General features: G+C 25.8%; 21 protein-coding genes across 21 annotated transcripts; 12 read left to right on the top strand and 9 right to left on the bottom strand.

Annotated features, from left to right (window-relative positions):
• Nucleotides 1-8337: 8337 nt before the first annotated feature.
• On the bottom strand, nt 8338-9872 carry OCT59_002683 (uncharacterized protein). The gene is made up of 2 exons (XM_025320164.2): nt 9218-9872; nt 8338-9128 (listed from the first exon to the last, which is right to left on the bottom strand). Exons 1-2 carry the CDS (start codon nt 9491-9493, stop codon nt 8682-8684), a joined length of 723 nt encoding a protein of 240 aa, XP_025172037.1. The 5' UTR covers nt 9494-9872; the 3' UTR covers nt 8338-8681.
• An 11517-nt stretch (nt 9873-21389) lies between these two features.
• Nucleotides 21390-23878, top strand: OCT59_002682 (uncharacterized protein; the record flags this gene model as incomplete). Its single annotated transcript, XM_025327296.2, has 4 exons — nt 21390-21555; nt 21625-22336; nt 22419-23228; nt 23378-23878. 4 exons carry the CDS (start codon nt 21390-21392, stop codon nt 23829-23831), a joined length of 2142 nt encoding a protein of 713 aa, XP_025172035.2. The 3' UTR covers nt 23832-23878.
• Nucleotides 23879-27244: 3366 nt separating this feature from the next.
• OCT59_002681 (uncharacterized protein) lies at nt 27245-33036 on the bottom strand (the record flags this gene model as incomplete). The annotated part of the gene is made up of 18 exons (XM_066145083.1): nt 27245-27922; nt 28002-28265; nt 28340-29025; nt 29112-29223; nt 29290-29527; nt 29592-29622; nt 29709-29725; nt 29807-29965; nt 30038-30199; nt 30271-30427; nt 30529-30724; nt 30814-30867; nt 30941-31261; nt 31351-31565; nt 31628-31703; nt 31789-31951; nt 32028-32058; nt 32127-33036. 18 exons carry the CDS (start codon nt 33034-33036, stop codon nt 27245-27247), a joined length of 4470 nt encoding a protein of 1489 aa, XP_065995835.1.
• Nucleotides 33037-40517: 7481 nt separating this feature from the next.
• OCT59_002680 (uncharacterized protein) lies at nt 40518-41906 on the top strand (the record flags this gene model as incomplete). Its single annotated transcript, XM_025320162.2, has 2 exons — nt 40518-40829; nt 40941-41906. The coding sequence occupies 2 exons, from the start codon at nt 40518-40520 to the stop codon at nt 41277-41279; spliced, it is 651 nt and encodes a 216-aa protein (XP_025172032.1). The 3' UTR covers nt 41280-41906.
• Nucleotides 41907-43509: 1603 nt separating this feature from the next.
• Nucleotides 43510-44748, top strand: OCT59_002679 (uncharacterized protein). Its single transcript, XM_025320161.2, has 2 exons — nt 43510-43759; nt 43848-44748. Exons 1-2 carry the CDS (start codon nt 43706-43708, stop codon nt 44571-44573), a joined length of 780 nt encoding a protein of 259 aa, XP_025172031.1. The 5' UTR covers nt 43510-43705; the 3' UTR covers nt 44574-44748.
• A 2887-nt stretch (nt 44749-47635) lies between these two features.
• Nucleotides 47636-48009, top strand: OCT59_002678 (uncharacterized protein; the record flags this gene model as incomplete). The annotated part of the gene is made up of 2 exons (XM_066145082.1): nt 47636-47699; nt 47831-48009. 2 exons carry the CDS (start codon nt 47636-47638, stop codon nt 48007-48009), a joined length of 243 nt encoding a protein of 80 aa, XP_065995834.1.
• Nucleotides 48010-53083: 5074 nt separating this feature from the next.
• On the top strand, nt 53084-56665 carry OCT59_002677 (uncharacterized protein; the record flags this gene model as incomplete). Its single annotated transcript, XM_066145080.1, has 9 exons — nt 53084-53392; nt 53458-53931; nt 54001-54063; nt 54367-54450; nt 54521-54644; nt 54840-54982; nt 55053-55496; nt 55564-56426; nt 56496-56665. 9 exons carry the CDS (start codon nt 53084-53086, stop codon nt 56500-56502), a joined length of 2511 nt encoding a protein of 836 aa, XP_065995833.1. The 3' UTR covers nt 56503-56665.
• Nucleotides 56666-59483: 2818 nt separating this feature from the next.
• Nucleotides 59484-62291, top strand: OCT59_002676 (uncharacterized protein; the record flags this gene model as incomplete). The annotated part of the gene is made up of 7 exons (XM_025323594.2): nt 59484-59714; nt 59785-60243; nt 60304-60458; nt 60705-60777; nt 60851-61279; nt 61355-62217; nt 62285-62291. 7 exons carry the CDS (start codon nt 59484-59486, stop codon nt 62289-62291), a joined length of 2217 nt encoding a protein of 738 aa, XP_025172029.2.
• Nucleotides 62292-64516: 2225 nt separating this feature from the next.
• Nucleotides 64517-64768, bottom strand: OCT59_002675 (uncharacterized protein; the record flags this gene model as incomplete). Its single annotated transcript, XM_066145079.1, has 1 exon — nt 64517-64768. The coding sequence occupies one exon, from the start codon at nt 64766-64768 to the stop codon at nt 64517-64519; it is 252 nt and encodes an 83-aa protein (XP_065995832.1).
• Nucleotides 64769-70649: 5881 nt separating this feature from the next.
• On the top strand, nt 70650-74166 carry OCT59_002674 (uncharacterized protein; the record flags this gene model as incomplete). Its single annotated transcript, XM_066145078.1, has 2 exons — nt 70650-70743; nt 73895-74166. The coding sequence occupies 2 exons, from the start codon at nt 70650-70652 to the stop codon at nt 74164-74166; spliced, it is 366 nt and encodes a 121-aa protein (XP_065995831.1).
• Nucleotides 74167-76462: 2296 nt separating this feature from the next.
• OCT59_002673 (uncharacterized protein) lies at nt 76463-76831 on the top strand (the record flags this gene model as incomplete). The annotated part of the gene is made up of 1 exon (XM_066145077.1): nt 76463-76831. One exon carries the CDS (start codon nt 76463-76465, stop codon nt 76829-76831), a length of 369 nt encoding a protein of 122 aa, XP_065995830.1.
• Nucleotides 76832-79912: 3081 nt separating this feature from the next.
• Nucleotides 79913-81592, top strand: OCT59_002672 (uncharacterized protein; the record flags this gene model as incomplete). Its single annotated transcript, XM_025332437.2, has 5 exons — nt 79913-80638; nt 80706-80747; nt 80816-80867; nt 80950-81138; nt 81216-81592. The coding sequence occupies 5 exons, from the start codon at nt 79913-79915 to the stop codon at nt 81590-81592; spliced, it is 1386 nt and encodes a 461-aa protein (XP_025172026.1).
• A 7753-nt stretch (nt 81593-89345) lies between these two features.
• OCT59_002671 (uncharacterized protein) lies at nt 89346-89771 on the top strand (the record flags this gene model as incomplete). The annotated part of the gene is made up of 1 exon (XM_025327295.1): nt 89346-89771. The coding sequence occupies one exon, from the start codon at nt 89346-89348 to the stop codon at nt 89769-89771; it is 426 nt and encodes a 141-aa protein (XP_025172025.1).
• Nucleotides 89772-93544: 3773 nt separating this feature from the next.
• OCT59_002670 (uncharacterized protein) lies at nt 93545-95234 on the bottom strand (the record flags this gene model as incomplete). Its single annotated transcript, XM_025308710.2, has 4 exons — nt 93545-93551; nt 93630-94537; nt 94606-95043; nt 95115-95234. 4 exons carry the CDS (start codon nt 95232-95234, stop codon nt 93545-93547), a joined length of 1473 nt encoding a protein of 490 aa, XP_025172024.2.
• Nucleotides 95235-96718: 1484 nt separating this feature from the next.
• OCT59_002669 (uncharacterized protein) lies at nt 96719-97859 on the bottom strand (the record flags this gene model as incomplete). The annotated part of the gene is made up of 3 exons (XM_066145076.1): nt 97494-97859; nt 97274-97401; nt 96719-97136 (listed from the first exon to the last, which is right to left on the bottom strand). Exons 1-3 carry the CDS (start codon nt 97836-97838, stop codon nt 96719-96721), a joined length of 891 nt encoding a protein of 296 aa, XP_065995829.1. The 5' UTR covers nt 97839-97859.
• Nucleotides 97860-98599: 740 nt separating this feature from the next.
• OCT59_002668 (uncharacterized protein) lies at nt 98600-98900 on the bottom strand (the record flags this gene model as incomplete). The annotated part of the gene is made up of 2 exons (XM_066145075.1): nt 98600-98797; nt 98898-98900. 2 exons carry the CDS (start codon nt 98898-98900, stop codon nt 98600-98602), a joined length of 201 nt encoding a protein of 66 aa, XP_065995828.1.
• A 522-nt stretch (nt 98901-99422) lies between these two features.
• On the bottom strand, nt 99423-100213 carry OCT59_002667 (uncharacterized protein; the record flags this gene model as incomplete). The annotated part of the gene is made up of 4 exons (XM_066145073.1): nt 99423-99687; nt 99762-99835; nt 99911-100086; nt 100162-100213. The coding sequence occupies 4 exons, from the start codon at nt 100211-100213 to the stop codon at nt 99423-99425; spliced, it is 567 nt and encodes a 188-aa protein (XP_065995827.1).
• Nucleotides 100214-100623: 410 nt separating this feature from the next.
• Nucleotides 100624-103515, bottom strand: OCT59_002666 (uncharacterized protein; the record flags this gene model as incomplete). Its single annotated transcript, XM_066145072.1, has 6 exons — nt 100624-100629; nt 100713-100772; nt 101173-102473; nt 102548-102671; nt 102751-103103; nt 103176-103515. The coding sequence occupies 6 exons, from the start codon at nt 103513-103515 to the stop codon at nt 100624-100626; spliced, it is 2184 nt and encodes a 727-aa protein (XP_065995826.1).
• Nucleotides 103516-107632: 4117 nt separating this feature from the next.
• Nucleotides 107633-108085, bottom strand: OCT59_002665 (uncharacterized protein; the record flags this gene model as incomplete). The annotated part of the gene is made up of 2 exons (XM_066145071.1): nt 107633-107869; nt 107939-108085. The coding sequence occupies 2 exons, from the start codon at nt 108083-108085 to the stop codon at nt 107633-107635; spliced, it is 384 nt and encodes a 127-aa protein (XP_065995825.1).
• Nucleotides 108086-112089: 4004 nt separating this feature from the next.
• On the top strand, nt 112090-115040 carry OCT59_002664 (uncharacterized protein; the record flags this gene model as incomplete). The annotated part of the gene is made up of 4 exons (XM_025329350.1): nt 112090-112151; nt 112235-112650; nt 112755-112823; nt 112897-115040. 4 exons carry the CDS (start codon nt 112090-112092, stop codon nt 115038-115040), a joined length of 2691 nt encoding a protein of 896 aa, XP_025172021.1.
• A 4042-nt stretch (nt 115041-119082) lies between these two features.
• OCT59_002663 (uncharacterized protein) lies at nt 119083-120030 on the top strand (the record flags this gene model as incomplete). The annotated part of the gene is made up of 7 exons (XM_066145070.1): nt 119083-119344; nt 119415-119426; nt 119497-119547; nt 119612-119650; nt 119719-119781; nt 119865-119930; nt 119999-120030. 7 exons carry the CDS (start codon nt 119083-119085, stop codon nt 120028-120030), a joined length of 525 nt encoding a protein of 174 aa, XP_065995824.1.
• Between the last annotated feature and the right edge of the window lie 937 nt (nt 120031-120967).

The raw sequence follows: 120967 nt of genomic DNA, 5'->3' as shown, positions 1-120967 counted from the left end.
TTTTTTTTTACATTGTGAATGTAAATGATAAAATGAAACACATATATAATATATTTAACATATATATATGTAAAGTATAATGATATCATCACGAAATTCATGTCATTATGTTTAACTAGTCTTCCCAATCTGAGACTTCGGATTAATATTACCGAGAATCCCTTTAAAAGTAAATAAATTACCTCATTAGAGCATAAATACATCAAACCCAATCAGAAGTTAATGTTTGACATTTAATATCTATAATCATTGATCTCAAAAATAGAAGACAATGATTTTTTGGCTGTGTAACCACGTGAATTTACGAATTTTTCTCCTAAAGTCCGATGAGGATTTGTAATTTTATTATTATTATCATATTATTTATTATTAATATTATTAAGTCTATAACCCCAATATTATAAGTTTATAACCACAGAAATCTCATCAAATTCATCTCCATTATAAATGGTTCTATTATTAGAAGCAATTCGGAGATATTATTATGCTTAATTTTAAATTATTAGCATTGATCATAGTTTTAAATTAGGGTAAAAAGGAGATAAAGGAGTAGAAGGAGGTAAAGGAGGTTAATTACAAGCATACATTTACTTTATTAAATTGAAACTTAATAAATTAAGGAGTGAATAAAGGAGAAAGTCACCATAGCCTATGGGAATTAGGGGATAATGTGATATCATCGTCATTTGAAATTTTTTTTTTTTATATTTACTATATTTACGTGAGACTTGTGAAACTATTACAGTCTTTATGTTTTCATTACTGAAAGCTTAAACAAACATCTTTGGGCACACAGATCGAGAACCCATTTTTCGTTTTTCCAGAAACCATGAAAAAAAACAAGCATGCCTAGTACGCATAGTTGCACGTCATGTTTGTGGGACAGACCGGTCTAGACCTTACCTTAATCAGGTCATCATTTACCTCTCTAGTATCGCTTATCACGTAAACCACATGATATCATGTGATATATGCTTTTTTCAACTGCTAATTTTAAAATAAAATATATTTAATGTATTTAGTGTTGATTTTGGTATTGTTAATAGGCATTCACATTCCTTTATTTTTTACAAGAGGATTATCGTTTTTTCTTTGAGAGTTGAGACAAATTAACAGATTTTGTCTAAATAATATGAGTTTAAAATAAAGAAAATTATTAATTATTATATTAGTTTTTAATTAATCAGTTGAAAATAAAATCTCTTACTTCATCTAATAATGAATTATCATAATTTCGCAACACTATTCACACTTTTCATAATTATCGTCAATGTTTCTATCTTTGTCAATATAGATTTTATCTTCCAAATTATAATGCTGGTAATGAATTATTTAGATTGGTATTTGAATTTTATTTGTATCCAAGTTCTCTCCAAATCGTATTTTTGAAAGTAATGGATAAGTCTCATTTTGTTCTTGTTCTTGACGTTTAGAAATTTTAGACAATCTTACAACAAATTTTTCACAGAGTAGAAAAGATACACTAAAGACCTAAAGATATGCGAAACTATCAAAAAATAGTACAAAAATAATACTGTAGACAGGCCGCCACTAAGACAACCCTGGTCAATCTTTACACGAATTTAATAGTAAATGACGATCATATGGATAAATCACGTGATTTACGTAACAGTTCTACTGGGCGTATCCATGGCGTATCCTCATTAGTCTGTGACCTTCCATATACCTAAAAACCTCTAGCACTGATAGACAGTTCATACGTATATACTCTATATACTCGATATACTCGCGAAAAATAATAATACCATACATCGTGTATTAATAACAGGATGATGATTATTTTGAATCTTAAGGTTCATGAATTTATTTTATTCAACATTAATTTTTTTTTTAGTATAAACGAATTAACTTTAAGAATGTTTCAAACGCTTGAAACGTTTGAAACACTTGAAACACTTGAAACACTTGTAAAAGAATAATAGAATAATTGAATGCTAATTCAAAAATCTATAAGAAACTTGAAATAAGGAGAAGTTCCAACGTAAAGCGCAACGTCAAACTCATACATTTATTTTTACGGGGAATATTAATTGGGGATCTGCGTAGCGTTTTGATGATTTGATGACCAAACATGATGAAAATGAAAAAGGAGAAGGTCTGTATATCCGTCAAAACTTTCTTAATTTTTAAAATAAATTGATAATTTTACAAATTTTACCAATTATTAGAAATTTTGAAATTCTATAAATTCTATATTAATTTGAACAATTATTATAATCATTGAAAATTTTTAATAATTCAGAAATTCTTTTAAAATTTGATAATTATCATTCTTTCAAAGATGAGTCAAACGATTTTATATGAAAATAATTATGTATTTTTATATATTGTCAAATTATTCAAATATCAAATATTGTTTGAACTTGATAAATTTAAAACTTTAATATCATTATATGGTTTAACCACAATTCGACACGCAAAGATAGCATAATTAAACATATTATTATAATCGATTGAAACAATCATAAACCTTTTACTGATTTTTAATGTTACTCTTGCGGTATAAAATTTCCGGTATTTTCTTTTCTTATAAAGGAAATTGATTTAGGATCATCACCGCCACAAATTTGACCCTTTTAACAGGTAAACATATTATTATGGTGAAAAATAACCATTATAAAAAATGAAAAAAAATATAAGGTCACATGGGATTATTTGTGGCGAATGTAAATTTAATTAAACTGGGGAAACAAAAACTCATGTATAAACAAATAAATATATATATAATATTTTAATTAGTTATAATATGCAATTTCGCGTTATCTCTTCCGAATTTTACATTTTGTACGGTACTCTAAAAAAATTATATACTGTATATATATATTATAATATATTATAATAATATATTATATAGTATTTTAAAATAGTAAACCGGAATCTCTTTTCTTTAGTTTTGTCATTTTTTTTTTGTTTTAAAAAATTTTTTTGACCGTACATACATATATTACAAATTAAAAATTAATAAAATTCATTATTATTAATTATTATCATATTAGTTAATTAATTATTAGTTAAATAATTATTAGTTAAAAAAAGTATTAGTTAAATAATTATTATTAGTTAATTAACGGTTTTTTTAAAATTTTTATTAATGAAATCATTTCTTTTCAACATATATATAACATATATAGTACATAATGCATATCAATTTCAACTTTTTAATTTATTATACAATATATACACTGTATATATATTATATATATATTTTTTTTCGGAAAAATAATAAATAATAAATTAAGGTTAGAACACCGATTAAACACGTTATTTTAATTAATTTATTTTATTTTTTTAATAAACAAATAAAAAAAGATTTTTTTTTTTATATAAAGAATATTTTTCCTTAAAAAGGTATCTAAAGTATCTTAAGATTAATCCTGGATATTTGAATTATTCGGAATAACTTTTTTGTTTTTAATTTAAAGTTTTAATAAAAAAAAAAATGAATCAATTTCATTTTAAGAAAAGATCTTATTATATTTTATTTGATGTTATTAATATTCGAAAAAGGGTTTTCTTTTGTAATTTTTACCTGGAAAGGGAAAATAATTGAAATGATCGAAATGATCAACAAGGATGCGAATGTGTGGGAAGCGTGCCACACGATTGATTGGTTTAGATGGTTTAGCCACAATGAACGCGGCCCCGCGCCCGCGTTTAAAAAACAAGATTTTTTTTTTAAAAAAAAAAATAATAATAATACATTATACTTATATATAAAAATAATTGAAAAAACCTTAAAAGTATTATAAGGTAATTAATAATTTAAAAAAATATAAAAATATATTATAATGAAATAAGTTAATAAAATTAATTATATTACGCTTTTATCACTTATATATATATTATGTAAATCAAAAATTTGCTTTGTTAAAATTTCCTAATTCAAAATATTTTTATAATGCGGAGATTTTAAAAAATAATGATGATATTGGCGGGAAAATTCCTTGGATCTAAACTTATTAATTAAACAAAATCTTGATTTCTTTACCTGGTAAATTAACTAAATGCATAAATGTTTATTACATGTATTTAATTATTACGTGGGGAAAAAAATTTTTTTAAAATCAAATTTAATGACGTCATCATTTATGATCTGTCCATGAACTTTAAAAAAAAAAAAATATTATTTTAAAATATAAAATATTTAATATAATATATTAAATATTATTAAATATTATTATATAAGGGAATAAAATTGTTTGAAAGCTGTCACGAGTGATGATTGATTAAACTTTTTTGTTACAACATTTTTTACAATATTACAAGAAATCAATATGGAAATATAATACGAGATTTGATTTTATTGAGTATTACACATTTGTGATAGTTTTTTTTTTTTTTTTTACTTCATTTACTTCATTTATTTCATTTATCGGAAAAAATGCTTAGAGATTCCGATTCATCAAAATGCATGACGCCCTCCGAAATTACCCAGTTTTGGATAAAATCTGGAACCATATTTACCGATTAAATAATTTATTCATTGATAATGAATATTGAATGAGAACAATACTTTTTTTCTTTTTTCTTTTTTTTTTTTTAAAAAAAAGAGATTTTTTTTTTTATTTATTTATTTTTTATTTATTTTTATCTTTTTTCATTTTTTTTTTTAAGGGGGTCAATAATAATGAACTTTATAAATTTCTCTTTTTTGTAAATTATTCAAAGTAATTAACTGCGCGTTTTTTAAATTTTTTTTTTTATTATTATTATTTTGTATAACCTGCCTAGAATTTTTTTTCTGTATAACCTGTTAGAATATTTTTTTTTTCTAATAAATAATGATCGACAAAAAAAAATTTTTTTTTTTCTTAAAAATTTTTTTCGGAGTTCGGATCGGAAAATTATTCCGAATCCTCAATATTACTAGTCAAGGATTTTCAACATACTATACCCAATTTTGATTGAACCACAAGATTTTTGAGTAACTATAAGGAATTGAAACTCCGTTATATGACACATGATCTGTGAAATAAACAAAAAAAAAAAGAAAAAGAAAATAGTCACGAGTTCAATTTTTTTTAGACATGAGAGTTTAAAATCATCAAATTGAATTTTTATTTTTGAACATCAACTATCAAAAATAACCAATCTTGAAAATGTTCATTATAAATAAGTTGAAATTGAAACAAACTGATTGATTGATTGATAAATAATAATAGTTTAATAGTTTTATTATAAAATATATATATATACACATATATTATTATTATAATAATATTATATAACACTTACATTGTCATTCTCTGAATAGAATTTCGTTCGCCGCCCTTAACCAACAAATAAATATTGATGCATTTAAGATAAAATGATCTAACCAATTTGGCGTGATCATTTCACATATTCGGAGTTATTGCGTGTATTTATGGTATGTCGGAGTTTTCTCCGCGCCAAGAAAAAAAAATTTCTTTTTATTTTTCTTTCTACTTCTCCAATAAAAATTTAAATAAAATTTAATAAAAAAAAAATTTTTTTTTTTTTACCTAGTCACAAGAAAGCAAGAATCACGTTGTGATTATAATGTAAAATTAAGCATAAATATTTAAACTAAACTTTTTTAAGATCAGTTGCAATATGTCTCTTTATTGCTGATCTGTTTCCATTTTATTTCTACCGTTTTTCATTTAACAGGTTTTTTTTTTAACATTACCAATATTTATTTCGCGGAGAAATCGGGAATCAGATGATCAGTCAAATAACAAGTTAGTATATCATTTTTCTTTTTAAAGAATTATGGTATGAAATGAATATTGATTTCACACGATATTTTTTCTTTTTAAAAAAGAAAAAGGCAAAAAGGTCAAAAAAGATATTTTGTTAAAAAAGATTTGAAAGATTACAAAAAAAGTTTCTATATATATACTACATATACTGTATATATTAAAAAACCTGAAATTTTGCAAGTTTTATAAGTTTTATGATATTTTTTTTTTTCTGAGAAATTTTCTGTTGTAACCACAATAAAATGACTTGAAATACTTGAAAGTATTTTTCTTTGAAACTTAAAAAATATGTTCATTTTTAATTTTTTTTGAGACTAAACTTATCACGGAAAAGTTATAATAGAGTTTCAGGAAATGAATACATAATGAATACATAATGAAGTAAAATGGATAAATTAAAGGAACGCGTGCGAAATGATAAATGAATTTTTTTTTTATAATATATATTATATTATATATAATATTTTCTTTGTATAAATAAAATTTTCACTATCAGTTCAGATATCATACAATACACACATTCGATAAATAAGTATCATTCAGTAAAATATATCTCATTCAATAAATATATATAGTATGTATGCAAAGTTATCATCAGAAAATCTAAATGGAAAATTGTGTGAATAATTTTACAATTTACACTTACAAAATTTATCAGCTTACGAATATCAAGCTTACGATTATCGCCGTGAATTTTTTTTTTTACTTTAGCGAATATTAATAATATTGATATGTGAATAATTGATATTGCCGTTGATATCTGTGATGTTTTTTATAAAAATGTAAAAGAAAAAAAAATAATAAATAATAAATAAATAATAAATAATAAATAAAAATTGTGACGAATTTTTTTGTGATAAAAAAAATTATTATGAACGTTACTTTTTTGTTATATTGATTGTCTTTTCCCACTAAGTTTTTTTTTTCTCTAAACTTAAAATATATTTTAAATAAAAAAAAAATTAAATAAATTTGGTATTATCAATAATAATAATATTATTATTATAACATTATAACAATAACGATAATAATAATAAATAATAATGATGATAAAGCTATTATAATAAAGCTATTATTAAAGCGATTACTACGATTCTTAAAGCCATTATTACGATTCTTAAAGCTATTATTACGATTATTTAAAGCGATTTTATCACGATTATTAGTGCGATTATTACCGATTATTAAAGCGATTGTTAATGCGATTACTACAATTATTAAAGCGATTATAATAATATGATTTTAATAATAAAGCGGAACTTGATTAAAAAAGATATTTATTTGGATTGGATTGGATTTAAAACGAAAGGATTTTTGATAATGTAATAGTTCCGGTTTTTAATAGGTGTGGTACCTGTTATACTGTCGTACTGTGTGGATGTGGATACTTGTGTAGGTATTGCTGGATACCTCCTGATACAGTGATACTGTATTCCCATCACGTGTTCCTATAGTTTATAGTGCATCCAATAAATAACTATCATTTATATTACTACTTTTATTACGTAATTTTATTTTTTACCAGCAGTCCAGTTCAAAAAATGCTACTGTATTACATAATTCATGAAATAAGATTTTATAGTAACAGTTTTTGCTGTTGTGATATGATATTATTTTGTTTCTATTCACGGATTCTCATTTATATAGCAGGTTCAACCGGAGTTGTTGAAATAATATTTGACCGATTTGATAAACTTAATTTATTCAATCCTATTGAAAAATTCCTAAATGAATAAAGAACGAAATGATTGATAAAAGTAGAAAACAAACACGTGTTAGCGCAAGAGTTCTTTTTTTGAAATCGCAAACATTCGTAACGAGATAAAGAAATTAAAACAAATGTGTATTCATTTAAAAAAAAAAAAATTAGATAGATAGATGAGAGATGCGAAATTCATTGTTTTGCTTTTAAAAGATCATGTTCACTGAATAGTTTTTTCACAGGTTACTGCATGGAAAAAAAATAAAATATTTTTTTTTTTTTAAAAAAAAAAAAGTTGTTATTATCTTACATTTATAACAAAATAAAATTTATTTAACAAAGAAAAAAAAACATGTAAAAAAAAGTTTATATAGAAAAAAAAATTTTTTTTTTTTCATACAAAAAATTTTACAAAAATGGGAAGAAAAATTACCTAAAAATAAACAAAAAAAAGCCCACATAATTTGATTTTTTACGTTTCTCGTTTCCGTAAAACATTGACCGGTCCGTAATATTTTCTATTAGATTTTATTTTTTTTCTTTTCAATAATAAAAAAAAAATCATTCTCGAGAAAGAAAAAAAAATAAATTAAAATAAAAAAATTCGAACTTGTCTATTATAGACATCCCGGACAAATACGTTTTAGACCATAAGAGAAAACGAGAAACGAAAAATCAACAATGTGTTGGCCTAGTTATATAAAAAAGAAAAAATTGTATTTATATATATATATATATAATTGCATAATTTGTATATTTTCATACAAGAATTGAAAAAATGTTGTATTTAACAACAAAGTTCACTAAAACGTGAACAAACCTTACGGTAGAAAAAAGGAAAAATAAAAAAAAAAGTTATAATAGGAGATTATCAACGAGGAAGAAATATGTCAAATATATCATCAAAATTAGATCCAAATGTCAAAATTGATAATCTTTTTTTTTTAATTTCTTAAAATTTTTTTTTTTTTTTTTTGAAATTTTCAGCCTTATTTTTTTTTTTTTGATTTTTTTTTTTTGATTATTTGGATCTGTCTTTATTTAATAATAAAACAACAAATGTACAAAGAAAAAACAAATATGAAACAGACAAAAATTATAAAATTAAGGTATTTAATAAGAAAAATTGTGTTTGTGAAAGAACAGTGTTCCTTGAGAAATACATACATCAAAAGAGGCATCAAACAATCAATAAATGAAGCGATTTTTCATGTTATCTAAACCATCAGCCTCTTTTAAGAACCGGCATAACCTGAATCATGACGTGAAATTATTTTCAAAGAACCCATCACAGTTTTAATAGGACTAGAGATCTTGGGTGTTTCAGCGTTTTGATAACTTGGAATTATTTTTACATCTTCCATATCAACAGGTTCAGAATGATAAATCTTCTTTTCACTGTTAGTTATTTCAGAAAGAGTGTTATCTTTATCTTTGGCAGGGATAGATTTCTTTGTATCTATGGTATCTGCGGTATCATCTTCGGAACATGTGGTATCTTTGGTATTTGTGAGTTTCATGTTATTGGGATTTGATGTAGGTTTAATGGTAGGATTGATGTTGTTTGAAGGGACCATGACATTTGTTGTCGCAACAACTAATTTTTGTAATTCTTGAAGAGTACAACGTGTCAGATCTATTCCTCTAAATTTCAAAGCATTTTGTGCGAATCGATCATTTCTCTATTAACATTCCAAAATATTATTAAAAAAATTTTTTCAAAAAAAAAGAATTCATCAAATTATCCTTTTGATTCTGTGTTCGTATTTACCTTCGACATTGATGCTAAACCACGAGTAGTTTTTGCCAAACCGTCAACCAATTGCTCTATTCTTCCTACGCGAGCATTCAAAATTTTCATGCTATTGGTAGAATCTTTACATCTGGGACAACTTCGATGCTGCTTTTCAGGAAAAGGAGCTTTTCCAACAGTTGTTACTCTAACTCTAGAAACACGTGTGTGTGTTCCTCTTATTTTCTGTGAGTATGATACGTTGTTATTTGTGGTATTGGTACTTCGGTTATTTGATGGAGTATGTTGGGTCATTTTTATTTTCAGGATTGATTATAAAAAGTTTGATTTCAAGAGGGATTTTATATAGATTTTGTCAATATATTGTTTAGCTACGAAAAACGTAAATCTAAGGAAAGAGAGTAAGTCTGTTGTTAATATTTGATTCTGGTAATGATTTATAATATTTAATTTTTTTTTTCGCTTTTTTTTAAAAAATTTATAGTGTGTATTAATGAGAAGGATTATTAATGATATTTATTTACAATAACGTAAATTATATTAGTAAAAAGTAAAGAGTTTTTTGTATTTTTTTTTTTTTTTTTTAATATATAAAAAGATTTGTTCTATCTAATCCGTTAAAGAAAAAAAAATAATAGTTTCGTTGGAGTTATAAAAAAAACTCTTTCCTAATGTTTTTCCCAAAATTTCAAACTTGATGTATATTTATAACAATTTTTCCGTGATTTAAATGTGATAGTCACCTTTCATGAGTAACTTGAGTAACTTATCACATTTTGAATTACTCGGAATGAGTTGTCCGCTTTTATATAAATAAGGTATTAATTTATAATAAAAAAAATAAACTAAAATAATTAAGTATTTTATTTTAATTTATATTATTTATGTTATATATATTACAATAATAGTTTGTGATATATATTTTTAAATCAATCATATTTATTCATATTATAATATATTATTATAGTATTATATTATTATTATTATATTATTATTATATATATATATTAAAAAAAAATTATATTGTAGTTTTATTTATCGGTTTAAATATTCCGACACTTGTCCGCTTATCGTTTAATATTCAATACCCCGACGATACATTTTTTCTTTTTTTTTTTTTTTTTTTATTTTTTGAATAAAAATATTTTATTTTTAATATTTTTCTGGTTAAATTGGTTAAATTGGTTAAATAAAAATTTTTTTTCATTAAAAGGTAACAATAGCATATACTTTTATACTTTTTTATAACTTTTTTGTTCCTTACTAAATTTTGCCTTTCTTGAAAAAAAAAAAAAATGCTCTATTATTTGTGGTAAATTTATAAATAACTATATGCTAATATATATATGTTTTATTCAGTTCTTTTTTCCTCATTTTATATGAAATAATAATTATTTAATGTTTATCATTAAAAAAAAAACCTCTTACCCGATTATAGCCACTATGTATGTGGCTTTAAAAACAAAACCTCCGGGATCGTAACTTCTGGGTATTTGAGATATTCGGTTAAAGGTGCAACAATATTTATAATATAACCCCATTTTAGAAATTTAAATGACTTTTTATTTAATAAGGAAACTAAAATGAGAAAACTTCATGGAACAAATTCCGTGGGTACCTACCTAAAGTGACACAATCTTGACGCAGTGAGCAGTGAGATAAAAAAACACTAAATAATTTCGTTCTTTGAAAAGAATTTGTTTTGAAACATAATAAAAAAGATAATGATAGAATAAGCCCACAATAAAATGTCAATCATACATCATCAAAAACTTTTTTAAGCCGTATTAAAATCCAATATTCATTATAATGATATCACATCATGATTGTATTGTACGATTTTTAAGGATTTTAAGCCCCAACGTATCATCCGTAATAATACGTATTCTTATACTATGTATCAAAATAACAAGGTTTCTTTTTTTTCCGCGTTATAGATTTAATTAAATATTATCACAATCACTGATGTTGTTTGTTTCAAAAAAAGAAAAAGAAACTCCTTTCGTTTAATTATGTCATTTGATTCATTTTGATTTACATTTTACACATTTTACCCCGTAACAATTTACTCCTTTTTTTTTTTTGTTCATACCAAAAAAGAAATAACCCGTTTCTAATTAATGGTACATGTGTGATTTTCTTTATACGTATGTCTTTTAACGGATAAAAAAACTTTTTTGTACTATAAAAGGGAAATATTATTGGAAATATTGGATGTTACAACAAAGGAAATATTGAAATTATTACTATGGGAGAAAATTCTTACGGAAGCAAGGAAACTGTAGTAAGTATTAATGTAGGAAGCATTACTGTAAGAAGTACTACTGTAGGATGTATTACTGTAAGGGAATACTGTAGGGGAAATAAGGTTGTAAGGGAAATAATGTACTGGAAGTAATACCGGAAGTAATACTGGAAGTAATACTGGAAATATTAACATTACTGTAGGAGAAATTCTGTTACATACTACTTACTGTAAGGGAAGGTAAAGGAAATATACGTATGGCCGAAAACTTTAACCCACGTATTAATACGTATTAATACGTATTAATTACTACTCCGACGTAAACCTGTTATTGCTACGCTACTATGATACTAAATTCCAAAAGCCACATAGTAATATTTGCTTATTATTTTGATCGATTTTTCTTAATACTACAATCATATTTTAAGAGTAAAACAATCAATTTTACGTCACAAAGAATGATGCATAGGTGCATAATGTTTCCGATCGCTATACATTAAAATAACGCCGTAAATTCCGTTTTCTTTAAACAATTTGGTTATATTTTTCTCACGATTAAATATTAACAAAAAAAAAAACAATCAACAAAATTTCCTTTATTTTTTGGAAACAATTTCTTAATAACAAAGAGATTTGGAAAAACTTATTTCCTTAAAAAGATTTCTTAAACATATGGCGTAGTAAATAATTTTTACTTGTTTCCCTTTTATGAAAAGCAAAATGATCATCAATAGAAAAAATGGAAGCCTACGTAATAGAATATCTTAATTGTAATGCAAAAATAAAAAACTTATATGTGCGAAATGTTTATATTGTAATTAAACACCAGGAAATTTCTTTATAAAATTATCTCATAATTGGTTTACCAATTTAATATAAAGTTACGTGATTTCAAAACGAGGGATATTTGGGATAATTCCTTGGGATATTTGAATGTAATCTGTAAAAATTCTTTGTAAAGTAAATTTTACATAAACACATAAACAAATCATCAAATTATCAAAACTTTTTGTTGAAAAATGTTGAAAATGTTGAAAATGCATGTAAAAAAAAATTTAATGGCAATCGATAAAAAAGTTAATATAATACACGTTATTAATCATGTTTAATTAATTAAATACCTTAAATTACTAAATATAAGAAGCATATTTTTAGAAAAACAATACCTGAAATCTGAAAAACCTAAATATAAAGTTTTTTTTTTTTTGATTTTTTTTTTCAAAACCAGGGTTTGTACTTTTTTCCTTTAATGAAAGAGAACAAATATGGGTGTAACCGATTTTTGCTTATGTTTATATATACTTTAATGGAAATTTTCATTATAATTTGGTTACACGGGATTCCATTTTCATTAGTGAAAATTTTTTTGTCATTTAATTATGATTTCTTAATTCAATAATAATACTAATATTCTTTTTGGGAAGAAAGTATTTTTCGTTGTTTCATTATTAATTAGAACAATGTAAAATATGTAAAATTTCAAATTAAATAATAATTTAAGGTTCAAAATTATCTAAATAATGGAAATTGGAAACTAAAATTAGGTCATATAAAATTAGGTCATAAAAAAAAAGTTATTTTTAAATTTTTTTTTTTCTTTAAACTGGTAAATTTTGTTTTTAAATGTGAAATATTGTGAATGGATACGTTGAACTATAATTTAATTTGAAGTACATTTTTTTTCCCGCACATTTGACATATTTAGAACATATTTAGAACATATTGTGAGCACACATTTGGTCCACATTTGGTATATATTTGGTTCGCCTATTGTAAAATAACAAATAAAGATCATAATTAAGTAAAAAAAAAAATTTAAAAATAACTTTTTTTTCTTTTTCTTTTAGTCGGGACCGAATTAGTCGGAAAAGTCGGGTGTCCGATTTAATTAATTTTTAATGCAAATCATTTCATTTCTGTAATTTAATTGGTGTTCTTATTTATGAATCGAATATCATTGGTTCATTAATGATTAATTTTGGTTCAACTTATTGTCGATTGTGATTTACGTAAAAAGTTAAACCATTGTTAATTTTTTTTTCACTCGGAATCACTATTTTTGTCTTTTTATCATGCTTTTTAACCATGCTTTCTATTATAATTGAAAAAAAAGGAAATAAAATAAAGAATGTTCTTTAAAAAAATTTATAATTAAATTTTTATGATTTATTTTTAGATTTTTTAATAATTTCTATTTTTAATAAAATTTTCCTTTTATTATAATTATCGCGTGATTGAGGAGACTGCGTGGATGCGATGCGTGAGTTTTAAATGCGTGATTACTCCTCAATAAACAACTCCTTGGTTATTAAAAATCATAATGAATTCATAGAATTCATTCGTTTTTTATTTTCATGAATCGGAGATGGAACTCCGAAAAAAATAATCAACAAAACTGTGTTAAAGCATATGTGTTTGTATCGTAGTATGAAAAAAAAGATTTTCACGCGCATTTTTTATAATAATTTAATTTAATTTGTTTATTTTTATACGTTTTATACGTCTTACATTTTTATTTATTATAAATTATTAATTTTTATTTTTATTTTCATTTTATTTCATTTTATTTCTTTTTAAATAAATAACAACAATAATAACAATAATAATAACACTGTAAAACTTTATTTAATTATGTATATAATTATGTATGATTACATGTGTATTTATCTTTTAAGAGATTTAGATTTTTTTATCACTAAATTTTTTTACCACTGATTTTTGCTCTTATTGTTTACAGAATTACAAAAACTGTAATTCATATTTCATATTGAAACACAAATATTGTTAAATGTGACCAGTATTTGATCGCGTTATGTTGCATCTTTATTACATCATCAAAAAAAAAATATATAATTTTTAATTGAGGACAGAACGCGATACAAGTAAACGTAGTAACATCACATAAAACTTTAATCACTTACGCCAGCCAAAAAGTGTCACCTTATTTTTTGTAACCCCTCCTTAAAATAGTAAGAATAAATAATAAATTGTGCTGTGTTACATTTGTATTGTAAATAAAATTTGTTTTGTCAATTTATAATAGTAAATAGAAAGCGGAATACCTTTAGGAAAGAAAAAAAATTATCAAGAGTTTATGAAAATTTATTTAAAAAAAAAAAATTATTTTTTGTTCACTTCTTCGAAATCACATCATTTGATATATATAAGTTTTGATTTGAACCACATTTTTATTTGTTTGAAACTTTCTTGAATCACTGTACAGTATACATGTACTGTATATTAAATTGGTCTTTATTAATTTTCCAAATACAATTATCATTTCAAGTCATTTTAATCATTCCTTTTCCCAATGAAATTATAAATTACACAAAAATCTATTTGTCACCCTTATTATTTATTACGAAACGAAAACATTTGGATATTTTGATTTCGAATAAAAGTGATAATTTTAAAAAGGTGATACTGTCACAGTATATGAGATGTACAAGTAGGTTTGAATTTTTTGATGGTGGTACAAACAATAAATCATGTAATCAATCATAACATTTCGGAGTTTATTTTCCGTCAGGTGTCTTGTACATCGTTGCTTTTAAATGATTTTTAGTTCTATTAAGTTAAAATTTGTTTATATTGTTTTACTTATGATTTTAAATTAGGCGGAATCTTCCTTTAAGGATCAACTTTGAACAAAAAAATATTAGCCAAATTGGACCCAAATTTAGCCAAAATTAGCCCATCTAAAGATGATTCTTGTATCAAGAATATTTTAGAATTTTCGTTTTAATAATAATAATAATAATACATGTAATTGTATGTAGAACGCGTTACTAATTCTAGTCAAAATCACCTTTTTTTATTATTTTATTTTTAAAATGTTTCGGAATTATAATAAATAAATGAATCAAAAATAGGTTTTTCCTTTGTGGGGGGGAATTCTTTTTTTTTTACTTAAAAAAAAGAAGTTTGATTTTCGAACAACATGAACTTTTTTTTTTTTTTTCTTCTTTTTTTTTCTTCTTTTTTTCTTTCATTAGTTAGGAATTATAATTCCACGAATGAAATATATCATGTTATATGTATGAAAACGTATGAGGATGATGTAAATGTATATAAATGCAATATGATGATTCATATCATATTCGTATTATCATTCACTGCTATCATTTATATCATTCACCGCTATCATTTATATCGTTTCATTCATATCACTTATATGAGTTATAACATCATTCACTACTATCATTTATATCTTTTCATTTTATAAAAAAAGTTGTAACCTTTTTTACTTTTTGTCTAACATGAATTATAATCACTTTCCAAAAATTATTTTGTTGTTTGTTAATAAAAGATAAAGGAGGAAATGTGGCTAATTTTCGTTCAATAATAAACAAAAATTTTAAATTATTTTGTAGTAACAAAAAAAGATCAATTACAGATATTATTTAATCAATCGATTATTTGTTTAACCTACTTTTTTATAACATTATTGAAAATTTAAACAGTTGTGGCTAGTTTTGGCTAGTTTTCCGATTTCAGAATTTTATGTACTAAATATTTGTGTACGTGATTGGATCACGGGAATACATTTTATAATTCAATGAACTTTACGATAAACCTTTTATTTTAGATGATTTTTTTTTTTTTAAATAAAGACAATCGATAAAATTTATTGATTATTATAATTTACGCAAATATAGATTTCATTCAAATCACAAGAACAATATCTGTAGGTCAAATATCTGTACTATTATTATTAAAATGAATTTTTTTTTTTGAAAAAAAAATGTTACAATTGATTAATCAAAGAAGGAATTAATTATACTCAATCCGAATTAGATGAATCTTAATTTTTTTTTTTTTAAGGGATTGACAAAAAATTTTGAACATCATAATAAAATACATATGTATATATATGTGTATATGTATATACATTCGGGATAATGATTTTCGCGTAATCTTATAATGATCATTATGAATTTTATAATGACTTTTCTTTTTTTATCTTTTATACGCATGTACATATAAAGTATAATGTAAAAATATAGATCTTACCAATAATGTTTTGATTTACCTAAAATTTTTTTTTTTTTTTAGGTTTTTATTGATTTAAACACACATGAAAATATCTTGAGAAAGATTAGATGATAGGTACGTGATAAATGTACTCAATAAATAGTAATTTCATCTGGTATTGTTAATAAATAGTAATTCCATGGTATTGTAATAAATAGTAATTTCGTTTGGTGTTGTAATAAATAGTAATTTCGTTTGGTGTAATAATACTATAATAGTAATAATAGAACAAGCCCTGGTAAATGACCTCCCCGGTTTAATTGGTTTAAATTTTTATTAAAAAAATGTAATATACAGATAATATATTTCTTGTCATATATTTTATTGGTTTATTTTAATTCAAAATTTAAAAAATTTTCGTATTATTATATCCATTTAGCGTTATGTTGTATATGTTGTATTCATTATCCACGGATATTCTTATCCACGGATATTTATAAGGTCCGGTTAAACTTTAGACGATAATTTATGTAAAAGAAAAATGAATTAAATTTTTTGAATCAAAATGTAATTTAAATGTACTCCCCGATCTTTAATTTCGGGAACTAATTCAATTTGTTATCTCCATCATGTAAAGCGTATCATCCTTTTTTCATTCTATAATCATTTAATTCAAGTTCTTTATCTATATAATTATTATAATTATTCTTCGACAATGTCATCATTCCGTTTATTTAAAATGGGATTCTGTTTATTGAAATAGGATTCTGCATATTGAAATAGGATTCTGTTTATTAAAATAGGATTCTGTTCATTAAAATAGGATTCTGTTCATTAAAACGGGATTCTGTTTATTAAAATAGGATCCTACTTATTAAAAACGGGATTCTGTTTATTAAAATAGGATCCTGCTTATTAAAACGGGATTCTGTTTATTAAAGTTGGATTCTGCTTATCTACTTATTAAAACGGGATTCTGTTTATTAAAATGAGATTCTCTTTATTAAAAGTGGGATCCCGTGGGATCCTGTTGATTAAACGGGATTCTATTTATTAAATGGGCTAAATAAGGGTTATTTCATTAAAAATTACCAAAATACTTTAAGGTTATTCCGCTCAGCCTCTTTTCAATGGCTCAACACTCAATAAAATTTCTATTATACGGAAAATCCGTGGAAAGAATTTGAAACAATCAATTCGTGCAAACTGAGACAACGTCAACAATATTAGCGTTCCAATCATTCCGAATTTCCGATAGGTTCAGATATTCAAATACAATATCAATCACGTTCCTTTTTCTTCTCATAATTATAATTGGTTTCCACTCTTTTTTTCTCACCCACGTCATAGTTGACATGATCGATGTTCATTGTGTTATACCAACCAATGAGCGAGCTTTGTATTGTTCCTTCTTTATCGTTATTGTATTAGCATTATAATATTTATAATATATATAATATGTATAATATGAGTAATATGAGTATTACTAATCATGTTTCAATACAATTCAAATACAATTCGAATACAATTCGAATATAATTCGAATATAATTTGAATATAATTCATTTTTCACTAGTTTAAATATAATCTACTCTTAATTTACTTTTAATTTACTTTTCTAATAACGAATTAATAAAGAATTTTTAAACACGGAATTATTTACGCGAATCAGAAAATTCTTTTATTACGTTACGTTACGCAGTAAATGCGGGTGATCGACAAAACGGTAAAAATAAATTTAATCAAAAAAAGGTAAAGTTGATGAACAAATCATTTGTAATCCGATATGTCCGATATGTAAAAGAATAACCTTCCGACATATTAAACACACCCGCCCTCCCCTTCCGCCAAAAATAAAGATCACAATAAACAAATAAAAAAAAAAAAAATATAAAAAGAAAATATAAATTTTTTTTTTTTGTTGTTCGGAAATTATTTTCCGTCAAAAAAATTATATAAAATAAATAACTTGGATCCAAAACTGGAAAGGTTGGAAAGTTATTTTTTTCCATGAAACCTTTCCATACAGAAAAAGTTTTTCTTTTGTGAACGAGTGATATTATCGAAAAGGAATTTAGTAATAATAAAGGAAAATAAAAATAAAAATAAAAAAATAAAAATAAAAAAAAATAAAAATTAAAAATAAAATTTATTTGTTACTTGATACAAGTTATAAATCCTGTAAATAAAATAAAAAAAATAAAAAAAAATTTTTTTTTTTTTATTATTATTTCTTCTAAACATTCTAAACAACAAAAGGAAAAAAGAAAAAGGGAACTAAAAAAATTTATTAATTACAATATATAATATAATAATAAAAATAATTAACAAAGAAAAAAAAATTTTTTTTTTTTTCTTGTAACTTCTGTAACTTCCAAAGTTCCTCAGTTTTCTCACACAAAAAAGTTCTTATTAACCTTTTTTTATAAAAATGTGAATTTTGAATACCAAAATTAGTAAAGTTCGTATTTGATATTCGGCATAATTTTATAACCGGTTTTATTAATTATTAAAAAAAGAGTGATTTTCAATTGGTATAATATAGTTATAGGAAAATCCCCTAAAACTGCTAAGGTAACGCGATTGAGTTTTTGTACCTTTGAATAACTGCGGGAGTGTCAAATGATTGGAGTAAATTATTTAAAGTTCTTGGCAATAATGTTTCATTTTTACGAATAAGTTTTTATTAATTGCATAAATATTATTATTATTGTTATAATGAAGTCAAAACGGTATCATGAAACAAAAGATCAATTCTAATTTTTTATAAAGGAAAAATTAGATAAGGTTAAAAAAAAAAAATATTTTCTTTTTTATAAAGTTAGATTATCATAATTGATATAACAAATATGTTGTGTCTTTTGCACTACATAACGAAAAGAACTTTTTCCTACGTAATAATTAAACCAAAGCGCGTGTTTTTAGCCATGTCATGTGAACTAGTTATAATTTCCTTTTAAATAAACTTGTGATGTGAAACTTTTTGCGATAACGTAAAAAAATAATAAATAGAATTTAATATTCTTTTAAAATGAATTTAACGAAATATGTTCAAAGGGCTTGAAACATATTAAAGATATCGACAATTCCGGTCAAATAATGAAAACCTCCAACATATACCAAGTTGTTAATCGGGCGTTTTTGATAAGAGAATAAGATCGGGAGAAATGAGGAGAAGGAAAAAAAAAAATTAAATTAAAATATAAATAAATTATTTCTTTGTTCACGATTATTATTTAGATTATTTATTATTCCCTAATAAAGATTTTAAAGATTTTTTTATTACGTTTCATTTGGAAAAAAATTTCATAAATAAAAAAAAAAATAATTTAAACCCAAATAACATAATTAAACCAAACTCGAATTACAAAGTAAGGTAGCCACAAGTTACCCCACACTTTTTTTCACCGATTTCTCCCTAAATTCACGAGTTATTTATTTAATTCAATAAGAACAATATAAAAAATTTTAGTTGTATTACTTTACATTCAATTGAAAAAAATTATTCTGACACATTTTAGAAATTTCTAATTTCTAAAAAGTATGATTTTTGAATTCCGAAATTTTTTTTTCTTTATTCGATATTTCAATTATGCAATTATGATAAATTGAATTATTTAAATATGTGAAATATTGTGATATAAAAATATAATATATATATTTATTTATTTATATATATTATCTTTATATATATTATCTTTATTATAATTGACCGATTTGAGTAAGTAGTTTATTATAAAACTGTATTCGTTGGGTATTTTGGGTATTTATATTAAAAAAACAATTATTTTCTAAAAGCAGAAAGTCATTGTCATGATAATTAAATAAATAAATTTATTTAATAATGATATTCTATTTTTCGTGCCTAATTTTTTCCTTGACTGCGGGAGATTACGCAAGCAGAGAGATTATCGTTAGAACGAAACTAGATTAGTCTTTGTCAATTCTTTTACAGCAATTGATTCTTGAGTCGATAATCCTTGTATGGTAGATAATTCTTGCGCAACCGCCAAATCGAATAATTTTTACACAGCCGTCAAGTCGAATAATTCTTACACAGCCGTCAAGTTGATAATTCTTGCACAGCCATTAAGCAGCTAATTCTCGCACAGCCACAGGCCCACAGCCATCATTATTAATATACTCTACGTAAATTATACGCGAAAAAAAATCAACCAATAAAATTAATGTTATGAGGATCAACTGCATATACGATGACATATTTTAAATTTATATTTTTATTAATTCAAAAAAAAAAAAAAAAATTTTTTTTTGTTATCCTAACGAAAATAATATTAATAATTGTCAAAGAAAAAAAAGGGGGGAGACTTTTGATTAGTAATAATTTCTTATCAAAATTATTCCATTCATTAATCAAAACCGCAGTGGAATCTTTTCTTACAAATATTTTTTCTTGTAATATAGAAAAAGGTATATGTTTTTCTTCAATATAACTTGTGTAACACGCATCGAGTTGTTTGAACTGCTTTGATCTGCAGTGATCTGCGGTGGCATTCAGGCATTGTGGCGAAGTTTGTGCTTCTTTTTTAATCGGTTTCAAATGTGTTTCAGTGTTTCACCAGAAAATTGTAAATAAAGTTAACTCAACAATTTAATGTGTCGATCATTATTTTCTTTCCCAGATTAATTCAAAAATAGTTAATGATGTAGGATTTACATATAAAAGACTAAAGTGTATTAGGTAAAGAAACATTTCTAAATAAAGAAATTTGTTACCTCATTTAAAATTAATTTGTTTCAGTGACGTACGTAATTTTTTTTAAAAAAAATGATGGTTTTAAACAATTCGGAATAATAACTAATCAAAGATCACGTATACGATCGTAAACTATCGTATACGACAAATTTTGAGTTATGATGAACATGAAGTAAGTCATAATTTATACTTTAAAAATATTTCAAAAAGATTTGATTAAATATTGGAAAATTATTAAATTTTTTTTTTAAAATATGTATTTAACATATTTTAATGATATCATAGATTTTATGGACACCATGTCATCGGGTGGTGTAAAATCAAATGGTGCACATAAAAGAAAGGTTGAAAATATGGAAGAATTCTCTGGACAAATAACGGAGAGAACAAAGCGACCTTCTTTGGCAGGACCATCATTTGGTAATTTTAAGAAAAAACATTGTTGCATTATGAAAAAATCAATTCTAACTTTTTATGATTAAAAAATAGCTAGTTCTTCTTCAAGTTTTGCTGCTGCTTCTTCTTCTTCTTTTTTAAGTACGAAGGGTAAAGAAAGAGCCTTCATGTCAATTGTACCCATCATATATCCTAGTAGAAAAAAAGTGAAGGTTAATGAACTTGAAGATCAATTAGACCCATTTGTCGCACTTGTTCAACAAGCAAGAGAAACAGATAAAATACTTCTTGAAATTATGGAAGATCTTTATGATGTTGTCGATCTACCAAGGTTGAGTCCAAATAAACTTCAAGATAGTTTCCATTTTGTGAATGGTAAATTATCTTTAATACGTAGAAATCATCATGATCAAATCTATAATGCTATAATGAAAGCACTCAATGAAGAAAATAGTTCTAGAGGTCTACATATTTATGGTCCTTCTGGTTTGGGAAAGTCGTACAGCTTGTATTATCTTGTTTCAGAACTTCGTTTACAACATGATTATAGAGTAACGTATATTAATAATTGTGAAGAGTGGTGGTCATCTCATCAAATTGAACCTTATCAATACCTATTAAACGAATTTTTATGTACTTTCAACAAAGATGAATTAACCCCGCTTACCATAACTGATTGGGTTGAACTTGTGATGTATGGATTAACAAATAACGTACGTAACAAGTTGTGTGATAAAAGTTTATTACATAATTCCAGGGTTAATAGAATCATTGAACATCTTAAACAACCCGAGACAAATACTAGGTAATTTACTCTGATATTTGTTAATTTTTTTACACGATATACGATATTTGTAAATCATATCACTGATTCTTCTTTTCATTAGGAAAGAACGATTTCATTTATGTCTCAAGGAATTGGTAAACTTTGTTAAAAATGATTATTACTGGATCTGGGTCTTTGATCAATGTAATTCCTTGTACAAATACGAGGTTCTTAATGAATATCCATTCGTATTGGTAAATGGTCTTTCTGGAATTCTAAAGAATGATGGTCTTATTATCGTTTCAGAAACTTCTAACAATGATGTATGCCTGTTTAAATCATGGGATAAGTTGGGTCTATTCGACGGTTATGATGACGATGAGTTCAATCAATGGTGCAAATTGCGTGGTTATAACGATATGGCACAGTTGGATTATGTGAAATATTGGACGGGCGCCTATCCTTCAGAATTAGACAAGTGGCATGAAACACCAGCAGGAAATTTGCAGGAAAAAACTGAAAATTATTTGGGATTACGAGAAAGTGAAATAAAAAGAGATTATCAAATTTATCGAGATAATTTATCATATGAGAGAGTAGAAAATTTAAATGCATGTGTTGTTTCCATGATTCTCCAAATTGAACCCCCTGCCAGTAAAATATATGATATGGATCACCGATTTATGCGTGTTGGTTCTGTTTCATTTCTGGATGAAAATGAAGAATTTGAAACTGAAACAGTTCTTGCTATCCACCCTTGCGCTAGATTAACCATCGCTCGTGCTCATGGTCAAATTGATGATCTAATTGATGATGCTGCATCAAAGGCTCTACAAAATGTTGAATACACAATTTATGCTTTGGAAAGGATTTCTGCATCGTATATTACAACATTATTAGATACTGTGAGAACATTTGAATTCACATGTTGGTAAGTGAAACTAATTACATATCGCCTACTTTCTGATTATATGAAATTTGATATTTAAATCCCAATGATCCTTTCATTTTTATAATTCGAATTTCATTATATCTTTGATCATGATCAAATAAGCTAATATATAAACACTATTAATTTAGGCAATTTGGAATTCCAAGTTTAAATATATTTGATAAAAATGTTAATTTTGATGAAGTCATTAGGATTGTTGATAATGACATATTTTCTATCAAAGATTTTAATGAGTACAATAATGTTCTCTTTATTCCAGAATATACCAAATACCCTGGTATGGATTTTCTTATCTGGGATTGTGAGGATAAAATATTACTAGTATTTCAAATTGCTATGGATAAGATCGATGAAAGAAAAGTTATGAATTATTTTGACAAGGAAGGTTGGGCAAATTTGTGTGATATAGATGAATCTAAAATTTATTTTAATTGGATTGCTTTTGATAATGTTATTGATAAGGTTACTGAAACGTCGATGTTGTCGTCCAATAATAAGTTACACGTATCATTTTCAAGTATTGATGATCAATTTCCAGCTTTTAAAAGTATATCTGGATATGATATGATAGTAGATAATTAAAATTCTATAATAATGTAATTAATAAAGTTTTGATATAATAATATTATAACAATATATTGTATTTATTATATTTTAATATTGAGATTGGGCGTGTGCACAAAATTGATTTTTGAAGTTGTCACCTGGTTTCTAGTGATTTGTATGCTTCTTTGTAATTAATTATGATCATTCTTTCATGAAGCGCCAAAAGCGTATACGCTACAGGTATTGCTTTCTTAGTATGCGAGGTTATAGATCTTTCTAATAAGGAAAGCATTGAAAGCTTAACAAGGAGGCTTGGTGAGTAACTGACACATCATAAAAAAGAAACCTGAAAAGTTCATACTTAACATTCTTAAAGTATCAAGCATATTTCGTGTTGAATTAGTGTTGAATAATTTATTATTTGTGATTATTTCCTTTTTTCTTACATGATTAATTTTGTAACTGATTAATGATATAATATTTTAAGATCCTGCAATGAAGTTAAAAGGATTCACATTACTAGTTTCCAGATCTAATATATAGAAAATTAGAAATTGATTGATGTGAAAAATGTAACTCACCATCGATATACCCCTAAATTTAGTCATGAGGACTTTCAATATTAAACTTTTTTTTTACATTTTTTTACATTTTTTTTATCAAGATCAGATTTTTTTTTATCGAGATTAAAGATTTTATTTTCTTTATGAAACTAAATCTTGTAACTGATTAATTAGGAGAAAAGATTCTGTAGTGATATTACGCAATTCATAAATAAAAAAATCTTTTTTTAATTTGATGGTAGTTTGGTAGTTTAATAAAAAGTTTCATGTTATTAGTTTCCAGATCTAATACATTAGATCGACCGATGTGATAAATGTGACTCACCATCGATATTCCCCTAAATTTAGTCATGAGGACTTTCAATATTAAACTTTTTTTTACATTTTTTTAAAGATTTTTTTTACATACTGTAATTATAAATTTTATCTTACATTTACTATAAATCTCTATCAGAAGTAGGATCTTGTAATACTATAACTGAAAGGTTAATTTAGATTCTGTAGTAATATTACTGATATTACGCAATTTATAAATAAAAAAGTTTTTTTAATTTGATGGTAGTTTGGAAGTTAAAAGGATTCATATTACTAGTTTAGGAATCGATCGATGTGATAAATCACGATCAATATACCCCTATTAATATTAGTAATGACTCCCGAATATTAAACTTTTTTTTACTTTTTTTTTACTTTTTTTTAAAAAAAGAGATTTTTTTTTATCAAGATTCAAGATTTTATGAGTCAATATAGTAAAATATATAAACAAATCTTGATCTTGTAAATTTTGACATCGAAGTTCCCATATAAATATACCCCCAAACTCCCTCAAAATTTCTCATTACTTCATTTTTCATTTTTTTTTTTCAAAAACTTCAAATTAACATATTCATATAACTCAGTCACTCACTCAGAGAAATTCGTTTTTCATTTTTTCAAATAAACATATTCATATAACAAACTCACTCAGAGGAATATATTCCGTACTTTTATGGAAAATATATTCTCTCAATACTTTTATTTTTCATTTTTTTATCAAAAACTTCAAATAAATATATTTCATATAACGAACTCACCGAACTCACCGAACTCAGAGAAATTAAACTCGTACTTTATGGAAAAATACATTCAATATGAAATTTTTCCTTTTTACGAACTCTCTCTTTGATAAGTAACTCGTCAGTAAACCAAGAATATCTTTTATCAGATAGGTTCTTAGGTCTTCTTTTGTTTTTCAATATTAGAAAAAATACGTTTATTATTTTATGAAAAAATATATTAATATGAAATTTTCTTTTTTATTTTTTTATTTCCAGGCAAGAAATCTTGAATTTTCTACCGAAGATGAAAGAATGTAATTTGTATTTACGAATTAAGATTTACGGTAGACCTATATTAAGGTAAGCATGCGCTCCCTGCTTGCATAGTTTTAATGATACAGGCTTACAGATAAAAAAAGTTGAAGGGGAGTATATATGAGAAACTGGCTTTCCTGGAGGAGGTTAGCCTATGCACCTGGCTCGTATGCATGGTGTCATATTGTCAATGGTATCCCAAAGGACTATAACAGTAGGGGTTTAAAAAAAAATAAAAGAAAAAAAAATATAAAAAAAAATATATAAAAAAAGGTAAAAAAAAATAAAAAGAAATGAAAAAAAAAATTCAACAAAAAAAAAAAAAAAAAATCTTTATTGTGCAAGTTCTAGGGTGTCCACTTGAGTAGTATGATACCATCACCTTTCTGGAGACTTTTTTTTTACGCGTATGGTGGTGGTTCTTCCACCTGGTACCAGCCATACTATCGACTTTTTTTTCTTACTATTTTATAGATTCCATTTATTGTACTTGTGATTAAAGAAGGATAGTTGAAATTCGGGTAGACTATCATCTATTTATAAGGTAAGCATGCGCTCCCTGCTTGCATAGTTTTAATGATACAGGCTTACAGATAAAAAAAGTTGAAAGGGAGTATATATGAGAAACTGGCTTTCCTGGAGGAGGGTTAGCCTATGCACCTGGCTCGTATGCATGGTATCATATTGTCAGTGATATCCCAAAGGACCATTACAGTAGGGGTTAAAAAAGGTGACAAAAAATAAAAGAAAAAAAAATATAAAAAAAAAGAAAAAAAAATGAAAATGAAAAAAAAATAGAAAAAAAAAGAAATGAAAAGAAATGAAAAAAAAATTCAACAAAAAAAACAAAAAAAAGAAAAACAAAAAAAAAAACAAAAAAAAAATCTTTATTGTGCAAGTTCTAGGGTGTCCACTTGAGTAGTATGATACCATCACCTTTCTGGAGACTTTTTTTTTACGCGTATGGTGGTGGTTCTTCCACCTGGTACCAGCCATACTAACGACTTTTTTTTCTTACTATTTTATAGATTCCATTTATTGTTTTATTGTACTTGTGATATAAGTGAAATTCGTGGTTGACCATCATCTATTTAATATAAGGTCATGAAAGAAAGATGGATGATCATAATACAATGTCTCTGCGATCTGCTACCGATCCACAAGGATCTAACAGCGAAGGTCGAAATCAATAATGATTTAGATTTACGGCAAAAAATGCCCGATTTGGTACTTTTCGACCTCAAGGATCGAATATATAAGTCTTAATAGATATCCTTCAATATGGGGTAAAATTTTTCGTTGAATTATTTAAGATGAAAATTTGAGATATTTGTGATGCAATTATTTTAATTATTTTAATCTTAAAAAAATTGTTAAATACGATTGTCCATGATGTACACATAGTACGTTAAATTATTTAAAGATGAAAATAAAATTCTTATTTGTGATATTTTGTGATGCAATTATTTTGATCTGAAAAAAAATTGTCAAATACTAAATTAAATGTTCATTATTAATTAATTAATTAATTATTCTATACTAATATAATATAATCTTGTTGAGAATGGTAACCCATTTCTATTAACGTTTGTTCAACGGTCATCATCATTTCTATTGGACCACACACTACAATCTTAGATTGGAACTTTTTCACGTATTCTTCAGGAATAGTTGGAATAGTTATAGATATTTTTTCACCATGTTTGTTTTGTTGATAATTTAATGGACGATATTGGGAAATAGGTGTTGATCGTATATTTTGATGAATTTCAGTTGGACTTTCATATATTGAATCATCAATTATTTCAATAAAATTTTGTTGTGATAATGATGATGATGGTGGTTGTGATGAATTTATTTGAGATGAATTAGATGAATTGATATTGATATTGTCAATTTTTGTTGGAGGTCTAGGTATATCGTATTCTTTATCATGTGATGTAGTTGATGTAGATGTAGTAACTTTAAGCCAATTTTTTAATATAGATGGCGTGATCGTTCCTTCTAAATCCGTCCAATTTTTAGGAGGTTCCAAGAGTATAAAATTAACCGTAAGCATTCCTCTACTTAATAATGCGTACTCTTCTAATCTTATACCATCAATAATATCTTCGATACGTTTATTACCAAATAACAAATACATATTAATTTTTCTATCTCTTTGTCCATAATCATGACTTTTACTAATATGTATAAGATGATATTTAATCAACTACAAAATATTAATAAATAAGTAATTAAATATACATGTGTATGTAATATAACTTAAAAAAGTTTCAAAAATTATATACCTGTAACATTGGTGTTATGCCAGTTCCCCAACAAATCATAAATAATTCTTCCCAACATCCATCCGAACTATTTGGGTTAAGTAAAGAACTTTTTGTTGTAAATGACATTAGAGAAGTTGGGGAGGAGAGTACAGTCGAACCTCTCTTTCTTAATATTGGTGTACTTAATTTTTCTCCTGGGCTTGAAGCGCTTATAAGTCCAATTCTATCTGAAATATCAAATGGTCCACGAACTTGAATATCAAATCCTATTAATTGTTCGTTCTATAAAAAAAAAAATAAATAAATTATTTAAGATTTTTAACCACATTATCCACATTATGTTTAAAAAAAATTACCAAGTGTGTAGACATTAATCCATTAGGATAAACTTTAACGTATATTGAGAATGATTTTGACATTTTCCCTTCAATAGGAGTATAACCTCTAATAACAATTTGTCCTTTAATACGAGATTTTACTTCAATATAATGTCCAGGTAAAAATCTTTCATCCCATACATCATCATCATGAACTTTAGTAAAAGTAAATTTAATTACGGGACAACTTTTACTTGAATTAATAGCTGATTTACTAGTTAATTTATATCTTCTAAATTTGATTCTTTGAGTAAATTCATTATGAGTCATAATATTATTATTATTTTCATCATTAATAGTTTTTGATTCAAATGATAATGAATTTTCTATTTGATCCTTTAAAAGAAAATTTTCATTCATTTTACCTATAACTAAATCTAACATCTTTTTTGTTGCGTATATACTATGTGAATGAATAGTAGTTAATGATGATTTTGAAAAATATTTTAAATTAATCTTATCAATTATTTTGGCAGCATTACTACACTTTTTTAATTTTTTGATTGTATTTTCTGTTGTTGATATTTCTGTTAAAACACTATCATATTTTCCTATAATTGATGATCTGTTATCTGTATTATAATTTGATAACAAATGTGAATCCGATTCTAAATCTTCAACTATATTCATTACATTATTATTTTTATTATTTTTACAATAAAAATCTAAAAAGAAAAAAAAGAAAATTAAAAAAAAAATTTCTTTATTTTCTTTTTTAAGTATCGTAATAAATATATGTCTTGTATAATACCATTAGTTATATCAGTTCCAATAGCTTTCTCAAGAATTTTCGCTCCACCTGGATGAACTTTAATCCATTTTCTAACATCAATGACTAATCCATCGCATACAACCAAGGATGCCTACGAAAAAAAAAAAAATTTTAAAAAAAAATTTTCAAATTCAGTAACTAGATCAAAATTACTCACACCGCGTTGAACACGTTCGTTTACTTCCTCCCAAGTAAATTCTGGTAATTTATTATAAATGTCATCACTAATATAATTCAATAATATAATTTTCTTTCCTCCTACTTCAGTCCTTTTTTCTTCATTAAATTCTAATCTATCAATTGCTCCTTTTCTCCATCGATATTCACCAATAGAAAATACAATGATTAACAAGAATGTCCATGTAAAATAGACTATAATCCAAATTCTTGATTCGCTAAAATTAATTATTAATTAGTATTATTTTTCCTTTTTTTTTTCAAAGTAAAACAAATACTCACTAGCTATACGATTTTGTAAAAGTATCTATCCCTTTATTTTTTTTTTCAAATAAATTAAAAAATTAGAATACGCACGCACAAGTGGAAAGAAAATGACAAAAAGATTATTATCCTTACCAAGATATATGTTAACCCTAAAAAGAATAAAAATCATGTCAATAAACAATTTATATTATATAATAATTAAAATTATAAAACTTAATAATTAAATTCACCAAGAAGCTAAAAGTAAAATAGCTCCAAAACATTTATGAGCTCTCTTGAAAAATCTTGGATATCCTTGGTTAACCGAAACAATAGTACCTTGCCCCCATGTAGCTGTTAATCCCAAACCTAATTGGAAAAATACCATGAAATAAACAATTAATCCTAACCTATATTTTAAGGAAAAAAAAAAATATTAATAAACATTTATCATAAAATAAGCATAATTTGTTAAATAATACCATGCGTGTGGAGATCTGGTATTCGCCATAGTAGCCATTGCTGCTGCACCGAATGTGGATACCGAAACACTACCAAGCAGTTGTATAGAACGATGAATCTTCAAGTAATTATCGGTGTGTTTGAAAAACCGAACGATAAAAATTGATGTTGGGAATAACATACTAATAAAATTTTTAACGTTAAAATAAAATAATTAATTGATATTGTACAGTATAGCACGTATTGTACGTACCACCATGCTAAAAACATTCCTAATCCATGAAAAAAGCGCGTATTTTGTAATCCAGATGATGCAGATATTTCATTTGTATAGAAGTTAATAAGGATCATTTGACGATTATGCTCATGATAACCAAATGCGCTACTCATTGGATTATACGCCATAATATCTGTAAGAGTTAAATTTTGATTAAAAGCTTGGGATTAAGCTGAAAAAAAATGTTTCGACCAAGATTAAAATAAAGTCTCCTATTTTCTGGATATTACATACATTTCATCTGTTCACGTCGAATTTTTTTACGATTTGGTGGTTCCAAAAGTCTACTAAATATAACTGTTGCTTTACCATCAGGTGTAACAACGGTCCCGTTTTTAATTTCAAGACCTTCTAGACTTTGTTTCGTAGGCGGATGATATCCTTCTTTAGCAGCGACATAATTTGATAGATCTATATTCTGATTTTTGACCTATAAGAAAAAGATAATATAATAATTTTCAGTTTTAATGTAATAAATAAGCTAAAATAGCTTTAATAAATAATTTTAAACGATCTTACAATTCCTACAATAAATTCTGCATCTTTCATACCAGTGTCTGATGGATCAAATCCCTTAATAAAAATTTATTCAAAAAGTTAAAATATATACATATGATCGCGTTAGTATTGTACGTTTTGTGCATACCATTCCAAACCAGCCTTCGCCTCCAGCGGTTTGAAACTCAATTTTAAAATGAATATGAGTGTTATCCAATCGATATCTAATAGTATAAAGAGCCCAAGGATCAATTTTAGTTTTAAATTCTTTGTCATCCTCGCTAACTAATTCATTATTCGGTTGAACCATCCAAAGATTTCTAATAAATTGAGAACTATTATCATCAATTTTAAGATTACGAACTATAATATCATGAAAAGTTGTATCTCTTAAAATTGATCTTTCACTTTCATTAAACATTTCAGGTGATTCCCACCAAAATCTATCAGTTTCTCGAATACGATTAAACTATAAAAAAAAATATTTTTTTTAGAAAAAAATTTTTTAACTTAATTTTAATTAATTAATTAATTAATTTTAATATTCATTTTAATTACCTGTGTCACTATGCTCTTATTTAATAGCTCTCCAAAATTTGAACCTTCTAAATGATTTTCACATAAAGCTCCAACAAATGATTCTGCTGTATCAGGACCATTTGGGTATAACGATTGTAATTTATTTTGAAGATATTCATTACTTGTTACTTCGCTCCACGTATTTTTTCTGGATAATCCATAAGCTTCTCGAACCGTGTTATACAATGCAATGCCTAAAAAAATGATACATTAAGTATTTTAATTTCAAAGAAAAAAATTCCATAATATACAGTACCTCTATCCCTGGACCTTAAAATATCAAATGCGGGTAAATCGTAAACGTTAGGTTCTATACTTATAAAATTCCTTATCTTTATTAAATAAAAAATTAAATTAATCCTTTGCTTTTTTTAAAAAATGCGTATTTTCAAAAAAAGGAATACATGTAATTCATACAGAATCGCTGAAAAAAATGTCAATCTCCTCTTGTCTCTGTAAAGCCATTGAACGTAAAACACTATTTAAGCCAAAAGTTTCTAAAAGACTTTGATTTCTTATTTGACTCAATGTCAGATCAACAACCGTGTCACCAAATTTATCTTGAATTCTATACGTGTCACTAAAAAAATTATAATAAAAACGTATAACCACATGCTAAAAAAAAAATAATCTATTTAAAATATGAACCACTTAACCTTAATTCTGAATGACCGTATCTGAACGTGACTGTGGAAAAAAAGTATCAATGCCAGGAATTATATCTGGTTTATATCCTTCATAAGGTGGAAGAGGACGTCCAGTAATAACACCAATATATTCTTCAGAAACAGTCTTTTGGTATAACGCAATGGTCCATCGTCTAGCTTCTTCAAAATATCGTTGATCATTCCAAGAGTTACCATATACTTTAAATAATTCATCACATTGATGATTATGTTCACGAATCCACACAGTATTAATTGCCAAAGTGAATAAAGTCAAAGCCCGTTTTGTAGATATTCCCAATTTATACGCTCCATCAGCATCTTTTGATGGATATTTTCCATTATTACTTGTTAACAATTTACAACTAGTTCCATCACGTAAATTTGCAAGTTGATCGTCAGATAAACCATAAATCATATTTAAATCAAGAAACGGGGTTACAACATCAACTCCATTACGTACAGAATTTAATGTATCTGTAGTATCTAAGGTATTGGGTCCAGTTATGTTAAACGGAAGTGACTTTGTGATTGGGATTGAATTAGGAGAATTATAATTTGCGTCATCAGCGGGTATATATAACGGGGTTGAAGAAATTTCATTTCTTGATGCGCTGATATCAAATGAAATATATTGTCCAAACCATGTCGTCATATGACTAATTTTTCGTTTTGATCGAAGTTCTGATTTTCGTTCTACATCCAAAGGACTCAGATTATACGTAAATTGATTGAAGATACAACGTGGAGAAGGATAGGTTCCTTTCGGCAAAGGATCTGTACATTTGATCATCGAGCTATCAGGTGATTTTAACATTTTCCCCTTGCCATCCGGATAAAATGGATCCGGGGGAAACTCTCTTAGATAAGGTTGTGCAGGTTTTCCTTTATCAGGAAAGAGAAGATTATTATCACTTCCATCAAGAGAGCGACTTTCAACCGTTTTGATTGATAAATAAAATATGAAGAGAATAAGATATGAGCCGAAAGTGATATACATAACTTTAAAAAGAAATAAATTGTGCGAGAGAAATTTTCTTTTCAAAGTTTCCAATATAAGGAGTTGAAAGAAATTATCAATTTAATGAATCCGGTATAAATAATTCTCATTGGATAAGATCATGATTGTTAAATAATTGTATTTGGTAAATGTGAAAACTCACGTAATTTTCCGCCCACAAAATGAGTTGATAAAAAACAGTATGCCATTTAAGAATTTTACCCAAAAATAGACTTATTGCCTATCCAATAAAAATCGTTCTGTAATTGTATTTAATGGTTGGTTTAAAGTTTAAACTCAAAAAATTGAATCGTCAGGAGGTTTCGAAGTAAATTACTTCTAAGATTTTACCATTAAATGCTGGGGCTTGTGGACAAAAAATGCATATGACCATTACTACTTTGTGATTATATTGCTATTAAATATGAATAAACCTCTCAAATCTTGTTGATCAAGGATCATCTCTTTCAAAAGGCTGTTCATCAGTAATTTAGAATTCCTCCCAAAATAAGAAAGAACCTTAATCCACCTTATTATGATTAATAAACGTTATGACGTTGCTTCAAAAAGTAGGGGTGCCTTAATTACAACAAGTTATAAACCGGAAAAATCTAGTAATCACTTACACGTTTGCGTCACTATCAGATTTATTAACCAAGATTCTTTTTTAAAAAAATTTTTTCGTAACAAAAAAGCCAGTTGGCTGAAAAAAATAATTTCAGTTCCAAATGGAGACTAAACACCGGTGGGAAAAATTAATAAATGATCGACAAAAATGTTAGCCCGGAACATAATAGTGATTTTCAATGATATTTTCATATTTACAGGAAAAATAAATGTATGTGGCTTTATTCAAATATCATCATGTGAAAGTATTTAAAAAAAGTAATATACTTTATCTGGATAATTCATACATATTATTAATTCACCACGCCATATTGTAGCTTAACAAACAATATTTTAACATAGTTTTTGTTATGAAAAAAAAAAAATTTTTTTTGCATTTTTTGTAAAATGATCTAATAATTTTAATAATTTTTAACTATCAAACTAAAATATTATTTGAAAAAAGATTCATTGTAGATTGTAGATATTATTATTCTTATTGATAAGGTATAAGTTTGTATCGAATTTATAATCATATATATATATATATATATACACATATATATATATATATGAAATTTTTTTCTAAAGTTTTCCGAATCACTGGTGATGATATTTACCGCAGATCAAGATCAACATTTTACTTTTAACTCTAAAAGTAAAGGCCTAGACCGGTCCATATTATTTGTCACATAATGAGAATGACAATTTGACGGGAAAACTTATCGATAAAATACATGGTACTTCACATGTATCGTATTATTGTAACTATTGTATGAAATGTGTATGATCCAAAGTCCGAAACTCCGAATCTGCGAATCTGTTCGTGAGAAAATTTTATTATAAGAGGTAAGCAAAAAAATATTATAATCGTACGGTTTTCCAAAATAAGAAAAATCATATTTTCATTGTACCTTTTAAATTCAAATCATATATATTTCCCGATTTTGACAAAAATGTAGTCATCTTAACGTTTCTTAGTATAATATCTGACATATTTTTAATGTTATTTTTAGTCATTGATAGTAAAATAATTATGAATTTCCAACAATATATATCTATAAATGCTCACTTGTCATTATTTTTCCAAACTTAGTTATCTTACATCAATACTCGCAATATCAACGGGTAATTTTTGATCGATCAATACCGAAATTCCGTTAATTATGATGATCAAGGTTTAAATTGACGGTTTTATTAATACTGCGACTTCCAAACCTAGCTAGGTTAGTGAATTAGTATTGCCTTGTGATCGAAATAGTTTCAAGATTTACCTAATATGCTATTATAATTAAAAACTCGTAACTGGTTTTAGTAACTTCAAATTCCTATGAACATACAGTTTTAAGAGTAATATTTGGTCGAGAAAGTTATTAAAACTTGTAACTAAGTTATTAAAACCTTGTAACTATAAGAAATCTTGTCCTAAAATAACGTGAAATCAAATAATAATTAATGAAATGCTCTCTGACTCTCTTATAAGGTTTTACAATTATCTTCGCCTCTGATTTTGTAATCGAGCGACTGATGTATTGCTAATGTATTGACTATTGTAACTTTCTACAAAAAATAAATAAATAAATAAATAAATAAAAAGATATTGAAACTTCAATTGATTTTCTAATTTGTATAACATTAAATTTCATTTCAATTACCTTTAACTTATCTAAGTCAGCTGGATCGCCATTCAAAGAATTCGACCAAGAAAACATACTTATTAAAAATAATACAGTTAAACATGGCATAAACATGGTATGTTATTATAATTTACAACATTCACCTAATAGTTGTTACATTATCAAATGTAAAAGTAACGTAAAAATTAATTACCTCAATATACGCAAGTTACTTGAGCATAAAAACTAAAAAATGGTAAATAATTTATTGTAAGTATAAAAAATATAAAACATGAGAAAGAGTTCGTTACTTTGTTCCCTTTGAGCGAATATAAATATTGCAAGTATAAAAAATATAAAACATGAGAAAAAGTTCTTACACTTTTTTTTACGTATTATCAAACAATAGATTTGGCTCGTCGCGATATACTGACTTCGTTAACGTGGTTAATATAATTAGCGTGACAACGCAAATATTTCGTAGACGCAATATTGTTACCCCTCCGCAAGTAAAACATAATATACAAAAGTACATCATATTTAAAAGTACATAATATTTAAAAGTACATAAAGATGTATAATTTTAAAGGTAACCATAAAGAATCTTTGAAGCGCGCTAAAAAAAAGTCAAAATATTTTCTAGTGACCAATATTTAAAAGAAGTGAGGTGTCTAGGTTTTAAGGCCTTAAGGGTGTTTTTAATAAAAAAAATTGTCATTATATCCACCAATTTTTTAAAATAACCAATTTTTTTTTAAAAAAAAAAAAAAATTAGAAAAAAAATGCGTATTCTTCTCTGATAACATACTCGAGAGAGCGTCATTGTAACGAAATTTGACCGTAAATGTTCACATTATTCGACAAATTACATAGTAAATAGGGAATTTATTTTTTACACTGCCACAATTTTCACTTTTCATAAGCAATGATAATCAATGTATTAAGGTTTATGAAAGATTTTTAGAAATTCCGTAAAAAAACATTCTTATAACGCGAAAATTTTTTATTTCTTTATTAAATTTTATTAATCACATACATATAATTATTATCAATTCTCATATAATTAATTAATGTGCATATTATGACTTCACATGTTCATTCATGATAAAATTTTTTGTAACGAATCGTTATTATAATACCATAACTGCCCCGCTAGTAGAACAGGCTTAGACCTCTAAACAAAAAAAATCGTTAAAAATTAAAAATAAATAAATAATAGTTAAACAATATATTACTTCTATTATTAGAATTTACCGATTCTTTAAAAGGCTTTAAAGGCTTTCAAAACATGATTGATAATCTATACTCATCGATCTTTTATTAATTCAGGAATTTTATTCCTTGAATAATAAGTCATAAGGTTTGAATGAATTGCAGAATGGTGTTACTAGGACGAGATCTATAAATAGTATTACCCGTCATGTGCGGACGTATAATAGGTTGATAGCCCGCTTAGCGCGCATGTTGCGGAATTAAATGATTAATTCCGAACATTCCGAACATCATCTGCAAATCTAAAATTGCGCAGTTAATGATCGTTTCCATAAAATTCGGCAATCGACGAAAGATTTACCCAATTGTGATACTATCCTTGGTTAGTGAAATATGAAAAATGTGAAATAATTTTTTTTTTTTCATTCTACGAAAAAAAAAATGGAATTAACGAATATTTAATATTCAACTGTTAATATTATCTTCCTTTTTAGGATATTCCCAAGATAATTATGAATTATCACATTTATATTTTATCATTAAGTAGAAAAATAAAGTTTTTTTTTTTCGCACAATGCCGAAATAATTATCCAAAAGCATTCGGTAATTCATGACCAGATTCGGGAATTTCATATATTAGAACTAATAACATTTTAAAAAAACAAGAAATGTATGTAATTATGAAATTACCTACCAAATTTAAAGTTACTTTTTAATTTTAGGTAATTTTAATAATCGCACCAATCATTTGAAATATTGAAATATTTAAATCATAACAATAATAAAAAAAATAATAAACTTGGGAAAAAATTGGAAAAAAAAGAATTCCGATATTTCACATGTTCTATTCTATTTGAATAAATTCCGGTATTTTTCATACATATTTTCATATTTTTATTAAAATTTTGTGATTCGTTCAACAAAAAATAAACACTAATATCAAAATAATTATGACAATGGAGAACACAGAGATAAATAAATAAATTTTATTATCTCGACAATTTTAGAAATAACTATTATTTGAACTATAAATTTGCTGGATCGGTCATTTTGTACGACACGTACGACACTAATTTTTTTTTTTCAAAAGTAAAAATTACGACCCAAATTATTTTTTTTTTTCAAAAGTAAAAATTTCCTTCCTTTATAATTGAAAAATGAACTTTATAAATTATAAATTATAAATTATAAATTATAAATTTTTTTTCTTTTTACTTTTTATAGTACTTAATTTATTTAAGTGAGTTTTAAACGAATAATTTAAATTAATATTTTTAAATTTATTTTAAATTTATTTTTTTTATTATTTTTATTTTTTTTTATTTATTTATTATTACTATTTTTTGTTTTTTTTTTAATAAGCAAGAATTTATTTTATTATCATGCATTTTAATTGTTATTTTTAGTACTTACAATAAACGAAAAAGATAAGGTTAAACAGCTAAACACGGCAATAATTTTTTTTAAAATTTTTTTAAAAATTGTAACAATTTAATTTTTTTCGTAAAAAAATTTGATATTGTTATTATTTTTAGCGCGGAAATTCACTTTTTTGTTCAACTGTATAATTTTTACATACATGAAAAAAAAATGCGGAATTGCGTATAATAAAAACTGTAAAATTCATTCTATAATGTGTAGTTCAAAATTTGCCACAATAAGCCCCATGACAGCGCATGCATCGTAAATCATTTTATGATGTCACGTTAAGTCATAATAGTTAACATAACAAGTATTTGATTTCTACTTACGTAGCGAATAAGGCCTCTTTGTATCTAAATACGTATTATTCACTCAATAGATCACCAAATAACGTAAAGAAATTGAACACTGAATTTGAACCTTTTAATGATAATACTTTTTTTCATTTCAAAGTTCAAAGTAGCAAAAGAAAGCAAAAGAACAAAATTTTACAATTCTAGGACATAAAGGAAAGTTTTTTATCGGAAATAATTAAAAAGATCCGATACCGAAATGATTTCGGTAAATTTTAAATTTGATTATTCCAGGTATAACTGATAAGTGATAACACCAGATAAACTTTAATCGGTATATTGCGATTAAGAAAAAATAGATTTATTTTCATTGATAAGAAAGATCAGATTGTTTATTATGTGTTATTGTTATTATCATTTTTACTATTATTTTCTTCCTTTCGGAATTTAATCGCCGTTTACCAAGATACTGGTTATACGATGAATGAATGAATAATACAAATTTGATAAACAAGGAGTCTTTATTACGTTTTATAAATGATCAACAAATAACAATTAATTTGTTTTTTTGTCACTTTGGTGATTATATATATATGTTATATATATATATAGTGGCTTTTTTTGTGTTTGTGTGGCGAGTAAGGGTCAAAAAATTATGTATTGTTGCCAATAAGAAATTTCTTTACTTGTACTTTTTATGCAGTTTATACTGTTTATACTATTTATTACTGTTTATAGTGTTGTTTATAGTTGTTTATATAAAAAAAAATATAAAAAAAATATAAAAAATATAAAAATAAAATTATTATTTTTATAAAAGGAAATTAACAAAAACTCCGAATGATATTTATGATTTCCAACTATAGAAAAAATTGGAGAAATAGGAAATTAACATCCTCCTATAAACTGGTAATTTATGCTAATCATAATTCAATATTTTTAGAATTTATATAAATATCTAACTGACGTAAGCCACACGCGTGAGATTATGTCGGAGTTATTCATTGTTTACTCAATTTTTAATTAACAATAATGACAAGGAAGGATATATATTTTTTGATTACTAAAACCTGAAATTCAAAACTTTGGGATATTTGACAACGACTTTATTATTAGTATTATTATTAACAAGGATATGAAAATATGAAATTTAATTGGTTGAAATTTAATTCGTTTTAAAGGACAACGAATTCCAACCTTGTAAAAAAAAAATCATATTGTTATGTTCATACAATGGAAATACTTAAAATAAATTTATTATGTTTCTAACATAATTAGGGACAATGACTTTTTATGTGAGTATTACATTAATGTTTGAGAAAAACTTAACAAAAAAAGTAGTTAGATTCTAAACTTATTTACAACGAATTGGTTTAATTAGGAATTAAAGCATTCTCATTAATGAAACGATCTCGTCATCAAACAATTTACTAATAATAGTTTTAAAACGAATCGTTTAATGTTTATTGAGAATCAAAAGTTTCCTTTTTCTTTATGTGTTATAAAACGTGTGTAACTCGATTTAAATTAATTGCATAAGATCAAAATTTCAATTCTTTATTTGGGATTTTTTAAACTAATTGCGAGCCACAAAGTTCACCAACCGATCATTTTCTTATTCATTCAATTTCTAAAATTGTTTAGTTTTATTAAAACACTCAGCCACTTATATAATTTTTCCGTTAAAATATATTGTATATATAATATTATTACAATATATTTATTATTATTGTTTTAAAAAAAAAAATTTATGAAATTTTTTTTAAATATGGTAATAAAATAATTCTTACTTCCTAGAATTACTTTAACGGATTAAAAAAAGAGTATTTGAAGAAAAAATTTCAAAGTATATTATTTTGAAATTGTACGCCTAAAAAATTATTTTAATACAATCATCCTTGAACTTTTAACTTTCGGAATAAACATATTTTTTATTTTATTTTTATTTCATTTCATTTTCAGGGAAAATTTCTTTTTCAATGATTAAATGGCTGTTCAAAAACAATGAAATCCGTCTATATTTTGATTTTATGTTACTCATCTAACTCCGTTGGATTTACACGGAATTGTTATTCCATTTTCAATTTTTATGTAACTATATATGTATATATGGAAATCATCCGAAATTCCGAGACTGCGGCTTTAAGCATTTTTTTTTTATAAATATAAATCCAAAAAATCTTTTTTTGTTTTTTTTTTAAAAAAGAAACCAAACAACTAAAAAAAAAAAGTGAAAGATATAAATACATTTTAAATATTTTAAATACATTTTATTTTATATACACATTAAATACACATTTTTTTTTTCTACAAAAATTATAAAAAAAAAAACATGACTCGCACAATGACTTCTCAAAATAGTAACAAATATTTTGAACAAATAAGAGGATCTAATTGCTCTCGAGTTCAAAGAATTAAATTAACCAAAGCTTTTTATACTTCACCTTCACCTTACGAAAGAATTATTAAACCAAATAATAATATTAATAATAATAATAATAATAATAATGATCATTCAAAAGATTGTAATAGTTGTAATGATTCTGGTAATTGTATGAAATTACTTACTGAACGTTTGGCTAGAATTGAGGATTTGGTTAATAATCTTTATAAATTAACTCAAGGTTTAAAAAATTCTAAAAAGGTATTTTTTATTTTAATCATTTTTCTTATTCTTCTTTTTATTATTAAAATTTTTCTTTAGATTTAATGCTTTTGCGTCCCTTTTTTTTTTCCTTCCTTCCTTTCTTCTTAGAATCCTGTATATAGTGATATTAATACTTCAAAACAAAAAGTTCGAATGTTTCGTAATATCGATTTATCTACTTGTAAATTGGATGACCTACAAAAACTTGTAATTTTTACTACGAATGCCATGAATTTCCCTTCATCTCAAGATTCTATTTCACCAAAATTTATTCTTAATAACGAAAAGAATCTTGGTGAAGATTATTTAAAGAAAAAATATTTTGCTGCAAACTGGAAGGAAGAAAAGTTAAAATGCTCAGCAACCCTTGATTTAAAGCCTTCGTCATCACCGGATACTTTAATAAATCACGTGCCGACGGGGCGAGATCAAGAAGTTGCTCACTGAGGATATTTTTTAAAAAAAGAAAGCGTAACGGAAATTTAAACAACAATCATAATAAACACAATTTTAAGATTCGCATTTTTTATAAAATTCTTTATAGAAGAAAAATTTTTTTCGGTGTCAGGTAACAACACCTCTTAAGATTTATTTATATATATATATACATTATTTAGAGGTCAAAAACTTTTGTATTATGAATCCTATAAATATTACCAAATATTATCAAACATTATCCCTAACCAACCCCCAAAAATCACAAAAATCCCCAAAAATCCCCAAAAATCCCAAAAAATCCCAAAAAAATCAAAATTCACATAAAAAAAAAGTACTTTCTTTAATTTTTAATTTAGTAAATTTAATAAATTCTATATAATCCTCCCCTTTTAATTTATGCATGTTACATTTGTAGAAAAATTTATCACAAAAAATTCATCCGTTCGCTTTTTTTCGTAGGTTTCCAATTTATGAATTCACTTTATCAATTTTCTTTATAAATATTTTTTTTTTCTATTATTTCTATTTTCATATTTTTCTTTTTTTTTTTTTTTTGTTAAATATATATTTTCTCTTCTACTTGTCATGTGAAAATTTTATAATAAAAAAATGATTAAAAAAATTTTATACTATCAAATAATGTATTATTATTATTATTATTATTATTATTATTGAATTTATAATTTATTCTGATACGCTCTATATTAATCACCTGAATCTTTTTTTTTTATCATAGAATTTATATAGGTTTACTTCAATACCACATCGCAAACATATTTAGCATATTTGGGATTTTGGGTATTTAGCATATTTGAATATTTAGCATATTTTGGTATTTAGCATATTTGGGTATTTAGCAAATTTAGATATTTAGCATATTTGGGTATTTAGTATATTTGGGTATTTAGCATATTTGGGTATTTAGTATATTTGGGTATTTAGCATATTTGGGTATTTAGTATATTTGGGTATTTAGCATATTTGGGTATTTGGCTCATAATTTCTGACCCAAATTACAAAAAATCTCAAATTTTAAATTTTAATTACAATTACAGGTTAACGATATAATCCAATTTTTTTTTAAAAAAAAAAATAAAGAAAATTTTCAAAGGGCGATTTTACATATATTTATTTTGATGCGTTCAATGCGTTTAATGAATTTTTTAATCAAAGGGCGATTTTACATATATTTACTTCGATGCGTTCAATGAATTTTTTTATCAAAGGGTAATTTTACATAAGTATCCAGATTTTTTTTTTATAAAAAAAAACTAATGAATTTCGAATCTTCCATAGCAGGCATATATTTCAACGCACTTGTCACGAGACGAATTCTCTATTTCCATGTCGCATTAAAAACCTCGAATCATCCTACTGTATATTCCACACATTTTTCGTTAACCTCAAATTTTCTGCGGATTTTTCAAGGGAAATCATTTATCCGAAAATCTAGACATTATAAGCAATGGTCCGCTTTTTTTCATTGTGACCGCAACAGTGAATGTAACAGTGGCCGGTAACAGGTTAGATGAATCTCAAACATGAACGAAATTCTTAATTAATTTCATTCATGAAAATTAGAAATCCTTAATAATGTTCACAAGAAACCAAAACAGATTTTTTTACACAAGAATCAAAGCTCATATGACTCTTTTCTGTTATCATCGGGTTTTAGATAACTTTATAAAGAACAATGGCTTGATTATATTCGTTTGATTATATTGGCTTAATACAGTTAGTTGATTAACAAAGAAAGAATGAAACTTTGTACTTTTTTCAAAGGGATCGTCATTCGCCTTAGGAGATTGGTCTCCGACAATCAAATTATTAACAGTTAAGTCCATTCATTTATTCATTTTTATATGGAAAAGAACAAAAATTTTTTTAAACTTTTTTTTTCTCAATCAAAAAGAATTTTTATTATCATTCAATTTACCAATAAAAGTATTTCATTAACTGATAAAAACGAGTTTTATTGATTTTTTATTGATTTTTATTGATTTTAAAAAAAAAACTAGTTTTTTTTAAAACTTTTTGAATGACAAAAAAAAAAAAAAAAAATTCTTATCGCATATTACTATGAAAGTATAACGTATCACTAATAAATTTTTATAATCGGATTTATTTTCCGGTTGTCAAGTTAAAAAATTGAAATTTTTTTTGTGTACTTTAATGACAAATCATTTTAATGAAAAAAAGCCACTTATAAAAAAGGGTCCAATACAGTTTTTTTTTTTTTACTTTTTTCTAAAAAAATTTTCTTCCATAAGAATATTTCTTGGTTTTTTCCTTTGTCATTCCATTGTCAAAGGAATTTTCCAAGAAATTTCTTTTAAATCCACCACATATTTTTTATTATTAAACCAACTAATCATTTAATCGTTTACTTTAATAATTTTTGTCAAACCTTATAATTTTTGTCAAACTTTATTACGATGACGAGTAATCTTCCTATTGATCGTATAATTTTAAATGTCGGTGGTGTTAAGGTAACTAATTGAATCAGTTTGGAACGAAATTTTATTATATAACCATTTACTTACATGGTAAATATAACTATTTACTTACATAATATAGTATGAGACGCATCGTGATACTCTCTTATCACGACCGGAATCTTTTCTTGGTACGATGTTGAAAGATGAGAATTTATCAATGTTAAAATTGGAAAATGGAAATGAGTTGTTCCTTGATAGAAATGGACGTGCTTTTCATTATATTCTAGAATTTTATCGTACAGGAAAATTCCTTTGGCGCGATTATGCACATTATGAACAAACTCCAGAAGATATATCAAGGGGTTGTTGTGCAAGTATGATTACTAAAGAAGAAATTGAATCGGAAATCGATTTTTTTCAATTAAAAATTGAATTACCATCACCTCCGATTATCGAAAAACCTGATCCATACGTTGAAATGTTGAACAAATTTATCGGAATTATGGAATCTTTTATTTCAACTGCAAAAGGAATTTATATTCATAAGATTAGTATAACATTTCCTTGTCATGATAGAGAAAGTTTTTTCCTTCAACCAAAAATTAAGATGTTAGAAGAAATTATACTACCTTTTTCTGATTGTGGATTTTATATATTACAAAAATATGGTAAAAAGATTGGAATTTACCTAGAAGAAAATGATAATAAGTTAAAATGGGAATGTGATGTCGATGCCGCAGGTTGGCTTGAAGCAAAATGTATTATTAAAATTGAAATTGAAGAATTTAATGAATCTTCCGAATCTTTTATTGTTGATAATTCGGTTCTTGGAAATTCCAAAAAATTGAAAGAAATAACTCAGTAAACTCTGTAAACTCTGTAAACTCTGTAAGAATTTTTTTTTTGTATGATTTAAAAAAACATTTTTTTTTTTTTCAAATGTAAATTATTTCATTATCATTATGTATTTTAAAAAAGGACATTTTATTAAGTTCAAATAAATTAAGCGCATATTATTATTTGTTATTAAACTTTATTAAACAAAATTGATTGATTACCTAATCAATGAAATCCGCGCCGTGCCACATTAATTTCAATTATAATGTTACATTTTTTCATGTTGTGTTTAGTCTTTATCGGGAAAAGCTATGGTTAACTTAGTTTTCTCCTTGGTTTATTTATTTTTTTTCTCATATTATAATAATTCCATTTATGGGAAGTCAAATAACATTCATTTACTAAATGATTAATTGTATTTATGCATATTCATACATATGTTTGTTTTTCTATAAATTCGGTAGTAAAAGTTTAGTCGTTTGGTCATACTTGATAAATTATGATTATGATTGGTCTGAAATATTATGATTTCATTATTCTCCCCTCCCGAAAACCTTTACCATAAAGTGCTTGAACTCGAAATTTTTTGAAATCGAACTAGGTAATCGAACAGATCAAAATTCAAATGGCTTCTCGAAGGTTGTAACAAATTTTTGTCCAAAATCCAAGAACTTTCTAATTGATTGTTATGTCATAATGATTACGATACTATTAAGTTGGAAATGAAGTTACGATCAAGCACTTAAAATAAAAAATGTGATGATCGGTTAAAATTTAGCCGATGTCATAGTGCCATAATTCTGGCCGGTATTATGAATTTGGCCAAAGTTACCGTCGATCATAATAACAGAGAAATTTTTATCTTCTATCGTAACTTTTGTGTACTTTTTTTAAACCCAACAAATTACCATAATTCAGATTATTCTAGCTTATTGGGTGGATTTTCTGCTTTGCGAGTGGGAGTTTAGTCTTTTTTTGTAATTTGTTCGTAAACGTGTAGCATCGTAGGTATACTTCTACCGTTCTACGTGTTTAGTTGTATACTTAGATTTTTTGTATGATTCATTGCCACCGAGTCTTTTGGACTCACTGGCCTATTATCTACAAAATTAATAAAAATCGTCCTTGTGACGTCATTAGCTCCACAAAAAAAAAAAAAAAAAAAAATACCATAATTCAGATCATCATCATTTTATACAAGAATTGTTTCAAATATGACAGAATGCTATTAGATCACTAGGACTTAGTGTAAGTATTTAATATACGGTACTTTGAATTGCATGTTTCCAAGAACAATGAAATTTTCTTGAATATAAATACAGCACTTTAATACAGAATCAATTTTTTGGGTTTCCAATATTATTAAAAAAATCTTTTTTTTTTTAATGACGCCAGTTTTATTTGAATGTATTTGCAACGACGGCAGCACTAGCAGCTAAACATCAGCAACTGTAGAATTTAGAATTTATGATAATAATTAATATTTATTATTAGAAATATTGTATATCACCAATATCATTTCCTTTCTTTGTTATTGAAAAAAAATAATATAAAGATAAATAAATCATTGACATTAAAAAAAGCACTAAATCTCCACTAAAATCCTTAACGTAAAATACTGAAGACTTTGCTTTTGTTGATATGTTTTTTTATTTTTTCTTTGTACGTATTTTACACAGAAAATGCTAAAGAAAGAAAAATAAAATTTTGACGTTCCTCAACGCAACTTACGCAAGACATTAACTTCTGTATATTTTCGTATAAATTTAACTCCTAAGAAACACTCCTTGCCTTTTCGTTTCTTGTAGCGTTAGCGACCATGTATACAGAAGCACTAGTACTGATACGGTCAGCATATTTACTTCTCTGGCTAATACAATCAAAGGTAGGCCATATTTTAATTATATTATTGAACAAGACTAGGACTTGTGTCTTGGATAGATAGATAATAGGAGACCTGAAATGGGTGGAGCAGTATTTTGAATGAGAAATTTCTTTCGGGTATAAGAAACTCTAAATTGTCAAAAACTTGTTCGTGTCGTTATTTTTAGTAACCGATATTCTTATGACATTGAAGTCAATATCAGTAGAATTAATTTAATTTCTAATGATCATGGCAGTATTCTTAATGATCTTATAATAACTGCTCACTTGTTATGGGTATCCGGACTTTTTACCAAAGTCCATTTCATCGAAGCAATTTCGCCGAAGGGATGTTTCACTAAAGTGTCATTTTACTGAAATGCCATTTCCCCGAATGGACATTTTACCGAATGACCATTTTGCGAAGGGCATTTCGCCGAAGCTATTTCGGCGAAGGGACATTTCGCCGAAGATATGAAATTTTTCAGTTTTCCTTTTCTTTTTTATAAGACAAACAAATTATTACAAGTTACGTTTGTTTATTTTATTTTAATTACAGTAAAGAAAAATAAATTTTTCATCGTACTCATCAATTTTCCGAAACATTTTTATTTTCTCTGTATTGATTAAGGAATTATGTTAATCATTAATATTTACTATTCGGGGGAAAAGGATTGATGAAATGCCTATTCGACAAAACGCCCATCCGACGAATTATCTTTTCGGAGAAAATTCCCTCATGCGAAATGACCTCGGCGAAATGGTCTCGGCGAAATAGACTTCGACGAAACGTACCGTAACACTTGTTATGTAATGTTACTATATATTGGAATAAAAAGAAGACATGTAACAGGCATCATGCGCGTAATTGACCATTAAACAGAAACTCATTCATGTCCACCAGGCTTTCTTGGACGTACAGTATCTCTAGTTCGCGGAGGAGTTTGGAATACTTTAGGAAGCTCAGAACGCCATAAAATAATCAGGAGTCGGCGAAGCTTTCTTTGCAAGCCAAAGAGAGACACCAAGAAGGGAATTACCTTGATGAATGGATGTGGACATTTTAAAAATCCGTTAGATTATCCGCCCGAAACGATAATTTTGATGCAAGACGATGTGGCTAAAAACCCATATATGTTCACTAGTCTTCAAAAAAATATATTCTTTTCGTGGCGTAACCAGAAGTTAAATTTTTTAGAGTTTCAAAATGGTTTAAAAATTTTTGCTATGAGTGGACGACGTTCTAGTAGAAAAGGATTTATGGTGCAGTGCAGAGACAATTTGAAGCGACGTTAGACATAAAAGAAGGATCTCTAATACTGGTAGGGGTTTCATTCAGATATAATTGTCTCGTAATCCGCCTGCAGGATTCACAGTCCAAGGGTGCACAATGGACTATCATTTTTTTTTTTAATTATGTAGTTACTGTAGTGTCTGTCCAACGAACAATGTGCAAATCATTTAATGTGCTTGCACCTCCTCCGAATTCACCACCTCCTCCCACCACCACCCCCTCCGCCTCTTCCGCCACCTTCACCACTGCCTCCACACCACCGCCTTCATTTCACAGAAGAGTAAAGACTGCTATGAGAAATCAATAATAAATAAAAATATTTGCAGTATTAACGTTTGGGAAAATAAACTTTCCTTTATTATTACTTTAAAATCGTTAACGGGACTTTCCAAAAGAATTCTAGAGAAAAAGTATTAGTAGTGTCCAAAAATTAAAAGATTGAGCTCCCTATTGTAGTTAAAAATAAACTCTCTTTTGTAATTAATTCTCAGATCTACGGAATCAGATGACTTTGCTTTTGGAGGATTTGTCACGTGGCTGAAATATCGAAATTTGGAAATTTGAAAATATTAACCTTCATTTGGTGTTTCGTTTCTTTAATATTTTTTTTTTAAAAAAATAAATTAGCGCTATTAATAACAATAAAACGACTTTGGGAAATGTAAGAATGTGGTGGATGGATATTAGCAATACCAAATTTTTTGTATCGATAAAGAAGCTAATGCACGTTCTTTTTTTTTCGTTTTTTTTTTCATTCATAATTTCGGTACATCTTGTCTTAAAAATGACCTGATGACATAAGGCTTCAAATAGGTGAAGAACCCATGTAAAAAAGTGCCAAAAAAAATGTAAAATAAATAATAATTATAAATTTTTTCGTTAGCTTTATATTATATAAGTCAAAAATTTCTTTAAAAATTGAATATTCACCTAATCACCTGATATTAAAATACTTATATCACCGAATCTTACAACTGAAATAAAGAAGTTTAAAAGGCATTATATTATATATTTATTTTTCAACGAATAAAATTTAACTTCGTTTCTTGCGCTTTCTAGTAAAACTTTTTTTTTCTATTCTTTCTTCCCTGTAAAAAAAAATGTCCGGAAATTGTAGCTAAAAACATCCGGAAAATGTCCGTGTGTCCGGAAAACGTCCAGAAAATTGCAATATTCCGGACACTTTCTGGACGCTGGGTCTGAACCCTCCTAGACATTTTCTGGACATTTTCTGGAAAATGGAAATTTTCCAACGTCCGGAATATTGCAATATTCCGGACATATTCCAGACAAATAAACATTTTCCGGACGTTTTTAGCTACAATTTCCGGACATTCTTTTTTTATAGGGCTTTATTTATACAATAGAAACTAGTATAAGAAAATTAATGAATTATTTTTGGCTCTCGATTTCACATGGAAGCCAGTACACAAGAGAAATATGCATTTATTTGACACTTTAAAATTTTGGGTCATTAAAAGATTAATTTTTTTAGCCAAAGAAGATGGGGAGTGCAACCTTTTCTGCTAATTTGTCGTTAAACTAAATGCGTGAAAAGTATTAAAGAATAAAGATCGTAATTTTTGCAGGTAGGTTATGCACAATGAAGTAAACTTTGCTACGTACGATTATCAACAATGACTGTTTATTAACTATTTTGGTAAATTTGTCTGAGTGTAAGAAGAGGTTAGTACTATTAAAAATACCTGTACAAACAAATTGTCTTAAATTTAACTTACATGCTTTATCAGAAATTGTTATATTAATTAATGAAATTATACATAACCAGCATCTGCCAACTGACGTCTGATCGTTATTTAACTTTTTAAGGCATTATAAATATTAAACAAAATGTTATCTTGCGTAGATCGTCTTCGGACACTAAAAAATTTAAAAAGGATGCACGTCTATCTCAAATTATTATTATCTGTCGGTCAAGAACCTTTGACCGACCGACCGTTTGACCGACAATTTGACCGACCATTTGACCGACTAGAGTCACCAGACTAACTTCTGACCAAAATTGTCACAAACGGTCGGTCAGAAGTCTTTGACCGACCGATATCGATCACGGTTATGACCGGTGTAGTTGTAGTTCTAGTGCCCATCATAACGACGTTGCCACTTGCTACCACTAGCTACAAAACTACAAAATAGTTCTTTATTAAATTCAGTGAAAAAATTGTAACAATTCCCGAGTTTCATAATAAAATAAAAGTTAATAATAATAAAAGAAAAATTTATCCAAATTTCTCAAGTCAATACTTAATCATTGAAACCAATTAAGCAAGTAATTTCTAATTTTGGAAGTTATAAAAATTATTTATTCTTTCTCACTGCCATTCGACCCTTCGTCACTGTTATGTAGATCATATTCAAGTTACCCACATCATTAGCTACCCGATCCCATAATTAACCAATAAAAGACCCAGAATAAATATAAATTCAAAAATGGTTTAACGTCATTACGGACGCAGTACATTTAAAATTCTATAAATATAATACTGCGCCCAAAATTAATAATTTTACTAGGCAATTTCTACTTCTACCCGTGACCGTTGCCATCCCTAACTTTAGCTTTAGAGCGTTATTATGAAATTTGTTAATTTGAATAAATTTAATTGAATATTATTTGTTAGAAAATAAAATAATCCGAGTAATAGTATGGTATACTATTATATTTCGACACTATTATATTTAAACTTGAGCTCACAAACCTTAGATACTATATAGTATATAGTAATTAGTAAATAATCTCCTGCTGGATTTTCACCATATTAGGCTATAAATTTCATAAGTTATTTAATTTTTTAAAAAAATTACTACTGTTATTGCGCTTTCCGCATGCTCATAATTTAACGTTTCATTTGTTTTAATTGATATATTTTTGCGAATACTGAACACTGACTCACTGAAACTCAGTCACTGAGTCCATTTTTCTTATAATAATTATAATTCTGGATAAATTTATAATGTCGGCCAGAATTAAGAACCTGACAAAGTCGTAAGTCATAAATGACAAATTACTTGTGACAATCATATACGTCATAGTCGTCATATGATGTCATGTGCCAACACTGCGGCGTTCAGTAATATTTTTCTTGTGTAATTGTTGTTAGTGAAGGAACATTTTGCTGCATTAGGCGAATCGATTTGTGTTAACCCATGCAATTTTCCTTCCATTCATCCACTGACGTCATTCTATTTGGTGTTACATATTTTATATTAAGCTATTTTTCGTAATCAATTTTTTCAATAAAAAAAAAATGATACTGACGCGACGAACTTTAACGGTTTCCGTTTTTCTAGTAATGTGATAGCCAGCCAGTTGTAGGAAAATTTTCTTTTGAAGGGATATGTCTGAATTTATGTTATGATATTTATACAAACAAATTAAATATAGATAATATCAGAGCCAAGGTAAATAAATGTAGAAGAGATTTTCTAAATACCAAAAAGGACGCGAGGATTAGGATCTGGGAAGAGGTTTGAGATACGTAGATGGTGACACTTTCAAAGAGGGTCTAAGGACTGGGATTTCTCGCCCTCTGTTTCTTGGAAATAAAATCTGGATTTCAACGTGATTTTAATCTGCCTGGATTATATGTCGAGGTCATCGAGTATTCGGTCATAGAGGGATCTGATTTAATTAGATAGTTTAAATTTTAGTTTAAGCACGTCTTTATTTATTTATTTTTTTGCTTTGTTTTCACGTCTTCATTTATTTATTTTTTTTGCTTTGTTTTTGATTAGATATAGTTTTAGTTTTGTTTTATTTTTAGATAGTTTTTAGTATAGGCCTTTAGATAGAATGTTTTAGTTATAGATGCAGTACGTGGGACGTGCGTTTCTAGGTATTTCTTAGAATATATAATCTATGCTATAGAATTATATATTTTAATAAAGAAATGCGATACTAATTCTTAAAAAAAAAATTTTGTTTCATGACAACTTTGTTAAAATATAATTTACGCCATTTTGAAAAGTAGAAATCATGATACGAAATAGAGCTCGATAACAGAATCGGGCATATTTTGAGTTAGCTGCGTAATTTGGCCAACATAAAATAGGTTCGCGGTTGAGCTGTTTGAGTCGGTTCGTTTCTTTCGGTTCGGTACTTTTGTTCTGAATCGATTCTGATAAATTTTTGATATGAACTGATTTAGTTCTGGACTGAATTGATCAAGAAATGATTATGGAATTGTGGTACCGAACCAGTTCATCCGATTCGAAACAGCTCAAGTCAGTTCAGTTCGTTCAATAGTATCAGTTTGAAACTATAACGGGCTGAGCGAGTCTTTCACCATCTCTACAGTCTACATACAAATCCTAATTTATACAATTAGCCGAAACTTGCCGAAAACATGGCCGAATCCGAAAGTTCTAAAATCTGAAACGAAACACTGGCTGTAATCATACATCACGTGACACATGATAAAATTTTAGCCACGAAATTTTCATGAAATTTTGCGTTACATCAAAATTTATAATGCGGGCCAAAATGCATAATGCTGGCTAGAAAATTTCGGCCCAACTTTCGATTTTCGACTGGAGTTTCGTTTTGGAATGATTGGCCGAAGGCCGAATCCTAAATTATTCCGAAATTGCCAAGTTTCGGCAACATGTATATCCTAGTTCAACTAAAATTATAAATTGAACATATGGTTCTACATGTATATTGGAAGTTTTTTTACAATTGAAATATTAACTGCATTGTTTCAAAGTTTTTTCATTTACATTATGAAATTTTAGCAGTATTTCATCTAATTTATATGCTATAAAAGTTTATAAGGTGTTATTTTTTTCGTTTCGGTTTTTATTACAAATAATATAAAGATCATCTAAAATAAATTATTTATATTGCATTTATTTTTTTCTTTTATTTTAAAGTTTGACATTATTGATGAAGTAAATATACTTTCTGTTGTTTTGGTTTTGTCAAATATACAGTATATATATTTTTTCTTACCTACTTAATTTGTATAGTGTCCACTCCACCCAGTATCATATAAATTCCCCTTTACAAGCACGACATATTCTTACCTTATGTAATATGTATTAAATTAATAAATTCCTTGCTTTTATAATCAACTTATTTTTTTGGCCCGATCAACTGTAAATAAACGATTACCCTTTTTCTTCGGTATAAATCGCTAAACCATACGGTTTTCTTTCTATAAGTTTCCTTTAGAATGTAAATTATAATTTTGATCACGTGATTGAAAATTAGTGTATCATTCATTACTTAAAAATAATAGTATGTTACATTATTACGCCATGATTTTTTTGTAACCAAATTTGGTTTTATTATACTTTTTTTTTTATAAATAAAAGCCAAAGTTATTATTTTCATTCTTTTCGGTTCAAAAATTTTTTATTCAATGGAATTTCTTACAAAAAATTTTCCAAATTTGACCAGTGGGAATGAAATAATTGATAATTTCATTCAAAAAAAGCACTTAGAATACTTAAAAAAACACAAACGTGGTGTAGTATTTGAATGGATACCATACGATAAGTTTATTGAAATTGAAAAGATAGAAGAAAGTGATTTTGCCACAGCAATATGGAAGGATGGTCCATTAAGTTATGATAAACATGTAGAGGAATGGATAAGGGCATCATATGAAGAAGTTATATTAAGAATTTTATATGACTCAGAAAATATTACTGATGAATTTATAAATAAGGTATTAAATTTTGTATTTAGTTTGAATATTGGTATAATATTAATTTTTATTTTTTTATTTGATAGGTTAAATCATATTTATTTAATGAATATTCTTATAGTAAAGTAGATTATGGAATATCTCAAAATCCAGATACAAGAGATTATATTTTAGTTTTTAGCAATGAATATTTTGATAATCATTGTCAAAAGTGTGGTAATGAAATTGTTGATAAATGGTGTAAATCATGCCATATAAGTCACTTAAAAAATAATTTTACAAACTGGACAAGTGGAAATGAAAAAATTGATAATTTTATTCAAATGAAGCAATTAAATGTTAAGAAAATAAGTGATTTAATATTTGAATGGATACCATACAATGAGTTAATTGAAATTAAAGAAATGGGTAAAAGTGGATTTTCTGTAGCGATTTGGGAGGAAGGTCCACTGCATTATGATGTTGTTGAAAAGAAATGGATGAAAGAATCATATAAAACAGTTGTATTAAAATATTTATCTAACTTACAAAATAATATTACTGATGAATTTTTAAATGAGGTACGAATTTCTTTATAAATGTAGCTTATTTATTTTTTAGATGTTGATATTTTTTTTATGTTTAAATAGGCTACTGCATCAATTGATAGTTATGGAATATCTCAAAATCCAAATACAAGAGATTATATTTTGGTGGTTCATAATAAATACTATAAAAGATATTGTGAAAAATGTGACAAGGAATATATAAATTATAAGTGTTGTGAATCATGCCTAATAAATTATTTAAAAAATAATTTTATAAATTGGACAAGCGGAAATGAAAAAATTGATGATTTCATCCAAAAAAAGCAATTAAAAATTAGTATCGAAAGTTATATCATATTTGAATGGATACCATATAATGAGTTTATTGAAATTAAAGAAACAGAAGGTAATTGTTTAACTACAGCAACATGGGAAAAAGGTCCATTAATTTATGATACTCTTAAAAAGGAATGGGTTAAAACATCATATAAAAAAGTTTGTTTAAGATATTTGTATAATTCACAAAATGTTACCAATGAATTTATAGATAAGGTATTCAATTATAGTAATTTTTTTAAAATTTACTTTTAGTATTATATTAATTATTTTTATATTTTATTAGGTTGAATCATATTTAACAGATGAAAAATACTATGGAGTATCTCAAAATTCGAATACGAGAGATTATATTTTGGTTTTTAACAATGAATATTTTGATTATCATTGCGAAAAATGTGGTAATAAATGTATGAAATATAGGATTTGGTGTGAACCATGCCAAATAAATTATTTAAAAAATAATTTTATAAACTGGACTAGTGGAAATAAAAAGATTGATGAATTTATCCAAAAAATGCAATTAAAAATAAATAGCACACGTAAAGGTGAAACATTTGAATGGATACCATACAATGAGTTTATTAATATTAATGAAATGAAAGGTGGCATTGCTATAGCGATATGGGAGGATGGTCCATTATATTACAGTAACATAAAAGGGAAATATAAAAGGAAATTAAATAAAAAGGTTTTATTAAAATATTTATACAATTCACAAAATATTAATGATACATTATTAAGTAAGGTATGTAATTCTCTAAAAATGTAACTTAATTATTAATTAATGTTAATATAATGACATTATATTTTAACAGGTTGCAGCTTCAATTATGGAAAGTTATGGAATATCTCAAAACCCAAATACAAAAGAATTTATTTTGGTTCTTCGACCTAAAAATTATTGTGAAAATTGTGGTAAAAAATACAATAATAAATTTGAAATAGATAATAAGAACTGCATGTCATGTCAAACAAACCATGAAAATAAAAAAATTAGTGATTTGATCCAAGAAATGAGATTGGATCTTGATCACTCAAAATCTAATACGATTTTTGAATGGATACCATATGATCAATTTGATGACATTAGAGAAATAGGTAAAGGCGGGTTTTCTACAGTATATTCAGCAATATGGAAAGATGGCTTATTATGTAGATTATATGAAACTATTTATAGATATGAAAGAAACCCAAATACAAAAGTCGCTTTAAAATGTTTACATGGATCACAAAATCTTATTAATGAATTTATAGACAAGGTATGGAATTTATAGTGTTGTAATAATTATATAATAAAGTAATTTATATACATATATTTTATTATAGGTTAAAACATATTCAAATCGAAAGGTGAATAATATTATTAAATTATATGGAATATCTCAAGATCCAGATACAAAAGACTATATTATAGTTCTTGAATATGCGGAAGGTGGAAATTTCAGTAATTATTTGAATAAAAATTATGAGAGGTTTGATTGGTTTAATGGATTAAAAATATTAACTAATGTTATTGGAGGTCTTAGTAAAATTCATCAAAAACAGATAGTTCATTGTTATTTTCATATGGGAAATATATTATTTACAAAATTGAGTTATTTTAGTGATTATAAAGCATGTATTTCCGATATGGGATTATATAGAAAAATTGATGATATTAATGAAACAAAAATTTATGGAGTTATACCTTTTGTAGCTCCCGAAGTGTTAAAAGAAAAATCTTATACTCGAGAAGCAGATATATTTAGTTTTGGTATGATAATGTATGTTGTAGCAACTGGGAGACGACCTTTTGATAACTGTGCTCATGATGAGGTTTTGATATTAAATATATATAATGGGATTAGACCTGAAATAAATAATCAAATTGCGCCAAAATGTTATATTGATTTAATGAAAAAGTGTTGGGATGGAAATCCAGATAATAGACCAAATTCTATTGAAATAAAAGAAATGATTGAATTATTTTATAATTCATTAGACCAAGATTTTAAGAAAAAGGAACAACAACACTATGAGATTGAAGAACAGTTTAAAGAAACACAAGAATCTAGAAAAGAAAGTCTTTTATCAATTAAAAATGGTAAATCAACCACTCATGCACAAGCTATTTATACATCTCGATTACTTAATCCTTTTACAAAAAATATTTCCAATAGTAGTACAGTAGAAATTACTGATTTTAAAATGTAAGTGTATTTTTATTCTGGTATTTTTTTTTTATTTGTCTCGTCTCTTATTCTTATTTCATATTATAGCTTGTAAATATCTTGGAAAAGGCTAGTCTAAAGTAAAATGTATGTTAAAACTCTTATATATAATATTTCACAAAATAATTTAAGTACTATAGGTGCTATATTCTTAGTTTAAAAAGGAAAAGGAAAAAAATTTCAAAATATCGAATAAATAAATATTTTTACATCTAGAATTTTTTTTTTAAAACATTTTTTAGTCATTGATTATTTATTTTATGTAAAAATTAGCTTTTGTTTAACACTGATTATAGAGTAATATGTAAACATTTTTTACATAATAAAAGTCAGTTTGTAATTGAACAAAACTTCAAATTTAAAATATACAATATTTACTGATAGTGAGCTTCAGTACATATTTGGATAAATATTTATTTCGATTTTTCATAAATATTGAATTTCTTAAGTGTATATTTTTTATTTTTTTTATTACGAGTTCTAAAAAATGAAAATAATATTTTATTACTTCTATTTTCTGTATTCGACAAAATGAATTTATTAAGTTTTTTAATTTCACACATTACTTTTTCTGGGTTTTCATCAAGCATAAATGTGACTTCTGTCACACACTAATAAACATTCCTTTAGAAAACTATTATCGACAATCAATTATATGTTAAGTAGTTTGAAAAAGGTATTAAGTAGTACTGTACGGTAATACAAATTCGGACGGACGTTAATCCTCTTTGTTCGTACGTACGTTTCTAACAGATAAATTTTTTTATACTAGTACGTACGAATGCTTTAAAAATTTTCGTACGACTTTGAATTTTCGTACAATTTGAATTTTCGTACATATTTATATTTTTTAACATAAAGTATTTATTAAAAAACAAAACATGTCAATTATATTCTTTGAAGCTTATAAATTTCTATTTCTTTAATAATATTTAGCTCTATAATAATAAGATTGACTCATAAAGTCATAATAATTATATAAACCTGTTCAAATTCAGGAATTACCAATTCAGTTGGAAAGTCTTCAACATCGGATATATTATCAATATTCATATTTACAATTATTTTTCTTCTTCAAAGCAGTAAAGATTAAAAAGAGATATTTATGACAAATACAGTATATAGTAAACAAAACGTTAAAATCATTACATTACAAATATATATATTAGTACGAATTTATTTTTAATAGTCCGTCTGAGTACGGAAAAATTAAATTTTTTTCGAACGTCTGTCCAAATTTGTAGTACCGTACAGTACTATTTTATTATATATTCGCTTAAAAATACTGTTTTCATGGGTATGAAATTAGATATTAAAATTAGTACATAAATTTACTATATAGAATATTAAATATTTAATAAATATAGAAATTAAATACTCATTTAGGTTAAAGTAAGTTTATGAAAATTAAGTCATGTGTTTATTTTTTATGGTTCCTTTTAAAGTTTGTCTTCAATTATTATTTATTATTAATCAAATGCTTATATATTTTTTTAATAATGTGTATAAAGCCAAATTAAATTTAAAGGATATATATATAAAAATCTTTGGTTGTCAATATTAAATAGTTTCCATAGCTATTTGTGGTTAGCAGGAGAAAATATGGATAAAATGTGCTAGCGAAATCATGATGTTACATTCATGACAAATCAACGCAACAACTTTTTAATTTCTAAAATTTCATCTTTTGACGTAAATTATATTTAACAAATGAAGAAAAAAACTTTGCTAACAGGTTTTTTAATGTGTTTAATATTTTGAATATTATATACAAAAACTTTGGTTATGATTTATACCCGAATTGAGCTATCTCTTGTATAATATAGCTTAACCAAGCTTGTATTTAGTTTAAATTAATTATTATAAATTGGACAATATTTGATTTTGATATCGTTCTTAAAAAGCTTTTTTATAAATGAAATACTTAATAAATAAATTAAGTTATTTTTTTAATTGAAAATTTTTTTTATTATAAATAAAAAATTTGTTCGATGATTTGTCATTATACTGTATATTTCTTATTTTATAAGTTGGAAAGCGCGTGTCTAAAATCTAAATTATTATCATTCTTATTTCAATATATTGAATTATTTTAAATTTGTATAAATAAAATTTTTAACGTTCTTTTAGTATATAATTGCATATATTCTAAATACTTTATGTTCATTATCTACGAGTTTTCTCAGAAAGGCCTTGAAGTTTGAACGCTATTTATGAAAATAGACTTTACACATTGTATCACGTGATCAATTTTGTATGTCACTCGTTACTCAAAATAGTAGTATGCTACACTATTACGCCATATTTTTTTTGTAACCAAATAAGTTATTATTTTTCATTCTTTACGTTCAAAAATTTTTTATTCAATGGAATTTCTTACAAAAAATTTTGCAAATTTGACCAGTGGGAATGAAATAATTGATAATTTCATTCAGGAAAAGCAATCAAAATACAAATATGGTGTAGCATTCGAATGGATACCATACGATAAGTTTATTGAAATTGAAAAGATAGAAGAAAGTGATTTTGCCACAGCAATATGGAGGGATGGTTCATTAAGTTATGATAAAAATGAAGAGGAATGGATAAGAACATCATATGAAAAAGTTATATTAAGATTTTTATCTGACTCAGAAAATATTACTGATGAATTTATAAATAAGGTAATAAAATTTTTTACGAATTTATTTTGATATTAGTATAATATTAATTTCTTTTGTATTTTGATAGATTAAATCATATTTATTAGATGATTCTTACTCGGATTATGGAATATCTCAAAATCCAGATACAAGAAATTATATTTTAGTTTTAAACAATAATTATTACTGTGAAAGATGTGGAGAACAATATAAATATATTTTTGATGATTATAAAAATTATGATCGTTATTGGATAGATCGAGATCATAAAAATTATGATCGTTATTGGATAGATCGAAATCATAAATGGTGTAAATCATGTCATGTAAATTATTTAAAAAATAATTTTACAAACTGGACTAGTGGAAATGAAATAATTGATAATTTTATTCAAATGAAGCAATTAAATATTAAGACAAGTTATGATTTAATATTCGATTGGATACCATACAATGAGTTAGTTGAAATTAAAGAAATAGGAAAAGTTGGATTTTTTGTAGAAATTTGGAAGGAAGGTTCACTGCATTATGATGTTGTTGAAAAGGAATGGATTAAAGAACCTAAAAAAGTTGTATTAAAATATTTATCTGACTCGCAAAATATTACTGATGAATCTTTAAATGAGGTTTGTATTTCTTTAAATGTAGCTTATTTATTTTTTAAGATATTAATATTTTTTTCTTATATTTAAATAGGCTACTACTTCAATTGATTGTTATGGAATATCTCAAAATCCAAATACAAAAGATTATATTTTGGTGGTTCATAATAAATATTATAATAAATATTGCAAAGAATGTGATAAAGAATATACAAAATTAAACCATAAGTGTTGTGAATCATGCTTAATAAAATATCTAGGAAGTAATCTTATAAATTGGACCAGTGGAAATGAAAAAATTGATGATTTCATTCGAAAAAGGCAATTAAAAACTAGTATTGAAAGTTCTAATATATTTGAATGGATACCATATAATAAGTTTATTGAAATCAAAAAAGTTGGAGATAATTGCTTAACTACAGCAATATGGAAAGAAGGTCCTTTAATTTATAATACTCATGAAAAGAAATGGATGAGAACATTATCCAAAAAAGTTTTTTTAAAATATCTCAGTTATTCTCAAAATGTTACTGATGAATTTATAAATAATAAGGTATTAAATTGTTTTAAATATTTATTTTTAATATAATATTAATTATTTTATATTTATTAGATTGAATCATATTTAACAAATAAAATGGACTATGGAGTGTCTCAAAACCCAGATACAAGAGATTATATTTTGGTTTTTAATATTGAATATTTTGACTATTATTGTGAAAAATGTGGTAATGAATATGAAAAATGTGATAATGAATATGAAAAATGGTGTAAATTATGTCAAATAAATCATTTAAAAGATAATTTTACAAACTGGACTAGCGGAAATGAAAAAATTGATAGTCTAATTCAAAAAAACCAATTAATGATTAATGAGTATAAAGATACAATATTTGAATGGATACCATACAATAAGTTTATTGAAATTAATGAAACTGAAAAAGGTGGCTTTTTTACAGCAATATGGAAAGATGGCCCATTATATTATAGTATATCTAACAAGAAATATAAAAGGAAATTAAATGAGGAAGTTTTATTAAAATATCTATATGGTTCACAAAACATTAATAATAAATTTTTAAATGAGGTATGAAGTTTAATTTTAATTATTAATAATCATTTTATTTATTAATACGAAAATTTATTGTATTATATAACAGATTACTTATTTAGTTGAGGAAAGTTATGGTATATCTCAAGATCCAAATACAAATGATTCTATTTTGGTTCTTCAATTTAAATATTATTGCAAAAATTGTGGTAAAAAATACAATTATAAGTTTGAAATAGATAATAAAAGCTGTATATCATGTCAAACAAAATGTGAAAATAAAAAAATTAATGATTTGATTCAGGAAATGAAATTGAATGTTGATTATTATTATTCTAAAGTAGTATTTGAGTGGATACCATATGATCAGTTTGATGATATTAAAGAAATAGGTAAAGGGGGCTTTTCTATAGTATATTCAGCAATATGGAAAAATGGTTTATTAGATAGTATAAATAAAATTAGAATACCAAATACGAAAGTTGCTTTAAAATATTTAAATAATTCACAAAATTTTCTTGATGAATTTATAAATGAGGTATAAATTTCTTTATAATTTAAGCATTTTTTAACAAAGGAATTTATATTAATATATATTTATGTTATATAATAGGTTAAAGTATACTCAAATAGTAGTATAGGCAATATTCTTAAAATATATGGAATATCTCAAAATCCAAATACAAAAGATTATATTATGGTTTTTGAATATGCTGAAGGAGGAGATTTCAATAATTATTTAAATAAGAATTATGAAAAGTTTGATTGGTTTAATGGATTAAAGGTATTGAATAATATTGCTAAAAGTCTTAATGGAATTCATCAAAAGCAGATGGTTCATCGTGATTTTCATACAGGAAATATATTATTTATGAATAATAATTTAGCACATATTTCTGACATGGGGTTATGTAAAAAAATTGATGATATTAATGAAGCAAATATTTATGGAGTTATGCCATATGTAGCTCCCGAAGTGTTAAAAGGAAAGCCTTATACTCAAGCAGCAGATATATATAGCTTTGGTATGATTATGTATGTTGTAGCAACTGGAAGACAACCTTTTGATGATTGTGCTCATGATGAGTTTTTAGTATTAAAAATATGTAATGAGATTAGACCTGAGATAAATGAAAAAATTGCACCAAAATGTTATATTAATTTAATGAAAAAGTGTTGGGATGGAAATCCAGGTAATAGACCAAATTCTATTGAAATAAAAGAAATGATTGAATTATTTTATAATTCATTAGATCAAAAAAATAGAGAATATCAAAAAAGTATACTAAAAAATATACAACAACTTGATGAAATTAAGGAAAAATTTGAAGAAACACAAGAATATAGAAAAGAATATCTTTTATCAATTAAGAAAAACAAATCAACTACCCATACACAAGCTATTTATAGATCTCGATTACTTAACCCTTATACAAAAAATATTTCCAGTACAGTAGAAATTACTGATTTTACAAAGTAAGTGTATTTTTTATTTTGCTATTTTTTTATTTGTCTCATTTCTTATTCTTACTTTATTTTATAGCTTGTAAATTTCTTAGAAATAATGGTCTAAATTTTAATGTAAAAGGAGTGTTAAAAGCTCATTTATATATCATGAAGTAATTTGCCATATTTTAGTTTAACAGCCAAAAAAAAAGGAAAGAAATATTAATTCCAGATATAAGAACAACTTACTTTGCTTATTCGATTTTTTGTTTTTCATTTTTTGCTCATCATTTTTTGTTACCATTTATTATTTAAAATATATACTAGTTAGCTTTTGTTTAACACTGATTATAGAGTAATATGTAAACATCTTTTTATATAATAAAGATCAGTTTGTAATTGAACAAAACTTTAAATTTACAGTATAAAGATAATAGCAAATTTCATAATTATTAATAAAGTGTTTCAGTCCATATATTTGAATTTGACTAGATAAATATTTATCTTGGATTTGTAATTGTAAATGTATAGTTTTTTATTATTAAGTTCTTAAAACAAACTTCTAAAAATGTCGCTTTTGAGAGACCGGATTTAGAGATTTCCTAGAATTTCAATACCTATACAATTATTTTAATACAATATATTTTTATCTCTAGTATTAATTGACTATAACCAAATCTTAGTAAATAAATAATTATATTTCAAGATAATAATGAAAGTTTCATTTAATTTAGATACTATTTAAGTTCTTCATATAAGAGAAGCCAAAAATAGTATTTTAATTTTTAAGTTGTTAAACTGATACGAGAATTTGTTTATATTGCTGACTGGCTTATATATTATTACTCAACTGGACACTTCACAACGGACCGATGTAAAAAAAAATAGTTGACTTTGTATGATTATAAATTTAGAAAAGCGAATCAACTTTTGAAGTTTTATTTAAATTTATATATTAAATTACGTATAACGATCAAATTAATAAATAGCAGGATAACCAATAAGAAAATCAAAAATATTAGTTTAAAAAAATAATATAAACATAATTTAAACACAATTATATGAATGATAAGGATCAGTCACGTAATCACGCTTATCACCAACAACCAGTTTTCTAAAGAATGTCAACAAAATATATTTAAAAAAAAAATCTGTTTAACGATAAAACAATTTTCTTATTCGATTGCGATCAGGTTGAATGTTTATGCTCTAATGTTCCTTAATATTTATATCGCTCTCATTTAATTGTTATTATAAAAGTAATATGATTGATTATCTTACGTTTTGTAAATGTATCATCACATCGTTTCTTTGTTTGTTAGTGGATTAATAGTAATTTTGAGCGATATTGTTACATTTAACTACGTCAAAGAATATCCAATTGTTGTAGGTCCAGATATGTATCATAAATACCTTCCTCATATGGTATAGTTTCATAACTACAACTTTTGAAATAAAGAGTTTCCGATTTAAAACATAATCGAACATAGATTATTAAATAATAAGGAAACATATACTACTGTATCTATTTTTCAGTTATGAGCAAATAACTACGTGCGTTTAACCGGAGAAAATCTCCTATAAATATAGGAGTAAAAGGTGGTTATAGTTGTCACTATGTATTAACTGAAACATTTCCGTGGTTTATTTTTACCGCTTGTTTTAGCAAGAGAATTTTTTAATGCAAATAATGCTATACAATTGAACGACCTTATGACAAACTTTGGTTAAACAAATTTTTAACATCAAGGATTTGAGTGTAGTGCTGGTTTTAATATATAAGCTAATTAGAAGCTGTACACTATTTAACCATAAATAATTAATGACTTTATTTACAACAAATTTTCTTTAAGATCGTATTAATATAAACAATATGTCAAATTTATCTAGACTATGCCTGATATGGACGCCAAATTCGTTATAAAAATGAGCTAACTACTGTATATTATATATAAAATAATAATTATCATAACAGAGACCAGGAACGTGAATTATTGATTAAATTTTATGATGGAGAATACAAAAATCTATTTTTGTTAAAAATCCGCAGCAAAAAAATATAAGTATTTTTTTTTTTTTTTGAAAAAAATAAATTATTATGAACCGTCAGTTTTCAGCAAGAACTAAATAAAATTTTCCGTTTGTTGGAAAGTATGAAATTTTTCAATATTATCAATATTATCAAAATTTCATGACTTTCTCACCAAAAACTATGAGGGACCAACTAGCGCTCTTAAGATTTTGGTATAAAATTAATATCGAAATTTTGTGAACAAGCTACTTACACACAAATTTCGAACTTTTCATAGTCCTGTTGGATGTGAATTAGCTATGCAAGCATACGCAGAAATACAACATCCTCACGCAAAAGATGGATAACAAGATGATTATGTGGCGCAGCAAAGCGATTGTATGACGAACACGGAAAACATAGAAAACCAATCGGATTCATCACGGATGAAACTGGGTGAATCAATGAATCATCGGAAGCCAAACCTTCTAAAGGCAAGAAGGAGTCTAAATCTTGTAAGACTTCAAGTACAGAAGATTGACAAGCACCGATGACCATCCACGCAATCATCTACAAAAAGAAAGTTCCAGCAAAATCCGTCATCACTGATCACATGATATCACAAGAAAGTACGTGATCAATCGTGACATCATGATTTATGATTGCCGTCGAAGTCAGAAAAAAAAATACTCAATGAGTAAATGGAATGGGACACACCGAACTCAGCAACTATTAAGCAACAGAAGAAATTTCAAAATATTTATGTACGTAAAAATAGACCAGGACGGGCCTATGGGCTTATATGCTAACATACGATGGGTAAATGAGCGCTACCTGAAAGAAAATGGAGTGAAACATTTCAGGCCGTAGTTGAGAAGGTAGATAGTATGCATCAATTCCTATGGAATCGTCGATACGCCGTCAAAATATTGCATAATTTATTGATCTTTGTTGATTGTTACCAAGGATGAGATAAAAAAGAAATTTCAAATAAATCACATACTGTATATAATTTTCGTCGTGACATTGTGTTTTCATAAGAATTTTATTATGATTAGTACGGCAATAAATTAATTTTCATAATCAGAACAATAAAATGTCAAATTCTTATATCAGCTAACGAAGTAGATAAAAATAAAACACTTGAACATCACGCAATGCTTAATATAGCTTAACAGTTAACGTCTAATTTATTTTAATTGATATTTTTTGTGTCGGTTCATTACTCCATTGTGAACAGTAATGGACTATTTTTTCCCCTGTATAATTGCTCATTTTCCCTTCGACTCGTTAATAATGGGGGTAGCAAAAAAAAATCCTCGCAATTTTTAAATATTATTATATGCTAACTGGACCCATTGCATGGCTTAATTTTTTTTATATAATTCTTGATTATAAAATTTTTATTCAAAATATTATCTAGCGATCAGCTTAAAAAGTTTTAAAAATAATAAAGACGCATTTTAAGACTTTTAGTGGTCATGTGATTAAAAATAACTCGTGTCATTACATAAACTACGTTGCACTATAATTTGGCTAACGGCTTCAATATTAGTTCTTGAAACTTTTTTTTTTACGATTAAAATATTTAATTATTAGCTTTGAGCTCGTAATTGTTATACTTACATTATGACTTTTTCATTCATTAAATTTGCAAGGTAAATAATTTTTTAGTTCCAGTTTTTTTTATACAGTATTTCTTTGTTAAAGTTGGATAGTGGGGTTGTAATTAAATTATTGAAGTAACTAAATATCGTTACTTTCCGTACATATATTTTTTTACTTAATATTTTAATAAATTGGATTGTTTTAAATTTTCAGTACAAACTTGCACATCTAAGTTGAACGTTATGTTTAAATACGTTCCCTAAATTGGATCCCGTGATTAAATATAATGGTCCATTCATTACTGGTACACTACTATTAACTATAAAAATAGAAATGTGTTACAATATTACGCCATATTTTCCTTGTAACCAAATTTGGTACTGATTTTTTATAAATACAAGCAAGGGTGATCATTAACGTTCAAAAATTTTATTTTCAATGGAATTTCTTACAAACAATTTTGCAAATTGGACAAGTGGGAATGAAATAATTGATAATTTCATTCAAGAAAAGCAATTAAAATATAGTGATCGAACGGCAGTATTTGAATGGATATCATACGATAAGTTTATTGAAATTAAAGAGATAGGAGAAGGAGGTTTTTCTACAGCAATATGGAAGGAAGGTCCATTATTTTATTATGGAGAGGAATGTATAAGATCATCATATGAAAAAGTTATATTAAAAACTTTATATTACTCAGAAAATATTACTAATGAATTTATAAAAAAGGTAATAAATTTTTTTACAAGTTTAATTTGAATATTAGTATGATATTAATTTCTTTGAATTTTAATAGATTGAATCATATTTACTAAATTATGACGGAGATTATGGGATATCCCAGAATCCAGTCACAAAAGATTATATTTTGGTTTTTTACGATGATTATTTAGCCTCTTATTGTAAAAAATGTGGTGAAAGATATGGTAATTATCATGATGGAAAATGGTGTAAATCATGTCATATAAATCATTTTAAAGATAATTTTATTAACTGGACCAGTGAAGATGAGAAAATTGATAATTTTATTCAAAAGAAGCAATTAAATATTAAAGGAAGGTATGATTTAATATTTGAATGGATACCATATAACGAATTAGTTGAAATTAAAGAACTAGGAAAAGGATTCTGTGTAGCAATTTGGAAGGAAGGTCCACTATATTTTGTCAATATTAGAAAGGAATGGATAAGAGATTCATATAAAGGTGTTGTATTAAAATATTTATTTAACCCACAAGATTTTACTGATGAATTTTTTAATGAGGTAAATGAAGTACGAATTTCTCAAACCATCAATTTATTTTCTAGATAATAATTTATTTTTTTTTTGTATATTTAAATAGGTTACTGTATCATATAAATGTTATGGGATATCTCAAAATCCGAATACAAAAGATTATATTTTGGTGGTTCATAATAAATATTATAATAAATATTGCAAAGAATGTGATAAAGAATATACAAAATTAAATCATAAATGCTGTAGATCATGTCTAATAAATTATTTAAAAAATAATTTTATAAATTGGACCAGTGGAGACAAAAAAATTGATGATTTCATTCAAGAAAAACAATTGAAAATGAGTAATGAAAATACCATAATATTTGAATGGGTACCATATACCGAGCTTATTTATATCAAAGAAATAGGAGATAGTTGTTTAACTACAGCAATTTGGAAGGAAGGTCCATCATATTATGATACATATAAAAAGGAGTGGGTTAGAGCATCATACGAAAAAGTTTGTTTAAGATATTTACATAATTCACAAAACGTCACTGACGAAATTATAAATAAGGTATTAAAATTTCTATTAACATAGTTTGAATATTAATATAATGTTAATTTTCTTTTATATTATTAGGCGGAATCTTTCTTGGATTATTCTTATTGTAACATTAGTACAGATGATAAACCAATTTATGGGTGTTATGGAATATCTCAAAATCCAGACACAAAAGATTATATTTTAATTTTTAATTGTGAATATTTTGAAGAGTATTGTGAAAAATGTGGCAATAAATATGAAAATAAATATTACAAATGGTGTAGTTTATGTCTAATAAATTATTTAAAGAATGATTTTACAAACTGGACCAGTGGAAATGAGAAAATCGATGATTTCATTCAAAAAATGCAATTAAAAATAAATAATACATGTCAAAATGAAATATTTGAATGGATACCATATAACAAGTTCATTGATATTAATGAAACAGGAAAAAGTGGATTTGCCAGGGCAATATGGAAAGATGGTCCATTATATTACAGTAATATAGACAAAAAATATAAAAGGAAATTAAATGGTAAAGTTTTACTAAAATATCTCTATAATTCACAAAACGTTAATAAGAAATTTTTAAATGAGGTATGAAATTTCTGTAAATATATCTTAATTATCATCAATTATTAATATAATATTTTATTATAACAGATTATGTATTCAATAAAGGAGAGTTATGGTATATCTCAAAATCCAATTACAAAAGATTTTATTTTAGTACTTCAGGATAAATATTATTGTATAAACTGTTATAAAAAATACAACAATGAGTTTGAAATAAAATATAAAAGCTGTATGTTATGTCAAACCAACCATGAAAATAAAAAAATTGGTGATTTGGTTCAAGAAATGAAATTAAGCATTGATCATAACTCTGATGAATTTGATATGATGTTTGAATGGATACCATATGATCAGTTTAGTAATATTAAAGAAATAGGAAAAGGTGGTTTTTCTACGGTATATTCAGCAATATGGAAAGATGGTTTATTATTTCATAATAAAAGAGATTCTATTGGAGGAAAATATTGGCAAAGAAAACCAAATACAAGAGTTGCTTTAAAATGGTTACATAATTCACAAAATTTTATCGATAAGTTTATAAATAAGGTATGATTTCTTTATAATTATTTACCAGAGTAATTTTTATATATGTTAATGTATATTTAATAGGTTAAAGAATATCAAAATCAAAAGATGAATAATATAATTAAATTGTATGGAATATCACAAAATCCAAATACAAAAGATCATATTATGGTTCTTGAATATGCAGAAGGTGGAAATTTCAATAATTATTTGGAAAAAAATTACGAAAGGTTTGATTGGTTTATTGGGTTAAAAGTATTAACTAATATTATTGGAGGTCTTAATAAAATCCATGAAAAACAGATGGTTCATCATGATTTTCATATGGGGAATATATTATTTATGAATAATAATTTTAATGCATGTATTTCTGACATGAGTTTGTATAGAAAAATTGATGATGATGATGAATCAAATGTTTATGGAGTTATACCTTATGTAGCTCCTGAAGTATTAAAAGGAAAACCCTACACTCAAGCTGCAGATATATTTAGTTTCGGTATGATAATGTATGTTGTGGCAACTGGAGGACAACCCTTTGCTGATTGTGCTCATGATGAGGTTTTGGTATTAAATATCTGTAATGGGATTAGACCCGAAATCAATGAGAAAATTGCGCCAAAATGTTATATTGATTTAATGAAAAAGTGTTGGGATGGAAATCCAAATAATAGACCAAATTCTACTGAAATAAAAGAAATAATTGAATTATTTTATAATTCATTAAATCAAGAATTTAAGAATGAGAGACATCAACACTATGAAATTGAAAAACAATTTAAACAAACACAAAGATCTAGAAAAGTGAATCTTTTATCAATCAAAAACAACAAATCAACAACTCATGCACAAGCTATTTATAAATCTCGATTACTTAATCCATTTATGAAATGTCTTTTTAGTAGTAATACAATAGAAATCATTGATTAATGTGAAGGGTTCATTTAACATTATCGTCTCTAAAAAATGAGAGTTTTAAAATAGGTCACCGTATCATCCACAAAAAGTACAAAACAAATGTTTTTTTATTTACTATTATTTTATTTAAAATTAAGAATAAAAGATTAAAGAAAAAAGAATATATAGATGCAAAAAAAAATTTTGAGAATTGTAGGAATTATTTAATTAAATTTTGTTCTCTCAATTTGTAATAAAATAATACTATTTATATTTGAAATGAAATTCTTATTATATTTAAATCTTTGTTAAAATTGATTATTTTGTGTTTAAGAATGTTTTTATTTTAGAGTAACATGTATACATTTTTTTATATAATAAAAATCAGATTCTTGTCATATTTAAATAATATGTAAGTACCGTAATTTTATCCATATATATTTAGATTAATTCAATTTAGCTATGATATAAAAAATTACTTTCACAAGTTCAATGATGGCTATTTTCACACGAATTACAAGGAAATTTTCCGGTAATTTATGATTTTTTGTTTAATATGGAAAATAGAGAATTTCGTTTACCAAAAGGGGCGGAGCAGAATTACGCGATCATAGTTAATTTTTTCTACACAACCACCTACATAAGAATTTTCAAGAAAAAGTGACTTAGAACTGAAGGCTATATAAAAAAATGACAATAGAAATAATTTTATACTGTGAGCTAAGCTAAAAGAGCATAATATTCAAAGTTAAATCACGTTGATATTAGCCACACAGTATTATAACAAAATATTATAAGTCACTATATTAGGCGGAGTCCTATAACATTGACAAGCACAAAAGTGTACAAAAACAGTTCCAGACAAATGATTGGAAGTCACCTTTGCACATTGCATTTGTTGGTTAAAGTCACGTGACTTCACAAAATCTTGTGTAAATTTGATCATGTGATCAAATATATATGTTGTTCATTACTTGTGACATGCAACACAATTTACGCCAATTTTCTTTGTATACTAATCTTTGGGGGGTAATTACATTTTATTCTCTGTCCAAAAATTTTAATATTCAATGGAATTTCTTTCAAAAAATTTTGCAAATTGGACCAGTGGGAATGAAATATTTGATAATTTCATTCAGGAAAAGCAATTAGAATATGTCCCAGGTTATAATAGAAATAATAGAAAAGTAGTATTCGAATGGATACCATATGATAAGTTTATTGGAATTAAAATATTAGAAAAAAGTGATATTGCTACAGCAATATGGAAGGATGGTCCATTGAGTTATGATAAAGATGAAGAGGAATGGATAAGATCATCATATGAAAAAGTTGTATTAAGATTTTTATATGACTCAGAAAATATTACAAATGAATTTATAAATGAGGTAATAAAATTTTTTACGTATTTAATTTGAATATTAGTATAATATTAATTTCCTACTGTATTTTAATAGGTTAAATCATATTTCTTACTAGACAATAAGGAAGACTATGGAATTTCTCAAAATCCAGTTACAAGAGATTATATTTTGATTTTTGGCAAAGAATATTTTGTCTTTTATTGTGAAAAATGTGGTATACGATATGATTATCATCTTAAAGATTATAATTCTGAATATAATTTAGAAATGGATTTAGCAAGAAAATGGTGCAAATCATGTCATATAAATCAATTAAAAGATAATTTTATCAACTGGACCAGTGGAGACGAGAAAATTGATAATTTTATTCAAAAGAAGCAATTAAATGTTATGACAAGTTTTGATTTAATATTTGAATGGATACCATACAATGAGTTAATTGAAATTAAAGAAATAGGAAAAGGTGAATTGTCTACAGCAATTTGGAAGGAAGGTCCACTATATTATGATAATTTTGAGAAGGAATGGATGAGAAATTCATATAAAAAGGTTGTATTAAAATGCTTATCTAATTCACAAAATCTTACTGATGAATTTCTAAATAAGGTATGAATTTTCAATATATATTTATTTATTTGCTAGATAATAATTTGTTTCTTCTTTATATATTTAACTAGGCTACAGTATCATATGTACTAATTTATGGAATTTCTCAAAATCCGAATACAAAAGATTATATATTGGTGATTCATATTACATATTATAATAAATATTGCAAAGAATGTGATAAAGAATATACAAAATTAGATCATGCGTTTTGTGAATCATGTCTAATAAATGATTTAAAAATTAATTATACAAAATGGACCAGTGGAAATGAAAAGATTGATAATTCCATTCAAAAAATGCAATTAGAAGTTGGTATTAAAACTTCTGTTATATTTGAATGGATATCATACAATGAGTTTATTGATATCAAAGAAATAGGAAATAATTGTTTAACTACAGCAATATGGAAAGAAGGCCCATTATGTTACAATACTTATGAAATAAAATGGATGAGAACGTCACATGAAAAAGTTTGTTTAAAATATTTATATAATTCACAAAATGTTATTGATGAATTATTTATAAATAAGGTATTAAATTTCCTATTAATTTAATATGAATATTAATATAATATTAATTTCTTTTATATTTTTATTAGGTAGAATCTTTCTTGGATTATTCTTATTATAACATTAGTACAAAATTTAAACCAACTTATGGGTGTTATGGAATATCTCAAAATCCAGATACAAAAGATTATATTTTAATATTGAATTGTGAATATTTTGAAGAGTATTGTGAAAAATGTGGTAATATATATGTAAATAAATATGACAAATGGTGTAGATCATGCCAAATAAATTATTTAAAAAATGATTTTACAAACTGGACTAGTGGAAATGGACAAATCGATAATTTCATTCAAAAAATGCAATTAAAGATTAATGGCTATGAGGATGCAGTATTTGAATGGATACCATATAACAAGTTTATTGATATTAGTGATGAAATGGGAAAATGTGTATTTACTACAGCAGTATGGAAAGATGGTCTATTATATTATAGTAAAATAAGTAGGAAATTTAAAAGGAAATTAAATGAGAAAGTTTTATTAAAATGCCTCTATAATTCACAAGATTTTAATAATAAATGTTTAAATGAGGTATGAAATTTCTATAAATGTATCTTTAATTATTATCAATTATTAATATAATATTTTATTATATACAACAGATCATGTATTCAATAAAGGAAAGTTATGGCATATCTCAAAATCCAATTACAAAAGATTTTATTTTAGTTCTTCAAGATAAATATTATTGTATATACTGTTATAAAAAATACAACAATAAGTTTGAAATAAATAACAAAAGCTGTATGTTATGTCAAACCAGCCATGAAAATAAAAAAATTAGTGATTTGATTCAAGAAATGAAATTAAATATTAATTATAACTCTTATTATTTTGGTGTTATATTTGAATGGGTGCCATATGATCAGTTTTATGATCTTAAAGAAATAGGCAAAGGTGGTTTTTCTACAGTATATTCAGCAATATGGAAAGATGGCTTATTACATGAAAGTGATACTGGTGGATATTGGCGAAGAAAACCAAATACAAGAGTTGCTTTAAAATGTTTACATAATTCACAAAATTTCCTTGATGAGTTTATAAATGAGGTATGAAATTTCATTGTAATTTAATTATTTTTGCAAAGTAACATTTATATATATTGTATATTAAAATATTATTCAATAGGTTAAAGCATATCCAAATCAAAAAATAGAAAATATTCTTAAAATATATGGAATATCTCAAGATCCAAATACAAAAAATTATATTATGGTTTTTGAATATGCTGAAGGAGGAAGTTTCGATAATTATTTAGATAAGAATTATGAAAGTTTTGATTGGTTTAATGGATTAAAAGTGTTAACTAATATTATTAATGGCCTTAGTGAGATTCATCAAAAACAGATGGTTCATCGTGATTTTCACATAGGAAACATATTGATTACAAAGCAAGAAATTTTAAATGATTTTCACATTTATTCCTCACACGAAAATAATAATGATAATGATAATAATTATAATGCATGTATATCTGATATGGGATTATGTAGAAAAATTGATGATATTGACGAAGCAAGTATTTATGGAGTTATGCCATATGTAGCTCCTGAAGTATTAAGAGGAAAACCTTATACTCAAGCAGCAGATATATATAGTTTTGGTATGGTTATGCATTTTGTAGCAGCTGGAAGACAACCTTTTGATGATTGTGCTCATGATCAGGTTTTGGTATTAAATATATGTAATGGGATTAGACCTGAAATCAATGAGAAAATTGCGCCAAAATGTTATATTGATTTAATGAAAAGGTGTTGGGATTTAAACCCAGAAAATAGACCAAATTCTATTGAAGTAAAAGAAATTATTGAATTATTTTATAATTCATTAGATCAAAAATTCAAGAAAAATAAACAACACTACGAAATTGAAGAACAATTTAAGAAAACACAAGAATATAGAAAAGAAAATCTCTTATCAATTAAAAATAACAACAAATCAACAACTCATGTTCAAGCTATTTATACATCTCGATTACTTAATCCCTTTACAAAAAATCTTTTCAGTAATAGTACGGTAGAAATTACTGATTTTACGGAATAAGTTTGTTTTTTATTACCGGGCATCTAGTATTTTTTTGCCGTTTATAAACTATGTAACCAGTATGATAAGCTATAATAGTTATAGTTTAATTGAATAGTTACAATTTATTGATTTTTATTGGTTTGCTATTATTATAATGCATCTTAATACTAATATTTATAGTTACATTACAATTAGTGATATGAACTTACATTCCCTTCAAATAAGAAGAAGAAAAAAGTTTTATCAAGCTAACGAATACACAAACACACAAAAGTCTAAAATAGTTAAAATAGTTTATTTTATATAGTGATCACTGATCAACTAAATTCCCGTCCAGCAGGATGATAAGAAAGTTATTTACTATGGCCATACGTAGTAAACAACTAATACTTATTCTCATTTCTTATTTTTATTTCATACTATGAAAATAATTGTCTATATATTCTATATATTTAAAATCATATATAAATGAAAGGAATTGTAGGAATTAATTAAGCAAACTTTTATCTCTTAGTTTATCAGTAAAAAAAATAATACTTTCTAGATTTAAGAAGAAAACTTCTACACTCTATTTTTTGTTATTATATTAAAGATAATATAAAATTGGTTTTTGTTTAACATTGATTATAGAGTAATTTGTATTTTTCGTACAATAAAATCAATTTGTAATTGAACAAAACTTTAAATTAGCATATGCAAATAACAGTATTTTGATACTAACTAAATAAACAAAAATTTAAGTTTTATGATTGTAAATTCTCCAGGCATTTCATCCAATTGGACAGTCCGATATCCAAAAGTTAAAAAAACAGGCTGATTGAGTTTGACTAAACAACATGACCTTGCCGGTAAACTGAAATACTACTGGACAAATGGGTAAAAATCACTTTTAGTCACAAATGAATTTCGATTTGATTTTTTTAATTAAAAAGTATAGATTTTCTTTATTTTCGTTAAGAATAATAAAAGGCAGGTAGTTAATATTTAAAAATTAGTTTTTTTATTTTCGAATTAGTGTAAGTCGCAAACTATTTCGGCTTCGTATTATGTAATGGAGCAAAAACTTCTTCATTGTGATGTTCCATTGCTTTATTCTTAGCCTGCACCTCTTCTTCACTAATGGTGTCCTTGAATAAAGGAGTAGTTGATCTGAAACACTATAAGATTAGTTGAATTTCTTGATCATAAAATTTATGGTACTAATTGCAGTAAAAGGAGTGGATAATAAATCATTATGAATTTGTCTAATGTAACTATTTCGGCGCTTCATGATACATTTTCTTACACATAAACATAATATTATATTAACATCATATCGGGCATATGTAGGATGATGGTTGTACATCAAGACATTATCCGGAAATATAAAATAAATTAACTAAAACTACAAGAATTTTTTTTTTAAATTTAAAAAAAAAAATAATGCAGCCACGTGAGACCGTATCGACGTATCGTTAGTTGTCGTGTCTTAAGAGCAATGATGTCTAGACATTGTGTTGATCATAGTAACCAAATATGGTGAATTTTTATTTACGGACGTAAAAAGGGAATATATATGTATTTGTACTACTGTACCAATCTAAAACGTAATTACAATACATATTTACACTCTTTAAGTGGTTAAAAAAAATTTTAGAGCGTAAAGCAAAATATTTTATCCGTACAAAATTAACCAATCGAACGAAAATATGTTGATTATTAATAATTTAAAAATAATCTTAAGTCTCCTTCTGAATAAAACTTCTTGGCAAGTTTCATAATTTCTTTCATAAAATGTTTAATTAGGAAATTATTTAAAATGATATTTCATGATCTATTGACAATATTTTCAAAATTTTTGTTTAATCAAAATTAGCTTCATTTACGAGGAAAAAAAACATTCTAAATTAGTTTTATTATTTGATATCATAAATAGTTTACACTAATTTAGCAAATAACCTTTTAATACTTTCCACGAATATATATAAATAAGGGTAGAGAGTTTCGAATAAAATAATAAGTTATATAGTACATATTGTTTGTTTAAATTTAGTTTATTTTAAAAAAGTTAATGCAATATTTAAATTCTTGTAAGTGCTAAACTTTTTTAAAACATGATTAAAATAGTTGGTAAATATCGGAATAGCGAGCATTTAATAACCAAATGTAGCATTTTTCATAAAACTACTGATAAAATTGTTTTTTCTGAACGAAAATTAAACATCTCGGACGTATTTGTACCCTAAAATCAATAAACCCCTCAAAACCAGAAATCAATATAAATGTGTGCTATTAACTCGTAGAAAAATCCATATTTTATCTTATCATTGCAAATATGTATTCATCAGATGCATCAGATAGTGATAATGTAACTTCTGCGCCGCGGCAGATTATAATTAATTCTTATCAAAATCAGATTCAATTTATCCCTAATATCTTTTATTATAAACCACCAAATGATTTGTATCATTATCATATTTCCTGTATTGAAGTTCCTTATAATACCATTATTTCTTTATTAAATAATAACGAATTTTGTATTCAAACTAATGAATATGAATATATTTTTTATTACCAACAACAATACGATAATCGATTTTACAAGATTATATGTGAAATTATTCCTCCTTTCTCAATTACTAATTATTTGAATAAAATATTTATGGTCATGAAATTGGTCAAAATATGGAACAGGAAAGATTAGTATTCACCTTTGATCAAAAAGAGAATATTAAATTTCATCTAACACAATATTTAAGTCAATATTTGTTAAACTAAGTCAGTATATTAGTGATAATTTTGAGTTTTTAATATCTATTTAAAGGATATTCCATATTTATAGCACAATTATAAGATGTACATTGTACATCAAAATATCAAATAAAGACATATATCTGCTAATATATTTTCGGATTATCAATTTTTTTATTGATAGATATTTATAGTAATTCATTAAAAAATGAATTCTCTAAATGAATAAAACAGTTCTTATGTAATGTTATGTCATACGCCGATCGATCATGTTCATAATTCATATTTATAATCTTGATATTCTCATCAACTGCGTAAAACATTGTTTTTTTTTTAGATAATAACGTCGTGACCGGTTTACTCTCTATAATGGGCTAATTAAATAGTAGATGCCGATCATTTTTGTTAAGTTATAAGCCATTACCCGGATTACAATAATTTTGGCCGAAACGATTAATTTAGTTTTTAATCAAATATAATAAATTCTTTTTTACTATACTTTTTTTTTTATTATTAGATCGATTATGAATGATTATGAATGTATAATTTTTGTGGTCTGATTCACAAATTAAAGTTATTCTTAGTGGTGGACCACTTCCTCAAAAAGCAGAAAATTCCCGGCATTTGAAGATTCTCATAATTTGATTTCAGGTGTTAACGTTGAATATTTTTTAATTTGCGAGAAATATTATTAATCATAATGTTTTGAACAAATGTTTCGACATCTACTTATTAACTAATACAACATAAATAAACGTTTAAATAATGTAAATCAATATCTGTTATCGATAGAATTTCACGAATGACTATACTTTAAATAACGAATAACGATAATTCTTTCGAAATTGTTTCTTTAATAGTGTTACAAACTTTTATGAGAACTGTAACCCAGAATATTGATTTTACCCTGAAATTCTACATTTCTACATTCCATTAGGATATAATTATATCATTAGATAGAAATTGATTTTATTTTAAAGGATTTTTTCTTTTAAAGGATGGATGGAGAGAAATTATTTACACAGAATTACGTGAAACGTTAGTATTACGTTACCATCCTGATTCCTGACGTGTCTACTTTATGACGAATATTGGCATCTGGCATTTATCATTTGTTGTATGCCCGATATTATTCCACGGAATTTAGGTTTATCCTGGTTTACTTGTATCAAAAGTTATGGAATTGATAGTTTTATTTTTTATTTGGCTAAAAATAGCTAAAATAGCTAGAATATCTTTTTTAGAACAGGTTAGGTTCTTGTTGTACTACGTAATATCAAAAATTTTTGCTCAGGTAACATAAAATTAAAAAAAAATCGTTTTTTTAATAACTAAATTTAGTCTAGTTCGTGTATTCAATAAAGCAAAATTAAAAAATATTTTAACCATACCTTTTCATATTTCTGATTATCATCTACAAACTATTACAAAAGAGTTTATCTGAAACGTGGGTTTAATACAAATAATCCAAATGAGCAAATGAATTGACAAAAATAACCTACAATAAAAAAAATTATTTTTAATTTATAAAAACAAAAAAAAATTACGTTTCATATAATCTCCAAGGAACTAATTAACACATAATGTCAGCAAAAGCCTACTCTTATTTTCTTTTTATTTCAAAACGAATAGAAAAAAAGTAATTGTTTATGATAATCTTGTTGTAAATTATCCATTTTTTTGGTTTCATAATTTCATACACGCGCTATTTCTTGGCCAATAAAAATCAATAGGTTATCATTTATATTAAAAGGAATATTTTTTTTTCTTTCGGATTTATTTCCGATGTGCATGAAGTTTTATTTAATATTTCGGCACGAGTCGATCACTTTCGAGCTACCTGATCGGAACGGGTACCCGATCTAAAAATTCGGGTGGCTATCAGGTCGGTTAAACTTTATCCCGATCCGACTAATCCGGATCTAATTCGTTTTCTCCTTACAAGAAATATTCCCTAAAAAAAAAGAACGTTAGTAACGTTCCCAAATCAAAAAAAATGAAATACCAATCCACTTTGCAATTTCGAAGTCCAGATTGAAGTCTAAGGCCATCCCTGAAAAAAAAAAAAGAAATAAACAAAAGTAAATAAATAAAGAGACCTTGTTTTTTTTTAAGAAAAAAAATAAAAAAAAACAGATAAAATGTTTGTTTTTGTAAAAAAAAATATAAAACATAAAAAAAAATAAATTAAAAAAAAAATATATATATATATAAAAGGTGTAATACTTTTAGAAAACAATAAAGAATTTTATTTATTTTTTTAAAAAAGCTTCGGAAAAAAAAAGGAATATAAAAAACGTAAGTATAAAACATTTCAAAATACCGTAAAGTTTAAAAAATGATAAAAATTAAGAACATTAAATCAGGATCATCTAAAATCTTTGTATTACAGAATACAGATTTAGAGAATATAACAGGAAAAATTAATATCCGTGTTTTTATTCCGATAAATAAGGTAACAAAATAAACAAACTCATTATATTATTACTAAATATAAAAATATATATACTCAGAAATAGGAATTAATTTTAACCAAAATAAATAATAATTAGGTTATGCAGAGTTAGTTACTTATTTCTTCACGTGGTTTTATTTATTATTTATAATTATGTCGTCATGGTTCCCAGGAAATTTTTATAAATGAACATTACGCTGCTTATTTATATTTAATATAATTTGTAATGTAATTTTAAATAATTTTGTTAATTTTCAAATTCTTGAGTTTAAAGATTAATAAAAGTAGCATACTAGTAAGTTTTGACTTAACCATATCGAATGTACAATACATGTGAGAATAAAGTAATGTTAATAAATAAATGTGTTATTTCCTCATTTTGGTGCAACCACATGACTTTAAGACGAATTTTCTTGAAACATTTTGTGTTTGTGTTCCATCTTAATTGATTACTTTCTTTAAATATTAGGTGTAACTCTAAGAATATTAATTAATACGCCAAAATTTTTTTATTAAAAGATAAATTTTTCCTTCGAATATTTATTTTTAGTATCTACCCGTTAATTTTTAAATATAATAATGTCAAAATTTTCTTTAATTTATTTCTTATTATGGATATTACTTCAAGTATTAGTTGATGTAAATTGTCAATCAACGCCATTTAAGCCAAATGTTATATACCGCCATACTGCCACATTCGTTGATAATAAATTGTATATTTTGGGTGGTAAGGATGTATCAAATGGCACACTAGTAAAAAGATTTTTTTATCTTGATGTTTCCGTACTTTATGATACTCAACTATTATCATGGCAAGATTTATCAAATATCAATATTATTCCATTACATACTGATGCAACTTCAACTAAAGGCGGTGTAAATAATGATACATTATATTTATATGGAGGTGCTTCATCCGATAAAACAATGGCATTGGTTTATACATTTGACCCGAATCGCACTTCATGGAATCCTCAAAAAATTACCATGATTAGAAAATGGGATTTAACAGGAGTTGTAGACTCTAATGGAAAATTTTATTTGTGGGGAGGTGTTAACGATAATGTTGCTGTAGCAAATGATATGCTTATTTTAGATACAACAAATCTTAATTTGAGTGAAGGAAGTTTAGTAAATGCACCAACTCCAAGATTTCATTATGGTGCTACTTTATTGCCCAATAATAAAATTATTTATATGGGTAAACCAGTAATTTTTATATATTTCATACATTTAGGTGGTACGAATGATATTAATTTTGGTAAAACTTTAAACCTTACTAAAGGCGCTTTATCATTAAATGAGGTATTATAATTTTTAAATGTTTCAATTGTTTTATAAAAAGCAATAAATTAAGTCATTGCTTTTATAGGTTTATATATATGATACGGTTAATGATAATTGGGATACAAAAGTAAGTTAATTCACAACTGTATATAAAAGTTTTCATTGTAAATAATTTAACTTATTATCAAATTTTAGATAACAATGGGAGAAATTCCTTCTAAAAGAGTTGGTTTTTCCACAATTCTTGGTATGAAATTAAATAAGAACACAGTTTATTATTTATAAAAAAGTTTTGAATTTTAATGAAATATAATCAATATTTTTAACAGGTTTAGATGGTCAAAGAATTATAATTTATGGAGGATATTTTAATAATCCCGGATATTCGAATACTACACTTTATGTATTAGATTTAAGTAATTATAATTGGTATGTGCCAAAAATTTCTGGAAAAAATCCGAGCTCTAGAACTTTTCATAAGGCAAATGTAATTGGAAAATATATGGTTATATCATTTGGTAAATATAATATTTTAAATATTGTTATTTAAACAAATTAATTTTTATTTTTAACAATAAACAATAAAATTTAATAGGTGATGGTTATGATAGAAAAGTTGAAAGTGATATATTATTACTTGATATAAGTAAAAATGAAGAATATATATGGACAACAAAATTTGATCATTCAATTTCATCACCATCTTATTCACCATCAACCTCGTCATCAACCTTGTCACCAACCTTGTCACCAACACTCTCACAATCACCTTCTTCTTCACCACCCTTATCATTAAATATCAAACTAGTTGGTGTTATTATAGGATCTTTGTTAAGTGGTATTTTCTTATCGGTCGGAGTTTTCTTTGTATATAAATGGTATAAATATAGACAACAACAAAAAACTATTCGTGAAAATGAATTTGAAAAAGATATTCAAATATCTTCATTGCAGAAACCCATGGTTTGTTAACAAACATTTATGTAATCATCAAACAGTTTTTGTATTTATCATGGAATAATGTTTTTTTTTTATAATTCCATAAAATTTTAATTATAAACATTTTTAAAATCATAATAAATTATAATATTGATCTTAAAAAAAATAGTAAACAAACATCGTAAATTAGCCAAAAATTAATTAAATACATCATTGATAATAACTAAAATAGGTGTTCAGAACAAGTTTATTATTGCCATTATCAAAATTGTTGGTAAAATCGGACAATTTTACTAAGTCATATGATTTTTTCTATCCACCTTTTTTTACATGAATTTTTAATATTTTTTATATCATATTTTTTTTTTTTATGAATTATGAAATTCAAAGAATATTTTACAAAAAATTTAAAGATGGCAACAATTAATCATAGCCAGTTATCAGTCATTCATATTAAGAGCCTTTTGACCGAACAACTGCTTTAGTTTTGACCATTTAACTACCCTGACCAACCAATTGACTGATCATTTGATTATTTGGGAAATCCAAATTATGAATAGGATTAAAAATAATATTGCATTATTTTAAGTACATAATTTATAACATTTAATGATATAATATATATTTATATATAGATACATTTTTTAAGTATGTAATCCATACATAATATGTAATATATTTTTTAAAAAAAAGAGTTAAGAGTTACTATCTAGATGTCACAGAGTTGGTATCAGTTTCCCTATTATATGATTTTTTTTAAAAAAAATTGATTGGCTAAATATTTTTAATATTGATTTACAAATTTATTAATTAAAGACTAAATTTTATTCATAATCAGTTAATCACTTACATCACTTTGATATAATAAGATCATAGTTATATATTTATATCATAATGATGTAATCATGATCTTATATCATTATGATATATATATATATATATAATTTTACAGAATATTTTAACAAATTTTATGATTTTATTTATTTGGTCAATGAACAACTAGCAAAAAAATTTAAAATTTACATTTTTTGTTAGGAGGATCAAAAAATAAAAATCACCAAAGTAAAAGTCTAAAGGATAAATGATACTAAAATAAAAATGAAATGGAAAACTCAAGTTACCAAAAAACACAACAATAACAAAATAAATTAATTAATGATTCAAATTGGAACCTAATAAAAAAAATGAAGTTAGTAAACAAAGAAAAAAAATAATGAAAAAACCAACCCACACTTTGAAAGAGTACTATAGAACTTAAAGAAAAAGAACAAATGAAAATTTAACAAATTCAATGAACAATAACAAAAAAAACAACAAAAGGACTGCTGAAATCTAAAAAAGAAGTAAAAAAAAGAAAAGATGAAGGTCAATAAAGAAAATAGCAAAGAAATCAAAAAAAAAAAAGAATAGCCTAAATACAAGCCTCCATTTTCACAAAGATTAGAATCACTAAAACCTAGAAAAAGTGCTGAAACTTAAAAATAAGAAACCTAAAAATAAGAAGAGTAAAACAAAATTAGTAATGAATGAAAAATAAACAAAGGCTGAATGTGCGAAGTTTATAGAGAATTGAAGGAAATTAAGGATGAACTACATGAACTTCTTCAAGACTACATCATCAAGTTTAAATAGCACAAAAGAAGTTAGGAAGGGTGCTTTATAATTGATACAATGTTTTGAAATAAGTTCTTCTTTTACTTTTAAAAGTATAATTAAAGAATGCAATATGAAAACCCTCTAACAATTCTAAACCTCATACAACTACAGTGAGCATCAAATGTGTTACATATTAAATTTTATTTATTAAAAACATGGAGTTCATAATCAAGATGCCCAATTACTACTGGGATAAATAAAATTAAGTAAATGTATAATAATATATATGAAAAGTAATGTTTAGTGACAGAGAGACTTTGGAAATAATGAATATACTTTTGGCTGAATACAGAAATGGTGTCATGTCAATATAAGTAGTAAGATAATATATGATAGAAAATATGACTGAAAAGAATGACCATGGAAGTTCATTTAATGATAACAAAAAAGATGAACCCAGTTAAAACTTAAAGAATAATTGCATTAAAATTGATTTATAACTTTCTTGCAGGAAAAAAATTGATCAATTTAGGAACATTTGATCATTTAGATGAGAATTATTTCTAGAATCAATAATAATTATAATTTTGCTATAACCCAAAACCAATGTCACAATAAATGGAATGCCCTAAAAAGAGGTGAATCTTTTACCATTTGTAATTTAATTTGTGATATTAGTAGAAAAAAAAATGTTATACTAAAGTTTAGAGGAAGAGGATCATTCATTGGACCAAAACTACACAGAAGAACACAAGAGAAAGTAATTTGATACTTATTCAGTTTTACACAATTATAGCATAAAGAAGTTGTTAAAAATCTTTTACCAGATGTATTATTTCCTATGCCTCATAAGTAAACAGGTGGCATTAAAAGAATATCTCTCTTACATTTCATTAAAAGTATTGACATAAATATTCTTGATTCTAGTATTACTAAGAAATAAGAATGAAGATCAAAAACAATTATGTGGAAAAATGAACTGTGATAGTATATCTGTATGGACAAAGGTGATATGAGAATACACCAAGTTCAGCTCAACAAGTCCTAGTATTAAATAATAAAGAAAATAATACTTTGGTATGAAATCATGTAAAATACATTCCAACATCATTTAATATTTCAAGAATATTTTATCATTTTACATGAAAGCATCAAATGGAATTCATTAAAGTCAGGGTATGAGAACTTAGAAAGGTTACTAAACAGAAACCCAGAATAATTTACCACATGTACCCAACTTTACATGATAAGAGGTTTCATCAGGAACTCTCAGATGAGTTTTAGCTCATGAAATGTAAGTATTTATTATTTGATACCATGACCAATAATTTAACAACAATAAACATGTCAAAAAAACAGTTAAGTAGGGAGAATAAAAGTTGTTTTTAATGAAAGGTCAATTAGTTTTGCAGAAATTTCTTGTTAAAAGTTTAAATCAAGATTTGAAATAAGCTATGCAAAAATAAAATCAAATTTTTTTGATGAAATAATTTCTAAAGGGAATAATCAAATGGAAGAGGCAAGATTCAACTTCTTTGTATGGTATATACTCCATTTCAACTTTCAAATACAGTTTACCAAGAGACCTAGATCATGATATACCCAAGTGAATATTTATTGTCAAATGAAATCTCCTATATTCCATGCATTTTGAAACATGTTTTTAGACATTAAGTATGAATGAATTAGGAAATAAAAGACAGATTTACTTGTTTTATGTTTATCAGCAGTGAATAGAATATTGAATATAGAAGTTTTAGGTTTTCCATTTAAAGTTATACAGTTGGATGAAAAAAGGGTGCTAATGATGTCTATCTGTAATTTTTATTAAAATTATAGTATTAAAAATGCTAAAAGGATAAGACTTACAGCATCCAAATTATTAGTAATTAGCCTACATTATTTTTTGTATTATTTACAGACCAAAAGAAGTACTTGGCTGAACAGAAAAAGCTGTGAAAGAAAATATATTCCTCCATTCCAACTAAAAATACTAAAAGGATATGGGATTAGTTGTATTTACTTAAAGATTCCTTTTTTATAATATATATAGCCAGTTTTGTAGATACTGTATGTTGTGCTTCAGGTGTTAATTTATGTCAGTTAATAGTTGATGTGTATCAAAAGAAAGAAAAATGATTCTTTTTTCAAACCTAAATCTATTATGATGCAATAATTTTTTTATTTGATATTGAAGCAAATTTTTTTACATTAAAAAAAATTGACAATTTTTTTTGAGTTTTTTTTAAAAAGAAAAAATATTCAAAGCCTTATTTCTTTAATCATCAAAATTATTTTTGATGAAAAATCCTATTATTTGATGACTAAAATAAACATGCAATGAAAGTGGCACAGAAATGCTTAGTTTGTAATTTTATTCTAATGATGTCAAAAGAAGCAATTTGGCAAAAAGCAATATTTTTTGCTATTGATGTCTATAGCTATAGCAATAGCTATATAAAATATTATTATTAGAGAAATCTCAAACAAAAATATCATCCTTTCATAATATTATGCAAAACTGATATAAGAAATTATTTTTGAATGAAACAGTTTAACTAAATTAAAAAAAAAGAAGAAAAAAATGAAAGAAGGAAATCTTTTTGGAGATAGTAGTTTGATCCGAACTGGTTAAAACTGAGTTTAAGCTAAAACTAGTTAAAACTAGTCATTTTACTAGTTTGAAAACTAAGGCAAAATCAAAAGTCCCTTCCACTTACAAATATGGTACACAATTATCTGGTAGTTCAAGCAACAAGAATACCAAGTGAACAAATGTTCAGTGTGGCAAAATTTACAGTCAATCCAATAAGAAACTGCCTGAATCCAGAAAAAGTTCATGAATTTCTTTGCCTTGAAACCGGTTTGCAACCAGATTAGTTGAAGAAGACTTTATGAAAGATGATGAGGATAATAATTTATATTGAATAATTGTTTAATACTTGAATATTTCTTTATTAAAACATTATAAATATTATAATTTATCACTTTAAAATTGTTACATACATATTGTAATTTACACAGATCATGATTAGGAAAATGATAAACTACTGTAATTTCATTATTTCAGTTAAACCTAGTTTAACTATAAGATAAACTGCTATTATGCTTTCAGTTAAACCTGGTTAAAACTAGTTAAAACTAGTTTGACCACTGAAACTACTAGTTTGGAACTTAAAACGAACTAGACAGACCGTTTAACATCCCTATTTATCACCATGCAGTCTATGATTTTTAGATTCGTTTCGTAATAAAATGATCCACATCATGTGATCATTAATTATTTCAATACTGCGCCATATTTTACGAGGTGAGTTAAATATTAATGTTACTTAATTTACCGGCCTATCTATTACTTTATATATTTTAGTAAAATTATGGCACTACACGGGATAATACAGTACATGTCGGGAAAAAAATGCTTTCAGGAAATGTCCACTCGGGAATTCGTCTTGTCAGAAATTGTTGTCAGGAAAAGGTTATATCAAGAAAAAGGAATCTGTCTGACAACATTGTTGTGATGATCATACATCCAGGTGGTTTATAAGAAAAAATTCATATATTAAAAGCATCCCAATTAGTGTTCATTTAATTCCTTTATTTAATTTCTAGAAATAAATGGCAGAAACTCACTAAATTAATAATGTATTGTTTTGTTTATTTTAAATGATTTTTTTTGTCACAATATTTCTGCAGTCCTTAAAAAGACCGATAGTCTAATAATACCTATTTTTTTTTTTCTTGAAAATTTTTTTTATGAAAATGTTGTAATCTCACCAATAAAATTTTTCAAGTCACGTTACCGAAAATTTTTCAATTCCCTTGATCACATAATTAATCCACGTTGTCGTACCAACCAACTAACTATGTTATACGAATTTAATTTTAACCAGTTAATCGTCCAGAGTCCCAGAGTTCCTTTGTTCATTTATTTAAGGAGCACTGCCACATCTATTATTAGTGTAAAATTTAATATTTCTGTATAAGTCAGATGACTTTTTAGTTATCGGCAAATATCAGAATAACGGGTACCTAAAATATATAAAATATACGCAAAAAGGTTAAGTTCGGCCAAGAAAAATCATGAAAATCTTTCCTTTTAATAGATAATTGTTGGTAGAAAGCTATTACCTTATTTGGATACTGACCGAAATTATCATAATTCCGGCCCTGCTGTAAAAGTGAATATAGCTAATAGTAATTTTTTTGGCAGTTTCTGACCTTTTGCATATATTTCGATGTCACATTCAATAAATAGTTTCTTACTAAATGTATTTTGTTCAGAAATCTATATAACGAGTATGCGGCTTGCTTTTTTTTTTACCTTTTAAAAAAATCTAAAAATACCATAATTAAAAGTATTACTTATCATAAACTTACAGCATATAGCGAAATACATATTTACATTTCTTTTATTATAATTGCAAATAAGAATTCATTAGATTCATCAGATACGGATAATGTAACTTCGCACCGCAGCAGGTTACAATCCATTGACTTACTAAATAAGTTTTAAATAACAAAGAATATAATGTTCAAACTAGTAATGAATATGAGCATATTTTTTATTATCAACGACAATACAACAATCAATTTTACAAGATTATATGTGAAATTATTTAACCCTAATAAAATATTGAATTTCATTTTAAGCTATGATATATATTATCGATAATGTAGAGATTATTTATTTCAAATAATTATGTTCAGAGTTACTAGGGTTGATATATTGTGAGATGGCAAAGAATATTATACATAACTAGAGATCACATTTATAGTACATATAGTTTTAGGAAGTAAAGATGTACAAACATCCTTGATAGGAATAAAAATGTATTTATTTGGAAAAAAAAATTTTTTATAGAATATCAGCCAAAATAAAATAGTATATTTTCCGGATTAAGAAATAACTTCAAATTTGACTGATTGATAGATATATATGGTAATCCATTAGAAAAAAAATAAATGAAAAACTTGTGCCTTTTATTTAACTTTAAATAGAATTGTGTGTAATGTTATGTGTAATACACAGATCGATCATTAACATTCTTTACAAAAAAATGTTCATTCAAAGACTTCAATTCATCTTTATAGTCTATTGAAAGCTAATAAATCTAACGAATTAATACCTTGATATCAACATTTCTTTTTTTTTTAAATAATAACGTGACGGTCGTGACGTCGTGACGACTAGTATTCTCTATATTAATAGTAGGTGCCGATCATTTCTGCTAAGTTACCGACTATTACCCGGAATACAATAATTTTGGCCGAAACGATAATTTAGTATTTAATTGGATCTAATAAATTTTAGTTAGATCGATTATGATGAAATGATTATGAATGGTTCATTTTTGTGACCTGATTCACAAATTAAAACTATTTTTAGTGTTAAAAAAAATGAATAAACCTAACACCCCCTCAAAAAAGTAGGAGATTTCCAACATTTGAAGATTTTCGTTATTTAACTCCCGATGTTAACCGATGTTAGTAACATATGAATATTTTTTAATTTGCAAGAAATATTGCAGATCTTTATCAACATTATGTAATGTTTTGATACAAATGTTTTGATTTTAATGTTTTTTCCTTTCTACTATATTAATATAAGTAAACGATTATTGTAATGCAGTTATTTTGGAATATTCTCGATGTTTTTTGATAAAGTCTCATTGTCCAATTACTTCTTTAAGGTTAAAATAAAAGACAAAAATACTTGCATACATACTTTTAAATTTAATTTTTTCGTGCGTGTTCTAATAATAACTAATAGTTTAGGGATAAATTATCTTATAATTATTTATTTTTAGTAAACTTTTACCCCGTATAAATGTATTTTAATACTGTAATGTAAGATCAATGTACATCAAATATCATATTGTACACAATTTAACGTTTGTTGGTCTAAGCCCCATAGCAAATTTAAAGTTTTCGTGATAAAAATTTTATTAGTTTTTAATACTGATCACGCGTAAATAATGATATAATGAATGATTAATTTGTTCGTTTTATCATTGAAAAAAAATAGTTTATCATAACCTCATTGTTTCATTGTTTATATCTCGGGTACAACGCCCATGTTATAATTCTAATATTTATTTATATTGTTATTATAAAGCAAAAAACAATATAAATACTAAATTAGAAAAGATTTCTTAAAATGTTTTCATTAACAAACTTCGTCAAAAATATGTCCATTAAATCAATATTAGATAGATTTTTAGATCTCGTAAACTTCGCTAATATTTATTTACTTCCTTATGATGGCGACGCGCAATTACTTTCAACACAAACAAGAAATGTAAGGATAACGGGAAAAGATTTAATTAAACAAAATGTTGAGAACGAGGTTCATAGATTACAATTTTACGATCAATATCTAATTAATGTAGCGACAAATTACGTATGGAACACGCATTCAAATTCTTTTCAAAGAAATCTATTCGAAAATCTTGCAAATAATGCAAATACCATAAATAATATAAATCAAAATCTTCTTTCGTTTATAAACAATTCTGATACCATCGACAGAATTACACAAATGGCACCCCAAATAACGAATAACAATAATTCTTTCGTAAATATTTTCTTTAATGGTGATACAAACTTTTATTGAAAGGATAATCCGGAGTTTTAATTTTACCTCTGAAATTTTATATTGAAAATTGGTTTTCTTTAAAGAACGTTTTTTTTTAAAGGATGAATGAAAAGAAGTTATTTTCACAAAAGTACGTGGAACTTTAGTCAGTATAACGTTGTTATCTTGACATGTATACTTTATGGTAAACATTGGCATCTGGCATTTGAAATTTGGCATATATCCGATATTATTCCATGGAATTTAGGGTTTATCATGTTACTTTATTACGTGTATCAAATTTTACGTATCAAATTTTGTGTATCAAATTTTGCGTATATGTTACGTATCAAATTTTTCTTATTAATACTAGTTTCGATTATAATTGATAAACTTTTGACCCGATAAAAATCAGTTTTACATTTTAGTTTTACATTTTAGTTACACTTAATGTTTTTTTTTGATTATCTAGATGACTTTTTTAATAAATAGATTTTTTTTCGACTTTTCAGAATAGGTTTTGAATAGCTAGAATATTTTTTAGAATAGGTTAGGTTGTTTTTGTACTACGTAACTTTTAGTTACAATAAATATAAAAGTCTATTTTAATAAAAAAATTTTTCGCTTAGGTAATGCTGATTGGCTAACCATTCAACATAAAAAAAAAACTAAATGTAGTTTAGTTCGTTTTTAATAAATTTAAATTAAAAAAAATGAATAAAAAATATTTTAACATGTTGAAATAAAAGAAATAAAAGAAATAAAAGAAATAATTTTAATTTAATTTTTTAAATCTGTCCTTTATATATCAAGAATTTTAAGACTTAATAATTGTAATGTTCTTTATTACCTTTAACTTGAATATCGTTGAATATTGTTCGTGATATACCATTTTTGTAAATTAGTTAGACAAAGAATTTTTTGATTATCATTATTATCAATTACAAAAAAGATCATCTGAAACCGTGAGTTCAATTAATCGAGGTAAATGAGTTGACAAAAATTAACCCACAATAAACGTAAAAAAAAATTTTTTTTTTTTCTAATAAATTTTTTTTTAAGATTCCTATAATCTCCGAGAACCAAATAACTCCTTTTAGAGCTTCTAATGAGAATATTGATTATATAAGTCAATTAAAATGTGTCTTTTTTTTCTTCCTTATATAATAATCATTTAAAAACATTTGAACGAGTAGAAACTATTTATTATTCTCTTTGAAAAGTTGCCTATTTTTTACATTAAAGTTTATGCATACGTCATTTTTTGGCTTAAAAAAAACAATAGTAAACATTTAAAAGGAATTTATCTCCGTATATCGAATTGTGTTACAAAATATGCAATATAAAGTTTAGCCAATATTTCCTTTTTGAGTCTCCAATCAGAGACGCATAATGTCACGAGACAGACCAGGTAAGTGCTGCGCCATTGCTAATTAATAAACAATGGTAATAATATATCAAGTTTTATTAAGTATTTTACATGGGATAAGCATTAATATTTAATACTATAATTATATAAATTTTATACTTTAAATTTCATGATTTTATGATATCAATGAAATATAGAATAATAAAATTTAAAATTAGAATTCTCAAAAAGTAATATGTTAATTTATTGATAAATTCAGTTAATGTTTTCTGTATTTACATTATACAGACAATTTTGTACGATACTGTACACAACACATGAATATAGGGTGAATTATGATCCCTTAAATGGGTCTGTACTATACATATGATACAGTATGTATTCAAAATATATAATTTTATGTATATAATGTTGTATTTTAAATTGTAAAAATGTTCTCAAATTTGCACTTGGCAAATCTTTCGTGTCACAAGATTTTTCATGAACTAATATAACTTATTTTAAGAAAATATAATAGATTTCGTGACCAAGTTTTTTGCAGCGTTTAATACAAATCTTTAGAACGTTCTACGATGAGAAGGATCAAGATTTACTTTGTTAAGTGAATATTTCTATAATTCATTCAAATTCAAATTCTGAAATATCCAATAACACATTTAACTCTTGGGATTTTAAGGAATATATAATTCATAGAAATGTAAAAAGTAATAAGTTAAGTAGAAAAGGAGATATACCATTTATTGACTGCAGTTTTGAAATAAAATAAGGCGGATGGCATATACTGTATTAGCTAATATTTTATTTGGTGAGTATTTAAAAATCTTGATGACGCATTATCTTTTATAAATAAATGATTCGGTTTGAACGTATACCTTCTGGTGTGGGACCAAAGCGTCTATAATAAAACGATATTGGCGAATATGTCACTGTTCTCAAGATTGAAACAATTTAGAATAAGATGATTTTTATTTTACAATATCCGTATAGAATGCTTATTCAGTAACATATTTAATATTTTAACTGGATGTTTATATATTATTAGGCATTTTGAAATGTTTTTCTATTACTTTCCAACCAAACATTTATGATGCAGATATATTATTCAAATAATTAAGGATAAATTTCTTAATAATTTTAAAAATTAAAACTCTAACGAAAAATTATACTTCAGAGTTCGAAAAGGACCCAAGATATATTTATACATGATCTGTAATAAAAGGCCATATCCGGAACGGGACCCCGGATAATTATAATTGAAGTCACATCCGACTATTATTTAATGATATTTTAATCTTTACCCATCATTTAACATATACATATACACACACATAATATTTTGTTAATGTAATATTATAAACAAACTACCATAGAAATAAAAATGCAGTTTTTAAAGTTAACATTCAAATCTTATAAATTTATCCGATCAAAACTGTAAATAAATCTGTGTAACATGGCAAAATTTTAGGAAATCCTATTTGCTTTTTCACTATCCGTTTATCAGTTTACATATAAATATAAAAAATAAAATATAATAAATATTACTTTTAAAATTACAAAATTATAGATAATGGAGAAGAAAACATTTTCACAAAGTTTTATGCCAATAGTTTTTAAATTAAGTTTAAGATGAGTAAAGGTAAATTTTCAGTAAATTTTCAACATAGTAGATATTATAATTGTCCGGCCACAAATAATATCAAATTCAAACATTGTCATACAAATTCATCGCAGCAAACCTTCTATTTAATGGAATTGCAATTAATAAATCGGCATAAAACTTGTTAAACATGAATAATATCGTACGAAAGCTTTCTTGTTATGTTTACCATCGCTTTAATTTTGCAAAAAATCACAAAATTTAACAAATTTGATAGTTTTAGCCGTTTTGCGAATTTTATTATAATTTTATTATTTGAATAGTATACGTAAGATCTGCCGATTATAATTTTACTTTCGGTGGACGCAAACAGTGCAACAACATTAAACGAAAACATAGTGAATTTGGTAGATTAGAGCGAGGGAGATACAGGATTTATCTTACATAAAATAACAAAAAAAAGAAACACATAAAAAGTATAGTACGTAACTCCCAATAAAGAAAAGCGTGTTCGTAAAAAATAATTTTTTGTTCACTAACCGATCTTTATTATTTAAGGAAAATTTTACATATTATTCATAATCGGTGTTAAATATTGTTAAATAAAATTATTATTAATAAATTTCTTTTATTGTATAATAAATAAATAAAATATTGTTAAAATATGAAAAATCAAAATATAATAAATCTTCACTACTACTTCTTTCGTTAAATCTAGAAGGTATTCTCTTATGACGGGAAATTTATAAATCATAGCTAAAAAAATTCCTATTATCTCTAAAGAAAAATTTTATGATAATTGTCATTTTAACTTAAAGTTTTAAATAACTATTTCCAGGAAAATGATTATAAGCTATAATATTAAATAAGAATGAGAGATAAGATAAATAAAAAAAAAAAGCATCAAAACAAAATAAAAAATGCAACTTACTTCATAAAATCAGTAATTTCTACTGAATTATTATTAATATTATCATCGTATTTTGGAAGATTTTTTGTAAAAGGGTTAAGTAATCGAGAGGTAAAAATAGCTTGTGTATGTATTTGATTACTTTTACTTGGTAAAGGATTTGCTTCTCTATATTCTACTGATTCTTTAAATTGCTTTCTAATTTCAAGGTGTTGTTCTTCTACTTTAAAACCATATCCAAATTGGTTTATTGATACGTAAAATAAATCAATCAATTCTTTTACTTCAACAGAAGTTGGTCTATTGTCTGGATTCATGTCCCAACATCTTTTCATTAAATCAATATAAAATTTTGGTACAATTTTCTCATTTATTTCAGGTCTATCCCCTTTATATATACTAATTGCTAGTATCTCATCATGAGCACAATCAGCAAAGGGTTGCTTTCCAGTTGCTACAAAATACATAATCATACCAAAGCTATATATATCAGCTGCTCGAGTATAAGGCTTTCCTCTTAATACTTCGGGAGCAACATGAGGCATAACTCCGTAAATATTTGTCTCATCAGTTTCTCCAAGTTTTTTACATAATCCCATATCAGAAATACATGCATTATAATTATAACAATTATAACTATTAAATAAAAAATCTTGGTCTTGTATTTTTGTAAGTAATATATTTCCTATATGAAGATCACGATGAACCATCCATTTCTGATGAATTTCGTTAAGCCCTCCAATAATAATAGCTAATATTTTTATTTGATTAACCAAATCAAATTTTTCATAATTTTTATCCAAGTAACCCTTAAAATCTCCACCTTCTGCATATTCAAGCACTATGATATAATCTTTTGTATTTGGATTTTGTGATACTCCATACATTTTAAGAATATTGTCTAATTTTCGATTTTGATATGCTTTAACCTATAAGATAATAATCTATTTTATTAATATATATGTGTAATTGCTACTAAAAATATTTAAGTTCATACCTCATTTATAAAATCATCATGGGAATTTTGTGTATCATGCAAACATTTTAAAGCAACTATTGTATTTGGTTTTCTATTCCAACCTTTGTATCCAAGAATATCTTCATCATATTTTATTAAACCATCTTTCCATATTGCTGAATATACTGTGGAAAACCCACCTTTACCTATTTCTTCAACATTATTAAACTGATCATATGGTATCCATTCAAATATAATATCAGCTTGACTTAATTTCATTTCTTGAATCAAATCACTGATTTTTTCATTTTCATGACTTATTTGACATGACATACAGCTTTTATTATTTATTTCAAATTCATTTTTGTATTTTTCACCACATTTTTTACAATAATACATGTGTTGAAGAACTAAAATAAAATCTTTTGTACTCGGATCTTGAGATATCCCATAACTATGTCCCATTGAACATTTAATCTATAAAAATATAATTATTATATTATTAATAAATAAAATTAAATAAATTAGATTTATAGAAAAATTTATACCTCACTTAATGTTTCAGTGATATCTTGTGAGTTATGCAAATATTTCAAATAAACTTTTTCAGGTGCCTCCCTTTCCCATTTCCCGGGACAACTTAATGGACCATCCTTCCATATTGCCATAGAAAATTTACCTTTTCTTATTTCATTAATGTCAGTAAACCCAACATATGGTATCCATTCAAATAATGTAAATAATGTATCATTATATTAGATTTTAATTGTGTTTCTTGAATAAAATTATCAATTTTTTTATTTCCACTAGTCCAGTTTATAAAATTATTTTTTAAATAATTTATAATACATGGTTTGCACCGATGAAAATCCTCATATTTATTACCGCATTCTTTGCAATATTTATAAATATAATTTTGAGGATAAACCAAAATGTAATCTTTTGTATCTGGATTTTGAGATATTCCGTAGCAAGAATCGGTTAAATGTGATTTGACCTGTCAAAATATGAAGAAAATTGAATATTATTGCCGTTTTCAAAATTACTGACAAATTCCGATTTGCGAGGTTTGATATATGATTTTTCATATAACAAAAGTGAATCACATTTTTACGCGAATTTTTAATATTTTCATGTCAAATTTTTTTTGTGAATCATCAAATTCAAGATAAAATGTGTATCAACGCAAAATTTCAGCAAAAATTTTGGACTTTTACTATGCAGATATCATTTATTATAGTTATTTATATATAAAAATAAAGTGAATCACATTTCTGCATGAATTTTTATTATTTTTGTGTCAATTTTTTTTTGTGAATCATCAAATTAAAGTCAAAATGTGTATCAACGCAAAATTTCAGTATACATTTCTTATAAAAATTTTGGACTTTTAATATGCGGATATCATTTATTACAGTTATTTATATATAAAAATAAAGTGAATCACATTTCTGCATGAATTTTTAATATTTTCATGTCAAATATTTTTTGTGAATCATTAAATTCGAGACAAAATGAGTATCAGTGCAAAATTTCAGCATATATTTCATATAAAAATTTTGGACTTTTACTATGTTAATATTATTTATTGCAATTATTTACATATAAAAATAGTGTCATAGAAAAGTCCAAATTTTGAATGAAATATATATTGAAATTTTGCCTTGATATACATAATGTCTTGAATTTGATGATTTACAAAAAACTTTTAATACAAATATATTAAAAATTGATGTAGAAATGTGATTCACTTTATTTTTATATATAAATAACTGTAATAAATGATATCTGCATAATAAAAGTTCAAAATTTTTATAAGAAATATATACTGAAATATTGCGTTGATACACATTTTGACTTGAATTTAATGATTCACAAAAAAAATTTGACACAAAAATATTAAAAATTCATGCAGAAATGTGATTCACTTTATTTTTATATATAAATAACTGTAATAAATGATATCCGCATAATAAAAGTTCAAAATTTTTATAAGAAATATATACTGAAATATTGCGTTGATACATATTTTGACTTTAATTTGATGATTCACAAAAAAAATTTGACACAAAAATATTAAAAATTCATGCAGAAATGTGATTCACTTTGTTATACGAAAAATCATATATCAAACCTCGCAAATCGGAATTTGTCAGTAATTTTGAAAATGGCAATAATATATTAAATATTCAAACCAAATTAATAAAAATTTTAATACCTTATTTATAAATTCATTAATACTATCTTGCGAGTTATGTAGGTATCTTAAAGAAACTTTATCGTATGTACTATCCCATTTCTTATTATGTTGAGCATCATAACTTAATGGTCCATTCTTCCATATTGCCGTAGTTAAGCCAATTTTTCCTAATTCATTAATATCAAAAAACTCATCATATGGTATCCATTCAAATACTTTACAATCCTTCAATTGTATTTCTTGAATGAAATTATCAATTATTTTATTCCCACTAGTCCAGTTTGTAAAATCATTTTTTAGTTGGTTTATTCGACATAGTTTACACCAATCAGAACAGTGATAATTATAATTCTCATATTCACTACCACATCTTTTACATTGTGTTCCAAAATAATAATTGGAAAAAACAAAAATATAATCTGTTGTACCTGGGATTTTGGATATTCCGTAACAATAGCCTGTTAATAAAAATGATTCACTTGACATGGTTGACACCAGTTATAATACCTAATACCACATTTTTTGCAACGATGTACAAGATAATCATTGGAAAAAATCAAAATATAATCTTTCGTGTCTGAATTTTGAGATATCCCGTAGCAAACATCATATTCATCTGCTAAATATGATTCAACCTATTAATATGAAAAAAAAATGAATAGAAGAGTTTTTTTTTTGAAGTTAGAACAAAAAAGAATATCATATAATTTAATAAAAATTTTAATACCTTGTTTATAAATTCATCAGTAATATTTTCCGAGTCATACAAAAACTTTAATATAACTTTTTGATATGATAGTCTTATCCATCCTTCATTTTCATTATAAAATAAAGGACCTTCCTTCCATACTGTTGTAGCCAAACCACTTTGTCCTATCTCTTTAATGTCAATAAACTCATCATATGGTATCCACTTAAGTATTCTATCTCTAGGGTTGTTGTTAAGTTTTAATTGTTTTTCCTGAATGAAATTATCAATTATATTATTCCCACTGGTCCAATTTGTAAAATTTTTTACAATAATTTCCTTCCCATTGTCAAAATCTACGATATATTCTGTAAGAAGTTCCATTGAAGGTTAAAATTTTTGAACGAAAAATAACCCGATTTTTGAAAATTACTAAAAAAAATTGTTTTTTTTACTGACAATGAGACACATGACTAGTACAAAACTAAAATCAGAAATGTGGCGTAATGGTAACGTTTCTTCGGTCACGGGATTTTTCTAATTTAATCTGGATGATCGACAACAATATATAATTAATGTTAGTAAAATTCTCGTATTTAATGAATTTTTAAAAAAATTGTCAATAGTTTTTGGACTAATTAAATATTATTTGAATTAAAATCTCTTAAATTATAATAAAGAAATAACAATAGGTTAAAGAATTTGGTATAGTACAAACCAATATTCTGCAGTACATTATTTTTTTTATTTGGTAGGCAAAAGGCGCAAAGCGCATATTTATTTATTAAAGAAAAACCAGTACAGAGTGCCAATTTACAGATATAAGATCTATAGTAAAAAAAACTATCTGATAACAAATCTTGTAAAAAACCTTAGTAAAGAATTAAACTCGTAAAACCTTACCAACGGTAACCAAAGTTAAAGTAAAATAATAACAGAAAACAAACAAAACTCCACTGTTTAAAAACAGTAGAAACAACAAGAACGGTTGTAATAGTAATTAATTATCTTACCCACCCAGTTCAAAACTACTGTAAAACCCAGGATTTCTTTTCCAAATAAAATATACTCTCTGACACCCTCTAAAAATTCATATCTTCTGTTAAAACAAATCGGGCGATTAGCAATTTCTTCTCATTTTTCTTCTAAAATATTGAATCTGGTTTCTTCTTGTCTTGTTTAGTAATTCCATATTCTTTCTCCAATCGATTTAGAAGCTCGCAACGCGGCCCCCATATTTGTATCTTTGTTTCTTCAAACACATATTGCAGTAAATTTATCCCCACGTCAACTGCACTATTTTTTTGATTATTACCTAATTTTTCAAGAATAAACTTATAAAGCTGTGATGGAAAAATTTCTTTAATTAGATCCACAAAATTAAGCTTGTCATTAGTAAATCTATTTCCAAAAACACCTAATTATAAATTGATCTCACATTACCATCATCACAGCATTGAGAGCGCATTGATCAAGGCGAATCCATCTCACTATTTATTACTTATGGCATGTATTTATGACCTATATTATCATAGCATGGCTATGAAAAATGGGATACCTATGAAGAAATCAACATAAAGCTTATAAAACATCTATTAGTTCTTCAATTCTAATGAATTCTGAAAAAGCAATATTGTTAACGTTATGAAAGTTTCTGACAACATAATTTGATCACATAGAAACTACATTTCATTTCACGTTACTTTTGGCTTGAGTATGCAAATAAAAATTTTTGAAAAGAAAATCTTAGCCCTAGAATGCTTAATAAAAGTTATAAAGAATAAAGATAGGAAGGAATAGTACAGATATAACAAAATTTCTACAGTATATAATCACGTTAAAATGAATTTTTTTTATTTTTTTTCCTCTTTCATTCAATTTTATTTAATTTACTAAGATCTATTTAATACATTATTCATAATTCCAATAATTTCAGTGATCAAATTATAAAACTAATGTAATATTAAATTATTTTGCATGTATTTCCAATAATTTCTCTAATTTCTCTTCTAATTTCTCTAACTTATCTAATTTCTCTTCTAACTTATCTAATTTCACATCATTAGATTTTACTTTCTCCAATATTACCTCATTGCCAATAGGATTATATTTAATCTGAAGTTGTTCCAATAATTTTTCTTGCATCTTTATGAATTCCTTATTATCCCATTCACCCTCTTTAATCAATCTTTCAATTTCTATTCGAGTCTTATCAACATCAGTATAATAATGTCTAAAAAAATAAATTTGAATAATTAATAAAATTATGACATCATATTTTTTTTAAAAAAAAGCAAAATTACATACATTACTTCAGGAAACCATGTTTGCCAACATCTCTGATTTGGTAATAGGTAAAATAACTCAATCTCAGCCAAAATCTTTAAAAAATAAAAATTGAGAAATATATTAGTATATTTATAGAAAATAGAATGATTAATATTAATATTATTTACTTCTGCCTTCTGTATCAAATATGAGACTCTATTATTATCCTCTTCAATTGCATTATTAAGTAATCCAATTAACAAGTTCATAAGATATACAACAACCAAGAGGGAAAATAAAATAATCAATATTGCAATTGATGGATTGTCTGCATATGACCAATTGGATAATGCACTTGAATCACCTATTAATAAGAAAAATTGCTTAAATATATTAGAAAAATGTTAATATATTTATGAAAGATTTAAATATACTGTACCTGCTAAAAATAAATAAATAGCAAAAAGAGAAGTTTTAATATCTATAAACATGTTTGTATTTTTATCAGGTGTTTGAATCATAAATGGATTGGAGTTTGTATTTCCATTATTATCAATTACTTGACTATAACTAGAAGCTAAATTCCAAGGATTATTCGGATCATCATTATTTGTATATTGTTCAAATGAAAATTCAGATTTTGGAGATAATAAAATATAAAATGCGTGTGCAAAACTTATGATAATAATGAATATGACTACTAAAAAAGAAAAAATCTTTTTTCCAACACTAATAATAATTGCAAAATATACACCAAAATATTCAAATGCTCTAAAAAATAACAAAAACTTTATATCCAAAAATAAGCATGAAAAAGAAAGCGATTGAATTAGATAATTATTGTTCTTATCATTTGTTTGAAGCCAATAAATAGAAGTGTAAATTGAAAGTACATAAGCAATTATATCTGAAATATTAAAACATTATATAATTAATTAATTTCATTTTCTTAAAATATTATAAATATATAAACTAAACATTTATATTTACCAAAAATATTCCAAAAATTCTTGAACCACTTAGTAACATTATAAAAAAATTGACGAATTTCTAAAATCAGATGAATAAATCCAAGTATAATCGAAGCAATAAAAAGTTGTTGTCTAATTTCTTCACTGATATATTGCTGAGGAATTGTTGCAGCAGCAGTGAAGCATCCAAGTAAAACCATAAATAAAATCCAAATAATTGCATAATAATATATTCCATAAGCATTCCATTTAAATTTAATTAATGCTTCCCCATTCCATGTTTTATAGATATTTCTATTTATTGATTTAGTAAATTGACTAGGTTGAGGTCTAATTAATTCTAAAAACCAATTATAATCTTTTGAATAATTAACAAAATTAATATAAGGAATTATAAAAGTAATTGTTGGTGTTGTTGTTATATCTTTTTGAAAGTATTTAAAAATTTCAACAATACGAAAATAAGCATAAGAAAATACATCTGGAGTGTAAATATTATTAATAAAATTGTATTTTGATAAAACATAAAATGTAGCCAAATAAAGGGGTAAAGTTGAAAGTGTTATTAAAGCTTGAATAACCCGTATACTAATTAACAACAACTTTCTATGATTAATTGCATTATAAAATTTATGATAGTATTTTGTCCATAAAAGAGATTTCGATAAATTAGCTATTTGAGGAGATTGAAAAAAAGAATGAAGATGTAAATTTTTATTTTGATGCTCTATACTATAAAAAGAAGTATCTATTATCATATTCGTTTCTAATGAATATTTTAGAATATATTCTGGATAATATTCATTTAGTAATGGAAATGCAGAAGTGATAATGCTTAAAAATGACTTATTGTTTATTGGATCCTCTTTAAAATAAGTCATACATTTTTTATAAATATCATCAATTAATTCTAACTTATGTTCTTTAATTGCAAATGTTAATAATTCAACTCCATATTTCAAAAGACTTGACTTATTATTTTTTGCATCTGAAACCCATCCATTTAATCTAAAACTATCATAATTTGGTAATGGTAAAGTAGATTTTGAAAATATTCTTGTGTTATGTTGAAGTATTTCCATATATTTTTTGTTATTGTTATATTCATATCTATAATTATCGAAATTTATAAAATAAAAATAGTTTAAAGAAATAGATTTGTTATTTTCACTAAAAGTATAAATAAGAATACCAAATGTTGTCAATATAACAATATCATTATTATTAAATAATAAGCTCACAATTAATTTATGTAAATTAATGGTTATGTCGTCAATTTTAAAAGGATAATGATGTTTTTCAATTCTTGTGCTAATTGATTCCCATTCAGTATTAATTTTTTTGAAAACTTCTAGTCTAATTTTATCATCATCAGCAAATATTTCCCATTTAATTAAATTTCCAATTGATTCAGTTAATTCTTCTTTACTATCGCATGTGGCGTTTTGAAATAATGTAGATATAGTATCCATATATGGATTAAATGAATGAACATTTAAGTGATTGTAAGTTTCACATTCAATAACTTTAGTTTTTGACATATTTTCGTAAAATTTAGATTTCCAAACACGTTCATTTAGAATTCCAAACACAAACTTTGTTTGTTCATCAGTTTGTTCATCAGTTTGTTCATCAGTTGGTTTGTCAAATAAAGTTTGATTAAACCTATTTTTGTATTTACTATTCCAGCAATATTTGATTTTTTTATCTGGTGTATAATAGAATAAAGAAGGTAAAAGAAATAAACCAGTATGATTCATAAAATTATAAAGTTGAATATCTAAATAAAAAAAAAATAGTGATTTAATATGAGTAATAATTAAAGTATAAATAAATTTTATTAAAAATGGTTACCATCATTTATATTCAAAGTAGCAATAGGAATTCCCAATTCGATTGAATAAACGATGATTTTATCATTGAATTTTAAAATATTAAACTTTTCATTACTGAATATTCTGATATTTTTTGTTTCAAACTAAAAAAAATAAAAAATATTTTATTTAATTATAATTTAACATCAATTGGTTTGAAAATAATTTTATAATATTTATTACCTCATTCTTATCCTCATTATTAACAAATATTTTTACACTTTTTTCAGTATCAATATTCCATTCATAAATGTAATCATTTGAATACAGGTAAACTTTATCATATTTTGATATACTAATTACTTCATAATCTTCGGGTATCCTGTAAAATCTCTTACATTCCCATTTGTTATTTTTAGTTTGTGTGGAATAAATCCAAATAATTTTCTGACTTCCAAAATAAGAGTGAACTGAACTATATAAAATAAATTCATCTTTTAAATTAAAGGTGAAATACACTGGATAAATTCGTCTATCAAAACTTAATGCAATTTTTTTATCATTATTATTCATATCGATGATATCGATTTTATCGTCTACAAAAAAAAAAATATATATTAAAATAAATATCAATTACCATAAGTTTATAATTACAGAATATTACTTACCATTATCATCATCATAAATTCTACATAGTTTCTTATCATCAGAAACACACAAACTATAGATATTTTTATTAATTTTAACAGTTTGATCAAATTTAAGTTGAATCTTATCTATATTTTCAACATTCCAACCGACAATTAAACGATCTTCTTCACTATAAGTAATAAGGTATTTTTCATTTGGTGATATTTCTATCATAGTAATAAGTTTACCATTATGTGGTTCATCATTGATATCATTTAAAGTAAATATCTTATCATCATTTTTATCAACATCGATTTTATCAACATCGATTTCGATTTTGTTAACATCATCGTTAATTTTTATTGAAATGTCATCCATTTGGTAATCGCTTATAAATATATAAATTTATTACCAAAAAATTATTTTTTACCTCGTCCCATTTGCGATTATATACTATTTTTTTTATTTTGAAACACATGTGCAAACATGCCTGGCTTTACGAATTAATATTTCCTATTGCATAAAAATTTTTTTTTTATTGTGAAGAGTTAATTGAGCTTCTTTATTTTGTAACACATGAATAAATATGCATGGCTATTCGCCTCCTGCATAAAAAAAATTTTTTATTAATTGAGCAATGATCAACTTTCGACATATTTTTTATCGTTAATCAAATTTTAGTATTTTTTATGGAAAGAGTCAAAGAAATACGCAAATATTATGTTATTCTAAAGAAATATTTGTTTACCTCCTATAATCAATTTTCTAAATTAAGACACATCCTATAACAAAGACTTTTATAACCGAAAATAAATATTTGGCGTTTATCCGACATACATTCACTAATTAATATTTTTTTTTTTTTTTTTTTTTAAAAAAAAAATAATAAAATTGATTAGTATAAAGTGTCCTGATAAAGTTATTTATTATCTTATTTACCTTTGCATTATAACGGCTAATCTATATAATTAAAAAAATTCATGTGTAACGTTTAGATTAATCTGCATAAATATTACTGAATTGTGATTCGTCTGCGCGTATGGGCTGATTTCTGGAATGAACATTCAATCGCTGCTGCGGTCGATCGCATCATCCACCTTTTTTTTGGTCACTTTTGAAGATCGGATCTTTTTTTTGTCTTTTTTAGACTGGATCTTTTTTTTTTAATATTATTCTTTTTTCGGTAAACCGGATCCTTTTAACCGAAATTTTAATATTTTTTAATATTTTTCATTCCGGTTTTTTCTGAAATTTTTCATTTATTTTTATACATATTTTTTTTATGAATTTTTATCTTATTTAAATATTTTATTGTTATATTGATTTAAACTCTTTTAATTCTATCTGTTGCAACGCAACAGGTTACAGCTAGTAACATATATAAAAAAAAATTTTAACCGTTACCGTCCAATTTTTTTTTATTTTTTTTTAAAAAAAAAAAGAAATTCCTTTTACATTTCTTATTGCATAAAAAAGTGACTTTATTTTTATGAAATAATGGTGTTATTACATATAATAATAATACATAGATTCACGACGGTAAGACGTTTACATATATTTATGATTTTATATATTAAATTATTCGCTCTTAAATTAAACTACCATCATTGTAAAATAAAATAAAAAAAATTAAGCATTTTCTTAATAACTATAATTTAATTTCAAGTGAATTTGTCGTTATTAATTCACTATATTACTCATATAAATCATTCACGTTACCACTAATCCTGGATATAGGTATAAAAAAACAACTCAACTATGTACCAGCTGAAGAAACTCCATTTGATTGTCGCTATTAATCACATAGGATGTTAAAATTGTTGCAATTATTTTGTGGAATTTTACACTCAATGAATACAGGAGCCTCAACATTTACAGCATGAGGTGAATTATACATTTAGAGAGATTTGCGGAATATCAAGATGATTTATTTGAGGTGGCAAAGTCTGTTCATTAATATTAGAAGTAGCAGCTGGTGTACTAATCACATTAGGTACCTGCTGTTCGGGGGATAGCTGTTTGTAGGAGTGGAAACCATATATTCAAAAACCCAGATACCTCATAGACTCATTTTTGTATCTGTTGTTGGAGCGAAATACAGTATGATAATCACGCATTGTAGAGGAGGATTCTTGACTTTGATAGATATCATTCACCACATGAGGTGAATTACCTACAATGAAAAGATTATTTCCAGTAAGAGGGCAGGAACGGTCACAAGATGGGTTAAAAGCGTTCACACTATTGCAAACATTTGAAAAGATTGGCGGGACTTATTTGAGACGGCAAAATCTGTCCATTAATATTAGGAGTAACCACTAGCGTATTAATCACATTACCGTTCGGGAGATAGCTACTATATGATAAATTTCTTCTAGAATTTATTTTTTTTGATTGTACTGTAACTTTCGGAAGTTTCCTAATCTGATTTGATGTACTTTTACGCTGATATTAATTTTTCAAAAAGTTGGAGGATTTTCTTGATGGTATGATGCAAGAGAGACAATTGCGCCTGGCATATTAATTTGTTGATTACCAATTAAAGAGATAAAAAAAAATATATAATATATAATTAAAATATAATAACGATAAATTAAAATTTATGTAAATTCTGTTCTATATTTTCTTTTGTTAAATATTAACATATCGGCTGATCAGAAAAGCCTTCCATAATTTTATATGCTAAATGACAATAAGCAACCCATCAGTTATATAATGAACCCATCAACTGAGCTTAAATATTAATTGGCTTGATTTTTCCAATCAGCCGATATGATTATATAAAAATCTATGCTAAATATTTTTTTTTTTACGATCTTTTTTACGAGACTTTTTATAAGAAATTTTTTATAGAGTTAAACTATATCACTTTATAATAATTTGTAACCGACAAGTATAAGAGTTTATTCTAAAAAAGCACATAACGTATTTATAATCAGATTATCATACAAGAGATAATAGAGATTAAAATAATTTAAAAAAACATTGTTAATTTGTTACTTGTTATCAGAAAAAAACGCTTATATGATAATTTTTTTTCACAACTTCTAAATATCTTTTTTGTTTGCTCATTATTCAAAATTGAAAACAATTTATTGTAAATTTTTTTCGATTATATTATGCATATTCTTATATCCAAAGCATTAAAAAATTTTTTAATTAAAAATTTTACATCATAATAGCTCTTTAAAACTTATTTATTATTAAAAAAACATTTTGTTAGATCTATAATTCAACTTTCAACGACGACAATTGAAAATCCTAAATAAATATGAACAATTTATATCAGTAAGACTTCTTTCATTACTAATTCGCTTATTTATGATTTATTATTAATATCATTTATCATTCGTTATTATCTATTTCATTTTGCTCATTAGTTTTAATTATCTGCTTTATAATTATTAATTTAATTAGCAATAAACGTTAGGAGAAATGTTTAGAGATTAATTGGGCGGATAAAGCCACGAGTAATGATACTCTACTGTACATTTACATAATGGAGAAAGTATAAGAAAACAAATAATGACTAGGGAAATGGAATCTAGTAAAAGTTTGAAGTGGTTCTACGAAGCATAGATTCAGTTCCTGAGATGAGCAGAATAATTGGGAATTACCGGACATCGGGAAATGATGTCGTAGAAGTATATAGTCCTTCGTTACACTTCGGACTAATAACAAAAGGGAAATAGAAGGCAGTTTGATACTAAATTACAGAGGATAAGGATCACATTAGTTCTACTATAAAGGAGGATCATAACAATATTTTTATGAGAATGTTGATCCCGATATAGAAGCTATTGGAATGCATAAAGACAGAAGAAAGGAATCAACGAAACGAACCTCAAGGTAAATTGCCGGCCGATATAGAGTTTTTAGGAAGAAGGTTACAGATAAAGGAGTTCCCAGGATAATTAATTCACGATAAATAATTAGAATAATTCTAGTTTAATTTAGTATAATCAAAAAAATCAAAATAGTTTGAAAATACTTTGGTTTAGTATTTTTAAATGATAAAGTTCGTTTTGTCTTAATTCATTTTTTAAGATAGTGTCACAATGTATCAATTATTTCATTTCCACTATTCCTATCATTATTATTTTCAATATCGTAAAAAATGTGTAATGAATATGTTGATAAATCATGTAAAAAATAATCTTACAAAACTAGGCTAAACTAAAATACAATCTTTTGTATCTGGATTTGTGATATCCCGCAGCAATTATCTGTTAAATATGATTCAACCTATTAAAATACAAAAAAAAAATTAATATACATGCTAATACTCAAACTAAATTCGTATAAAATCTTATTACCTTATTTATATTCATCAGTAATATTTTGTGAATCCATATAGATATTGCTAACAAACTTTTCATATGAATTTCTTATCCATTTCTTTTCACTATAGCTCAATGTACCTTCTTTCCATATTGCAGTAGCATAAACAATTATTCTCTATTTCCTTAATATCAATAAAATTACTGAATGGTAATTATTCAAATACTTCTGTATTATATCCCTTATATTTTGACTGCTTTTCTTGAATGAAATTATCAATAATTTCATTCCCACTGATCCAATTGGTGAAATTATTTTTTAAATCACATATATAATCATATAAATTTTCACAATAATCAAAGTGTCTAACTTTAAAAACAAAATTATAATTTTTAGTAACTGGATTTTGAGAATCCCATAGCTTGTATTTTTTTTTCACTATTGTTTTAACCTATTAAATTTACAAAAAAGAATTAACTAAAACTAATATTCAATCTAAATCCAAAGAAAAATTTAATACCTCATTTAAAAATTCATCAGTAACATTTTGTGAATTATGTGAATATTTTAAAAAACTTCTATGTATGAATTTCTTTCCCATGCATTGTTTTCGGGATAACACCATAATGAACCTTTCTTCAATTCTTCCATATTGCTTTAGAACCATTTTTTACCAATAAACTCATTGTATATCCATTCAAATAATACATTATTTCTCTCGTATCTTAACTGCTTTTCTTGAATGAATTTATCAATTTTTTCATTCCCACTGATCCAATTTGCAAAATAATTCGCTTCCCATTTATCAAACGAAAATATTCTATATGTTCATCGAATGTTGTTAAAGTTTTTAGAACGAAAAATAATAACTCGATTTTAAATGGCGTAAAAATATTGTACAATTTGTACAATTCAATAAAACTAAATTTGGTTAAAGAAAATCTTGAAGTAATAAGGGCAGTGACATATATTAGCTAATATTATTTTAATAGTAACATTTACTCCCCCACCCCCAGGTAAGATTTTATGACCAATCACAACCATTTTACATGGTTTATATTATGTGTAACCTAAGATTTTCTTTTACTCCCCCACCCCCTAAAATATTAGCTAATATATGTCATTGCCCTAAGTGTACTACAAGATCGCAATATTAATCACATGATTAATTAATTAATTTCGAAAATTGATTAAGTGATATTAAGTAGTGAAATTAATAAGTAAAATCATAAAACATATTGAATAAGTCTATATTTTCAAAAAGTAAATTGTCTATGTGATTCCCAAGATCCCGAATGTAAAAAATCGCTAGAGGTCCACCGAATATGTGCAGTTTCATCAAAGGATACCTTTTTGGCGGCTATAAGAGAAACTTTCAGTATGTGCAGCCTTCTTTCGCTTGTCGCGTTTAAAGTAAGAGTAATAACGTATTTCTTTTTGTGCGTGATATTGTTGATTTCTTTCATAATGTTAATGATAAATTCATTGAAAGCAAAGTAACGTTCTTTACGTTTGCTTATATAATTGTAAAAAAGGGCCATCAATTCGGCGGGACCAAGTTGTGAATGAGCAGATCAATAGGATGTTGTTTCGAAAATGAAGTGACAAAAGTGTCATTGAAAAAGGGTGAGTTGTCTATGCATTGCTGTAAATCAAATGTTAATCCCGTGACTGATTGTTGAGAATGTTTGAACAGAATGGGTTTGAATTTATTTAAAATAGTTGTAATTTTTTCATGGCGTGATGGGCAAAGTTCTACGTATTCGTTAATATCTGTGGATGTGGAGCAAGGGACAGATCCTGTTGGATATAGTCGCGGGTAATTACGCTGAAGAATATTCGCCGTTGGATATATGAAATTGCATTTTTCGATGCGTGAACTTCGTGCACGTAAAAGTTTGGATTGGTGGGGGGACTCGTAGGGGTTGTTATTGAGCCAGAATTTGGTGAATTCCCAATCGATGTCTAGCTGTTCAATGGCGGCCAGAGAAAAGTTATTGAGTAATGAATTAAATATATGAGGTTGAATACATTGTTGCTCCATTTTCCGATGTTTTGATCAATAATGTAAATGTTATTCCATTTAATATAACCTAAAGAAGATTGATTAAAAAATCTGAAGTTAACGATGATTGGATCTTTGACATAGATCCGGCGTTCGCGAGTTCATTTATTATATCATTGTAATATAAATTGCTGTGCGCTTTGACTTTCTTGAGGGTAACGTGTAATTGTCTATGTTCTATGATCCAAAAGATAAGGTCCCGAATGAGAAATTGAGTTGATTAAGTTTTCGATAACAGGAGACTTTTGTCTTTGTGTGAAAATGTTGATGCAGCTAGCTGAACCAGTATATATTGTGATTGTGCAGTAGTATGAAGCCGTGAGTAATGCAGTTAGTATGCCCATAGATTCACTTTTGGTGGATGAAGTTAAAAAACGGTCGAGCCGCTGAAAGTTTAGGTTCGGCGTCAACGAATGACATTATATCCAGCCGTAACCGCTAGTGCAATAGGTGGTACCTATTTGTTTAACTGATTTATCTATTGAGAAGTAAAAATTTTCGTAAGCTATATGTTTAAGTGTATGTAAGGGCTAAAAGGCTTGGTAGTTATGTAATATATGAATTTGCACAGTTTGTGCTCATACGATGATTTCTTGTGTATATTCCCTATAAGAAATATGTGTACGGAAAGGATACGTTTTGTATACATTTTATGTACGTTTCTATAGATTCCGTATACAAATTCCGTATATTTAATAAGCAATTCATTTTTGAACATTTTTAAAAAAACTAATGTATATGAAGTGTATATGGAAAAAAACAATCATACGGAATGTATACGGAATTTTTAAACTTAATATTTTTAGAAAATAATTTTACAAAAATCTCGTATCATAACACGAGATCATGTGATTATTTATTGTTTGTTTTTTGTTTTTTATATAAACCCTTACTTTGATGAGTTTGATCTTCCGATCTTCCTTTCTGTCTTCCCTTCCTTCTCTTTTTCTCTTGTCTTATTTTTGTTATTTTTTTTCTAAATTTTTCTTCTTTTTTCGTCACCCTCCTTTTAAAAAAAAAATTTTTTTTTTGTACCTCACTTTAAAAATTTTTTTTCATCACTCTCCTTTAAAAAAAAAATTTTTTTTCGTCACTCCCTTAAAAAAAAAATTTTTTTTGATTTATTCTTTTATTCCCACTCTTCTTTTTTTTTAAAAAAAAATTTTCTTCTTTCTATTTCTATTTCCTCTTTATAAAAAATTTTTTATTTTTCTAACTTTGACGTCGTCTCTTTTAAAAAAAAATTTTTTTTAACTTTCCTAACTTCGTTACCCTCTTTTTAAAAATATATATATTTTTTTTGATTTATTCTTTATTCCCCTTTCTTTTTTATTTATATTTATCCCTTTTTTTTATTTCATAGGCCAGCAGATTTTTTTTGTGAGAAGATTCAGTTTCTTTTTTCTTTTTTGTAGATCAGTTTGGGAGTCTTTTCCTTTCCTTTTTGTAGGATTGTTCAAGATTTTTTTTCTTTTTTTAGGTCAGTTCGAATTTCTTTTTTTTTTTTTTTTTGTAAGTTGGGTTCAGATTCTTTTCTTTTTGTAGGTTGTTTCAGTTTTGTTGCTTCAGAGTCTTCTTTTTTTGTAGGTCAGTTTTGGATTTATTTTGTTGTTTTGGTTTCTTTTTCATCAGATGCTCCATAATTCTTTTCATTTATGTAGGTCAGACATTCTGGAGTTCTCTTTCTTTTTTTTAGGAATGCTGACCTTTGGTGATTTGGACGATTGCAGATACTACTATATGAAGGGGGGATTTTGTTTCCAATTAAGTTAGACGTTCTTATGTTTCTTTTTTTGTTTTTTTTGGGTTGTTTGACTCCAAATGAACCTGAACTTATAGATAATTTTGGTTGCAATAGGTGGTTTTAATGAGGAGGGAATTTTCATAATGTATTTGTATTTTGTTTATTTTTTATTTTTTAATTTAATAAAGTAAAATTAGATTTATGTAAATATAATTATAGTAAATTGTAATACAAATAGTAAATTCAGTGACCAAATCGTATAAATTTCGTGATAAAATCAGTGATCAAATCATGTAAATTCCATATGAATTCCGTGCAAATTCCGTATCCAAACCATATATTTAGTGATACGGAATTGTGCATTTTTCCGTATCATATTATGATACGTTATTTCTAAGGAAAAAAATCGTATAAAAACTTTATAAAAAACGTATCCAATTTTTTTATAGGGATTGAACAGTAGCAATTGTTGTAGCGATCACGCATTTGCATGAAGGTAATATGAATTAAGTGTATGTCCTGGACAAGCTGTTAAAGCCAAGTGTTGTCCTCTCGTGGTTAATATTGGGTTATCGAAGGAGTTATTCGGTATGAAATGTTCAATATAGGAGATCGGACCCTCCGAATTAGTATCTTGATAGATAGCTTTTCGAAAATGACGTCTTTGATTTAATTGATAATTGTTACTGTGTCTTTTATAGGGTGTATATAAAACCATTAAAATTAAAATTAAATAATGCACGCAACTTCTATTTCGACACCTGAATTATTTTGATCGGCATTGTGATTAAATTTTTTTTTTTTTCATAATTCTTGAACGATGACTCACAGTTCGTAATAATTACTGGGAAATATAAATAACATGATGTATAGTCAAAATGTTCGAGTACTTTCTAGAATCGAGGAATATAAGCCACTTGTTAGGTTCGTTGTATCCAAAAAAATCTTTTATTTGTGTTATACTGAAAAATTACTTTGTTTTTAACTCTCGATTTTTGTCTTTACAGACATATTGTCGAAATGTCGTTATTTTGTGTCGTTCTAACTCATCCCCTTCCTGAACCTTTTCCGGTTAACATATCCAAAGAAAACTGGATCTCTGAATATGAAACTATCTCTAAAGAAAAACTCACCTTCGGGCATCTCAAGATGATGATACTTAGAGAAGTGAAGAGCAACCCTGTTTACATGAACGTTCACGGGGTGAAGTCGCTATGGAAAGTTAAAGGTCTTGCCGAAGGTAACAATAAGTGGACAAATCTTGAGGAAACAGCTAAAGAAGACGAAACTGACGTTGAACAAAAACTACGAGAACTCGGAGGTGACAAGCTGATCTCGACTATGAAGGTTGAAGCTGTTTTCCAAGACCCTTATGATGATGGGATCCACATCATTGTTCAACCGCCACCGCAGGCCACCACTGGTAAGTGTCTCCCAATGGTTTACCTCTCGAACAAGAAATTCACATATATATATATATATATATATTCGCGTTATCTCACATCTTATAATTTTTTATTCGATCAGGGAAAAAAAGACGCGAAGACTCGGGCTCAGATGAAGAAGGCAGAACCCGAAAAAAAGAAAGACATGCACGTGCGTAATATATACTGTTGTGATGTTGACTAGCAATCATGTTCTTATTTTAAAATTCACTTTCCATTTTTAGCAAAAACCCTGGCTTCTCTTCTTACTTCGTCAACATTACAACCATTTCCTTCAAATATCCCTCCCCACAAGTTTTACGATCGTGAACAAGCTCTAAAATTAATGTTAGATGTTGCTCGCTCTAACTTCCAAGGTCGCAAAAGTTTGGACCATAAAAATCATAACTTTCTCCTAATTCCTGGAGGGATTGGAATAGGCAAAACACGAATGGGCTGGGAATCCAAGTATCTGTCCTCTAACCTGGTAGGAGGAAACGATGACAATGATGATTTTGTGGAAGCTATGAAAAACCCCTGTTACAACTTCATTGATTTGAATAATGGAAGCAAATACATTGATGGTTTTGATGACAAGGAAGATGCAAGTGTGCGAATAGGGGCACGTATTGCATTGTCATCAGGTTTGGTGTCAGATAGTCGTCTATCTACTCTGGTGATGGATACTAACATTGGACTTTTCTCATTTTCCAATGTGATTTGCGAGATCCTTAAACGTCACTTTATAAAAAACCGGTGTCCGCTTGCAATCATTATCCATATTGACGAATATCAAGTTTACATTAATGACATTCAACAACACCAACAATTATCATGGAAAAAATCTCGTGATTTCTTTAAATCAATGCTAAGAGCGATTGGTAGTGTCATGCGTGGTAATAATATAGAAAGAGAGTATAATGGAAAATACTTCATAATTCCAATCTGCACAGGAACATCTGCCATTGACATTCATTTTTTACCCACGGAGCATAAACAAGAAATCTTGGAGCTCAGGCCTTTGAATTATGCTTCAGCAAAATCAATGTTTCTTGACAAGTATTATTATTCAAGTGGAATAGCCAACAAAGACGATGTGGTTCGAGGTCTCAAAAATCACTTTATTAATATAGATTTCCAAGATTACACTGATGAAAAATTCGATAATCTTTCAAAAGAGCTTTGTAAATTTGTCTTAGATCAACAACACTTTCGCATTGCCATGTTTGACACTGGCTTCATTCCAAAGTTCATTGACGATCTCTTGGGCCCATCTACTCTCAAATCAGATTTTGATTGGGGAAATCAACTATTAACTAAAATATCTGGCCGAAATATAGGTAACTGGAAGGAGGAATTTAGTGATATGCGTATTGTGATCTCATTTGGGCTTACCAGACAGCCTATCAAGCGAGATTTTCGACTAACCAGTGGCTTATCCATTGGCGAGCTTGAGCGATCTGGTTTAATCTATCTTTCAAACACTAAAGGTGAATGGTATATAATAGTTATGCCCTTTATGCTATTGAAAGTACTCAACAACCAGCTCCTAGTATCTAATGTAGTAGAACCTGTGTTTCAAGATAATCTTCTCTTAATCCCAACATACGATTCTCCTTGGCAGTGGCAAAACTTCGAATCTCTATATGGACATTATCAAAAAGCAATCATTGATAGTTTAATCTACATTCAAGAAGCAAAAATTAATTCTATTAAATATAAAATTAATGAACTTGAATTAGAGCAAAAAAAACAAGAGGAAATTTGTGAAATAGCCAAGATTAATCGCAAAATTGATTTGAAAAAACAAGAACTTAACAACCAAATAAATAATTACTGGCAACTATCTGATATATTTCGTGGTGTAAAAGGTGCTGACACACTTCTTCAACGTAGAGTACAGTTGCGCCAACTCAAAGTTTTTATTGAGAAAGAGAAGTTTCTTCAATTGACAGATGATATCGCAAAATTTGATAAGTCAGTGTTATGTGATGATAATGTGATTCGCCCATTCAATGGAGGCGTTTTCCGATGTTATCAAGGATGTGCAAATATTGATCACCGTTGGGCATTTGATTCTGCCGATTCTGGAAAGAATTTAGCAATATTTTCGCAAATCAAGTATTCAGAACGTGATTCAACTACTGAACTTTCAACACCAGCCATTAAACGATGGTATGATACAACAATGGAATCAGTAAAAAATTATAAGAATGACTATGATGTAGTTCTTATTTTATTTACAAATCAGAAATGTACAGGAAAACTTAATATCGAAGCAATGCCTCAACTACTTCTCATTTATCCGGAAAATATTGAGAAGTATCTTTCCCTGGCATTTGCTCATCGTAGTTTAGTAGATGGACCAAGTGAAAATAATTATTCATGAATCAACATTAACATGTTTTTTTACTTTTTAATTAAAAATATACATATATATATTTATTTTAACTAAAAAATCATACAAAGTATATTAATTAATTTTAAAAAAATAGTTTATTTTGCTTATATTGCGAAAAAAAATAAGTAATATAGGTACAAAAGAATCAATCCGATCACTGATCTAGAAAAAATTCAAGTAGCGATCTGTTACAAGGCTAGTGTCACATGACAGATGATCTTGTAATGTTGCGTATGTTAAAAAAGAATCATATCATTTCGCGTTAAAACTTGGTTTTAACAATGTACATGTACATAACATACTAAATAAACTTTGAAAAGATTTTCTAACATCTTTTGAGCTATTTTAGACCCTTTTACTTTGCTGTTGCATATTTTTGTCGTTTACGAAATTTTTGAAAATTTAGGAACAATTTTTTTTTACCTCAAGTCCTCAACTTGTTCCACTAGTCTTTACTTCTCTTTTTATTCATAAACAGTTTCTTTCGGCCACTTTATGTTTTCAGCCAATACAAACACTCCTGACAAAGCATACCTTCTCATAAAATTTCCTTAGGTAGTGGTACACTGTACTCTGATTTCGCCTTTTATGACTAGATCTACCTTTTTACGTTTCTATTTTAGTAGATGATCAGTAAATATATCACGTGTCCACAGAATTTTTTGTTGGGACGCAATTGGATATAATTTACGTGTTCTTGCGAACCAACGAGTTCAAAAAAAACCACCCAAGAAAATTTTCGGTAACTGACTTGACAAATTTTATTGAACAGTTTATTTTGTGCAATATACAGAAAAATTGAAACATTTATCTTAAAAATACTTGTAGTTTTTAATAAAAAAAAAATACAAAGAAACGTATCTATGTGCATTTTTATTTTGTAATTTCCCTCGTACTTTGTTAAATGCATTTTTTAGTAGGTGTTGTAAGGACAATTAAATTAGAGTGAGGTATCTTTAAGTGGGGATTGTTATAAAGCAGGCTATACATAAAAGGATATGACGTTCAAACCCGATATCATTTTTTTTACGATCCCTTTTGTTTATTTTTCCATTTTTTGGTTATTCTGAGGTTTTCACTTTTCACCAAAACTATGTTTAATAGTGATCCTTGGCCATTTATCTGGATAGCCTATGTCCATTTTATTTATGCATAATGAAACCCATACAATATTCAAGTATGTTTATATATTTAAATATTAATAATGGAGGTGCAGACGTTTGATTAGTGACGTTTCTCAAGTTACGCCATATTATGTTGCGACTGTTACGACTGTTACGTCATTGACGTGCTATGATACAGTTAGTACCAGATAATGCATAGGCATTACAATTTACTCCACATCAAAAAAAAGCTCAGACACATGATTTAGTGTACGGTGATATTCCCAACTATTTTTTAAAATGCGCATTAATTTTTTTTTGAATTTTTTGTGCAATAAAAAAATACATATTTTCATAAAATTTTAAATCAAAAAAAAAATTAATTTTTGACGTACCTTTTTATAAAAAAATTTAGAATTTATAAGTATTAATTCTGTCTATAAACAAATTTGCAAATCTTTTTATTACAGTATTTATTTTACAATTTTGTAATATAACAGAAACACGCGTGTGACTTATTTAACTTTAAATCATGTATTTCTTATTAGTCGACAGTGGATTTTATTTTATATAATTAATTCGAATGTTATAATTACTTAATTTAAAGCACCAGCTACTTTATTAAACTGTAATTTGTCTAAAAATCAGCTTGAGAGGATTTGTTTAAAAATGATCTCATTGATATAAATCAAGTTATAATAGAAATTCTCACTAGTTTTGTTCACTTATATTCTGCAATAATAAACGTACAAATCTTGTATGTAAAATTTCAAATTACGTAATCTTCTCTTTTTGCAGTTTGTTTCGTTATTTCGTAAACTGATAAGTTCTTTGGTTCACGTGACTCACGTGATTTAGAAATTCAAATAACGGATTGACTACGCCCGTGATAAATCACGTAGCCACCGCAGTCTTAACAAAATAATACTTATTAATAAAATATAAATAAATATAATAATATGCTTGGTTTATCTTAATCAAATATATCTAAAAATAAAAATAAAAATATTGTTTCTCAAATTCCCCCTTTTACTAAGTCCGAATTCCCAGATATTTATATAAAATGCTATTTCTTTTTATAGAATCTCTCTTTAAGATCGAAAATTCCGAATTTTTATATTTTCAAATTTTTCAATTTTGATTTTTCAACTTTTTACTCTTAACGAACCTTTTTCTCAGAACCATATTTCATTTTCAAAATTTCAATTTTGATTTAAAACTTCGTAAAATTTCTCTTTTTTGATCTTCAAACCTCTTTCTTAATATATCCTATCCTTGATCTTAGTTCCCTTTCCCAATCTAAATAGATTATGACACAAATTATATGTCCTCTAGTTACATCTTCTCGGATGTTACATTTGTAACATTACACTATTTTAAACTATTATAATTCTGTACACTAATTCTAAATATAATACTGATCCCACAATTATTAAATTTATTAGTTAAGTTACGGCATTACACCATTCTTTATTTGGCGTTTTTTAATTTATGCACCTGCAAGCACCTGCAAGCTCACCACATTAATCATCACTATATTTATCACCTGTACCGTACAATATTTATTTATATTATGTATGAGCGTGACAATTAACTTGTCTAATTAAAAACGATATATTTGCTTTGTTTACAAAATTTTGTGAAACTCACTCCGAAGTTTGTTAATTCATAAATTTCATTAACAAAAAAAATTTAGTTTATCTCACATTATGACTTCTATTCGAGAAAACATAGTTTTTGCTGCAATTGATAGAGCATATGCATTAATAGATTATAATATTCAAGATACTATAGATAAACGATTTGAATTTAAACAGCAAACTATTCTTGCTGACAAATCTCTTACAAAAGATGAAAAATCACATGCAGTAAAATTATTAAATAAAGATTTTGATCTTTATAAAATTCTTTATAATGAAGGAACAAAAAGAATTTGTGAAAATTGTCATGTTGTATGTTTAGCTACATTATACTGTGAACATTGTGTTCGAAATTATTTAAAATCAAAATTTTCAAACTGGACATCTGGAAATAATGATATTGATAATTTAATACAACAATGTCAAATGGAAACAATTGAACCAAGAAGAATAGTAGAATGGATCCCATATGATAAATTACAAAATATTGAATATTTAACTAAAGGTGGATGTTCTGAAATTTATACAGCATATTGGATTGATGGAAGTTATGATGAATGGGATTCAAAAGAAAAACAATTAAAAAGATATAAAGGACATGATGGACATGATGTAGTACTCAAAAAGTTAGAAAATGTTGAAAGTGCTAATAAAAGTTGGTTTGAAGAGGTATTTAATTTAAAATTATTTGAAAAGGTGACTAAAATAATTACTATATAGTAATATCCATTATTTTTTTTGTAGAGTAAATCTCATTTTTATATAAGTAACAAATGTAGCCATGTTGTTCAATGCTTTGGTATAACAAAAGATCCATCAGATGGGAATTATATGCTTGTAATGTTTGGATTGGATAAGAATTTGAGAGAATATTTACATCAAAATCATAATAAAATTACATGGAAAAGAAGAATTCAAATTATTCATGATATAGTGTATGGTGTATATAGAATTCATGAAGAAAATGCAATTCACAGAGATTTGCATTCTGGAAATATATTATTTAATCATGCAAACATTCGTATAAGTGATCTTGGATTTTGTTGGCCAGCTGATAAACCATTAAACAGTATATATGGAAACCTTCCTTATATAGCTCCCGAAGTTATTGTAAAAATGAAATATTCTTTTGCGTCTGATATCTATAGTATTGGTATGCTTATGTGGGAAATCTCATCCGGACAACCACCTTTTGTCTATAAACATAATTATGACCTTGCGCTAAAAATAATAAATGGAATGAGGCCAAGAATAATACCAGGAACTCCTTTAAAATATAAAGAACTAATGGAACAATGTTGGGATGCTGACCTAACAAAAAGACCTGATATCGATGCTCTTTGTGATGAAATAGAATCTTTATATAGATCATATCTCAATAATGAAAATGATGAACAACAGACAAATAACATTACAAGCATAGATAACTTTCAATTAAATACAAATTTTAGTATTAATTCTACTAACTCTATTAACTCTATTTTAAGAAATTCTAGTAGTAGAGTTTATTATTTTAAAGATTTGCCTGAACCAAGAAATGCAACTAAAGGTAAAAAAATTTTATTTATCAAGATTGGTTAACATCATAATAACTGGTCATCTATATTTTTATCTAATAGAAGAACAAGAAGGTAATCATTGATATTCGTCAAAACGAATTATATATGGAAAAGTATAGTATTTATAACGTTTGTTTTATAGCTTATCATAGTATACAATTTGACTTTGATTTACAAGATGGCATAATTACAGGTAATAATTAATACATGATTTTGAAATTTTTAATTGAAATAATTTAATAGTTTATTTATTTTAGAAGTAAAAGACGAATCTAATAAAAGAATTTATTTTAATGGTAATGAGTTATTTTATGAATTATTTATCAGCAGTAAGTAAAATAATTAATTTTCTATTACTTAAAAGTAGAAGGACAAGATGATTTAACTATTAACTCTAAGAAAGTAAAGTTAAATAATAATGATAAAGGTAATTATTTTTAAATCTCTGAAATTATTATACACGTGTAATAAAATAGGATACTTATAATTTTATTTTAATCCTAAAATTAGATGATGATGAAATGTATGATCCCAATTTTCTTTCAGAGGAACAAGATGAATTAAAAGTTTCTGACAGTAAGTATGTTTTTAGAATATCTTCTTGCGTATTATGATTAATATTAACTTATAATACCAATTTTTAGGTAAGATGGATCTTAACTATCTATTAAATTAAATTTTATTGTTATTATTTAAGAATTATTTAAACACTAAGGTTTAGAGTAGCAATATTTGCAAGTTTTTTAGTTTGTAATTTGAATAATTCGCTTTATTTATAAGTATATATAAAATATGATTTAATAAAATTAAACAATTCTTTTTTATAAATCCATTGCAGAGGGGAAATTTTCATGATCATTTATATCTAACCTATACATTGCAATATAATAATATTTTTATAAAATAGATTTCTTTCGAGAAAATATACGAACGAAAGAAACACTTTCTGATCCAAAATCAGGATATCGCGATCAAGTAGTTGCGAGATACTGCAAAAAAATGAAAAAATTGGAAAATTTTAGATGATTGTATCGGAAATTTAATAGAACTCCCGCTTAAGTAATTATTTATAATTTATATAAAATAATTTTTTTTTTTAATTGACATGAAAAATTTTTTTATTGGAGGTTATTATGTATAGTGTTTCGATCCAGGCAGAAACCGTCATCCGGATAAATTAAAAAAAATATCCGGTTTCTATCCGGATTATCCGACTCGGATAAAAATCCGGATATATCCGGGTAGAAACCGAAATCCGGATAAAATTATTTAAATTTTTTTTACTGTAGATCATTTTTAATAAATAAAATTCGTGGCATTCATTTAATTTAATGTGGCATTTAATTAATTAAATATATGGCATTTAATTAACTACTAAATTCGTGGCATTTATTAAATTTATGACAATTAAATTTCGTGGGATTGATATAAAAATTTATTTATAGCATTTATTTTTTTATTTATAAATTTAAGTACAGTTAGTTAATGTAGTCCTAAGCCCTAACCAAAATAAATAAATACTGTAATCATTTTCTTGGATTTTTTTGTAATTTCACTTGAAACATATTTTTGAATAGTGGAAAATAATTCATAAAATTATGGAAAACAGTAAC

Source organism: Rhizophagus irregularis, chromosome 11 (assembly GCF_026210795.1).
Source record: "Rhizophagus irregularis chromosome 11, complete sequence".
Lineage (NCBI taxonomy): Eukaryota > Fungi > Glomeromycota > Glomeromycetes > Glomerales > Glomeraceae > Rhizophagus > Rhizophagus irregularis.
The sequence above is the reverse complement of the archived record's forward strand: the minus strand, read 5'-3'. Positions and strand labels throughout refer to the sequence as shown.

What these genes read in the sequence shown, in the direction of transcription:
- OCT59_002683 (XM_025320164.2), bottom strand. Translation starts at nt 9,493, where the DNA reads ATGACCCAACATACTCCATCAAATAACCGAAGTACCAATACCACAAAT. An exon ending in GTTTAGCATCAATGTCGAAG is followed by an intron (nt 9,129 to 9,217) that starts GTAAATACGAAC and finishes GAATGTTAATAG; the next exon opens with AGAAATGATCGATTCGCACA.
- OCT59_002679 (XM_025320161.2), top strand. Translation starts at nt 43,706, where the DNA reads ATGACGAGTAATCTTCCTATTGATCGTATAATTTTAAATGTCGGTGGT. An exon ending in TAAATGTCGGTGGTGTTAAG is followed by an intron (nt 43,760 to 43,847) that starts GTAACTAATTGA and finishes TACATAATATAG; the next exon opens with TATGAGACGCATCGTGATAC.